The sequence below is a fragment of the Tiliqua scincoides genome, chromosome 5 (genome assembly GCF_035046505.1).
Source record: "Tiliqua scincoides isolate rTilSci1 chromosome 5, rTilSci1.hap2, whole genome shotgun sequence".
Lineage (NCBI taxonomy): Eukaryota > Metazoa > Chordata > Lepidosauria > Squamata > Scincidae > Tiliqua > Tiliqua scincoides.
In genome coordinates this window covers 19,449,535-19,581,731 of record NC_089825.1, presented here as the reverse complement: position 1 = coordinate 19,581,731, position 132,197 = coordinate 19,449,535, and the positions used below count along the sequence as shown (strand labels likewise).

At 45.2% G+C, this 132,197-nt stretch overlaps 3 protein-coding genes across 5 annotated transcripts; 1 reads left to right on the top strand and 2 right to left on the bottom strand.

Annotated features, from left to right (window-relative positions):
* Positions 1-27,349: 27,349 nt before the first annotated feature.
* Positions 27,350-94,731, bottom strand: PRTFDC1 (phosphoribosyl transferase domain containing 1). The gene is made up of 9 exons (XM_066629049.1): positions 94,594-94,731; positions 89,109-89,215; positions 83,376-83,559; positions 50,043-50,108; positions 35,304-35,321; positions 34,615-34,697; positions 32,763-32,809; positions 30,645-30,721; positions 27,350-30,024 (listed from the first exon to the last, which is right to left on the bottom strand). The coding sequence occupies exons 1-9, from the start codon at positions 94,663-94,665 to the stop codon at positions 29,977-29,979; spliced, it is 702 nt and encodes a 233-aa protein (XP_066485146.1). The 5' UTR covers positions 94,666-94,731; the 3' UTR covers positions 27,350-29,976.
* A 2,584-nt stretch (positions 94,732-97,315) lies between these two features.
* ENKUR (enkurin, TRPC channel interacting protein) lies at positions 97,316-109,592 on the bottom strand. Of its 2 annotated transcripts, XM_066629047.1 has the most exons (6): positions 109,510-109,592; positions 107,193-107,285; positions 102,633-102,778; positions 101,187-101,407; positions 99,881-100,027; positions 97,316-97,830 (listed from the first exon to the last, which is right to left on the bottom strand). In XM_066629047.1, exons 2-6 carry the CDS (start codon positions 107,267-107,269, stop codon positions 97,657-97,659), a joined length of 765 nt encoding a protein of 254 aa, XP_066485144.1. In that variant the 5' UTR covers positions 107,270-107,285; positions 109,510-109,592; the 3' UTR covers positions 97,316-97,656. The 2 variants fall into 2 exon arrangements, with proteins under 2 accessions (XP_066485144.1, XP_066485145.1); XM_066629048.1 differs by lacking the exon at positions 109,510-109,592 and having other exon boundaries at positions 107,185-107,236.
* A 260-nt stretch (positions 109,593-109,852) lies between these two features.
* Positions 109,853-121,175, top strand: THNSL1 (threonine synthase like 1). Of its 2 annotated transcripts, XM_066629023.1 has the most exons (4): positions 109,853-109,892; positions 116,593-116,637; positions 117,717-117,755; positions 118,599-121,175. In XM_066629023.1, the coding sequence occupies exon 4, from the start codon at positions 118,622-118,624 to the stop codon at positions 120,839-120,841; it is 2,220 nt and encodes a 739-aa protein (XP_066485120.1). In that variant the 5' UTR covers positions 109,853-109,892; positions 116,593-116,637; positions 117,717-117,755; positions 118,599-118,621; the 3' UTR covers positions 120,842-121,175. The 2 variants fall into 2 exon arrangements, with proteins under 2 accessions (XP_066485120.1, XP_066485121.1); XM_066629024.1 differs by lacking the exon at positions 109,853-109,892 and having other exon boundaries at positions 116,292-116,637.
* Positions 121,176-132,197: the final 11,022 nt, after the last annotated feature.

Genomic DNA, 132,197 nt, shown 5'->3' with positions numbered 1-132,197 from the left:
AATGCACATATGAAGGTCTCCTGGAGATATATGGAAGACTCACCAAAAATACATTATTGCTTACATAACACTTGGAAGCAAAGTGTACCTAAGGAAGCATTCTTGGTGACTGGCCCTTTTTTCTGGAATTGCAGAAGTGCAGGTTTTCCTCAACGCTCCATTCTCCCTGCCACAAGACTTCAGGCTGCCATATAGAGTTTGACCTTAAGGTGACTTTTCAGTAGCTGCCATACCTTTATGAAGCTTTTCTTTTCATTATTAATTAGTTCCTTTCCTCTTAAAGAGGTCATGTTTCTCCCCCTTCTATTTTCCCCTTTCTCTATCCTCACAACAGTGCTGTGAGGTAGGCTATTCAAAAGTGTGGCAAGTGGGCCAAAGCCTTGTGAATGTCTGAACCTAGTTCTACCTGCCCCTAAAACTGACACACTAACCACTACACCACACTGTGGCAGCAACATGAATGTCCCAGACAGGTTAGTTTCTCAGTGTTATACAGCCAAATTCTATTATATATAATGTACAGCTTGTATGGTGGAACGACAACCCTGTAGGCTGGCCTGGTGAGCTGGTTGGTTTGCTTGTGGTGTTCCAAGATTGCCCTTTTGAGATGGGAGAGTGTCAATGCCTGGAAGGTTTGGCTTCCTTAGTCTTCGCTGCTAGATGCACATGTGGTGCTCCAGCATGTTTGAAAAGCATGAGAGCATCTATTGCATCTTTAAGCAGATTTAGGTTATTTCCACTGAACTGCAACGAGTTAGCATGAAGCAGCTCCTATTCCTGAACACACAATACTGAGGCTCGACCAGTAGGCATCATATTAGCATTTCAACCTGTCCCTCGGGGGATGAACCCTTTGCGTCTCCAAGTTTGGCAGCTGGTTCTGAACTGGCCCTGAATAAGACATATTATTGCACTTTAGAATAAAAGGCCTTGTGATTGAAAGGTGCTATCCCATCATTTTGCTCAGGCACTCCTGTCCTCCCTCCAATCATGCCATGAGATATTTTTCAGTGCTTTGTCTCATCTTGTTGAAATGACTCAAGCTATGGATTTCTCTCCATTTTCCCTTGGGAAATTAGTTCACAGTCTAGTAGTCCTCACAGTCAGGAACCTTCTTTCCAGATACGCAGCATCCACACTATTTTCTTTTGTTCATATTCATCTTGTTTTATTTTCACCAAGTCCTCCAGGTCCTGTATTCCTTATGGCTCATGTTTTTATCCTGTTAATTCCTTCTGTTCGAATGTTTGTTCTTCCCCAAACTGACTCCCTTTGCTGTTTATTATTTGCAGAATACTCTTCATGAAGTGACCTGGGGATCAAAATTTAGGGATGGCCTGATTCTTTGTTAAGTGAGCTGAGCCACTGATGTGAAGGGGATAGCAGGGTCCACCAGAAGGGAGTGCAGGGGGTAAATTGTACCCAGACCTGGGGTAAAAAAGAAAGCATGGAAGCCAAAGGAGGAGAGCCAGAAATTTTGTGGGAACTCGTAAAATGTTAGCATATACAGTTATCTGCTAGGGTAAGTTTCCTGGAAAACCTAGTGGATATCAAATTAGTGGAGACAGAATTATTGAGCCTATGGAAAAAAAAATGGGGTTAGGTTCCAGGGGACCCTCTTCACTGTATACTCTTTGAACATTATGAATATTAACTTGAAATCTGTGGGGCTGGGTGATAGTGAAGACTCATCAACACCTCCAACATCTGATACTTCCCCCTGGATATCCCTCAACGTGTTGAAGGTTGTGACATTGGCGATTTTACCATGTGGGCTATCCCTCAATTTGTTGAAGGTTGCTGGCTCAGCACCGATGCCTCTGAGTTTAGCAGTGGGGAAGGGGTTGCTTCACCTGTCCTCTTCCTTCTCCTTCTCCACCTGTCTCTTGGCTCCTTCCTTGGCCTTGCCCCAACCCAGAGCAGGTAGTCTTCCAGAGACCGCTCATCATTGGCCTTTCATTATCGCCAGGGTTGTGAAGGTTCAGCTGAAGTCCCCAAGATGGAGCCTAAGACAAAACAGCTAATATTATAATGCCATTGTACAAATCGATGGTAAGGCCACACCTGGAGTATTGTGTCCAGTTCTGTTCGCTGCATCTCAAAAAAGACATAGTGGAAATGGAAAAGGTGCAAAAGAGAGCGACTAAGATGATTACTGGGCTGGGGCACCTTCCTTATGAGGAAAGGCTAAGGTGTTTGGGTCTCTTCAGCCTAGAAAAGAGGCGCCTGAGGGGGGACATGATTGAGACATACAAAATTATGCAGGGGATGGACAGAGTGGATAGAGAGATGCTATTTCACATAACATCAGAACCAGGGGACATCCACTAAAATTGTGTGTTGGGAGAGTTAGAACAGACAAAAGAAAATATTTCTTTACTCAGCGTGTGGTTGGTCTGTGGAACTCCTTGCCACAGGATGTGGTGATGGCGTCTGGCCTGGACGCCTTTAAAAAGGGATTGGACAAGTTTCTGGAGGAAAAATCCATTACGGGTTACAAGCCATGATGTGTATGTACAACCTCCTGATTTTAGAAATGGGCTATGTCAGAATGCCAGATGCAAGGGAGGGCACAAGGAAGCAGGTCCCTTTGTTATCTGGTGTGCTCCCTGGGGCATTTGGTGGGCCGCTGTGAGATACAGGAAGCTGGACTAGATGGGCCTATGGCCTGATCCAGTGGGGCTGTTCTTATGTTCTTATGACACAAATGAGTCCAGTGATTCTCCATGGGCCAATCCCAATCCATGTAAATATATAATTGGCTGGAAGTGATTACCACAACCCCTTCCCCTTCAACCATATACTATATAGGTGTGTCTCCTCTTCCCCAGCATGGCGCTTCTGCTTGTGAGGAGGACACTTCTCCTCCCGCAACCCCTCTTGCCCCTACCTGCCTGCTAGTAGCTGTGCCAAGGCCCCCCCCCAAGTGCACAGGCACAGGATTCATGGATAATGAGAACAGAGTCACAGATAATGAAAGGTTGGTTGCAATTCTGCCCCTCACAGATAAGCAAACTCACAGATAGCAATTTTGCATATAAGGATTGTGGACTGTATTGTGTGAAGACCAGCATTCATGTTTTGTATAAGCCTCCGTGGTTTAATATATTGTAATTTGTAGAAAAGGATTTGGACATTACAATCCAGTGGAGAAGGGGAGAGCCCATGAGAAACACTGTCCCCCCTGATAAAATTCCTCTTAGAGGCCCTGCACTTTCCCTCCCCAAGCAGGACAGCCTTGTGCAGGTCTGTGGGACAAGAGACCTGGAGACAAGTGGGAGGCCAGCAGCCCGCTCTGGGGTCACTGGCAACAAAGGCCAAGAAGGCCAAGCCCCCTTTTACCCCCTTCACGTGCCTACTGGGCTCTGTGCCAGAGAGGCCGGCAGTGAGTCCCAGCTGAAGGACTGAAGGACTCCAAGGGAGCAGGGCTGTGCTGGGCACCCACTCCCAGGGGGAAAGCCCAGCCGGGCACCCAGAGCGGTGGGTGGAGGCACAGCTGCTGCTCAGGTGGCCAGTGTATGGGGTGGGGAGGGAGCCTCGCCCAGCCCCTCCCCTGACTCCTGGAAACCCCTAACAAGGTTTCGTAGGGGAAAGATGGGGCTAATGGGGCCAAGACTGACCCACAACTCCTTGAATGGGAGCCCTCCAGCCCCTCATGGAGAATACACTGTAAAAAGAGGCGTAGCTGAAAAAGAATCCAGTGTCTGGCAGCAAACCACAAGATCCTGGGGGCAGGGAGAAGTGCTTGAATGTTATGGTCAGAGAGAGAGAGAGAGAGAGGAATGCCTGCTGGGCCCAGGGACTACGTTTCCCAACAGGCCCTGCTGTGATTGGGGACTCTGGCCCTGAAAGGAGAGGAGGCCTTGCTAGAGGCTGGGAAAGGAGGGAGTGAGAAGGCCTGGGCCCAGGAAGAGAGGAGAGGCCTAGGAGCAGCCTTGGGAGAGGGGGAGGCCTGGGGGGAGCCCAGCGAGAACTGGAAGTGGCAGGGTCTGGGTGGTGGGCAGAGAGCAAAGGGAGTCTCCTGGTGGTGGAGGTTGCACTGGGAGGCCAGGAAGAAGGGCCTGCTGGACTCCCTGCTGCCCCTGTGCAGTGAGGCCTGTGCTGGACTGGCAGCCACAGAAGCCTGGCTCAGGGCCTCATGCAGCCCCCTTTGGGTGTTTATTCCCCCCCCCCAGGGATTACCAGCCCTCCAGCCTCACCTGACCAGCTGTTCTCCTGGACCAGCTATTGGGATGATTGCTGGAAACAGCCACCCAGCCCAGTGTAAAGCTCCCAGCCAGGACTTTCCAGTTGTTCAGCTGGAAAACAGCCAGAAGGGAAGGCGCTGATGCCTCCATCGTGGTTCTGTTTGCAAACGACAAAATGGCGTCCAGGCACTGGACTTGTGCAGGGAGCCTGGCACATTTCTCCATTAGAGCTCAGAGGCCCAGAGGCTGTCCTGTTTTCCGCCTCTGGCTTGAGAGAGAAGGAGCCGGCTTGGCGAGTGCTGGTGTTGCAGGGTAATCCCCGATGTTGCAGGGTAACCCCAAGGGTCAAAAGCAAACTCAGTAGACAGTAGTGATCAAATCCAGGCCTTTATTGTAAATCCAAACATCTCAAGGGATTATTTCCAAGCATTGAGAATGAATGTGGAAGTCAGAATTCAGCAAACGGTTGTATTCCAAAACACAGCATCTCAAGGGAACATTTCCAAGCATTGAGAGAGTGTCAGAGTCAGAAGTGGGAAGCAGAGAAGCCTGTGTGTGAGAAGTGAGAGTGAGTGAAGCAGAGAAGCCACAACTTCTCAAGGGATGCATGTCCAAGCATTGAGTGCGAGAGAAGCCTGTGTGAGTGTCAGACATTTCTCTCTCCTCCCCTCTCCTTTTCACCTCCTTCTAGCTAACCTTCCATAGGGCTCCACTGTGTGTGCATGTTGGTGGTAGGAGCTCCCCTGTATATTTTAAGAGTGAGTGTATCGGAATTGTGAGTCTCGTTTTGGTTCTTAACCATTTTCGGTAAACTTTGGTACATGTTAATTCTTGCCAAAGTACTTAGACTGATAGCCATTATCTTCAATACAAAATCCCAGCACGCCATTGCTTTCCCCCTTATGTGAGCATGTTACACGTGTTTTTAAAATGCTGTGTTGGTAATATCGTGCAGGGGCTCAAGTGGGCGGATACCCACCTGGATAAGCCTCCACCACAGCCAGAGTAGCAGAAAGTGACATCACATTTTTGGAAGTGGGAAAAGTGATGGGGATTATAAGGTGTGAAAGCAGCTACAATGTACAACCTGCTTATGCTTTCCTGGGAATATGCCCTGTTGGAAGCACTGGAGCTTACTTCTGAGCTTGTGTGCATAGGATAGTGATGTCAGTTTGGAAGCTGGAATGGAAGGAAAGGATCCTTTGAGCCTCATTTCAGGGAACTTGGGAATCTTCACTGGAGCTGGAAGCCCAAAAGATGGAAATGCAAAGTTGAAAGGGAACGTGTGTGAAAATGTGATGTCAAATTTAGAAATGTTTTGTCCTTTTAGACAAATTTAGAAATGTTTTGTGCTGGAATCCCTAGCATGTATGCACTGCTGAAACAGAGATGCCTGCGTTGGCTCGGTCATGTTGTGAGAATGGTTGATGGCCGGATCCCAAAGGATCTCCTCTATGGAGAACTCGTGCAAGGAAAGCGCCCTACAGGTAGACCACAGCTGCGATACAAGGACATCTGCAAGAGGGATCTGAAGGCCTTAGGGATGGACTTCAACAAATGGGAAACCCTGGCCTCTGAGCGGCCCGCTTGGAGGCAGGCTGTGCAGCATGGCCTTTCCCAGTTTGAAGAGACACTTGGCCAACAGTCTGAGGCAAAGAGGCAAAGAAGGAAGGCCCATAGCCAGGGAGACAGACCAGGGACAGACTGCACTTGCTCCCGGTGTGGAAGGGATTGTCACTCCCGAATTGGCCTTTTCAGCCACACTAGACGTTGTTCCAGAACCACCTTTCAGAGCGCGATACCATAGTCTTTCGAGACCGAAGGTTGCCTACTACTTTGTCCTTTTATGGAAACAGTTCACCCTTTGAATTGCAGTTATGGCCTATGGAGGTCCAGTGTTGCTAATACAACATTTCTCCTTTTTCTTTCAGGGTTCAATTTCATTCACAGAGATAGCTGTGTATTTCAGCAGTGAAGAGTGGGCTCTGCTGAGTCCATGCCAAAGGCACCTCTATGAAACCATCATGATGGAGAATTATGAAAATGTGATCTTTGTAGGTAAAGAGGATCCTTTGGCCCTGAATTGATAGGAACCTCTGCTCCATTGGATATTGCCAAGGAGAGCTGGTGGTCAGGCTGGCTAGCCAGGCATGACCAGGGCCGATGGTCCTATATCTTCCCCTCAGGCCAACCCAGATCTGGGTCTTTTGATGCGGAGGATGGCCCCAACTGGGGGAACTGTGCCATAAATGAGCTGTAAGTTCTTTGACTGCCCTTTGGAGGAGGTAGATGTGGTTTGGAGGGCACTTTCCCCTGTGTTTGGATTCTGTATGCAGGACCCACCTTAGAGAGAAACAGCCCTAGTATTCCTGCATAAATAATAAAGTGGCATTGAGAGCTCAGATGGGAGGGACAGATGTCTCTGTGTAGTTTGGAACTTCTTCATTTAGAGCTTATGATGAAAATGTCTTTCCTTGAGGGCGAAGTTGGAGTACAGACCACTGAAAGAGGAAAATATGGGCCATCAAGCTCCAAAACCAGGTTCCTTGATGAGCTCACTCCGTAAAAAGTGATGGAGTCTTGTAAACCCTAGGTGGACTGCTGGATATCCTGAATCCAATTTTGATTCCTTGTAATGTCTCATAGGAAACTTGGTCTGTGTTAGCAGGAAAGCCTAGCCCTCTCCATAATGTCAAAAGACATCAGAGAGTTGGATGTCCCTGTGAAAGAAGACTCTATGCTTGGAGAACTGGAGCTCATGGCTCTACATACTGTAGAACTGGAGCTCATGAATTGGAGCTCATGTATACTGTACATACATACATCTGCCAAAAGCAGCCACGGCTAATTACTGTCAGTTTTACATTACCTCTAAATTGGGTATCCAGAATGAGTCTGATAATTACCCCATGTAAGAATGAACTCCTTATCCAGTAAGAGCTGGAAATATTGCAGTGCCTCTTTCAATTATGTTACAATCTCCTTCCTCAAGCATGAATTATGGAACAGTTGTGGATTATAGATGGAGCAGGTCAAACATATGATTTTCCCTTGTTAGTGAAATTTTAACTGTAGGCTTTTTTGTAGACCTCATTTAGGTGTGATAGGCTTTGATGCCCCTCCTCACTTCTCAGGTAGCACAGGCCTTATAATAGGGGCACCCACTCTCAAGTGGGGGAATTGCATCACTTTCCTAACTTCAGCTTCTCCTCCTTTAGTGAAAATCCTCTTGGAGTTCCAGGACTCTGCTACAGGTGGCAATTCTGGAGCAGAATTTTGGGAAATTTCTGCCTTTAGACTAAGAGGGGAGTGGAAATTTGGAAAGACCCTCCAAGTTCCCTTTGGTCCCGTCTCCTTAATTGACTTTGCAGGGCCCACTATGGGCTATGCAGGGTGAATGAGGTGCTGAACAATAGGATGAAATGCCTTGTCTTGAAGCACGTGCCAGTTATCTCTGTCTTAGAGAACTCCACCCGCCATTACAAACACCTACAGACACTTAAGATACCTAAAAACATTTCTCCAGAGGAAAGGCAGGAATAGTTTTATTTCCCTAGATGATTTTTGAATAATGGTGTTGACCTATATAAGTGGTCATTTTCTGTAGTTATTAAGAGCTTTATCATTTTATTATTATTATTAGTGCAGTGTATTAATTGTATTTTTTTTAAACAGTGTTAACATCCCATCCTTGTGCCTGCCAAGCTACCTAGGAGCTCTGCAATAGGACACCTAGACCTGGGGTCGGAAACCTGCCATTCTGGAGCTGCAAGCGGCTCTTTCAGCATTCTGCTGCGGCTCCGTGTGGGGCCAACCCGTCTGGGGGGGAGGGGCTCGCCCCTCCCGCGATGCAGCTGCCGCTCACCAGCCCAAGCGCACAAGCGCAGCTCCCATGCATCCTGCGGCTGCGCCCCATAGGAGAGGGCATGAATGGGCTGGCGTGGCAGCTCCTGCCCAAAGAGCCTGCACTGCCGCTGAGGGCGAGCCGCTGTGGTGTTTTAGTGCTGTTTAAGCAGAAGCACACAGAAAGCCTTGGTGATATGGCAACGGGCAAACCCTCCCTTGTTACGGCATGCCGACAGAGATAATAGTTCCCAGGCTGAAGTGTGACAATAGCTGATACAGCACTCTGTGAAGAAGCACCCATTGTTCTCACCCCTGTATGAGATTCTAATGTGGCTTTATCTGAGAACTGAATGTAGCTGTTAATGTTGCAAGTACAATAAGAACGCAGGAGGAGGCTAGTAGAACCAGCTTTTCTCTCTCTCTGCTTTGAATCTAAAAGTCTGTCTCTCATCTCTTCCTTGGCTCCTTGATTCTTTCCTGCACTTATCCAGCAACCTAGCCCGGGGGCTTGGTTGCTCCCCCAAGGGTCACTGCAACAAGCCGCCACCGCCCATTCCCTCCTGCCCGAGCCGCATCGCAAAAGCAAGCAATTGAGTGCAGCTGCTCAGTCCTCCTGTGCGTGTCTCCTCAGAAGTAAGTCCCATTGTGCTTGCTCCCAGGAAAGTGTGCACAGGATTGCAGCCTTCCAGCTCCCCACTCAGCATTCCCCCATGGCTTTCTCGCCCTCTCACTGCCCCATTTCCTGAGTGCAGCTGCTCTGTCCTCCTCCCAAGCTCTGAGCACAATCCTGTGCGTATCTCCTCAGAAGTAAGTCCAACCAGGAAAATGTGCACAGGATTGCAACCTTCCAGCTCCCCACTCAGCATTCCCCCATCACTCACTCACCCTCTCACTGCCCCATTTCCTTCACTTGTTTCCCCCCATGATCACGGCAAAAGCAAGCAATTGAGTGCAGCTGCTCTGTCCTCCTCCCAAGCTCAGAGCACAATCCTGTGTGTGTCTCCTCAGAAGTAAGTCCCATTGTGCTTACTCCCAGGAAAGTGTGCATAGGATTACAGCCTTCAAGCTCCCTACTCAGCATTCCCCCATCACTCACTCACACTCTCACTGCTCCATTTCCTTCACTTGGAAACTTGAAAGGGGTTTGGAGACCCCTGCACCAGATGGTATTCTGTATATGTTTGTATAATGTATGTGTAACATACTGTATATGTAGCATCAAAGCATATTTCATTGTTGGGAAGTAATCACTGTTAGTATGCCTTTTATTTTATGCAGTTTTGAACTCTTAGCTTGTTTGTTCAGGAGCACTTTTGTGAACAGTGTTAAGTAGTACTAAGTGGTCTTGTTCAGAGGTAGTATTGTGTGTAAAGGCATTTACAAAAGTACAGAAGTAAATGACTGTAAAGAATGACAGTATCCTTCACAAGCAGTTCACCTGTGCACAATCTAAAACAGTTGTTCTCCAACTGTGGGTCTGGACCTGATTTTTAGTGGGACCTATAAGAGGGGAGTGTATTATATAACTGTGACCTACAAGAGGGGAGTGTATTATGTAACTGGGACCTATAAGAGGGGAGCGCAAACTATATATGCAGTGTTATCTTCATTTTAGATGTCAAAAGGGTTTTGTGGCTCCCAAGGTTTTCTTTTTTCCGGAAAACTGGTCCAAATGGCTCTTTGAGTGTTTAAGGTTGCCGACCCCTGACCTAGACAATCAAGTGGTGTAATGCTATATTCCAGACACTAACCCCACAGGAAGCACTGCTGCACTAGAAGCTTCATTTTCCTTGTTAGGATCTACCCGTATGACTGAAACTCCCAGCACACAACTGGGAATTGAACTTGCTGCATGACCACACCTTGCTGAGGGCCAGAACCAGACCCACAGGCAATCAGATGCCCACTGTCTAACCAATCCCTTGAAGAGCTGGGGACAGAGCCACAGCTCACTCCTCCTTATGCCAATCAAGTCAGGGGTCTAAAGCAACAGAAAGTTTTCATTGTGGGACGTCCAGGCATTACCAGCAAAATCCATACATGTGTGGTGAATGTCCAGATGCAAATTAGGTGAGGGTCCCTGTCACAGCAGAGCCCATGGAAGCGGGAACAGGGAGAAAGTTGTACCTTGGCCCGAGGGGGGGGGGGTAGGAGCTAAAGGAGAGGGTCAGGAAATTTTCTAGGATCTTCTATTTTCCACTCACTGCCCATGTGGGGTGCCTGCAGCTGTCATTGCGCAGTCTTCACTGCTGTTGACACTGCACATCTCCAATCCAGCCTCCTGCAAGTTATGCTGGGGCGCCACTGTGGGCTGCAGCTCAGAGGTTGAGCCAAGTGCTGGGCCAAGGGATGCATACATGACACTCCTTAACACGGTGTCAAATTGGGAGGAAACTGGCCTGCGACAGTAACACTTTGGCTTGTGGGTCCACTTACCATGAAGGATTGCATAGGAGCTCAGGGACACAGCTGTGGGACTACAGCAGCTGCAGAAGTAAGTTTTGAATCCTGGAAATTTCCTAGGATCTCAGCTGGCTTTGTGGAATGCCAAAGATGGAGGCTGGGCCTACTGAGAGGCCAAGTCTACTGAGCAAGTAGACCTGGGCTCTGGAGACTTTTGCCACCCCTTGGGCCATTTTATCCTATCCCTGCCCGGTTCCACCAGCTCACATTGCCCCTGTCTCCCTGCACTGTTTTGCCCTGTCCCTTTGGAAAGGGGGACCAAAAGAAACTTTGTACCCCTTCTCTCAGAGGCCCTGGAGGAAGACTCGCACCTTCAGTCTTCAACAGTTCTTTCCATGGTCTCATACACATGGCCAAATATTGCCCTTATCATCTCCAGGTGAACTGCAGAATATTTTGGGGAAGCTGCCTTGTCTGTTTTAGCCATTGTTGGTGCTTTTCCTTCCTCTTCCTACTTCTTTTCTAAGTTAAGATTTATGGCTTTTTCCCCATTGCAGTCCCTCAGAAAGTATCCTAATCAAATTGCATAAACTTGCATGTGAGTAAAAGCAGTGAGCCTGCAGACTAAGCAGTACTCTGGGTTACACATAAATCTTGGCAAATAGTACGTATCTTATCACCAAACCAGACATGACCTAGGAGTTCCTGGACTACATCTCCTGATGCCTTTTCACATTGCTAAAAGCAGCAGAGAGTGGGTGGATTGGGGCATGGTGCATGAAAGGGGCACTTAGCCCTTTCTCCTGCACTGATTCTTCACTGAAAATTGTGGCCTTCCCCAGCTGATGCTAGTTGGGGGGGGGGGGCTTTTAGCTAAAATCAACCTTTCAGAGAAAAGCCAACTTGGATTGCGGCTGCAGCTTGGGAAGGAAAGAGTATATCCCACTCTCCCTCCCATGCACTATGGCTCTGATCCAAATTGGGACCCCTGCAGTTACATTTAGCAAAAGCTACATCCACAGAGCTTGTGTGTGTGTGTGTGTTACTTAGTTTGATGTCATAGAGAACCATGCAATTCTTTTAAAGAGGGAAGAATCAATGCTATCTTCTAACCTATAGGGATTTCAAAGTAATTGGGGCCCTTAAGCTATGCCTATAGACAAGAGTCTCCAAAGTGAAGTCCACTGTGAACCAGCAAGGACCTCCCTGGCACAGTTGGCACTTACTGTTCTGCTGGGAGCATCTGCAAAGTGCCTCCATGCACCCCCATTCTTTGCAACAGGCTGCTGTGACTGCCCGGAAATCAGGGTCCAAAGCCTCCTGGGGCATCAGAAGCAGTTGGCTGACAAAGTCAGTCCATTTAGCCATCAAGTCTGTCTCTCTGTCTGTCCCTCCCTCCCTCCAACTACAACCCACAAGCTCTTCCTGCATCAGGTGCTGCTTATGTCCCAGAAGACCTCATTGCCTCTAGTGCAGGGGTGCTCAATAGGTGGCTCGCGAGGTAAAATGAGTAGCTCGCGGAGTGCCGCCCCCCCTTCAGGTGCCTCTGGGAGGAAACGCCGGGAGTAAGGCCCATTGTACACAATGGGGCTTACTCCCAGGTAAGTGTGGCTAGGATTGCAGCCTCACAGCCTGATCCTAGGCATGTCTACTCAGGAGTAAGTCCTGTTATACTCAGTGGGGCTCAAGGTACACCAACATACATTGTACACATAAATGTTATATGTTATGATGGTGCGAACATTGTAAAAAAAAAACTCTGGTAGATCTCCGGGCCTTGCTGGGTTTCAAAGTAGCTCTCGAGCCGAAAAAGTGTGAGCACCCCTGCTCTAGTGGCTGCAGTTGTGCAGCACACCCTCTGCTGAAAGCCCAGGCCTTAACCCCCAGATTCACCATAGCAAAGGACCACTGATAACACCACATTCTATCGCCTCGCAATATCTTCTGCGATTCCAATACAGTCACCCAATCCTATCCTGCTCTGGAACAGGTACCCACTGGCCTGCACTATATCCAGCACAGGGTTGGAGGCGGCTGCTGCACAACTCCAAGTTAGGGGGCATATTTCTCCTTACCCCACAACATGCAGCAGCCACCCCAGTGGGGCTACTCAGATCTGCACCAGCAAAAACGCTGGGCTGCTAGGGAAAGGGGGTTAGGATCTGGCCTAAGTGCCAGAGACTGGTCCCAACCCTGTCCCAGGCCCAGTCTGCCCACTGGTCTGCCCTCCTTCAGCAGTATGGATCCAACAGGAGCCGGCTGGTGCACATCCTTCTGCTCCCGAGTCGCCCCAAACACACCTTACATGTTTGCAAGACTCCTGAGCCGGTTCAAGGGATTTTTGCTGGCCCAGCAAGTGCTTTGGATTGCCCAGTCTAAATCAATCTTATACTGACTTTGACTATCAGATTCAGACCTTCAGACCCATTCTGTATCAGGTCAAGACCCGTTCTGGTGGTTTGATTCTTCTGTTACAAATGTTTTGTATTAAGCCTCCACTGTTGATCTTCTGATTTGTGTTTTATTATTTTTGATTTTGTGTATTATGAGCATCTTAATTTCTTGCATCGATAGAAAGCTGGCATAGAAATGTTTTTCAATATAAAAAATCTACATGGAAAAATGGTTTGTGTGCCCACATAAATCTACCAGCATGGTTGTGTATTATGGTCCGACAGGCTAGGTATCCTCCAGAATTGATCAGCTTCTGTGACTCTATGGATCAGTTAACAGTGGCATGCTTTAAACCAGTGGTTCTCAAATTCTGGGTTGGACCCACCTGGACTGCGAGCCAGTTGCTGGTGGATTGTGTAGCACCTAGCTCAGCCACCATTGAAAATACAGAGCTGAAAAGGGGGGAGGGCTGTGTGGTTGAAGAAGGCTCCAAGGCTGAGATCTGCTTTGACTTCTGAGCTGGAATGTTTGAATTCTGAGTCTTGCAAAATAACAGCATATGTTCTGGGACCATTGGATGATTGCAGCTTAGGTTTGAAGCCTAAATTGATAATGTCACTTCCAGCCATGACATCACTTCCAGGTTCATGACACCACTTCCGGTGGGTCCAGACAGATTGTCATTCTAAAAAATGGGTCCCATTGCTAAAATGTTTGAGAAGCACTGCTTTAAGCAAACTGTGCTCAAAGTTTGGCACCCTTTTAGTTTCTACAAGTTATTTAAAATATTTTATTCTTACATATAACAGCATACATTCATAATTCAAACAATAGCAGATGTAAACTTTATGCAATCACAAACAGTCATTCTGAAAAACAAAGAGTTCTGTGTGATGACTTAGATAAGAAATGCATTATGCTCCTAAGCTCAAAATTCATATTTATAATCACTGATTTAGCCATGCCATCAAAGCATATCAACTCAATGAATCATTAGTTCATTCCTTTCGTTCCAATAGAAAAAGAATTTTTATTCTATTGACATTTTTGTATATTTTAATCTCCTTATATCATCATTTGTAGGTCAGTCACACAAACCAACATTTACGTTCGCATCTCCACTGTCAGTACTGTTCCTTCACTATCTTCCATTGCTGTGTTATTAAAATTTGGACAGCTACCAACAGATAATATAGCATCACAACCCCATTTCCTGCTCCATCAAATAAAACAAAGACCACTCTCTCAAAGTCTAGCAGTACCTGAACTTCTGTGATGGCTTTCAGTCTATTGTGCACTTGAATCCAAAATCCCTGCACAGCATCACCAAACATGCATTATGTCAGCATAAACAAACTGAGGCGGCTCTTGGGTCAGTTGATTTGAATCTCCAAGTGGGTTCAGATGCCACCATGCAAAGATCCTGATGTCACTCTCTTTCAAACCAATCCAGAGTCTGGAAAATCTGCCACCCTTAAAATCCACAGCCAGAAGCAGTGACTGCCTCTGGCTGAGGCTGGACATGGTAAAAAGCAAAATGCAATGCAAACTGTAAAAAGCTGGATCCTGCCAATTGGTGAGTTCATGGAAATTTCAACATCTCTCTGGGGCGTGAGAGCTCAAACAATGTTTTGGGAGAACCGTGATATACCTAAACAGCCTTCATCTTTTTCCTCCTGAAAAGATTTTCTTACGTTTGGTTCTTGATTCGTTGTGCATAAAATAAATGCAACCCAATTAAGAAAACACCCACCAGTTTGCAATCTGAGGTTGTGACCTTAGTGCAAATGGAGTGAGAGATCTGCTCAGTATTTAGACTATGCTAGTGCCTCATGTAAAGATGTCCCAAGCAGAAGTACCAGTTCCTTTCATGAAGGACCTAAATCTAGGAATGCTTCAGCAAATGGGGGTTTCTTTGTGCTGGTTGCAAGATTCATTTGTGTATCACTAGCCAGGAATTCCTTTGAGCACAAAGCTCTATTTCAGAGCAGATCTGTTGTCTCAATTTTGGGAACAAAACAAAGCATTTGGGCATGCTGGGGGTCCAGGGAGTTCTTTGCCACACACTCTGCAAGCCAGCAAGCTTGTCCACTCTGCTTGATCTGGAAATAAGCCAGACTCCTTGTTTTTTTTGTTTTTGTTTTTTTTAAATAATGTTTAGCTTTCTATCCACTTCCTGTCATATCACTCTGTTAATTTCACAACAGAGCTGATAGATGCCACAGTCATAGAATAACAAGGTAGAGACTAAAAACCCATCAAGTCCAATCTCATTATAAGGGAGGGCCACCCTTACATCAAACCCTCCCTTCTCTGGACTTTTATAGTTGATGGGACTGGGGGCTGGCCTTAGACCTTGTTCTAGCCCAGGGAGAGCCACTGCTACTCCAGTGGGGCTACTTGGATCTGCAACACCTCAAGAGCTGCCCAGGAACAGGGTTAGTGACGGATCCTGGTCCATCCACCCAACCTCAGAAACGCCCTTCGCCTGTCCTTCCCCCCTGAAACGCCTCCCTCCTGCCTCCTCTCTCTACCCTCCCCATGCCCCCCCCAGACCCCTGTGCCAGCCAAGCTCAACCAGCATGAACTCACCTGTCCCCTGGGCCCACAGTAGTGCAGGGAGGCTGGAGCATGGGCATGTGCCAGCCCATCTCCCGCAAGAGTGGTGCAACAGTGCTTTACAGCACTTTTGTGACACTCTTCTGCCCGAACAAGGGAATGGCACTGGCCGAACGGGCGCTCAGGATTGTGCCCCCAATCTCATGTGTTTCACCTGTATGTCACCTCGATATGTGACATTGTGCATTTTTAGCATTGGATGTGAATGCAGGGCTTTTTTTCTAATGGAACGCGGGGGGATGGAGTTCCGGCACCTTTTTGCAGGGACCCCTCCCCTTTGAAGGCATTCTAGGGGGGAGCAAAACAGAGGCATTCGCTGGGTGGGTGCTGGGGGGTGCAGGGTGGGCGGGTGCCTGGCCCCTGCCTGACCGCACAATGACCCCCTCCTGCCCCCATCTCCAAGCTCTCACCTGAGCCCAGCCCGCCTCCCCTCCCCCCGCGCTCTGCTTCCCTGTGCAGCTTCCAAGCCGGTGGAGGGTGTGGGGGACACACGCTGGGGAGAAGGACAGCCAGCCAGCCAGCCAGCCAGCCAGGGAGATGGGCTGCGGCACCCACGGAATGCCCAGGTACTGGCTTGGCGGAGGAGGAGGGGAAGGAAGCTGGCTGGTGCAGCCCCCGTGCCAATCTGCAGCACGAGCCTAGGCGTGTCTACTCAGAAGTAAGTCTCATTGTGCTCAATGGGCTTGCTCCTGGGAAAGGGTGCATAGCCTTGCAGCCTGAGAGCCCAAGCCTAAGCATGTCTACTCAGAAGTAAGTTCATCTTTAGGGGGGAAGCACATAAAAAATATTTTATTTCTCCAATAAAAAAAATGGTTCAAAAATAAATAAATAAATAAATAAATAAATAAATAAATAAATAAATAAAGATTAACAAGTTGTGAGTTCCTGCACCTTTTTTTGTACAAAAAAAGCACTGTGTGAATGTGTTATGCATTGTTCATGTCTGTTGCATGATGTTGTCATTATGTGTTTGTCCTTGACTGCTGCCTTTGATGCACAAATGATGTGAATGGTTATCATTAGTGAAGGATATTGTGGTTGGTGGATGTTGACAGAGTGGCTTCTGGTGTGGCTGCAGCAGCTTTTGTTTCAGCTGCTATGCTTCTGCTTTTGTTTTTCAGCCCAGTCCTAACCTGCCCTGGAGCAGGGAGGCTGGCAGACCTGCGCTGCATCCAAGGCAGGATTGGGGCTGGAAGTGGCTCAGCCCGGGGCAGGGGGAATTGCTTCCCCTTACCCCGGGTAAAGCAGCAGCAGCCCAATGGGCCTACTTGGATCTCAAGAGGTAGCACAAATCCGAGCAGTCCGGGACTGCCCTGGGCTGCCCAGGAATGGGGTTAGCATCAGGCACAATTGCTGGATCCTGGCCCTGCCTCCCACTCCCTTCCCTCCTACCCTGGGGAATGGTACAAGGGAGGGAAATTCCCTCCTACCCTCACCGCTCTCCCTCCACCCCAGTTGCAACTACAAAAACTTCTGCTTTTCCAGCCGTGATGGGCTCTGAAGATGAGAAGGAGGGGGCTGCTTTACACTAGCGGCCAGGTGCCTGAAGAAACTTACAGTGCAATCCTATCTTACGCTGGAACAGGCAGGCCATGAGGCCTGCACTATACCCAGTGCAAGATAGGGCACCAAAGTGGCTCAGCTGGAGGCAAAGGGAAACTCTTCTCCTGACTCTCAGGTAAGCCACTGAGAGACCCTTAGATCTCCTTAGGTCTCCTTAGGTCTCCTTAGATTCGCACCACCTCCTGAGGTGGCACAAGTCTGAGTAGAGCGGAACGACTTAAAGCCGCTGGGTGCTGCTCAGAAACAGGGGTTGGAATCTGGCATAAGAGCCAGGTCCCAGCTCCACCTCCCACTCCCTGCACACCCTGCCCCACCCTGGAATGCCTCCCTCCCACCTCCTCCTCGCTCCACCCCACAGCCTTGTGTCGGCTGACCTTGGCTGATGCAAGGCTCCACAGCAGAGTTGGCGCAGAGACTCTGCAGGCTGGCATGCATCCTTGTGCTGGCCCAGCCATCTCATGAGGAAGCGCAAATGCGCCAAGGGCACATTAGGATTGTGCCCTTAGTGTTTTGTCCCCCCTCCAGGAATGGCAGAGGACAGAATTTGGTGGTACTTCAAGGGCTGGCCTGGCTTGGGGCCTGGCTAGTAGGGCTTCCTGTTCAGACTGGGACTTTGCCTGAGGCAGTAGAATTGCTAGTAGGGGGCATGGGGGCAGTTTGCCCTGGGTGCCAGCCTTGGGTTGTGTGCCACCACTAATGACAAAAATGGCAAAAATCACAGTTGTTGGGAATAACACCATCATATTATATATATATTATATTTTGATGCATAATTTACAGCAGATTGCAGTGAAACAAACTGTAGTGAAATATCTTAATCCTATCAAAAGTTATGGCCAAAAAACCAGAAAACAAAAATTCAACTGTTTTTTGCAATAAAAAGATTCCTTAACTTGAAATGGACCAATGAGACTGATTATTTGAAGAGCCAATGAGATGTTATGACACAACATGGAACAAATAAGGTGTTAGTAAGATGACATGCTCGGGGGGGGGAACACAGGGGCAAATCCAGAATCTGTGTTTGGGGGTGGGCCATGAGCACTAGCTTAAGTCCAGAGTCCAGCTCAACCAGGTGGGTAGACCTGGGCTCCCACTTGGATGCAGAGCCTCGATCAACCAGGTGGCTAGACCTGGGCTCCCATTCCAAGACTGACCTCTGGAGCCACCTCTTCCATGCAGGTAGACTTCGGCTCCTGGCCAGGCTGATTACTATTTCTCAGCTTCACCTACCTCACAAAACTGCTGTGAGGACAAAAGAAGGGGAGGAACCACATGAATTAATATTTTATTAAATGTTTTTATGAATTTAATTAATTGATTTAATAATAATAAATAATTTTGTTGTATAGGGGCATTAAAAATTTATGGGCGCCGGGTGTCCAATGACCTAGCTATGCCACTGGCCTGAGCAATGACAGTTCTCACTGGCTCTGGTTCTCCTGTCCTCCCAGTTAGGATCCATAAAATCATAAGTAAACTGGTGTATCGAATCAAAGGTCCCTCTAGTCAAACCTGTTTCTTTCCATAACCAGCAGATAACTCTGAGACACCTGCAAGTGGGGCTTGATGACAACACCTCATTTCCATAATTTCTTAGCAACTGGTGTTCAGATGCCTGCTTACTGGCTCCAACTCAGTAGCTGTCTACAGTTCTGCTCTGACAGAAAACAAGGTTGGCAACTCTGACTGAAGCCATTCCTGGAGATTTCCTCCCCCCCCCCCCCAATATGATGTAAGGGTGGGAATTCCTGGGTGCCTTGTTAAAATCTCCAGGCTTGCTGTCAGTAGTCACTTGGAGACTGATACAGATTCCTGGAGACTCCTGGAGGGATGGCAACCCTTGTGGAAAGTAACTCAAGAACCCCTTTAACAGTCTTTTTCTCTGCACAAATTGCTTTTGGATCAGAGTCTCAACAAGGAATCATGCAAACTCTAGACCAGGGGTGTCCAAAGTTTTGGCAGGAGGGCCACATCATCTCTTTGACACTGTGTCAGGGGCCAGGGAAAAAAAGAATTAATTTACATTTAAAATTTTGAATAAATTTACATAAGTTTACATAAACGAATATATTAAATATGAACTTATATGAAAGAATGAAGGTCTTGCAATAGCTCAAGGCCTATAAAAGGTCTTGCATAAAACAAGGCTGGCCTTTCCTTTGCTGACGCTACTGCATCACAGACATGAAACAGCAAGCAGTGGAGGGAGCCTTCATCCCACAGCTCACGCGAGAGGTCAAACAGATGCCCTCACACTGAGAGCAGCTATGTTACATGAAAATTTCCTTTTTCCTTTTAGTTGTAATTTTCTCTCTATATCTGGTTATGTTACTATGGACTAAAATATGCAGGCTAAACTCACACAGGCCACATTTCCAAAACTCTGGTCAAGTCACAAGCTCATGGTTACACAACCACCACCTCCCCATGGTCACACATTATGGGAGGAAGTCTGGCATCTTAAATCATTGTTTAAGTGTCTCCTACATTACTGTATTCATTGTATTGTTTTAACCCAATCACTGTTTAATAATTGTATGCAAAAATTATTGTCTCCTAACCCAATCACTGTTTAAGTACTGTATGCAAACGTGAACTGTCTTCTTGGGTTGCTGATTCATTGTATTGTTTAAGTTCCCCCATCTAGGAAGCCATCCATAGATCCCATTGAATTTTGCTGATAACTGACATCCTGATCCTTTCAATGTTTTACACATTCGAAGCACCCTGCTGTGTGGTAGTAATCAAGCTACCATCCAGCTCAGCACTGTCACTGAGGCTTCCTCCTCACTCGCTCGCTTGCTCTCCAAGGACCAACACATCTGTGTTGTGTCAGAGGGTCCTCTTCACAGGACTCTCCCCCCTTCAACTGCTCTACAGGACAGGTAACTATCTTGTGCCTGGAACTCTTTCCCTTCTTCCCCCCCTTTTCTCCCCTTCTCGCCCCATCTTTAGTTAGCAGCTGGAGTTGGCAGCAGGGACCCCTAAAATCCTTCCTTACAACCTTTCCTTTTTCTAATTTCCTTGGATGCACCAAATACTCTTTACATGCAACCACCATGAAAGCTAGGTACACTAGATTCAAGTACTAGGAATCAAGAAACATACACTTATCATTTTTCCATGTGCATTATGTTTACCTTTGTGCTTTTGTAATAAAACTATAATCTTTTATTAAAAGTTATCTTTCTCTCCTCTTTAAGCAAAAGGGAATTTCTCTGCATTATGCCGACTTGTTATACAGCCTACGATCCTAAGGTTCCAATAAGGGCAGTGTAATAATTCCCCTAAACAAAACAGCCCTTTTGGTAACAGTTGTGCCAGGCCAGTGCAGGTTCCAACAAATCTCCAGAGGGCCAGAGACTCATTGGAGACTGGGGGCTCCCTGAGGGCCACATTGAGAGGCCTTGAGGGCCACAAGTGGCCCCAGGGTTTGGGCACCCCTGCTCTAGACCCAAAATATATGTATTCCTTCAGCAGAAATGACAACAGATTTGGAGTACCTCTAAGCTATGTAGTCTTGAGTCTTATATAGCCCCTAAATTTATTGTGGGATATATGTGTTTTGTACTGCATTTTGCCATTAGAGGTTTTGCTTCCAGGATAGTTTTGGGTTTGGATCAACCAAAGGATGAATAATGTGAATTACAAAAAATGACCACTCTAAAATGTTGATGTCACCTTGGTATCAGCACCAATTCTGCTTTTATCTTTGGGGGCAGGGTGTGGAAGGAGGCCAGCAACCAAGAGCAAAGGAGGAAAAACAGAAAAAATGGATGGCAGCCAGGCACAGAAACACGTTGTCCACAACAGCTTGTAAAGAACATCCTTTTGCCTTGTATAATCTACCAGATGTCGCTTAACTGGATGTTGTTGTTGTTGTTGTTTTAAACAACTAGACAACTAATTCATGAGTCACGGGGTGCAACCACAATTGAAATAGATCTATGAACTCTTGGAATGAAAGTGTTTGGTGGGAGACAAGATAAATCTTATTCAAAAGCCTTCAAGGGTAACTACAAGTACAAGCCTTCAAGTACAGCATGTAAACAATGCTAGATTTAAACCATGTGTTTTCTTTTTTTTAATTCACTACCTTTCGTCAAATATTTATAGTTTCAAAAGTGAAAAATTTTAAAAATGGTATGCAACAAAGCAAAAAAAAGTTAAAGAAACTTGTATACAATCAGAAGATTTCCTGAATTAGTATTGTCCATAATATTATAGACAGTCTAGCGTTGACATCAGCTTGTAACTGAAGGTGCAGGAGCGGAGAGAAATAGAACAACAAAGACAAGATGATGTACAGTTCCAGAAATAATAATAATTAATGGTATTTTGAGGATCTAACAATCTGGTTCATTTTCATCCATGCATAACACAGAGTATCAGGCTTCTGTAAATGCTCTGAGAAGCAGCGCTACTAATCAATCAATGCCCCCATGAAAAAATGTTTTTCACATCATTTTGTTTCTAGGTAGACTTTTGGGAGGCCACACTAACAATATACTTAACATTTGTAAAGTGATTTCTGAGTGTGCAAGGCACATTGTCTAGATGCTGTCCTTATAAAAAACCTGCAAAGTAAGATTTTCTGCATATTGTAGCTGGGAACTGAGACTAAAAGGAAGTATTTGCCTGAGGCCACCTAGTGAGTTCATGGCTGAGATGAGACACTGGTATACCTGGGGTGGAGTCAGGGGGGCAAATACCCCAGGGTGCCACCTAGGGGGCACCACTACAACTCTCCCCCTGCCACCCATTTTTCAAACATGCCTTTCCAAGGCCTTTTGAGGGTCAGGGAGATGGCCTGCAGTCTCCCTGCCCCCCCCCCCGAAGGCCTTCTGAGGTATCCAAAAGCGCATCTGCAGAAGCACGCGTCGCCTCTGGGGAACCAAGTGTCTCGAGAACAAAGTGCCAAGTGAGGCACCGCAAGTTTAGCATCTGTGCAAGTTCAGCAGCAGGGCGAGGAAGCCAGGGCCCCAGACACTGCCCTTCTCTTCCCTTGAGAAGAGGGCAGCAAACCAGTGTAGGGTTTTGTAAGTACCCCTAAATAAAAACAACAACAAGCTATGCAGTCAGACAACCAGCAGCAGGGTGGGGACTATACAGTGTTTTGCATTGAGTGCAACATGTATGACTATATGCCTCTGGGGCATAAGTTATGGGTGTGTCCGTGGTGCAAGGAGCTCCAGGGACTCAGGGAATGCATCCGCTTCCTTGAAGCCTGGGTGGCCAACCTGGAGAAGCAGAGGCAGGCAGAGAAGGACCATGGGGAGACTTCTGGGGACAATCAGGCTTCGTCCCACTCTCAGGCGCACAGCTCCTCAGTTGCCTGTGTGGGAAGTCTCGAGGCTGGAGGACGTCATCCTGGAGAGGAGGGAAACAATCCCCTGGGGGGACCCCTTCTTCAGGGGACAGGCCCATATCCGAACGCACTAAGGATACTCCTCGGTGGGAGGGGGGTTGGGGGCTTCTTGTAGTGGGGAATTTGATTATTACAAACATAGAGAGGGAGGTTTGTGATGGATGTGAGGACCGCATGGCGACTTGCCTGCCTGGTGCGAAGGTTGCGGACATCACTTCTTGTCTAGACAGGCTGGTAGACTGTGCTGGGGAGGAGGTAGTGGCTGTGGTGCATGTTGGCACCAACGATGTGGGCAAGTGTAGCCAGAAGGTCCTGGAGGCCAAATTTAGGCTATTAGGTAGGAAACCGAAAGTCAGGACCTCAAAGGTAGTGTTCTCTGAAGTGCTACCTGTTCCACGCGCAGGGCCAGCTAGGCAGGCGGAGATCAGGGGTCTCAATGGTGTAGGGAGGAGGGGTTTAGATTTGTTAGGCACTGGGGAACGTTTTGGGACAAACAGGGCCTTTACAAGAGGGATGGGCTGCACTTGAACCAGAATGGAACCAGACTGCTGGCACATAACATTAAAAAGGTGGCAGAGCAGCTTTTAAACTGATCCCTGGGGGAAAGCCGACAGGAGCTGAGGGGCATCCAGTTTGGGACTCCTCATCCCTATGGGACAAGGACGGGGAGGTTAGAGAACAACAAGGCAAAGACAGAGTACAAGAAGAAATTGGGGATGGTAGCATGATGGGATGTGATAGACGGTTTGGCACAATGAGAGGATGCAGGGATAAAGGAGCTAATAAGCAGCCCATCCTGGGGCATTCCATGTACAAATGCTTTTATGCAAATGCTTGAAGTCTCTGAGCAAAAATGGGAGAACTGGAATGTCTGGTGACAAGGGAAAACATTGACATAGTGGGCATAACGGAAATCTGGTAGAATGTGGAGAACCAGTGGGATACCGCAATCCCGGGCTATAAACTCTACAGGAGGGACAGGGAGGGGCGTGTTGGAGGTGGGGTGGTCGTTTATGTTAAGGAAAGGATAGAATCCAGCAAAGTAAAGATTGAAGGTGGGTTCGACTCCACTGTAGAATCTCTGTGGGTTAAATTACCAGGCCTGAGGAGCGATGTAATACTGGGGGCATACTATCGTCCTCCAGACCAGAAATCTGAAGGGGACCTTGAAATGAGGAAACAGATCAGGGAGGTGTCAAGGAGGGACAGGGTTGTAATCATGGGGAACTTCAATTATCCTCATATTGACTGGGTCAATTTGTGTTCTGGTCACAAAAAGGAGACTGGGTTCCTTGACATGCTAAATGACTGTGCCTTAGTGCAGCTAGTCATGGAGCCCACCATAGGACAGGTGACTCTGGATTTAATATTGTGCGGTACTCAGGACCTGGTTAGAGATGTCAATGTTATAGAGCCATTGGGGAACAGTGATCATGCTGCGATCTGTTTCGACATGCACGTCGGTGGAAGAGCACCAAGTAAATCTCACAAAAACCCTTGACTTCCAACAAGCGGACTTCCCTCAAATGAGGAGGCTGGTTAGAAGGAGATTGAAAGGGAAGGTAAAAAGAGTCCAATCTCTCCAGGGTGCTTGGAGGCTGCTTAAAACAACAGTAACAGAGGCCCAGCAGAAGTGCATACCGCAAAGGAAGTAGGGCTCGACTAAGTTCAGGAGGGTGCCCGCATAGCTAACCAGCCAAGTTAGAGAGGTCGTAAAGGGCAAGGAAGCTTCCTTCCATAAATAGAAGTCTTGCCCTAATGAGGAGAATAAAAAGGAACATAAACTGTGGCAAAAGAAATGTAAGACGGTGATACGGGAGGCCAAGAGAGACTATGAGGAACGCATGGCCAGCAACATTAAGGGGAATAATAAAAGCTTCTTCAAATATGTTAGAAGCAGGAAACCCGCCAGAGAAGCCATTGGCCCTCTGGATGGTGAGGGAGGGAAAGGGGAGATAAAAAGAGACTTAGAGATGGCAGAGAAATTAAATGAATTCTTTGCATCTGTCTTCACGGCAGAAGACCTCGGGCAGATACCGCTGCCTGAACGGCCCATCCTGAACAAGGAATTAAGTCAGATAGAGGTTAAAAGAGAAGATGTTTCAGACCTCATTGATAAGTTAAAGATCAGTAAGTCACCGGGCCCTGATGGCATCCACCCAAGACTTATTAAGGAATTTAAGAATGAAGTTGCTGAGCTCTTGACTAAAATATGCAACTTGTCCCTCAGAATGGCCATAGTGCCAGAGGATTGGAGGATAGCAAATGTTACAACGATCTTTAAAAAGGGAAGGAAGGGGGACCTGGGAAATTATAGGCCGGTCCGCCTGACATCTATACTGGGTAAGATGGTGGAAGGCCTCATCAAAGATAGAATCTCAAAACACATAGACGAACAAGCCTTGCTGAGGAAGAATCAGCATAGCTTCTGTAAGGGTAAGTCTTGCCTCACGAACCTTATAGAATTCTTTTAAAAGTTCAACAGGCATGTGGATGCGGGAGAACCTGTGGACATTATATATCTGGACTTTTAGAAGGCGTTCGACACGGTCCCTCACCAAAGGCTGCTGAGAAAACTCCACGCTCAGGGAATTAGAGGGCAGGTCCTCTCCTGGATTGAGAACTGGTTGAAGACCAGAAAACAGACAGTGGGTGTCAATGGCAGTTTTCACAATGGAGAGAAGTGAAAAGTGGTGTGCCCCAAGGATCTGTCCTGGGACCGGTGCTTTTCAACCTCTTCATAAATGACCTGGAGACAGGGGTGAGCAGTGAGGTGGCTAAGTTTGCAGACGACACCAAACTTTTCTGAGTGGTGACCAGAAGTGATTGTGAGGAGCTCCAGAAGGATCTCTCCAAACTGGCAGAATGGACAGCAAAACGGCAGATGCGTTTCAATGTAAGTAAGTGTAAAGTCATTCACATTGGGGCAAAAAATCAAAACTTCACATTTAGGCTGATAGGTTCTGAGCTGTCTGTGACAGATCAGGAGAAAGATCTTGGGGTGGTGGTGGACAGGTCAATGAAAGTGTTGACCCAATGTGCAGCGGCAGTGAAGAAAGCCAATTCTATGCTTGGGATCATTAGAAAAGGTACTGAGAACAAAACAGTTCATATTATAATGCCGTTGTACAAATCGCTGGTAAGGTCACACCTGGAGTATTGTGTCCAGTTCTAGTTGCCATATCTCAAAAAGGACATAGTAGGAATGGAAAAGGTGCAAAAAAGAGCGACTAAGGTGATTACTGGGCTGGGGCACCTTCCTTATGAGGAAAGGCTACAGCGTTTGGGCCTTTTCAGCCTAGAAAAGAGGGGCGACATGATTGAGACATACAAAATTATGCATGGGAAGGATAAAGTGGATAGAGAGATGCTCTTTACACTCTCACATAACACCAGAACCAGGGAACATCCACTAAAATTGAGTGTTGGGAAAGTTAGGACAGACAAAAGAAAATATTTCTTTACTCAGCGTGTGGTTGGTCTGTGGAACTCCTTGCCACAGGATGTGGTGATGGCATCTGGCCTGGACGCCTTTAAAAGGGGATTGGACAATTTTCTGGAGGAAAAATCCATTACGGGTTACAAGCCATGATGTGTATGCGCAACCTCCTGATTTTAGAAATGGGTTATGTCAGAATGCCAGATGCAAGGGAGGGCACCAGGATGAGGTCTCTTGTTATCTAGTGTGCTCCCTGGGGCATTTGGTGGGCTGCTGTGAGATACAGGAAGCTGGACTAGATGGGCCTATGGCCTGATCCAGTGGGGCTGTTCTTATGTTCAGAAGCCCTAAAAACGTCTGGTTTTTGGTGAGAACTAGAAGTGACATTTTTAGGCCCTCCAGAGGCCTCGGAAGGCCTCCAGACATGCCCAGTGGGCAGGTATGTAGGGTGGCATTTTGTGGTTCTGGTCCTCGGCACACGGGCTAGGATCATGATTGGAATGACATCTAGACCAGGGAATTCCTGATTCACAGCTCACTCTGTTAGCCACAACACTACACCAGCTCTTAGATATGTTCCATCAGAACACAATATTGCATTAAAGTCTAGAATCAGGAACATAAATAATTTGGTTTCCACATAGTTCAGCGTCTTTCAAGTGAAATGTCTTTCCCTCATACTTGTTTTTTCTTTGTCACTGTTTTAAGCAGGAGTTCCTGGTAAGGACCATGGAGGCAAGAGAGTGGTGTGGTTTTATGGAGATAAATCTTTCCTTGCTGGTAGTATAAGAGTGCTCAGACATGCCCATGCCTCCTCCCCCTTTACATGGGTTTGGACTACCCAATTCTTCTGAGTGTTTCCCTATTTTTGTTGCTAGATGGGGCAATACACCAGCATGTTCAAAGCACCTGTCATGGAGTAACTTGAACTCTCCCCACCCCCACGCTTTTATCAATTAATAGCCCACTTGTATTAAAAATGGACATCTGGGTACTGATGGAGGAAAAATATAATGAAGAATGATAATACATAGGAACATAATTATGAAAATCCAAATGAAAAATGATCATTGCAATCTCTGGCTGGAGGCCTTATAGAACCTAATAAAGTATAGTTCTCCTTCACCTGCTGATGTTCTTTCTGGAGAAGAAACCAAATCCAACCTCCCAATCCCAATGGAAACAGGTATAAACAGGATAGAAACTGTTTCAGTACAGAAAACTCTTCTCGCTCCCAACTCCAACAAAAAATCCATCAGTGCACCAATAAGAAAGGCTATAAAGGTTAAATTAGTTGCAATATGGTGGTAATGCCATCCTCGAGTTCAAGCAGCAGTTATCCAGCTAAGAAAAATGTACACGGCACAGCATAGGTATAAAGGAATTGTTTAGATTATTACCAACAGGTAATGTTTATGTTTGTTTTTCCCCCAGAGCAATCATTTATGTTGAAAAGGCTCTTATGGGGTGTGCAAATAAGCTAAGAAGGAGAAAAATAAAAATAGTGATGATAATAATAATAAACCATTTGTACGATAGTAAAGCATTCCTACTGTTTATTAGGGTAAAGGAAATTCTATTGTTACAACAAAAGGCTGTTCCCAACAAAGCCATGTGTGTTAGATTTTTTAATAAAAACATTTTGCATTGATTTTCTTCAGGTCATTGAGAGATGTTTGTACACAGCACACCATAACCTTCTTGAAAGAAGGACAACAGGTAGAAAAAAGTCATTTTGTAGGCAGTGGTGAAAAAAACAACAACAAGAAGCCCCACAAATCAGCAACACAGAGAATGCTTTTGATGCAACAGGGGGCCCAATCCTATTGGGCCCAGCCACCATCAGAACATGTGTTCCACTGGTGGTAACTGTAGTAAAGCAGGTGTAAAGGGCACCCTGGCAGTGCACAAAGGAGGGTGCTACAGGAGCACCAGCAGGAAGGCCCACGTCAGTAGGCCCTCATCATCGCAACAACCAAGGCAGGTAAGATGACAGGAGAGGCAGACAGGGCAGGGAGGGAATGAAACTGGGCAGGGAGGGGGAGAACAGGGGCAGAGAGGCTGCCAGAGGGTATAGATCTGGCAGTGATGGTACACACCAAAACCTATTACCTCCAACAGCAGCCTCCCACCTCCTTTCTCTCCTTGGACTTGTGCCAGTGAAATCGCTGGTGCAGGTTCAAGGAGACCTGCTATGAAATAATAGGGGATTTAAGTTCCCTTTCCTCTTCTAAGCCTCCCAATCCATACATACCCCACTAGATCCAGCTTTCTCCTTTTTGGTGCACCAGCAAGGGGGGAGGGGAAAGGATATGATTGGGCTGTGAATTTTGTTATAAAATGTTTCCTAGTATTTTTTTTAAGCCATCATTCCTGCATTCATATTCATGGTGATGAGAAACAGTTATGGGGGGAAAAACCAGGACCAGTAAGAAAAACTGACGTTTGAAAAATTGCATCCAAGCAAATCTGTGCTCTTAATTGATTTGTGCTATAGAAATGCACCTTTGCAGAAGGCTTTGTTTTTGTCAAATCTCTGGCTTTCCTAAAACGATGCTTTTTGGAAAGCAAAGCTTAGCAGCTATTGTTTTCTTCCAATTAAGATTCAAGATTTTGTATACATCCGTGCATTCATGACACACCACTGTCTCCCCTTGAAAGGTCAATTTAAAGGTGTCTTCCAAAGAATAATTGAGACTCAACAGTATTATACTGGAATTTTAGCTGAACAGATGACAATGCCTTTTCAGGAAGGCAACAGCATTCACATTCACTAGAGACCTACCCATTTTGGACATTAAACAGTTCGATACCTGGGCTACCCAGCAGTGTGGGATTTGATCCTAATTCAAACCAGCTACCCTTCTACTTACTAAGTTTTCAGTGCTACAGGAGGAGCTGTATTTGCTTATGTAAATGTGGCAAATAACTTTAAGCAGAATCCTAAGCACTCAAAGGTAAGCTCCACTGAAATCTACTGAGACTTACTTCCTATCCAATACGCTTTAGGTTACAGCCTTAGAACAGTCAATTGAAAAAGTACATTTGCAATGAATGAACGTAACGGAAAATGTGTGTGTGGGGGGGTTGGCATAAGGCAGAGTCCAATGCATTTTGTTATCTAAATACCTTGCAATTGTTTTACAAAGACACTCTGGAACTCAAGGGAAGCCAACACAGGGGAAGGCAACATCCAGAGGCTGGATCACCACCCAAGGAATATCAGTCCCAGTGCACTGAGATTGGCACTTCCAGTATAAGACTGAATGCAACTCTTTGGGAGATAAGCAAGTCACAGAATGTTAGAGTTGAAGGAACTTTGGAGGATATTTAGGCCAACCCCCTCTCAGTGCAGTCAACCATTTATAAAGGCTTTTATGAAGCTAGCAGAGAGGCAGGAGTCATGACCCCATATGCACCATGACCCTGATAAGCTTTTTAATTTGATAAGTAAACTTATAAGTAAGTAATAACTAAGCATTTAAAGCAACATGGTCATTATTTTTGTAAATAAAATTTGTTTTGTTGGTCGCATGTCATATATGTGCTTTACCAAGTGAACAGAGGAAAAGTTTTCAGTAGATTGTGGCAATGGATGGTTAATGAAGGAGTACATAGTGGTGGAGAAAAGGGAGGCGACTTTATAGGAGTCCCTGCCCCATTACCATTAGAACAAAAATTGAATTTCCTTAACTGTGATTAAAATAAGTGGGTTTTTAAAATCCACTTGTGGTGGTGTTTAAAGAACCATGAAGTGGTTTAACAGAAAGGAGGGGTTATGAACCGTGAGGTTATGCCTCACCATTACTGTATTTAACTGATTTACGTCTGATCTGGCTGTTTAATCTATTTCCTTGCAAATCACAGGTGGGTCTTTCCCTCCCCCCCCCAACAGTTTACCCACCATTCCTGGATTTTAAACATAACATAATTCTAAGAAACACTGTGATTTCTGTGTCTTTGTCTTGTGCTGGGGGCTCCAGGAAGGCTGAAATTGTTGAAGGAGATTCACTGTGACCAACTCTGAGGAGCTGTTTCTCGGAGAATGCCAGTTTTTAGTCCAGTTGAATGAGATGGCTGTTGGTTCAACTGTTCTTCAAGAGATGCTTCAAGAGGATTGTCCAATGTCCAGTTCAGGTCAGCATGTGCCTCCTTTAGATTCTGTATTTGGCTTTGCCACAATTATTGATAACACATATGTGCTGAAACAACACAAGTTTAATATCACCATTGAGAAAGGCCATTTATAAAGGCAATCCGTGTTTCAACTGATTCATCGGGGCAGTGCTGTACAACAGAGCCAGTGAAGCTCCAACAGTATAGGTAACATAACAATGGCTTTATTGTGTGGAAGCTGAAATTGCAGAGGTTCAACTTTGCATGATGATTGTACTTGACAAAATTCCTTAACATACAGTTATTAAAGACATATCTTTTGAGCCCTCAGTGGCCTGAAGATCAGTGGCCTGATCGTTAAGACAGGTATGGACTGACTTCAGCCTTGTGAGATTTGATCTCAAGGTTCAAATGCCACTTTAGCCCTAGAGTCAATGTGTAAGCTTGCCCTAGTCACCATCTCTCAAGCTCAGTTAGTCCATGCACAAAATAAGCTTAAATAAAGCCGTAAACAACAGGGTTGGGTGTTAGTGGTTTTTTAAACAAAAAATATAAAAAAGGAATAAGGATTAGAAAACACTGCACTGCAGTAGCACTATAGAAACAATTAGTCATAGGACCAGAATGCACAACCAATTCTAGAGTTGCCAGGTTGGCAAGCTTATGAAAGAGTTTCTTAAGAGCTCCCCAAATCAGAGACACTTACATTTAGATCTCTGAAGTATTCATTGTAGTCTAAAGCATAGCCCACCACAAATAAATTTGGAATTTCAAATCCACAGTCTGCATGGGAGAAACAAAAGGATATATTGTTAAAAAGACAAGCAGTGGAGCCTTCGCTTGTGATTGTTTGCTGACCTGGAAAATATATACAATAGCCAAATGCAAACTATCGCTAGTTTGGGGCTCTTGGATGGGAACAATTCGTTGTAGTTGAAGCAGGACACTCAGCCCCCTAAATCAGAGCCATCAAGATGTCCCCCTGTAATGACCCACTATTCCGTCCCAGTTTGAAGAGACACTTGGCCAACAGTCTGAGGCAAAGAAGGAAAATCCATAACCAGGGAGACAGACCAGGGACAGACTGTACTTGCTCCCAGCGTGGAAGGGATTGTCACTCCCAAATTGGCCTTTTCAGCCACACTAGACATTGTTCCAGAACCACCATTCAGAGCACGATACCATAGTCTTTCGAGACTAAAGGTTGCCAACAACATTCCGTTCCAAAGGATTCCTGTGGGCTTTGAAATATTGAGAAGACAGAAATGTAGACCTTGTTAGCAGCAACTAACTGTAGACATAAAGATACTGAATTGTCCTGGGTGAATTTAACTCTTTTAATGAATTTTTGGGTGGCTACCAGCATCAAACCTTAGAAGCAGTACTTTGCACCGCAGATCTGCAATGGCTGTAGCAGAGAGAATCAGACTATCGAAGGGCGCAATCCTAACTCCGTGTTAAGCCAGCGCATGTCTCCTGTGCAGGCCTCAGAGTGTTGCAAAAGTGCCATAAGGCACTTCTGCGACACCTTGTGAGCTGGGAGGCCGGCACATGAATGAGTGCCGGCCTCTAGAGGCCGCCTCCAGCACCATTGCATCAGAGAAAAGGTAAGGTCATACAGGCCATGCTAGGCTAGTGCAGGAGTCTGGGGAAGGTGGGGGAAGCGTGGAACAGAGGTGTTCTTGGTAGGGGATGGCAGGTGGGCCTGTGGGCAGGCTGGGGCAGAGTGGGGATTGGGGCAAGGATCCTGCACTTAGGCCGGATTCTGACCCTACTCCTGGGCGACCCGGTGCACCTCTTTAGGTGGCACAGATCTGAGTAGCCACATTGGGGTGCTGTGGCATTACCCGGGATAAAGAGAATGCATTTCCCTTGCCCTGGGCTGAGCCACTGGCAGCTCCAACCCCACTCTGGATACGGGGCAGGCCAGCCAGCCTCCTTGTTCCAGCACAGGTTAGGATTGGGCTGCAAGTCTTTGACTGTCCAGTGCATTGCATCACGGCCAAGCAAAATTATTATGATGTACCAGTTTTAAACAAAAGTTCATGAAGTGATTTACATAGCAAAGTAAATGAAATGATTGTTCCCTGGCCCCAAAAGGCTCAAAATCTTTTTCTTAAAAATGACACAAAAGAGACATCAGCAAATAGCCACTGGGAACTATGTTATGCTGGGGGGAGTAGGGACAGCTGCTTTCCCCCTGCTAAATGTAAGAGGAGCACCACTTATAAGAACATAAGAACAGCCCCACTGGATCAGGCCATAGGCCACTTATAAAACATGCCTCTTTACCCTATGAGTAGGGTAAATACAAAGGGTATTTTTGTAGGTCATGTTAACACCTTTTAAAGTGCACCAAGAGTACAAATTGGTACTGATTCTGAAACTGGATTAACTATCATGATTTAATCCAAAGCAATTCTGAGACCTGTACTTTTGTGAGGGCTTCACCGTTAAAAAAAAATCCCTGGCCCATACACATAGCTACAATTCCCAGTCCACTCACTGAAATCTTTGATAACACAATTTTGAGTCCGCCTTACATGTGAAGTGTGGACACTTCTTAATTAGACCCAAATGTGTCATTCATGCATACCACAAATGCAACAGAGACAGCAAAGGGCAAACTGCTTCTGAACTGATTTTCTTTTCTGATCAAGGCTGACCTGTCATTCAGTGTTCAAATACCACTCTTAGCATCACTTTTGAAAACAGCCAAACAGCCAGGCATGTTGCATCTTGCCCTACTTAACAAAAGCAAGACAATAGAATATTTTAGCAGCTTCAGTCAGGAACTAAAGAACATCCACATGGGAGCACTCACAGTCAGGTTTGTATCCATCAGGCTGAGATGTTCTTTTCACCAACAAACTATAATTAAATAAAGAACAAAATGTTTTTTTGTGGCAAAATAGCTGGATTCATTTATCACATTGGCTTATTTCAATGTACTGTACTCGCCCTTCCTCCACAATTGCCTCAGAACTTGTACAAGTTGTGACCCACCAATCTGAATCCACGTTTCCATCTACTTCTCCACACAGGGCACAATTTGTTTATGGAATTGGCTGGCACAAGCTGTTGAGATGATCACCAGCTTCTTTATCATTTAGTGTTTTTTTTTTTTAACACCATGTTTCCATTCTCAAGGGAACGCTCGAGATGGCATTCACAATATTCAGTACATGATAAATAGTAAAACAACCATTAAAAAGATAAACCTTAATATAAAAAAAAAACAGCATAACATAATACTATACAAAACAGAGAAGCAGCAAATATATCCCATAAGAACATAAGAACAGCCCCACTGGATCTAGGCCAGGGGTGCTCACACTTTTTTGGCTCGAGAGCTACTTTGAAACCCAGCAAGGCCCGGAGATCTACCAGAGTATTTTTTACAATGTTCGCGCCATCATAACATATAACATTTATGTGTTCAATGTATGTTGGTGTACCTTGAGCCCCACTGAGATCTACCAGAGTATTTTTTACAATGTTCGCGCCATCATAACATATAACATTTATGTGTTCAATGTATGTTGGTGTACCTTGAGCCCCACTGAGTATAACAGGACTTACTCCTGAGTAGACATGCCTAGGATTAGGCTGTGAGGCTGCAATCCTAGCCACACGTACCTGGGAGTAAGCCCCACTGAGTACAATGGGCCTTACTCCCGGCGTTTCCTCCCAGAGGCACCTGAAGGGGGGGGTCGGCACTCCGCGATCTACTCATTTTGCCTCGCGATCTACCGGTAGATCACGATCCACCTATTGAGCACCCCTGATCTAGGCCATAGGCCCATCTAGTCCATCTAGTCTAGTTCCTGTTTCTCACAGCGGCCCACCAAATGCCCCTCCAAAGGCAGTTTGAACTAATTGAAGATCTACTGAAACAACCAGTTTTGATGACTGGAAACGGTCCATTCCCCCTCCATCGGCCCCTGAGAAGTCTGGAGAATCACCAGGTAGAATTTAAAAAGCATCACCTCTCTCCCTTTCCACTCCTATCCTTAGCATTAGAGGCCGTTGTCTCTGTGGTCCTCCCACACATACAGCAGTAGATACTAAAAATTAATATCTAAGACAGTGGTTCTCACACTTGTAGCACTAGGACCCACTTTTTAGAATGAGAATCTGTCAGGACCCACCAGAAGTGGTGTCATGACCGGAAGTGACATCATCAAGCAGGAAAATTTTTAACAATCCTAGGCTATAATCCTTCTAACACTTACACAGGAGCAAGTCCCATTGACTATCATTGTTAAAAGCATATATATAGTAACCTGTTAAAAGTACAGATCTGTCACATTTCCCCAAATGCAGTCACATACCATGGTAGCATCAAGTCTAATATATTAAAAATAAAATATTGAAATGAATGGGGACCCACTTGAAATTGGCTTTTGACCCACCTAGTGGGTCCTGACCCACAGTTTGAGAAACACTGATCAAAAGTAACACACATGCCAGCCCAACATGGCATTTTTTCTTCTTCTGTTGATAATTTTTGTTAAACCATTTGGAAGTGCCTCACCGGGAGCTAGACCATTGAGTATCTAGCCCAGAATTATCTACTTTTCTAGTTCTGCTGAGACCTTTTTGAGATGCCAGAGAACTTCTGTTCACTGAGCAACAGTCTTTCCCACACACAGTTACCTTGCCATCTCACTCACCTTGCCACTTTAATCATTTTGGGCTCATGTTTTTCAATATTGTTCAGAAGAGCTCTCATGGTCTTTCCAGTTCCAACTATGTCCTTTACAAAGCCCAAAAAGGTTTAAAAAAAAAGAAATTAGGAAAGAACTGGCACGTTCAACAACATGAACACAACTGGCTGGTTATAAGGTCTGGACGAAACTGGCTTCTTCTATTCCCTGTTCATCAACAGTAAAAAGGTGTTCCAGCTACCAAAGATCAGAGGAGAAGGTCTGTTCTCTGAAGACAACACTTCAATTGGAATTATCTCAAGAGAAAAAAAAAAGGCACCAGGTCTGCCTGCATGGGAGAACCAGAGGCCAGACCAAACCAGGAAGATCCATTCTGAAATGTTGTTGGTTCTTGAAAGAGAGAACCTCTATGTTTGTAAAAATCCCCTTGAGGGATTTAGAAATGCCTGCCAATGTAAACCACCTTGAATAGTCAGAGGAGTAATCCGATGACCAGAAAGGTGGTATATAAATACCTAGGTATTATTATTCAATAGTGAAATTGTTTTAAAAAAGCTTTTGCTGACTTTATGGGATTCTGTTTGTAAATCTGCTTTTATGTATACAGAGTGAAAGCGGTATGAGACATCCTTGTGAACTGGCCCTCTTAGACTCCCACTTTTTGAGTATATGTTAAAAAAAGATAATGAACTTACCTCCACAATTAATACATTCTGAAATAAAATCAAAAAGGGGAGGGGGAGAAAAGGAAACTCAGTTGTACAGAACTCAGCAGATCAGCAGTCAACAATAGGCAGAAAGTGACCTTATGTTTTCTGAAGTTTCATGTTCCCAGGGAAAGAGGGGGTCTAGTACTGGATAACTTTGAGGAACATCCTGAGGTGCATGGTTGTGCGAGACAGTCCTACAAGGACTGGGAGCAAAGAGAATCATGTGTTCCCAATAGACAGACACATGATTCTTCCGGCCTGTGCCCTATATCTACAGCTCTGGCCCAGTTCTTTCGGCCTTACAATGAGGAAATGATGTATTGCCCTTGAGGAGAGGGGGAGATGTAAGAAAACAGCAGTGTTTTCTTTCCCAGAGGTAAAATGCATGCTTTGATGCAGAAGGTCCCAGGTTCAATCTCCAGCTAGAAGGCCCACACAGCAAAGTTTGCTCAGCATGTCTATTAGCCTAGGACCCCATAACACTATGCAAAGTCTGATCACAGACCTCCAGATTGCACACTGTTCTCCCATCTATGTGGTGTTCGAAAGCTCCCCCTTTCATTCAGCAACCCAAGAAGCTGTGTGCCGCCAATTCCCCGGGACAGGTGACCCCCCCCCAGCTCCTCTTTATTCTTTTTTTACTGTACCTTCCTTTCAGGACCAGATAAACTACAGCATAGTGCCTTCTGAATGTCCATCAAATCCCCCTTGAAGCCCTTTCCCTGAAAAAAAGCATCCTTGGCTCCCTGGTCTTGCTTCCCTCTCCCAAATCTGGCCAAACTACTGCCTGGCACCAGCTGAGTTGAAATATTGAACATTCTGTTGCTCTTCTGTCTCCTCAAAATCTTTCTCCAGAACTGGGAACATGAAGAACCTTGGTTACCAAGCCCCACTGCTCTTGCCTGACATCAACAAACCACCTTAGCAGAAACTGAGAAGTTAATTCATACTCCCTGTAGTAGTGTAGCTGGTGGGGAGACAGCATGGTAAGTATGGCAGGCACCACAGCGCCCCATGTCAGCGGCCACTCCCCCTTGCTGTTGGAACAATTTGGCGCAGCAATGTGCATGCACTTGCTTGTGTATTGCTGTCGCTGTCCCGAATAGCTCCAACAGTGAGTAGGAAGGGTCACTTACACAGTGTGTTGTGGCACCTGCCATACTTACTGCACTGCCCCCCTCTGGCTATGCTTCTGTGCCCCTGCATCTTCATCCTAAAGGTCCTCTGGTGGAGGGTTGCAGCTCCTCATTCATATAGTCTTTTCCTAGACCTCAGAACACTCTGCATGTCTAAGCTCTTCTCATGCAAAGCCTGCACTACTAGTTTTTTTAGTGGCCCCGTGTTCGTTCTTGCAGATGATTCCCCAGCAGTCAGCCTTAGCTAACTGGCCCCAAAACCTTACTCCACACAGAGACATTCAATTGACTCCTATTGAAATATAATTAAATAAACATTTAAAACATGTTACTTTTACTGGGTTGCTTTAGGCACCTTGATCCAAGATAAGTCTTTGCAAACACCATTTCTGAGATACCATTCTGGGGATATATTCACTTTGATTCAGCCAATTAGGGCGCAATCCTAACCAACTTTCCAGTGCCGAGGTAAGGGCAATGCAACTCTGAGGTAAGGGAACAAACTTTCCTTTACCTAGAGGAGGCTTCCGGGACTGCCCCCCCCCAACTGCAGGATGCAGCAAATGCCCCACTGGCACAGCTATGCCAGTGCAGGAAAGTTGGTTAGGATTGCGCCCATAGTGTCCTAAAAACCCAAGCAAACTTGTGCTCCTCAAACTGTACAATGCCTTGCCTTTGTCATGTCAGAAAAGATATGTTCATGGGCACAACAGTGAACAGTCCTGAACAGTCCCAGTGAAATCAGCACAGATATTTACACAGTGTAAAGCAACGTGAATTGCAAAGCAATTCAACCCCAAGATGGCTACTGTCACCTCCATGACACGATAATAAATTCTTGATTTAACTAACTTAAAAATGACCAAGACTCTTTACTGGTTAAAAAAAAACAGGTTTTAAAATGAAACACAGGACAATTGCACTGGCCTGTGAAAGTGATTGTGGGATGGCACCCATAAGGCAATGGGATTCTTTGCCTGAGGAGAAATGACAGCGAAACACCTCACTGAGAATTCTAGGCCATGGGTAAGGTACATGGCTTTTGACACCTAGATGTACACTAATCAAGTGACTTAACAAGGTGGCGACTGACCTGGCCTGTAATTAGCTGAGATTGCTCAAGGGATGAGTCGATGCCTAAATGATTTAGCTCCTCATGTGATAAGGAGCAAGTGGCTCATCTAATGACATATGAGGCATGGCCTGCTCTATGAGTGACACGGCTACCAAAATAGTTCTCCGTTCCTTAGGGAGACAATAAGATTCATTGGTGAATAACGTTCGGCAAACGACATGCTTAAGTTCAGCGGGTGGTGATGAGTCCTCCACTCGGTTCATAAATGAGAGCTCTATTTCTAAGCAGGTGCCTGAGAGCACTATAATAAAATTAATAACATGTGTTTGTGCTGTTAAGTTATGCAATTGTTATGTAAAGAGGCTTGATACTCCTGTCCTAACAGATTTTACAACAGATAGCTTTTGCTGACGGGGGCGAAAGGAGCACGCCCTGGTTCTCAACCGGATGTCATGGGAGGCACCCGTAGGTGGGACTATTTTGACTTTCTTGCTCTCTTGCTTTCTTGTAGAACCCCTTGCAAGAGAAGGGCAGGTTGTTGGTTCAGCTGGTTAAAAGTGCATTGGTGAGGCACAAGAAGACTGTTTCTCCGAGAGCCAACTCCTTGTCATGCGTGCCAGTCTCACAGGGACATGTGGTGGGTGGGGTGGCAGGTGAGGCAGAGCCTCCCCACCGGAGTCCTCCGCAAAGCTCCACTGTGTGTGAGGTGTGCAAGCACTCACAACCCATGAGCATAGTGTGTGGGTTGTGAGTGCTTGCACACCTCACACACAGTGGTGCTTTATGGAGGACTCCAGTGGGAAGCTTCTGCCTCACCTTCCTCCCCACCCACTGCACGTCCCTGCAGTATCATAACTTGCTTGGTTCCTGTCCTCACTCCGTCCTCACTGATTTTCTGTCCTGGATTCTGTCTTGGTTTTTCCCCTGCACACAACACTTAAGACCAGTATTTTTATAAACAGAGCCAGTACTGCGGCATACAATCCCTGTGAAAATGACTAACATCAAGATGACATGCTCACTGTTAATCAGCATATGCTTTTGTGGAGAAAATCTATTCTTTCTCATTTTTCTGCCTATATTTTGGAAGCTCTCAACTCTGCAGAGGTTTCTGGGATGTTTCAGCCTTCCCTAAGATGAGGTCAAGGGACATGTAAGGAGCTGGGGTAGTCGTAAACCATCCAACTGGATAAAATAGTGTTGTCATCAAACTTACAGCCCGGTGGTCCATGCACTGACCTGGCAAGGCCATCACAAACATGCTGTAAGACACATTGTGGCAATCAGGAGGGAAGAGGCACCATTGGAGAAGCCAGCGCCAGTCAGTGCAGGACAAGCAGCAGGAGCACGTGCAGGTAAGTTCTCTGTTGGGTGGTGGGGAGCATTCTACATGGGGAAGGGGCAGGGGGAAAGTGGGGAGGGGGTGAAACAGGGCAGGGGAGGGCTGGCTGGGAGCAGTTAGGCCTGGGAGGGGTGAGGACAGCCTTGGCTGCTGCCAAATTCTATCCCCTTTCCCAGATCAAACAGATTGGTTCTGCTGGTGCAGTTCTGAGTAGACCCATCACGGTTACTGGGGCTCTACACAGGTCCCTTATGCCAAGGAGACCTCCAGCTGCCTGCCTTGCCTGGCAGGGTATACTGGCAATTGTTTTGACACCGCTGTATTGCTGCATGGTGGCTGGAGACAGGATTGGGCCCTTAGTTTTTTTAAGGTCAATTACAAGGATGCTGAGAGATGTTGCATCCAGCCCATCAACGAAAGCAGATGCTGCTTAGGTGAGAAGGCAGGCTCACTGACCGTGTGACTGCAAAGGCCCGAATCCGGGGACAACATGAGTAATTACAAACATTTGTTTTATTTGCCACTTGCATTTTAATCTCCTTGCCAGCCTGCCAGCCAGCCTTCCCTTTTGTCGTATCTGTTTGTTCTTTGATATGTGCCTTGGCCCTCCCCTATTGCTTCATTTCCTCAGCATTTTCCTTAAGCTTCTTGTGCTGTTTTACCTGCCTGATCCAAGGTCACTTGGGAGGGAGTGGGCTTGCCATGCTCTTTCAGACCATCACATATTGCTGCTGCTTGGTTTCTAAGGGGAACCCTTGGATTTGGGGGCTTTTTGTTGCTCTGGGACAGGGGTGTCCAAAGTTTTTGGCAGGAGGGCCACATCATCTCTCTGACACTGTGTCGGGGGCCGGGGAAAAAAAGAATTAATTTACATTTAAAATTTGAATAGATTTACATAGGTTTACATAAATAAATATATTAAAGATGAACTTACATGAATGCATGATGCAATAGCTCAAGGCCTATAAAAGGCCTTACACAAAGCAAGGCCGGCCTTTCCTTTGTTTCTGCTACTGCATCACAGACGTGAAACAGCAAGCAGTGGAGGAAGCCCTCATCCCACAGCTTACGCAAGAGGTCAAACAGTCACCCTTACACTGAGAGCAGTTGCTTCAGGCCAGTGTGGGCTCCAGCAAGTCTCTGGAGGGCCAGAGCTCATTGGTGACTGGGGGCTCCCTGAGGGCCGCATTGAGAGGCCTCGAGGGCCGCATGTGGCCCCAGGGCCGGGGTTTGGGCACCCCTGCTCTGGGAGAAAGGCTTTCCCAAAGCATCATCTTCTTGTCTGGGCTTCCTAGGCTTGGGTAGAAGCAGCTAAGAGATTACCAGCCCAATCCCCATAAATTTCAGCCTGACCAGCTGGAAGAGTGGAGGGGAAGAGCAAGGGGAAAAGGCACTGTCCCAGGCAGGTTTGCTCTCCCCTCTCTTTTAAATTCACAGCTGTGCACGGTAATTTCCACAATTATGAGTTTGAACTCTCTTATAGGAGTTACTCTGATGCAACGCCACAAATGTCACTGACTGACACACCTGAGGTGCATCTGCAAGCAAAGTTTATGGTCACCTTTTCCTCACTGACCTGACCTGTACTTTCAGTAGTGTACTTGCGTGATGACAGAAATTCAAAAGATGAATTTCTGTGTGTCTCTAACTTGGGAAAAGAGGATTCCATTTCTTTCTCCCACACAGCTGCTGAAGGTACAGAAGTCCTACCAGAACTCCCAAAATGGCAACCGGTGGCGGACTTACCCCTCACCACTCCCGGGGCAAAGATCTGCGATGCCACCCCCCTTATGCTATGCTGCACCCCCACCTTCAAAGTACAATGGAACCTCGCGGAACTCTAAGATTGACTGGGGAAGACTTCTGAGGCTTCCACATGGTCTCAAACCGTACTTCCAGAAAACCAGAAGTACAGTTTCTGACTCAGTAAGGCTTCCCATTTGGTCCTAGAGTCGTGCTGGCTTAGTGCCCAGGGCATTTGACCCCTTTGTCCAGTGCTAGGTCTGCTGCTGAGGGCAACCTACAAGTAAACTGTTAGATTATAAGCCCCTTAGGGCAGGGATCTGTTCACTGTAAAGCACTGTGCAAACTGATGGTAATATATAAACAATAAATAACAACCACCATGCCCATCAGAGACCTGATAAGAAGGTCTCTGTGTCAAGACTGGGAAAAAGCAAAATGCTATTTTGCATTAAGGATAATCATAGGATAGTGTGATGCTATGTGGGTTACTGAGAACATGGGTCAGGCAAAAAGCCTCGAAACAGTTTCAGTTTCCAACCCTAAACAGGATAAGAAGTTGGTAGTTCAGCCATGACTAACTGGAGAAGGGCTAGAGGCTACTCAATGACCGAGCACCTGCTTTCCATGTAAAAAGTCTTACATTCAATCCCAGCATACCCAGGTAGGGTAAATCAAAAGTTATGCTTGAAACTTTGGAGCACTACTGCCAGTCAGTGCTTGCTGACAGTACTGAGCTGGATGGACCAATGGTCTCCCTCAGTAGAAAGCAGATTCTGACACTCATTCAGTATTCATTTGTGTAGGGCCGATTCCTTTTTGAATGGCAGCACTGAGACACCAGCTGCAAATCATCCCACCTCCTCACTCATGGCTCATCTGAATGCTATGGTGGCTCCACTAATAATAAAGATGAGTCAGCAGATGAATAAACATGAGTGGGATTACACAGCCAAGGATAAAACCATTCCAGATATGGTTAATTATATAAATCAAAAGATGTGACTTGACTGAATCTTACAGCAAGGTTTACATGCAGCTCTGGTGTTAGGAAGAAGTCCCGAGCAGTCAAGGTAGTTCACAGGGATGACCCAAGACATCCTGCTGCCTTAAGTGGTATGGCAAATATTTATTTAAAAGATGTATATCTTTTAACAGTGAGGTAACCAGGGCAACTTACAATAATAAAATACCGCACCCTCCTTAACCCATTTTTTCCTGGCCCACAGAAGTACACATTTGTCCCTGTTGCATATATGCAACATTGGGCTGAAATGGTTTAACTGGTGACATGCTAGCCTCTGCTCCTCCCAATCCCTGGATGGGGAGGGGGAGAAGGGGATGAAGTGAAAGAGCAAGTATGGAGGAGAGATGAGCAGTGGGCTAGAGCAACAGTTCCCAAACATACTGTGGTCACAGCACCCTGCAGTTACAGAGCCAGGTTGTGGCACCATCAACCTGCTCTCCTGGACGCCACCATCTTGAATCATGTGAGATCTCACAAAATCTCATGCAATTCAAGATAGTGGTACCCAGGATGGCTATAAGATGCCGCTAGGGCATCCAACGGTGCCCCTGTGAGTTTATCACAGCACCTATACTGACATGGCACAGTATAGGAACCACTGGGCTACAGCATGCTGCAGCTCACCACACTCCTCTTCTTCACACTTCCCTATTCACTCTCTCTCTCTCTCTCTTCCAAGCCAGGGAGTAGGAGGAGGAAGACCAGTAGTGGAGGCCAGCCAGTGAATGGAAGGAGGCCTCCATTCAGTGGAGGCCAGCCAGTGAATGGAAGGAATAGAGTGGAGGCCTCCAGTGAATGAAAGGAGGCAAGGAGGCCAGCCAACTTGCTTCCTGAGGGAACTGCCTCAGGGGCCAATCCTAATCTCATGGTACACTGGCAGACAAAGATGTCTGCTGGTGTGACAACCTTCCATTGGTCTGTGGAGCACTGTTGCCAGTACAACGGCTAGAAGGCTGTGTGTTGGCAACGGCACCACATAAACTAGCTGTTGGCATGGATACTGTGGGAGTGGAGGTGGATTGGTGTGGAAATCAGGCAGGTTGGAGGCAGATTGGGGTTGGGTTTGATGGGGTGGATCTTGGAGGCAGCAGCAGACACCAAATCCTATCTCCTTGTCCCAGGCCTGACATCCCTCTTTGCTGTATCAGGTTCACACTAGCAAAAGAACCAGCGAAGATCTGAGTAGTCACATAGGGGACCATGGAGTGGTCAGAGAAATAAATAAATTTTTCCTTTACTCACCTCTCCTGGCTGGCCTGGTCCCCAGCTGGACTGCAGGATGCAGTGGCCACTGCATCAGCAGCCCTGGTCGAGGACAGGATCAGGGCAGTAGTTCAGAGACATCCTGTGTTCTAACAGAGAATGAGTTTGTACCTCCTCACAAACACTAGTAGTTTACTTCAGCTGTGATTTCAGGTATTACACTACTGTACAGTTGCAGTGCCAGCCCCGAAGAGAGTAACCGGAGGTCTTTCTCATCACCTGCTACTGGCTCCTTTGCATTGCCAAGAATGGAATCTGTGGCACTCTGTAGCCAAACCTTGTGCTCTCCTACTGAGCTCTGGCCTACCCCAAATAACACAAAAGATCCAAGTGTTCATAAATACATCCCTGAATAAATATCTTCTTGCTTAACCCACTTCTGCCTAGCCCAATTTGATCCCTGTTGCATATATACAATGTTGGGCAGAAATGGCTTAACAGACTAAATAGTACCCCGTAGGAATCTACCCGCATGCAGAGATCCTCTGTGTCCCACCTTTGCTTGAAGTACGCTGGGAGGGTACATGGAAGAGGCCTTTTCAATACTGGCACTCTGGCGTTGAAATTTGTCGCCTGGAAGCCTGTCTCTCCCCCTGCCTGTTTTGGGACACCAGGTCAAGACCCTGCTGTTTAAATAAGCCCTGGGTAACAGCTAAACGTTCTGGTGGTCTTGTTTTGCTGCTGCTGCATTTTCTGCATCTGCTTCTGATTGCCTTTGATGTACTGTGAGCTACTCTGGGTATCCTCCATGGACAACAGGGAAAAGCAGGAATGTTTTAATAGACGCTTATGAACATGCACCGTTGTGTATTGGACTTAACAGTTTTTCAGGCTGGGTGCCGTGGTCTAGCTTTGTTTTTTTTTTTAACCTAATGAGCCTAAACCCATCCTAAAAGGGGTGGGGGCTAACTATCACCACACTAAAACTAAGTTGAAAACTGAAAACTAAAAATAACGACTAAAACTCAACCTAAAAGCTAAAACTAAAAGATAAAAACTAAAAACCAAAAACATACTTGAGCTAAAATAAGAATTAAAACTGAAACTAAACATCAAATACAGGTGCAGACTATTTATCCATGGATTTTTTTATCTGCAGATTTGTCTCAACGCAAATGGGGGGGGGGGGTGTTTACTGAAAGTCACACACACTTTTGCCTACTTTGTCCTGCATCTTGAACTGTTTCCAGGCAGCCCAAAACACTGCAAAAAGGCTCTGCCTTGCCCAGGCAGGGAAATAGCCCTGGAAGAGGTTCCCCTTGCAAGGAACAGTAATATTCCTGGAGCTCCTGAGCCTGCAAAGAGGCTGAGGAGGGGAAGGGGGGGGGGGGCGGAAAATTTCTGTAGCCAGAACACGTGCAGCAAGGTGGAGCTCTTTCTCTCTCTCTCTCTCTCTCTCTCTCTCTCTCTCACTCACACACACACACAGGGCAGGTGTGGTAGCAACAGAGGAGATTGCTTTAAAAAACCCAGGGAGTTGTCAGATCCTGGGGAGGGGATTGAGGGTCCTCCGGCCAAAAAGGGGTTCAGACTCACCCTGCGACAGGTCCCTGGGGTGAGGCTGAGTGGCTTCAGGTCCAAAAGGGGGGGGGTTAGATCCACCTGGGTCCCCCTCTTTGGCTTCTAAGGTAGCCTGGGTCTCATGGGCATGTAGCCTTCCTCCTGGCTGTAGGCCTTGCCCAGCTTCCTCCTCATCATTGGCCTCCCTGGCCTTTATGGAGATCCCAGCTCCACCTGACATTTCACCCACAGCTATGGTAAGCTTCCTCAGAGGCCAGTTTTCTTCAGGCACTGGAACTTGGTCCTGTCCATTCCCCCCACCCGCCAATGCAGTGGTGCCAGAAAGGCTACCACTGCATCGTGCGGGGGGGGGGGGGAGCAATCACTGAGGTCGCCTCTGGGTAAGGGAACATCCATTCTCTTAAAGCCTTTGTGGCATAGTGGATCTACTCGGTGTTGCAGCAAATCTGCCAGTGCACACATCTGCACTGACCTGGGATCGGGCCCAGGAAGGTGGTTAGGATTCAGTCTTGATTTAAAAGAAAAACTTTTTTAAAAAATCAAAACATTTGCTGGTGAATATCCCAAGTTCAAGCCTGTAATGGATAGTCAGGCATGTTTATGCATAAGAAATATGCAGTCTGGTTTGGTTGTGATAGGAATGCTATTATGCCAACTGAAAAACTAATTGAGAAGTCACAGATGCAATTAATGATAACCGGTTATGCAGTCTCTTTGTCGGCAGCCATAGGTCTGGAATAGCTCAGCTCCTTCATTATTGCTCCGGAAGAGGAAATGAAGTGCACATGGATTACATCTGCAGATATTATACGAGAGATTCTCTCTCTTTTTCTTTCATGCACGCACTCCCCAGGTTGACTACCCCCAAACTGGTGCCTTTTCGGTGATCATCTGTGCAGCAACACCAATGGTGTCTGCCCCTGCTCAGAGCAACTCTTAGAGCTTTTGCCAAGGACCTGGCACATACCTTTCCTCCCTTCAAAAAAGAAGACCTACTCATGCCTACAGGCCTGTAACTTTCTGATCAGTCCCTTTTAATTGCTGCTAAAAGAAAGGAACTAACAGGAAGGAAGATGGTATGAACCGCTTTGAGATCTATCATGGTGGCAAACAAATAAATAAACAATAAATGCAGCTACCATTGCCAACAGCCATTGATAAACCTATGGTTATATCTACAGTAAATTATTTCTTTTTTTAAGCAAGCTAAACCTGTTTCCATCAGCAGCACATCCTTTGGTACCGAAGCCCATAAGTTGAAATACGGGCTGACACACTTCTTTTCACCTGTGCTGTATATACTACCAAACAATTTCATTGGATGACTCTGAGTTCCAGTACCAGCTAGGAGAGAATGAAAGACGTACACGTTCCATGTCGACAGGAACCCAGAGGCGGATGACTAGGACTGCAAGCAGGGCATTTGTACAGACTGCTTGAGTGACCGTTGCCTGCTTGGATGGCATGCCTTTTCCTTATGCTTATCCAAGGCACAGCAGAGTTCAATTTATAAGCAGCAAACACTAGATTTATCTCCTAGCTCGTGAGCATATGTCCGAGAAGGCGGGATCTATCAGAAGGATTTAAAAAACAAAATTGGTTGGAATCTGAAGAGCCAGGCATTGTGACAGCTCCAATAAGATCAGTAACATTCATGCTGCTAATGATGAATGGAAAGCAGATGTTCATGATGGAGGCTGAGATCAGGGTCCAGGCTGCAGCTCAAACTGCTTTTTCCTTCCCTAATAGCATCCCTTTGGTCTTGCTTCAGAACACATTGAGTCATCTCGTTCATTTGTTGTTAGCAGAAAATGGAAAAGTGTTAATTATATCTGCTGAGGGTAGGCAGGTAACCATCAGCTCGGTGACAGCAACAGAGCAGGCGAGGACAGTTTAATGTGAAAAGGAGGATTTCAGCAGAAATAGATTCTCTATGATGAGAGTAGCAACAGGGGCTGCCAAAATCCTCCCCTTTGCATAAATGTTAAGAAGCACCAGGGTGTTGGTTCTTCCTAAATTTGATTCAGTTCACGAGAGCTATCTCAGGTTCTCGTTTGTACTCAGGTGGCACTTCTCCCTCCTCAAAGAAGCAGCTTGTTTGCAGAAGTGATCAACACCAGTGTTCCCTGTAAGGTGTGTAGCTGCAGACCTTGGAGTTGATCTCCACAAGAAGGGGGTTCAGCAACCTATTTTTGTTTTTGGGGAGGGGAGGCTTTTCTGAAAAAAAATCAAGCTTTATCTAATCCTGTCAACTGGGATTATTCAAGTAACTGTTAAGAGCTGATGAAAACAAACAGATACTGTTTATGAGCGTCCGGAGATGGCGTCACACACCGTGCAACTGAAGAAGGGATCTGCACACTGGCGCAGACCACTTAAAGCAGCAGCTTTCAATCACTGTGCCGCAGCACACTGGTGTGCAGCGAATGGTCTGCAGGTGTACTGTGGGAGTTTGGGGGAGGTTCATATATTAGTAGGGCCATTATATTAGAGGAATGAGATTCCCCAGCAGGCAGTGCGGTGGGCCTAGTCTAGTCAATTGTCAAAAAACCGATGATATGCCTTGACAATTTTAGTGCCTTCTCAGTGTACTGTGAGATGAGAAAGGTTGAGATTGCTGCCTTAGAGGGAATATAGGTCAGTGCCTCCTCCGATTAGAGGCAGTCAGCACAATTTATGAAGTTCTGAGTAGAGCTCGAATCCCTGGGTTCACAACCCATTTGGATTTGGTTCTGTAAGGGAGTTGGATTTGGTTCTGGTTAGGAGAAGATGGAAGCAGAGGCACTTGAACCAAGGAAAACTAAGGCACACCTGAGTTACACCTTTGGGTATGACAACACTATACATGCAGCACAGCTGCAGATATGGCCAAGAAGGAGAGAAGGCCCTCCAGGCGATTGCTACTCATTTTGGGAGATCAGAATCCTTCTTACTGATGGCAATGGTTTTATAGGCTCAGTACACCTCCACTGGGCCAAGGGGTCATCCTCAATTTGGCATTATAGCTAAGCAGTTGCCCTTGCTGTCTCAAGCTCTTACCCACCTAGCTTGCTGAAGAGCCAGGGCATGGATGGCACAGGGTGCAAGGGGCAAGAGTCTTGCTGCTGGGAGACTTGGCTTAAGACTGCCCTTAGCATCTTTCATACACTTTGTCACATTTGGATGAAAAGAAAACTATCATTTATTGCAAATGACAACTGGGTACCTCTGCTTTTCTCCCTTATGCTCAAAGGAGAGGAGAAGATATCACACAAACTCGGAGTTCATACTGCTTATCTGTCTGCACTGTGTGTGTGAAGTGATTTAACCACTGCTGCCTCCAGTGCTAAGCTAGGATACCAGCTGGCCTATTCCCACCACACTCTGGAGACATACATTTAAGAAGTCTTGTTAATAAAGGAACCATAAAACGCTTCACTAACCGTTGTCAACACATTGATCCAATAAAAGACTGGTGCCTGGTCCCTTTAAATACCAGGGACTCTAATCTCTGAAATTAGCTCTTCAACATAAAAAGGTGCTACTACTAAAAAGGACTACTAATATTTAGCTTTATGCAGCTTTCAGTTCCCTAATATATCTCAAAAGGTTATGTTAAGCTTCTTTTAGGGGGCGAAAAAGGCTTTTCTGAAAAATATCAAGCTTTAGCTAATCCTGTCAACTGGGATTATTCAAGTCATCTGTAAGCACCGGCAAAAACAAACCCATACTGTTTATGAGCGATGTGCTGTTTGCAACAGATTGTAAAATGCTGCTCTGTGTTTAATACCAAAGATACTTGGAATAAAATTAAAACATTTACATAACTTGGGAGAGCCCACATATAATGCTGTTAGTTAGAAAAAAAGGCATCCGCAATGAGGTGAGGTGGTCTGTCCCACCCATGATCACCAGGACACAACATTATAATGAATCAGATCGTTGGTCCATCTCTAGCCCACATTGGCTACCCTGACTGGCAGCACTCTCCAGGGTCTCAGGCAGGGGTCTTTCCCAGTCCTGCTTCCTGAAATTATTTTAACTGGGGATCCTAGGAACTGCATCTGGGGCCTCCTGCAAGCAAAGGAGGAGCAAGCAAAAGGTAGGAGGTGAGGTGTGGAGGTGAAGGAGTCACCTTGCCTGAAAAATCTAAGCCGGATCAGCTCCGGTTTCTGGATGGGTGACTGGAAGCTGCGGGCTGGAGACGAAGGAATGCGGAGGAGTGTGGAATGTGGAGGAGTCAGCTGGTAAGAAATGGATAATATCCTGAAAACCTGCCAGAGACGTGTTTTGCAGCTGCCTGTGGAAGCACGGAAAGCACAAGAGCTTTGTACCCAGGATGATGTCTGCACCATGAAGGGAAACATCTGGAGAAATGCTTGGTGTTAAGCAGAGGATAACACAGATAGAGCTTTATGTGGGGCTTTGGCTCTTTTTCTTCTACCCTTCAGGACTACAGCAAGAAACGGAAACATTGCACAGATACAGCATTTACAGTGTTCAGCTAACACCATGCAATGCTATGAGGCCAATCTGAATTTCCAAATGAAGCACTGACATCTGTGTGCTGGCCCAGGGACAAAGCTTCAGATTGGTCAAATTCTGTATTGCTTGGCAAGGACACTCCCCTTTGTCCTTTGCCCCAAATTCTGCAACCAGAAAGTCCAACTACAAGCATGCATCCACGTTGCTTCCCTGCCCAGCCTTTTCCAGAAACGAAGGATTGAACATGGGACTTTCTGAATGCAAAGCGTGCGCTCTACTGTGAAGTTACACTCACAGCCCTGGGAATCAAGCTAAACGAGAAGTAAACCAGAGATCAGCCATGCCTTTATTTCCTTTGCGTTAGAACATTCAGTCTGGCCTACAGTGACCACAGGGAGCATACCCTCTCTGTCATGTCCTTAGGGATGCTGCGCCAGAAGAGCAAGGAGAAACTGAGACTGGGTGGCGCTTTCTTCACTGAAACAGTGAGATAAAAGATGGTTCCTGGCCAACCTCAGTAGACTTGAAGGGTACAGAAAGCAACACTAGCAGACAAGAGGAATATGGAGCTAGTTCTAGGACTTTCAGCCCAATCCAAAACATATATACAGGTGTCTGCAGGCGATCTATTCCATGGACCCCCGCAGCTACGGAAACGGCGGATATGGGGAACCTCCATCTCCGTGGTCCCCTGTGCTCCCCCCGTATGCCCAGTAACATTATTTCAAGGTTTACCTTTGTTAAAATACTCCTGCTGAACAGGGCCGCTATAAGCCTACTATTAGGCTGCCTCCTGGCCGTTTGAATGCCTCAAAAGAAGCGACTGAGATGAACTGGGATTGGGACAGGTGGAGTATGCTACATGGGTTACCCACCTACCATACTAGGTAGGAGTAAGCTACAGTGGGACTCCCAACTATCATACCAGGAAGCACCACTGGTTGAAAAGCACTAACCTAAGATTGTTACAAGCTTATTTCAGTCACTATTCATTTCATATTGACTGTTAATCCTTCACGCAGTTTATTTAAAAGAAAAAAGACTCCTGTTTTCATTTTTGCTGTTCGATTTGTAAGCTCATTTCTATGACTTGCACTCCAGGAGCTAAGGCAGCCTGGATTCTCTGTTGCATCGTATTTCAAACTGTACCAACCTTTCCATTCAGCTTTGAAAAATCATCGGCCCCAATGATCTGAGTATCTTTCATGGACTGGTCATTCTGAAAAATAGAAATATATCACATTTTTCTTGCATTTTCAACATGGAAAAGAAAGATAAACTGCAATGATCTATCAGGACTGAATAAACACTTCTTCCTGTTTTAATTCACAAACAGGTTTCAACAAGTTATACCCAAAGAAAGTGAACTCTGACCAAGCACCTTTGAAATGAATGAGAAAAGTTAGCAATGACTAACTTCATTGACTTCTATGGTACAAAGAGCCCAATCTTAATATGTGCTGGTGCATCCAGGCTGCATGGCCTCCACTGTATCCAGCACAAGTTAGGAGGCAGCTGGAAGTCTCCTCAGGGTAAGGGGATATACCTCTCCTTACCCCACGTAACGTGCCAGCCTGTCCTATGGGACTACTTGGATCTCCATCAGTATATAGCTAGTGGAAGTCTGAGCAGTCCTATGTAAGGCTGCCCAGCCCAGGAGGGGGCTTAGGACATGACAGAGGTGGCCTCTGACAATCCTACCCCCCTTCTGGGCCCTCTGTTCCACCAGAAATGTCCCTTCCCCATCTCTAAAACTCCTGCCACTCTCTCCCAACCCCTGTGCTGCTCAACACCTTACCTGCCTGCACTGGCTGGATGCAGTGCTGGCAGGGCGGTGCATGCTGCTTCAGTGGTGCTGCTCACTTGATGGATGTCATGGAGTGCCTTGCGGTGCTTTTGCAACACCTTCCGCTGGTGTAGGGAGCACTGTGCTGGCAGAAGGGTGAGACAGAATTGTGCTCTTAAAATGCACTTTCTTTGGATGCCATACAATAGTACTGCAAATGCAAAATTGATCTATGGAACTCACTGCTGCAGGATGTGGTGCTTGCCACTCTCTTAGGTGGCTTTAATGGGGATCAGAAGAATTCATGGAGAATAGGTCGACCAATGGCTTAGTGATGATAGCTCTATGGAGCCCCCCTGAGGGCAGAGGCAGTATAACAGTGAATACCAGTAGCTGGGGAACAATAGTGGAACCTATCAGTTAACTAGATTTAATTTCTCAGGATGAAAGGCACCCCAAATCTGCTGCCTCTTGGACCCCTCGCAATCTGCTGCTGATGCAGCCCGATTCTAGTGGTTGCAGGATGGGTCAGCCTTGTTTGCACGGAAAGCATTCCCTTGGGAAAATGTGCAAGTTACCATGCCACAGAAACCACTGATGTCCTGAAACCACTGCTATTTTCTGCAAATGATCTAGTGCAGTGGTTCTCACACTTTTCACACCGGGACCCACTTTTTAGAAAGAGAATCTGTCAGGACCCACCAAAAGTGATGTCATGAAAGGAAGTGACATCATCGAGCAAGAAAATTTTTTAACAAACCTAGGCTGCAATCCTACCCACACATACCCAGGAGTAAGCCCCATTGACTATCATATAAAAACATATGCAGAGTAGCCTATAAAAAGTATAGATCTGTAATATTTCCCCAAATGCAGTCATGTACCATGGAGCATCAAGTCTAATAAATTAAAAATAAAATACTGAAATGAACCCACCTGAAATTGGTTCGCGACCCACCAAATGGGTCCCGACCCACAGTTTGAGAACCACTGATCTAGTGTGTAAGGGCATCTTCAGAGGCAGAAAGACAGACTAGAAATACCTGGACAAATAAATTTTGAGCTAGAATTTTCTCAGCATGCTAACAATTTGAACGTAATAGAAGTATTCCATGAATTCTTCACTGAGAGAAAACTTCATGGGACGGTCATCAAATGAGGACCTTATTCCATAACAAAGTAATGTGTGGATTGAACCCAAGAGTGAACGCAAAGAAAACATTACTTAAAGAATACAGGAAAATAGAGCATTCGGTTCTAACCATTGCCCCAGAACAACAACACGTGGTGGGAGAGTTTCTCTTATATTTCCAAAGTGGAAAAAAACCCTGAGATTTCCTGGGTAAAACACAAAACAAAATCGATTCTGAGGACAACAGGTCCTGAAAGATGGGAGATTTCTGAAAGGACTTCCATTATCTCTGAAGAATAAATGATACATTTCTCCCAATGACTTTGAGCAGGGGTGCCCAAACCCCGGACCTGGGGCCGCATGTGGCCCTCGAGGCCTCTCAATGCGGCCCTCAGGGAGCCCCCAGTCTCCAATGAGCCTCTGGCCCTCTGGAGGTTTGTTGGAGCCCACACTGGCCTGATGCAACTGCTCTCAGCATGAGGGTAACTGTTTGACCTCTTGCGTGAGCTGTGGGATGAGGGCTTCCTCCACTGCTTGCTGTTTCACATCTGTGATGCAGTTGTGGCAGCAAAGGAAAGGCCAGCCTTGCTTTGTGCAAGGCCTTTTATAGGCCTTGAGCTATTGCAAGACCTTCATTCATTCATATGAGTTCCACTTCTAGTATATTAATTTATGTAAACTTATGTAAACTTATTTGGACACCCCTGACTTTGAAGAACGCTTCCTCTGCATTTTCATGCTCTGGGCTACAGCAGCAACTCTGCAGCTGGCAAAGAATTTGAAAAGTGAGTCCAAGAGTCTTTCAAAGCACCAGATTCTATCAGGCGACAAGAAAAGTCAGGATTGTGATCTGGCTGCTGCTACTGAGGAAACTGCAGTCCAATTCCCTGCATCCACATTTCTAACTGTTGCCAAAGCACAAGAGTATTTCCCTGCAATGTAACAAGCAGATGTGCAAATGACATTAAAATACACCTCTGTATATTACACTAACCGCCCTCTGTAAAAGGTCATAAGATGCTACAAAGCAATATCTCTTATTATTTTGATGTTTCTCAGCCTTGTTCATTTTGTCACTCTGCCCTGGCCCAGGGCAGATATCTCTGCCCTGGCCCAGACACAATGAGAAACCACAGTTTCCCACATCTATGAGCCTCTGTGAACCAGATTCAGGCACTCCCCCCCCACTGACTCCCCTCTTTTGTGCACAAGAGGAGAAACCTCTACATTCACAATGAAGTGAATCACAGTTCCACCTGACACCTGAACTTTGGAACTGCGAATTATGTCCAACTGCACTTACAGTGCAAAACAATTCACATCTACTCAGAAGCAAGGCTCATTCCGCTCCATGGGGCTTCCTATCAAGTGTGGTTAGAATTACAGCCGGATAGCTAAATCCTATCCACTTTCCTGGGAGTAAGCCCCATTGACTCAAATGGGACTTGCTTCTGAACAAACATGCATAGGACTATAAAGCTGTCATCTTATACCCACTTTCCTGGGAGTAAGTCCTATTGACTTCAATAAGGCTCAGGGCCCAGCGCTGGTGGTAGATGTTGTAAATATGCCGTAAAGCATGTTTACGGCATCTTTGGAGTAAGGAGTGCCAGTTCTGGGTCAGCGCCAGTAGGAAACTGTGCGGCCACTGGAGGAAAGAATGACCACTGTGGCCTTTTGAGGCAGGGGAGAAATTGTGGGGCGGGGGAAGGGTGGGGGAGGAACCTGGCCAGAAGGGGGGTGGGAATGACAAAGGCCTCCTCCACCAGATCCTGTCCTCTGTGTTGGGTTGAAAACTTAAGACGGAACTTCTTAAGTCTGCACTGGCAAAATAGCCGGAGCAGATTTGAGAAGCCCCATTGTGGGGCTTGGGCCTTTCCCTGGGGGAAGGGGATGAAAGTTCCCTCCACCCCAGGAGACCTCTGGCGGCTTCCCCACACCTGCAGGATACAGCGGTAGCCATTTGGAGCTACTGTTTCTTCTGGTGCTGGGAAGCATAGGATTGGGCTGTTACTTCTGAGCAGACATAAATAGGACCGTATTATTAGGGAACTAATAAGGACCTCCAACAACAGATGACATTTTCCTGCAGTATCTGATTGGGTCATTGTCTTTTTTCTATATATTGAAAGATAATCAACATGCAAACTGAATTGTATTCTGTCATGCCTGCCTCTCAGCTGGGACACACAGCTTTCCTCTCGAACGTGTCATCCAGAAAGTTCATTCACAACTTTTCTAGAGTATTGCAAGAAAAAGCAGTCCCGATCACTGATTTTCCACCTCAGTTCAACCCCACATGTTCCTGTTTCTCATTATGTGTTGTTTACTGCCTCCTGGCCAACTTTCAAGCCACTTAACAGTGTTTCGATCCAAGATTCATCACAACTCTCCATTACGAACTGAACAAATCAGTCAGAAATACCCCTTAAATCTGTTCTGAAAGAGAGCAGGCAGCTAATAGACTTTGTAACGCTAGAGTTAAAACATGAAGACAAGTGGAGAAGGGCCAGCCTTAGGAGCTGTGGGGCCCAATTGGAGCAGAGAGGCCCAAATGGAAACATTTTTTTTTGCAGGGCCCCAGAATCACAGCTAAGGTCCGTAGAATCTTAGAAATATAAATAAAATCTATTATAGACTTTACAGTATATTTCTATGACACAATGGAAAGCAATCAAAATATGCACTTAAAAAGTGCATGTGAGTTAAGGCACAATCCTGGCTCGCCCTTGAGCCAGTGCAAGTGCCTTGTGATGGCCCAGGAGTATCTCAAACATGCCGTATGGCAAGTTTGTGCCTCCTTGTGAGTTGGCTGAGCTGGTAAAAGGATGTACCCTGGCCTGTGGAGGCTAGATCTGACCTCTTTGCCGACACAGGAAGGTAAGTCTGTGCTGGCCTACATAGGCTGGTGGGGGGTTGGGGAGGGCGGGGGGAGGGCAGAACAGGGACATCCCAGGGTGGGGGGAGGGCAGGGGAAGGCAAGTCAGAGGGCAGACCGACGCAGGGAGGGGGGTGGGATCAGGATCCAGCACTTAAGCCACATCCTAACCCCTGGCCTGGGTGGCCTTATGCAAGGTTGCCCAGATTTGTGCCAGTGATTTTGCTGGCACAAATCCGAGTAGCCCCTTAGGTTTGGCTGGGGCGTTACTTGGGGTAAGGGGACATAAAGTCCCCTTATTCTGAGTTGCACCCCAGCCCACACTTAACCTGCGCTGGATACAGTGCAGGTCACTTGGCCTGCCTGCTTCAGCACATGTTAGGATTGCGCTGTAATGGACCAAATGAATTGGAGCACATTTTAATATAAAATTATATACCCTAGATTACCCTAGAGTGAGGGGCAACTTAGGCATGGAGCCCAACTGGGAGCAATTGGTCCAATTGATTTAAAGCCAGCCCTGAAATTGAGGGTAATTCAGGCTATGCCTCTCAGGAGTAGAGTGGGGAAGAGAGGTTATTTCTGAGCAGCCTGTGTCAGCTCTCTGATGGTGTCAGAAAACTGGGATGCCTGAACATGGTTGGACACTGTACATGATTGCAGGTCTGGTCTAGAGGGTAGAGCCTCCATTTGCCTGAAGATAACATCCACAGGTCGCCAGTTCGAGGCCACCGGCACCGTGCGACCTTGAAGCAGCTGACAAGCTGAGCCGAGTTATTCCATCTGCTCTGAGCGTGGGAGGATGGATGCCAGAATGTGAAACCAGATCAAGAAAGTAACACCTGAATGTTGTGGTTCTTGTAAGATAGAACATTCTTTCAAATTGTAAAAATCCCTACGAGGATTTAATAAGCCTGCCTATGTAAACCGCCTTGAATAAAGACCAAGAAAGGCGGTATATAAATACCTGTATTATTATTATTATTATTCTACTGGAGGACTGGGATTCATGCTGTATCTCCCTCGGTTCTACTGTGTACCGAGAGAATACCGAGATAATATATCTCATAAGGTTCTTGTGCAGGATTTAACAGTTGCATGACAAGGAGAAATGGAGCAGGTGAAGCCTCCTCCCTTCCCTCCACCTTCATGCTGGGAAGAAGTCAATGTGGTTGAATTCTTGCCTGCCACACTGCTGTTAATGGCACAAGACTATCACGAGAAAGAAGATGGAAAATCTGCTTTTAGATGAATCTGCCAAAGACAGGGAATGAATGGCCCTAGGAGCCACCTTGCTGACCATTCCCGGTCTTCTCAGTAAAACCTGATTCTCATGGCTCTCAGATTGCACCTAAATCTAGGGAAAGTTTGTCATGCTGAAGTTCCATTGAAATTAGTGGGACTTCAATTTGTCATGAGTAACTTTTGTCATTGATTTCAGTTGCATGGCAGATTCAGGCTTCTCAACCTATCCCGTCTACACTACAGACTGAACCTGGCTTTACAGTAATTTATTCCTTCCAGAGGAACCATGTAAATTAGTCGGTCTGTGATGGATGGTTAAGGATCTCTAACAGAATTCTCAGCACCTTACCAAACTACAATCCCTGGGATTCCTTGAAGAAAACCACATAGAATAAAACTAATCGAAGACTGCAATTCTATATATGCTTATCTGGGAGTAAATTTCATTTAATTTAATGGAACTTCCTTATGAGTAAGCAAGTGTAGGATTGCACTGGAAGCCAATAGTGTAGACATCCCCTGTTTTGAGGCAAATCATGGTTTGCCATTATGTTCAAACCAGCAAATTAGGGTTTGTGCATGCTCTCCAAATCAAGTTTCTAATTACAGTTTGCTGAAAAAGTACAAACCATAGTTTGCTGGTTTGGAAAAAACACGTAGTAACCTGTTGTTTGTCTGAATCCAGAAAAGGAGGCAGGGAATTCTTAAGAACAGGAGAAAGCACTGACTGACTACTTATTCATGTTCAGGCACCTCTTAATTTACCTGGAGGTTACTTCCTTGGATATCTGTGTGTATATTAAAAATGCGAAAATTAAAACTACTTTTTCCACAGGAACTGATGTAAATGGTGTGGGTTAGGGGAAAAGTCATTGAGCACTTACACTGACAACTGGCAACATCTGTTTGCCCAAGATGATGGTTGAGGAGGGAGTGGGAGTGGCTAGTGATATACTGAGAATAAAAATAATGGAGTTTCCAAACCAAGGATAAAGCCTGCTTGCAAAGCACGCCCAAGCAGCTTTTTAGGCTGCTGAACCGGCAAAGGGGAGCCAAAAGTGTTGAAGAAAAAAATAGGGAAAAACAGGGCATTCATCACACCCACATCAGCCCTCTTTCAGGGTCATGTTAATTGACCATTTATTGTGCCAACTGGTCTCAGAAATATATCCCAAAGGGTAGATTGGTAATTATTGTTTGTATTTGTACTTACGAGAATAGAACAAAAGACTGACTGGGACAGTGTCCCCAAGGGACAGCTGAGTAAGTTTGCTGCAGCAAAAGCAACTAGAAACCTTGTAGAACCTCAAAATCTAAGGGCACAATCCAAACCTGCGCTGGAGCAGGCAAACCAGGAGGCTTGCGCTGCATCCAATGCGGGTTTGCAGCGAGCATCGGCTCAACCAGGGGCAAGGGGAAGCTCTTCCCCTTACCCCTGGGTAAGGGCTGCGCGCCCCTATGGGTCTCCTCAGACCTGCGCCACCTCTGGAGGTGGCGCAAGTCCAAGGACAGCAGAGCGGCACAAAGCCGCTCCGCTCACCCCGGCGAAGGGGCTGGGATCCGGCATAACCGCTGGGTCCCAGCCCTGCCCCCGGCTTCCCGCGTACCTGCCCCTGGGCCCGCCCTCCCCCACGCTCCCCCCGCCCAGTAACGCCTCCTCCCGCTCCCGCCCCCCCTTTGCCGCTTGCGTTGGCGCTCTCGCACCGACACAAGCAGTAGTGCGGGAGCCATGGTGGAGGCTTCTGCCTGCCTCCATGCGTCAGCACATCTGAATGCGCTGACGTGGCTCCCGCCCACGAAGGCGCAAACATGCTTTAAGGCACGTTTGCGACCCTCCAGGGCCACCTGTGCCAGCATAACTGCCAGTTAGGATTGTGCCCTAACATATTTATTGTAGTGTAAGCTTTTGTAGTGTAAGACCAATTCATTACATGCATGATGAAGCATTCATTAGATGCATTAGATGCATGAAGACCTATCAAACTGAGGACAAAGGGGGCTCTAGTCCATGGGAGCTAATGTTACAATAAATCTGTTTTTAAGGTGCCACAGAGTCTGTTCAATGCTTATATTCGAGGTTTTTAAAAAGAGAATGGGTTGGATGCAGAGAAAGTTAGTCATGCTTAATTAAGCATCACTCAGACACATTAGCTGTGACTACTTTAAGTCCCATTAATTTTTTCAATAGTGATTAAGCATGACTAACATTTTCTATATCCAACCCAGTGATTATAACCTGCTCTTTTTTTTACTTATAAACAATGTTTGATTGATTTTTACATACTGTATATATACTCTTCGCACACAACAGGAGAAGAAGCTGAACGCTTTCCACATGCGCTGCCTCTGACGCATCCTTGGTATCACCTGGCAGGACAAAGTTCCAAACAACACAGTCCTGGAACAAGCTGGAATCCCCAGCGTGTATACACTGCTGAAACAGAGACGCCTGCGTTGGCTTGGTCGGATGGGCGATGGTCGGATCCCAAAGGATCTCCTCTATGGAGAACTCGTGCAGGGAAAGCGCCCTACAGGTAGACCACTGCTGCGCTACAAGGATATCTGCACAAGGGATCTGAAAGCACTCTGCTGGTGCTAAAGGCTCACAATGCATGCCAGCATACTGTTTAGGATCGGGTCCATAGTCCTCACCAAAACCTGGCAATTTTTCCTTTTCAGCCTCCTAGAACAGCATTTCTAAATATTTGTCTCCCCTTGTACCACTTCGCATAGTCCACCTATTGGATGTTGTCATTGCCAGTTACTTCTGGATTGGGAGGCCAGACAGGATGCAACAAACACCAGTAAGAGGCTCAGGGTGGACAGGAGGGCTTTTTCAAGTGAGCCAAGTCTCCTATTGCTGCTTGTCATGCTTGGTGTTGCTGCCAGAAATGGCAGGGGTCTGGAGGTATAGTGTGTACCCTTGGACACAAACTCAAGTACCACTGGTGGTATATGTACCACTGGTTGAGAAACAGTGTCCTAAAAGAACGACAGCTGGATTCACCAGTATTTCACAACCAGTAACATCTTTTACAACAGATAAAATATTCAACCGGTATGTCTGAACTGGCCCACAATCTTATGGGAAAAGGACTGGGAAAGGGTTCCTTGCAATGATTTTCAATGGTTTCCTTCTCACAGCAAATCAACCTCTACTCTGTGGCCTCTGCCTCTTGTGCTGTAACTTCCGGCTTCCAGGAGACTTATCTATGTTCTGTGGCTCTGTTTCTAAGGTATAGACGGCGGAGGAGAAGGGACAGACAATTTGTTATTACATACATTGCCCTAAATTCAATCTCTGCGCATTACAATCTCTGCATTACAATCTCTGTGCATGAACTGGAGGTTGTCCATGACTTTGTGTACCTTGGCTCAACGATCTCCGACACTCTTTCTCTCAATACCGAGCTAAACAAATGCATCGGTAAAGCAGCTACCACGTTTTCCAGACCCACAAAGAGAGTCTGGTCCAACAAGAAGCTGACGGAACATACCAAGATCCAAGTCTACAGAGCTTGCGTCCTGAGTACACTGAGTACTGCAGCGAGTCATGGACTCTTCGCTCACAACAGGAGAGGAAACTGAACGCATTCCACATGCGCTGCCTCCGACGCATCCTCGGCATCACCCGGCAGGACAAAGTTCCAAACAATACAGTCCTGGAACGTGCTGGAATCCCTAGCATGTATGCACTGCTGAAACAGAGATGCCTGCGTTGGCTTGGTCATGTCGTGAGAATGGATGATTGCCTGATCCCAAAGGATCTCCTCTATGGAGAACTCGTGCAAGGAAAGCACCCTACAGGTAGACCACAGCTGCGATACAAGGACATCTGCAAGAGGGATCTGAAGGCCTTAGGAGTGGACCTCAACAGGTGGGAAACCCTGGCCTCTGAGCGGCCTGCTTGGAGGCAGGCTGTGCAGCATGGCCTTTCCCAGTTTGAAGGGACACTTGGCCAACAGTGTGAGGCAAAGAGGCAAAGAAGGAAGGCCCATAGCCAGGGAGACAGACCAGGGACACACTACACTTGTTCCCAGTGTGGAAGGGATTGTCACTCCCGAATCGGCCTTTTCAGCCACACTAGACGCTGTTCCAGAACCACCATCCAGAGCGCGATACCATAGTCTTTCGAGACTGAAGGTTGCCAACAACCAACATTGCCCTAAAAACAGAGCTGCAGAATCCAGAAGAAGTTTTCAGCAATTTTCAACCACTGGGCTCCAAACCCCTGTGGAAACATTCTTGAAAGGCTACTGAAGGGTAGACTTCAGCTCAAATGTTACCACCCAGTCTATTCCGGAAGACAAATAACAATAGGCTGCCAATTGCTTGCTCCTTATGGACCAGTCATAAGGATACTCTGCATTTCCAAGCACTTAGAAACAACAGTTTAAGGGAGTATACACACCTTCATTTATTTTTAGCATGTTGGAAAGAGTTTATTGCAAATTCCGGATGAATACTTTATCAAAATGGAATTTGTACCCTCATCGTACTTAAACAGGAAATCTCTTTTCCTTGTACTGAGTCCTAAGAAAAGATCCAACAAAACAGACAATGTGCCATGATTAATAGTTCTATGTAAAGGATGCAGACTTTTTTATTTGGAAAGTTTTGCTCGAAGACCAAGAACTTAACAATGAGAGCATGACTCAGGATGCATGGTGGAACCCTGATTTTAATACAACTCCCAACATGTTTAGTCATTTGTCTGAGCTGGGACATCTTTATGCTCCTCTAAGTTCCTAGGTGTTTAACAAATCAAGGAATTCAAGCAGCAGCATGCATTTCAGTCTTGTTTGCTGTCTGATTTCATGACAGTCTTAAGATCTAGATCAGTGATTCTCACACATTTAGCACTGGGACCCACCTTTTAGAATGGGAATCTGTCAGGACCCACCAGAAGAGATGTCATGACCAGAAGTGACCTCATCAAGCAGGAAATTTTTAACAATCATAGGCTGCAGTCCTACTCACACTTACCCAGGAGTAAGTCCCATTTACTAACATTGTCAAAAGAATATACTTGGTAGCTTGTTAAAAGCACAGGTCTGTAACATTTCCCCAAACGCAGTCACAGGCCATGGTAGCATCAAGTCTAATATATTAAAAATAAATTATTGAAATGAATGGGGACCAACCTGAAATTGGCTCGCGACCCAACTAGTGGGTCCCGACCCACAGTTGGAGAAACACTGATCTAGATTATCAATGGTTAAATTATTTTTGCCAAGTTTTTGATCTGATAAATGTGTAAGAGAAATAGAGCCAGAAGGTTCTATTCGGAAAAGAAAACTGCAAACCTCCAGGTAGTGTATGTGTGCTTTCAGGTCGGGGACACGCAGTGGCGCAGCAAGAGGGGGTGCAAAATACTGAGTTTTGCAGGGAGCCTCAACGCAGCGTACAAGTGGCCCCTCCCTCTCCCCTATGGAGCCATTCCAGGCAGGAGGAGCAAAACAGGCATTCTCCTCTAGCTACACCATTGGCCCTGCCATTTGATCAGATGATTTGAATCTAGTTTTATTCTGCTCTGCTCAACTTCTATGATGTTATGGCTTGTTGCTGCAGTTTTACTCTTGTTTCATTGTTTTGAGGGTTTCTACTTGTTTGTACACTGCCCTGGTGGGTTTCTGGCAAGATGGCTTATACAGCTTTCATAAACAGACTGATTCATGATGCACCTTTATGAAAATACTCTCTCCAGTAGTGGGCTGTATTTGGCCAGTTGTATCTGCAGGCTCCACATCCACAGATTTAATCAAATGCTTATTGGAAAAGTATTTAGAATAAATTCACATATGCTGCTTTAGCCTCGTTCACCTCCCACCCTGCCATTGCACAGCATGTGCCTCACATCTGCCCATTTAGGCAGTTAACATATGTTTTAAGCAATTTATGCAAATTCAAGCAATGTATGCAATTTATGCCAATTTACATCACTGTCTCAGTGCAACAGCTGCAGACTTGAACATTTGTGGATTTTGGTGCCTGTGCAGGACTCTGGAACCCGCCCCCTGCAAATACAGAGGGCCCACTGTATATACATCTATGTATATCTGTACTGAGATTTAGGGCCCAATCCTGAATCCAGTGGCACCTGGGGCTCCAGTGGCGCTAAGGTTATAGTGGAACTAGAAAAGGCGCAGAAGAGAGCTACCAAAATGATTACTGGGCTGGGGCAGCTCCCTTATGAGGAAAGGCTGCAACGCATGAGGCTCTTCAATCTAGAAAAGAGGTGCCTGAGGGGGGACATGATTGAGACATACAAATTATGCAGGGGCTCGATAAAGTGGATAGAGGGATGCTCTTTTCCTTTTCACACATCACCAGAACCAGAGGACATCCATTAAAATTCAGTGTCGGGAGAGTTAGGGCAGACAAAAGGAAATATTTCTTTATTCAGCATATAGTTAGTCTGTGGAACTCCTTGCCACAGGAAGTGGTAATAGCATCCAGTCTAGATGCCTTTAAAAGGGGATTGGACAGATTTCTGGAAGAAAACTGCAAGTATCTTGTGGTCTTGTGTGTGCTCCCTGAGGCATCTGGTAGGCCCCTGTGAGATACTGGAAGCTGGACTAGATGGGTCCTGGGCCTGATCCAGCAGGGTTCTTTTTATGTTCTTATGTTCTTAAAATGGTGACCGCAGGATCCTATGGGCACTGTGGCTACCGCCGGGGTCTCCTCAGGGGAAGGGAGCATTTGCTGTTTTCCCCTGGGCAGACGGTAGCTGGCAGCAAGGTCTCCTCGGCTTTGAGCACAAGTATGAATGAGAGCAGCGTCAAGGAGGCCTGTGCTGGGCCGCCCAGCTTGCGAGGGATGCAGTGGCAGTCACTGCTGCCATCTCCATCCCCCTCGCAGGTCCGATCCCTCCTCCATCCAGTTCTGTCCCTCCCCCCTCCCCAAGTCTTCTCCATGCCCTCCTCCCACCCCGAGAAACTGTGCCGCTGCCCAGGAGTCTTGCTTACCTCTGGTAGCAGCACAGCATCCTCTTCATGGCGCTGAGGCTCAGTGTCGGCACTCACTCCTTGCTAGGTGCTGCAAAAGTGCTTTACGGCACATTTGCGATGACCAGAGCTGGCGCTGAATTTCAGCGCCAGTTTCAGGATTGGGCTGCCCGGGCACAGTTTTGTGGGATGAAAATCAGGCTGATCCCTTTTCCAGTCCCAAACAGAAATTATTTCCAGATCTGATTCTGGGTGACCTCCATTTCACTGCACAAGCAGATGGCCTGCATGACACTGTATAAGCCTATTGGGCGATGCAACGGCAACAAAGTGAGATGTTTTCTAATGATGAGTTCTTTCAGAGAACAGAAACAATGCGACATTGTGTTTCTCCACTCTGCTGTAGATTAACCTTCCACCCGCAGCATCACTATGTGAGCAGTTTCAGCTGGGAGAGAGAGATAGAAGAAAGGCTGTTTTTGAATGCCGTTCAACTAGTAGCAGAGAAGATTTAACCTCCAAATTTAATTACATGAATGAAAAGAAGGATGAGCAGGATTAACTGGCAGCTAGTACAGCTCAGTAACCCTGTGCTATGAACCAGACCCAACCGATAAACCTGAACACACTGAGAAACGACGCTTTTTTCAAATTTCTGTTAAAAAAAACATCTGTCAAGACTATGGAAAAACTATCTAACAAAAAGCCCAGCTTTTAAATTTGAATTTCCAAATATTTTTTTTCATCTGATGACAACTCTACATAAAATGCAAAAATGGACTCCTTGTTTATATCAATCACTCAGATTGATTGACAGCCCAATCCTGTTCAATTTTCCAGTGCTGGTACTGCTGTGCCTATGGGGGAAGCACTGCTTCCTGTGTTGGGGGTGCAGTCACAGAGGCCTCCTTAAGGTTTGGGAACATTTGTTCCCTTACCCCAGGGCTGCATTGCAGTTGCACTGGTGCTGGAAAGCTGGATAGGATTGGGCTGTAAGTCCTCCTATTATATCAAAGATGTTTTTTATCACATAATTATTGTTACAATATAACAGGTGGACATCAACCACAGTTAGGTGGGTTAACAGGAGGAAATATCCTGGAACCTGGCCAATGTCTTCAATTGCCAGGATCCAGAAGAGACTGCCATACACACCTGCACACACCTCTTAATATATTGTAGTTGTTTTTGGATTAGTTGTAAGTTGAAAAGCAGGGGTGTGTATGTCTTATGCATTTTTATATAAATACCCCACCTTTTCAAATGTGATATTTAAGTTCATGGGATAGAGCAGGGCATCAATTCAAATCAATAGTGCTTGCCAGTTGCCACCTACGGCAACTGGTCACAGTTTTCCTTTAGAATAAACACCTGGGCCCAGAGCAGCAGTTTTGCCAAAAGGCAGTGCTTTTTCTATAGCAGCAAATGGAAGAGTTATTCCCTTGCAAGGATTCTCTTTCTCTATATGCTTTTTTTCCTCTCAGGAACAGCAGCATGTATCAGAAATAGCATGTGAATTCTGTACTTATGGGACACACAACAATCACCACACAAGATTTCAATCTGTGTGCTACCATTAATATTTTTGCACTATGGCCCTATCTTATAGTTACTGTCCATTGGCGGCACTCCTCTTCTGCTGGCGCTGATTGCCATAAAGCAGTCAGTGCCAGCTGTAAAAGTCACTCCACGGTGTGCTACTCAGCGTAGCTGGCAGGAAGGCCAAAGATTCCCACCTGCACCAGTGGATCCTGAGCCACCCGCCAATCCAGATAAGGTAGTGGGAGAGGCAGGAGGGGCGGCAGGAGGGCAGGTGGTGAAGAGGGCAGTAGATGGGTAGATCAGATTTGGGAAGGGAGCAGTGGCAGCCACCAAATCCTATCCCCCTTCCGAGTCCTGATCCTGTAGTGCGGGTCCACGTGGACTTGAACACCCCTATTCTGCCTTTTCCCTGCCCTCCCTGAACCCCTGTGCCGGCCAAGGCAGACAGCACATACTTACTTGTCTGCCAGCACAGCAGGGCCTGACTCGGCCTCTGCAGGATGGCGTACAGACATGCGCCTTCCTACCTCCTCCCACAGTGGCACAGCCTTATGGCCCTTGCGCTGGTCTAGGGTGCAGTTTGGATTGCACTCCCAGTAGGACTAGAGCTTAGCCACAGTTGTTGTAGGGCTAATATTTACAATTTTGCAAGTGCAGAAGTTTTGCAAAAGCTATTTTAAATTGCATAATTATAAATACTGTTAATCATCATCATCTATTCAGACTGCATACTTCCTGAAACCCAGTTGTTCAGTGCTTAAGAGTATCTTTTTGCAAGCAATGGGCCATTGATAAAGGCAGGCCAGAAAATGGACAGATCAGGACCAGAAACCATGGGGGTGATGTGCAGATTAAAACAACAAAGGGCACTTCCTCTGTATACTAAAATATGAAAGTGGGAGAAGCTTCTTATCACTTTCTCAAGTCCTTCTGGGTTACTGAAGTACAACAGATACTGATATCCCCACCAAAACTAACCTGATGTTGAATCACAAGAGCCACTCGAGGACACAGCCCAGGGGAGAAGAAACTGAATCGGAAGTGTTGAGCTAAGACAACTTCTTACTACTGCCACATTCTTGAAGCACAAAGTAGGCTCTTCTGGCTTATGGCTCACTGGGTGGGGTGCTGGCTCTGATCTATTTTAAGTTTCAAAGCTTAAGAGATGCCAGCAGAGGATGTCATTGAATTCCTGGGAGAAATTAAAGCCCTTGGGCTTTCTACAATTAATGGTGCCTCTTTTTCCAGAGTCTAATGAAAGGAAATGCCCTCTGAGCAGTGTCATTAGTACAGAAACAAGGAATCAAGATAATATTTCTGTAAACATAAAAGTATCAATATACTACGAAACTTCTCAAGGTCTTATATTAGTCCCAATGGGATGGCTGTTATTTGTTCACAGCAGAATAGCTATTGGATACAGGGAGGGTTGTGGATGTTAAAATATAATCAGAATTCTGAACTAAGGGTCCTTAAATTATATGCCACAAAAAGCTGGATTCTGTAGACTAGATTTTAAGCAAATTTTTGTTCTGTTTCTAAGGGATGAGGAGTTCTACAGAGCATTAAACCCTTACTCCATAGCTGGTGGACTATCTAAAACAGGGGCTCCCAAACTAAAGTCAACGCAATAGTATAGTTAAGGTGGAGCTGTGGGGGTACAAAGCCCTGGATACAACGCCTGAGGAGGTGTCAAGCCCGGGGCACTCGGAACAGTTTCGCACCAGTCTGAGTAGCCAATGGTTTTATTTTTGCCTTTTCCCCCACTTATTGAAGGAGGAAAAAGGCCAAAAAAACAGTTGGCCACTCAAAGCAGCTCACAACTGTACCAAGTACTGCCACAACCCAGAAGAAACTCATCATGTCATCGCAATTACTTCCATATGAGGCACTTGGGGGGGTGACATTGTGAGTCACAACCTCTGGGTACCAGAGGGGTAACTGCACCCCTGAGTCTGTGGGTTACATTCAGCCCAGCAGCACATTTTAAGTGGCCCACTGAGCCCAATGTCATTATAATTATACACCCCTTCCCCACTTCTTCCTCTTCTCCCTATAGCAGCTATGCACCTACTTCTTCCTGCTGGAGACAGCAACTGCTAGGTTGGGTTGTTCTTGCTGAGAGCCAAGCTGAGAGTGAAGGATAGCAAACTGCTCCACAATTGTAAATATTTTGCAAATGTTTTTTTCTCCTGTTCTGCAAATTGAACTAAATGTACATATTTACTATATTTGACACTTTCCAACCCACCATTAAGATTAAGACTACAATGTGACCCTGACAACTGAAAGTTGGGTGCCCCTGATCTAGAGATATCCCTCTATCTGCTTTCTAGGCAATTTCCAGATAAACTCTGATACATAAGGCCTAAAAGCTTGATTCCTTCCTTGCTTCCAAATGACTTTTATTTACCACATTTTAATCCCAACCTTTCTCCAAGCAGCTTGAACCAATACTGTATACTGGTTCTTCCCCCATCATTTTATCCTCACATCAATCCAATGAAGTGAGGTACAGTATCTGGCACAAGGTCATCCTGTGAGCTTCATGGCCACATAGGAATATGAACTCAAGTCTTCTTAGTCCCATTCTGACACTCTAATCACCACACTACACTGGTTCCCTAATCACAGACTACACAGAACCTCAGGAAGGTTTACTGCTTTCTGATCAACTACTACTCTATTTAGTGCTGAACGAAGTTGTCCATTTGTAGTTGTCCATTTGTCCATGTACAAATGCTTTTATGCAAATGCCCGAAGTCTCCGAGCAAAGATGGGAGAACTGGAATGTCTGGTGACAAGGGAAAACATTGAACATAGTGGGCATAATGGAAACCTGGTGGAATGCGGAGAATCAGTGGGATACCGCAATCCCAGGCTATAAACTCTACAGGAGGGACAGGGAGGGGCGTGTTGGAGGTGGGGTGGCCATTTATGTTAAGGAAGGGATAGAATCCAGCAAAGTAGGGACTGAAGGTGGGTTCGACTCCATAGAATCTCTATGGGTTAAATTACCAGGCCTGAGGAGAGACTATGAGGAACACATGGCCAGCAGCATTAAGGGGAATAATAAAAGCTTCTTCAAATATGTTAGAAGCAGGAAATAAGGAGAATAATAAAAGCTTCTTCAAATATGTTAGAAGCAGGAAACCCGCCAGAGAAGCGGTTGGCCCTCTGGATGGTGAGGGAGGGAAAGGGGAGATAAAAGGAGACATAGAGATGGCAGAGAAATTAAATGAGTTCTTTGCATCTGTCTTCATGGCAGAAGACCTCGGGCAGATACCGCTCCCCGAATGGCCCCTCCTGACCAAGGAATTAAGTCAGATAGAGGTTATAAGAGAAGATGTTTCAGACCTCATTGATAAATTAAAGATCAATAAGTCACCGGGCCCTGATGGCATCCACCCTAGAGTTATTAAGGAATTGAAGAATGAAGTTGCTTATCTCTTGACTAAAATATGCAACTTGTCCCTCAAAATGGCCGCAGTACCAGAGGACTGGAGGATAGCAAATGTCACGCCTATCTTTAAAAAGGGAAAGAGGGGGGACCCGGGAAACTATAGGCCGGTCAACCTGACATCTATACCGGGTAAGATGGTGGAATGCCTCATCAAAGATAGAATCTCAAAACACATGGACAAACAAGCCTTGCTGAGGAAGAATTAGCATGGCTTCTGTAAGGGTAAGTCTTGCCTCACAAACCTTTTAGAATTCTTTGAAAAGGTCAACAGGCATGTGGATGTGGGAGAACCTGTGGACATTATATATCTGGACTTTCAGAAGGCGTTCGACATGGTCCCTCACCAAAGGCTACTAAAAAAACTCCACAGTCAGGGAATTAGTGGGCAGGTCCTCTCCTGGATTAGGACCTGGTTGAAGACCAGGAAACAGAGAGTGGGTGTCAATGGGCAATTTTCACAATGGAGAGAGGTGAAAAGTGGTGTGCCCCAAGGATCTGTCCTGGGACCGGTGCTCTTCAACCTCTTCATAAATGACCTGGAGACAGGGGTGAGCAGTGAGGTGGCTAAGTTTGCAGAAGACACCAAACTTTTCCGAGTGGTGAAGACCAGAAGTGATTGTGAGGAGCTCCAGAAGGATCTCTCCAAACTGGCAGAATGGCCAGCAAAATGGCAGATGCGTTTCAATGTAAGTAAGTGTAAAGTCATGCACATTGGGGCAAAAAATCAAAACTTTAGATATAGGCTGATGGGTTCTGAGCTGTCTGTGACAGATGAGGAGAGAAATCTTGGGGTGGTGGTGGACAAGTTGATGACAGTGTTGACCCAATGTGCGGCGGCAGTAAAGAAGGCCAATTCTATGCTGGGGATCATTAGAAAAGGTATTGAGAACAAAACAGCTAATATTATAATGCCGTTGTACAAATCAATGGTAAGGCCACACCTGGAGTATTGTGTCCAGTTCTGGTCACCGCATCTCAAAAAGGATATAGTGGAAATGGAAAAGGTACAAAAGAGGGCAACAAAGATAATTACTGGGCTGGGGCACCTTCCGTATGAGGAAAGGCTATGGCGTTTGGGCCTCTTCAGCCTAGAAAAGAGACACCTGAGGGGGGACATGATTGAGACATACAAAATTATGCAGGGGATGGACAGAATGGATAGAGAGATGCTCTTTACACTCTCACATAACACTAGAACCAGGGGACATCCACTAAAATTGAGTGTTGGGAGAGTTAGAACAGACAAAAGAAAATATTTCTTTACTCAGCATGTGGATGGTCTGTGGATCTCCTTGCCACAGGATGTGGTGAAAGCATCTGGCCTGGATGCCTTTAAAAGGGGATTGGACAAGTTTCTGGAGGAAAAATCCTTTACGGGTTACAAGCCATGACGTGTATGTGCAACCTCCTGATTTAGAAATGGGCTATGTCAGATGCAAGGAAGGGCACCAGGATGCAGGTCTCTTGTTATCAGGTGTGCTCCCTGGGGCATTTGGTGGGGCTGCTGTGAGATACAGGAAGCTGGACTGGATGGGCCTATGGCCTGATCCAGTGGGGCTGTTCTTACGTTCTTGAAGTTCCTTCTCTGCATTAAATGAGGGGCAACGACTGCAGTGCGATTCAAAAACCTATTAGTGTAAGCCATTTTAAAAGTAAGATTAATCCTTATGGCACCAAGGTAGCTAAAAGTGTCAGTACATCAAAGAACTATATTATAGCCAGTTGCGGATCTACCATTGAGTTTGACAGAAGCCGCTAGGACCCCACAGTAGCCTCTCTGAGGGTCCATACAGGGTCAGAAACTGTGCTTCTGGTTTTCCAGGAGCACAATTTATAGCGTGGGGCAACCTCAGAGAGGTTTTCCCAGTGCAGCCCTGGGTTGTGCGAGGCTCCATGAGCCACAGATGGGGGGGGATTTTCGCATGGGGGGTGGTGACAGCCTGCAGTGGGCTGCCATCGTAGACCTTTGCCCTGAGCGCGAGACTGGGGAAGTCCATTGCTGATTATAGCCTTTCAGCTTTGCCTTGCTGTTAAATTGAACCCAAATGATTCAGTACGAATCATAACAGAACTTAATCATTCCTTCTTTAAAAGGAACACACAAAGTGTTCAGAAGGCTGCTGTATACATCCATACTTGCCTGCCTACCTTCCTATCCATCTTGTGGGGGGATGTTTTCATACCTATACTTCCATACATAAAAGCTATGCAGAGGAAACATACTATTATAGGTTGGACTCTTAATCTTTAATCTCATAGTATTTTCACCTGCTTTGATCTCAAGAGGAAGAAGAAGAAGAAAAAGCAGCAGCAGCAGCAGCAGCAGAATTCTCCTTTATTCATCTTAAATGTTGGTACGGGCAAGAAAGGTACTGCTTGAAGACTGAGGAAATGGTTGGGGAACCTACAACCCTTTCACGTGGGAGCAAGTTCCTTCAAAGGCCTTTGTAGCATCAACAGCTGTTCCCTTGAATTGTCTCGGATCTGCACCAGCTACTATGAGGGAACGGGAGGGGGCGGGGAATGAGACAAGGATGCCAGTGCATTGCTGTTAGCATCCACACTATTCTGCCTACTCCTGAACACTCTCCTGTTTCCCGCCTCTGCAGCCTGCCCATTCCCCACCCCTGCCGGCATTCTGCCCTGCTGAAGGTAGCCAACAGCACAAGTGGGCCTCCAGTGCTGCTGCTGTCTGTGGCAGTGCTTGCCAAATGGCTGCAACCGACATGTGGTATATGCCACCGGAAACCATTTTATGACAGCGGAATACTGTTCCACTGTCATAACTGGCAGCACAGCCCTAGTCAGGACTGGGCTGATAGTCTGTCAAGTTGTACAATAATATACCAAAAGCAACAACTCACTGTACGCAGCTTCTAAGTGTTGACAATGAGAATTAAATCCAGAAATTTCCTACGTGTTTAAGTGGCTTACTTTGGCTTTCTTCTAGTGTTTAAGCCGTTCCTGCTAAAAGCTCTGTTGTTCTGAGGAAAAAGAAAATTTATCTGCCAGGCAGAGCTTGCAAAATTTGTACTGGAGGGCCAAATTCTGTGCTAACTGGCTTCATGCACCCACCCTTTCCACCCATTTTAAAACTCATCTTCAGTTCATGCAAACATTGGCTCCGGGGTTTACAGGAATTCTTTCCACCAGGCAGGCGCCAATCTGCAATTAATCCATGACCACATACTGTGAATGAAGACAACACAAGTCACCACTTCAAACCACAGAAATGAAAGCACAGAGAACAGACTGCTTAACTGTAGCCTCCTCCAAGGAGAAGCCTTTACCAGTCAAATTAATGGAGATACTCTTTTTATCCACAAGATGGGGGGGAGTGGTGTCGCTAGGAAGGTGCGGCCCGCACCGGGTGACACGCACTGGGGGTGACACGCACTGGGGGGAGTGAAATTGCTAAAATCTTGGTTTGTAAGGATAATACCATCATGTTATAATATATGCCATTCAATATGGAAGTTACAGCAGAATGCAGTAAAAAAAACCAGAGTGAAATATTTCTATTCTATCAAATGTTATGACCAAAAAATTAGAAAACAAAAATGCAACTGTTTTAAAAGCATGGAGCCCGATGGAAAGTGAAACTGAGCCGTATTGCCCATTTATACATGAGTAGGCAACCATGCCTTAGTCCATTGGAAAAGGCAGGCTGTGAGGAATCCAACAACACCAGAAAGGTCCCGATCCGATCAACGCAGCTCCCAAAAAACACTTGAGAAGGAAGTCTCTCCCTCTAAGCTGACAAATGCATTGAGCCCTAAGGAAATCGAAACTAAGCTACACATTTGTGTTTTCTCGTTAGTAAATGTGCCTTGACTAGTGGTCAGAACAGGCAAAGAGGAATGCCAGGCCACCAGAATGGCCCTGATCTGAGAAAAGTGGAGCTCAACAGATGCTTCAGAAAGCAGCCCCCCCCCCTGTAAAAATAATAAAACAGAGGCTTGAGAGGGTAAGGTTAATTCTTTTCTTTTTGAGATTGAGACTTGTAAAGCTAGGTGGGACCTGACTGTGATATGGTTTAAATATAAGAACTTAAATTGAACTGGGCACTGGGTAGGGCTGAAAATCTCATTGATTATTTCTTTGGGGGGGGGATGTGATTGCAGGCAGGCTACAGAGAAAATTCACTTGGTGGTACAGGGCTGGCTTCTCCTTATTTATTTGCTTCACTTCAATTATTTATGATTATTTATTTTAATCTTCTTGATGATGTCACATCCAGCCATGACATCACTTCTGGTGGGTCCTGGACAGTTTGTTAAGTGAATCCTGGTGCTAAACATTTGAGAACCACTGCATTAAATTGTTAGTAAGGTGACAAGAGATGGTGATTGATTCTTCAGGTCCATGTTAATTGTCAGAGCAATCACACCCCCTCCACTCTATCAGTCTGGTCAGACATTTGGAAGAAACACATTTCATGCATGACCACACCTTGCTTATACAGCGCATTTGACCCAGTGAACAAACACCACATCCTGGAAGCTTCCTAACTTGGAGTACAGACATTTTTAAAAAATTTGAAAACCGTAGGTGACCTCACCAACTTCGAGTTCATATTGATGAAGCAACTGGTCTCCAGAATTAGCTACTGCAAAACAATACCAGCACTTATTTAGGGCTTAGGATGAGCCATCAAGGGCCATCAAGCTCAAAACCAGATTCCTTGATGAGCTCACGCCATAAAAAGTGATGGAGTCTTGTAAACCCTAGGTGGACTGCTGGATATCCTGAATCCTGAACTTTGATTCCTTGCACTGTCTCATAGCATGGTCTTTGTTAGCAGGAAAAGCTTAGCCATCTCTCTACTGTCAAAAGACAAAAGAGAGTTGGATGTCCCTGTAAAAGCGGTTCTTTGTTTGGAGAATTGGAGCTTATGGCTCTTTGAAGCTATACTGTACATCTATCAGCCAAAAGCAGTGCTAACTACTGTGAGTTTTGCATTACTTCTAAAATTGGGCATCCAGAATGTGTCTGATAGTTACCCCATTTTAGAATGAACAGAATGAGCTCTTATCCAGTAAGAGCTGGAAATATTGCAGTGCCTCTTTGAATTAAGGGGATTGAATACAATCCCCTTCCTCAAGCATGAATTATGGAACAGTTCTGGATTAGAGACGGGATAGATCAAACAAATGATTTTCCTTGTTAGTGAAATTTCAATTGCACATGTTTTTGTAGACTTCATTTAGTCCTATGATAGGCTTTTGTCCCCCAACTCACATCTAAGGTAGCCCAGGCCTTATAAGAGGGACATCCACTTTCAGAAGGGGGAATCGTGTCACTTTCCTAACAGCACCTTCGCCTCCTTTAGTAAAAATCCTCTTGCAGTCCCAGGACTCTGATACAGGGGGGCAACCCTGGAACAGAATTTTGGGAAATTTCTGCCTTTAGACTTAGAGGGTAGTGGAAATTTGGAAAGACTCTGAGCTCCCATTGGTCCTGTCACATTAATGGACTTTGCAGGGCCCACTATAGGCTATACAGGGTGAACTAAGTTGCAGAACAATAGGATGAAGTGCCTTGTCTTGAAGCATGTGGCAGTTATCCCTGTCTCAGAGAACTCCATCCTCCATTGTGGACAGCAAGATACCTAAAAATGTTCCTCCAGAGAAAGGAAACCTCCTACACTTCAGGATTTCTATAAGGGCACAATCCTAGGAGAGCCGTGGGCCAGTGCAAGTTGCTTGAGAGTTGCAAACATGCCTTATGACACGTTTGAACCTCCTCAGGAGTTGGTTGGGCTGGCGCAGGGACGTGTGGCGGCCCGCAGAGGCTGAATTAAGCCTCTGCACAGACTTCACGGGGGAGCGTTGCTTCAGCCGAGGGTGAGGAAGGTGGGGAGGAGGCGGGAGGGAGGCACTCCAGGGCAAGGGAAGGCAGTCCGGGGGGGTGGGTGGGCAGGGAGTGGGAGGCGGGTCTGGGACCCAGCAGATATGTCGGATTGTCGCCCCCGTTCCCGAGCAGCGCAGATTGGCTGCAAGCCGCTCCACTCTCCTCAGACTTATGCCACCTCCAGAGGAGACCCATTGGTGCTGCGGTGGCTTACCCAGGGGTAAGAGGAAGAGTTACCTCTGGCTGAGCCACTTTGGGCCCTTATCTTCACTGGATACAGCGCAGGCCTCCTGGCCTGCCTGTTCCAGTGTAAAATAGGATTGCGCTGCATGTTCTATTCTTACAAATAACTACATACATTTATAATTCAAACAATAGCAGATGTAAATGTTATGCAATCACAAGCAACAATAATTCTGAAAAACAAAGAGTCCTGTGAGATAACTTATATAAAAAATGCATCATACTCCTAAGCTCAGAATTCATATTTATACTCACTGATTTAGTCATGCATATTCTTTAAGTTCCATCAAAGCATATCAAATCCATGAGTCATCATTAGTTCATTCCTTTCGTTCCAACAGAAAAGAATTTTTATTCTTCTGACATTTTTAATATATTTTAGGCACAATCCTAACCAGGTCTACTCAGAAGTAAGTTCAATAGGGCTTACGCTCAGGAAAGTGTGGTTAGGATTGCAGCCTTAGGGCTCAATCCTATCCAACTTTTGAGCTCCGGTGTAGCTACAATGCAGCCCCGTGGTAAGGGAACACATGTTCCCATAACTTGAGAAGGCCCCAATGACTGCCCCTCCATCACAGGATGCAGTGCACACTCCAGTGGCACAACTGCACCAGCACTGAAAAATTGGATAGGATCGGGCCCTTAATCTCCTTTCCTTATATCATCATTTGTAGGTCAGTCACACAAACCAACATTTACGTGTGCATCTCCACTGTCAGTACTGTCCCTTCATTGTCTTCCATTGAAGTGTTATTAAAATTTGGACAGTTACCAACAGATAATATAGCATCATAACCCCATTTCCTGGCAAGAACCAAGCACCATCAAATAAAATAAAGACCGCTGTTTCAAAGTCTAGCAGTACCTGAACTTCTGTGATGGTTTTCAGTCTATCATGCACTTGAATCCAAAATCCCTGCACAGCATCACCAAACATGCATTATGTCAGCATAAACAAATTGAGGCGGCTCTTGGGTCAGTTGGTTTGAATCCCCAAGAGGGGTCAGATGCCACCATGCAATGATCTTGATGTCATTCTCTTTCAAACCAATCCAGAGTCTGGAAATCTGCCACCCTTAAAATCCGCAGCCAGAAGTAGTGACTGCCTCAGGCTAAGGTTGGACATGGTAAAAAGCAAAATGCAAAGCAAACTGTAAAAGGCTGGATCCTGCCAATTGGTGAGTTCATGGAAATTTCAACATCTCTCTGGAGTGTGAGAGCTCAAACAATGTTTTGGAAGAACCAAGATATATCTAGACAGCATTCATCTTTTCCCTCCTGGAAAGATTCTCAAAATGAAAGATTCATTTTGCATAAATAAATGTAACCCAATTAAGAAAACACCCACCAGTTTGAAACTTGAGGTTGTGACCTTAGTGCAAATGGAGCCAGAATTTACACTAGAATTTAGACTATGCTAGTGCCTCATGTAAAAATGTCCCAAGCAGAAGTAGCATTCCCTTTCATGAAGGACCTAGATCTAGGAATGCTTCAGCAAATGGGGACTTCTTGGTGCTGGTTGCAAGACTCATTTGTGTGTCACTAGCCAGGAAGTCATTCAAGGACAAAGCTCTATTTCAGAGCAGATCCGTTGTGTCAATTTTGGGAACAAAACAAAGCATTTGGGCATGCTGGTGGATTCAGGGAGTTCTTTGCCACACACACAGCAAGCCAGAAAGCTTGTCCACTCTGATTGTTCTGGAAACAAACCAGACTCCTTGGTTTTTGTTTTTTTAATGGCGTTTAGATTTCTATCCATTTCCTGTCATGTCAATCTGTTCATTTCACAACAGAGCTAATAGATGCCACAGTCATAGAATAACAAGGTAGAGACTAAAAGCCCATCAAGTCCAATCTCTCATTAAAAGGGAGGGCCACCCATACATCAAACCCTCCCTTCCCTGGACTATTATGGTTGTTGGGGCTGGTCTTAAACCTTGTTCTGCCTGAAGAGCTTAATTCATCCTCTTGGCAGGACAGTGTGCCCTCCCTTATACAGTTCTCTGCAGTGTGTTAGGAAATCTTTAGAGTGACGGCAGAACTTTGGTCAAGGGAGCTAACATTTAATCTTTTCCTTGGGTTATACCTGTTGGCTTGAACAGGATCTTGACCAAACCCTGTGAGTTAGTGAAACAGAACGTTACAGTAGCATGATGACTTTGTGCCCATGTGGTGATACAGTGGCATTGGCAGTCAGCTGCTCTGACAGAATTCCTGTGTCAGAAGGGAAATACAGAGAGCATTGCTTCTTGCATGGCAAGAAAACATCTTTGTGTTGTGTATATTGGTATTATGCCTCTCACAGCCCAATCCTAACTTGCGCTGGAACAGGCAGGCTGGTGGGCCTGTGCTGTATCCAGCAAGTAGTTCATGGCTCAGACTTATGGCATGCTTGTGACACCCCCAGGTTGACACAAGTAAGTTATGCCAGCCTAATCGGGGGTTAAGCTTATGCCTTTTGTTGCTGTGGGAGCCTAGCAGCCTGTCTGTGTTATGACAATGTTCACTTTGGCATTGTAGTGGTAGAAGTAGTAGGACCATGAACTGGCGTGCTTGGATAGCCACTTTGATACAACCTAAGTCTCCCCTCTGGGGTGTGCCCTGCATCCATGAGGGGAGTTTTGGGTCCCAAAGGCCTCCTTGTAGCAAGCCTCTGCTTCCCCAATGGGTCTACTTGAATCTGTGCCAGCTATTTTGCTGGTGTTAAATCTGAGAGATACTGGGAAGGTGGACTGAGGTCTGGAAAGGGGGATAGAATACTGGTGGCTTTGGCTGTTGCTGTTGGCAACCTTCAGTCTTGGAAGACTATGGTATCGCGCTCTGGATGGTGATTCTGGCACAGCATCTAGTGTGGCTGAAAAGGCCAATTCGGGAGTGACAATCCCTTCCACACTGGGAGCAAGTGTAGTGTGTCCCTGGTCTGTCTCCCTAGCTATGGGCCTTCCTTCTTTGCCTCTTTGCCTCAGACTGTTGGCCAAGTGTCTCTTCAAACTGGAAAAGGCCATGCTGCACAGCCTGCCTCCAAGTGTGCCGCTTCCAATATCGCCCCCTTCCCAGCTGTGCAAAATAGTGGGTTGCATTTTGTGACCGCCATAAAGCACACTGCACCACTGGAACACGCATTTCAGAGGCTCAATAGGATTTGGCGGTAGCATGTTTTTTAAATGCTAGAAAAGCTGAGTTGGCCAGTTGCTTGCAAAACAGCCATTTAGGCTTCCTTTGGTGAATGTACATCCTTCAATTGGATTAGGATCAATTATGCCCATTTCCATATTACCTGCAACATATGGGGACTCAAGAATTTCTCCTTGACTCTTCAATGAAAAATGCGTCAAGACTCAAGACACCTCAACGTGGATAAAGCCCTGTCGCCATTTTCAGCTGATTATGCAGCTCTTCCTATCTCTCATGTAGTACCAAAAACATGAACGTGTATCCTGAAAAAAAGTGTAATGTGCTTAGCTGATTTTCACAAGTCTTACAGGCAACGACAAGCACGATTAATTTGTAGGGTCTCTTGAAGCGTGATGTGGATGTGAGGATAATGTGCAGACTAGGACGTTCTACTTTGCTGAATTTTTTTAAATTTCAACTGGGCTTTGCTTTAATTTTTCTCCACATTATTTTGTTTTTATCATACTAGTTTTGCTTTAGTAAGTGGTGCTGTTAGGGTGGTGCAGGGGGTGCCGGCCGTGCACAGGGGGTGTGTGTGATACCACTATTGGCCAAAATGGTTTAAATCATGGTGTTTAGGAATAATACCATTCTGTTATATATCAATCAATGCGTAATTTACAGCAGAACGCAATGAAACAAACCGTGTTGAAATATATCTATTTTATCAAACGTTATAGCCAAAAAATCAGCGGGGGCTGGGTGATGATGCCTTTTGTTGCTTTTTGATACCCCACCCACCGACCAGGGTGTCGCCATGCCCACTGCATGGGAGGAGCTCCATTGTGGGGGTGATGCAGTGGCCTCCCGCATAGGGTTCCACAAACTCTACTGACGCCACTGGGAGGATGGGACTTGTGTATGTGTTAGAGAGTGCTCAACAGGGAGAGTCATGTGTTCTATTACTCGTGTCAAATGGGCATAAACAACCAGCAATAAAGGATGAGCATAGTGCCTTGAGGCAGTCAAAATCAATGAGTCTAACAAGCACAGGGCTGGTTCCCCCCCTCAATAACACAGTGAACTGAGCAAAGTGATATGGGAAGAGGCATTTCCATAGGCTGTATCTGCAGAGAACAACAGCCTACTTATTTTTATTATGGTTATTTAGCCCCAGAAAGGTTCTAGAAGCCTAGAGAGTAAACACTTGCCTCATTATAAATGCATGCTGCAACTTTTATAAATTAGCAATGCAACATCCAACAGCAATCAAACGTCCCTTTGGAGTGCTTCCATCCCAGGAAGTCACAATGGACAGCTTCACAGGAGGAAGCAATTAGTTCATTCATAACTACAGCATCCGTTTGCTGTACTGCCAGAGGTAAAAACAAATACAAAAGCCGAAAACAGACCAGAAAAACCCCACCACCACCAAATGCTAACAGCCTGATTCTATATATGTTTATTCCAAGGTGGGAGACTGGGTGGGAAGACTGCCCAGAGTGAGAGTAGATGAAGGAAGTGGCAAAGAGTGGGAGAAAGGTGGAGACGCACAGACCTAAGGGAATGCAGGGTGAAAGGAACTTTAGGCACAGAGTCACACACAGGGAGCTCAGGCGCAAGGAGAAAGTGGTGCCAAGTGGGAACCAACTCCAGAAGGTTCAAAGACAGAAGGAATGTGTGTCATTGGCAGTACGAGAGCAGACAGACAAAAGCATTTTGTAGGCTTGATGGCCGAGAGTCAGAGGGAGCCCGAAAAGGGCTGCATTTCTCATATCGATTTGAGCTCATTGGTTTTGAACCGACCATTGTCTACCAGTCCGTAGTTTCACACACACATTTAGCAGAACTTTAAAAAGTCAAGTTGTCCTATATCTGTACAATATGTAAGTTTGCCAAAACTTGAACTATTTGCTGGATGAAACCAGATTCCCTAAAAAACATCCAGCTTTGTGGCAAACACAAGGCCAGTACTGTTGTCTGCTTTCACTGTTCTGTGGCACTGATCTTTCTGTCTATGGCAACAGCACAGAGAATGTACAATTGCAAAATGAATTTCATATACAGGAAAAGCAAACATACAAAAGTGTATTTGCATGTATACGTACATCAACATGTCCATTTTATCTGATGTGGAGTTTGGAGATCAGGGAGTTAACCAATTTTTAAAATGTGACAATACCATAAATAATTTTGATGCATTTCAAACAGATTAAGAGAGCTGGCTCAAGCTCCATCATCTTCTACACTTTCTACCACATGATCTAGACATAGCAAAGCAACTTACTTTGGATGATTTCTTACGGCTTGGAGAAAGAACAACTTCCTTGATACCAAAAGCTGAAAATGCCATTTTCAGCCAAAGAACCAGATATGAATCACTGCACCTAAGGAGTATTCTGGAAGTTACTGGATCCTTCTCCAGAAATGCAATGACTCACTTTTTAAAACAGTGGACATATTGAACAACTTTTAAACAGGACCTTATCTCTGATTTTATGAAGTTGTAAGCAGCCCTCTTTTCTGTAGTCAGTATTTAAGTGGCAACAGACAATGGTAACAATAATTATTGTTACTACTATTTCTACTCATATTTATATCCTGTTCTTTCTCAAAAGAGTTCAGGAAAGTGTGCACAGGGATTTTATCTGCACAACAATCTTGTGATATAGGTTAGGGTGAGATACAGAGACGGGTCCAGTCACCTTGAGATCTTCATGGGTAAGTGGGGATTAGACTCCATGTCCATAACAGAAATAAGAGCTACTCAAGACCATTCTCGAGCTCTCCTTCATTTCAATGGGATTTATGCAAGAGAACGTCTCTTGGGTTGTACTCAGGGACTACTATGCTTTACAATAATAATCTGAGCCACATTTAGAATCATATTTACAATGTCCTGATGAAATAGCTCCACATACAAGCAAAGGTAGAAATTTTGCTTTCCCTTTCACCATAATTCTGTTCTGGATTGTGTAATCCTGTTTGTTAGACATTTTTAATATGATCTCATTTAAATAAAGCAGGGGGGGAAAAACCAAACAAATGTATGTCAAGGCCAAACTATAGGCTACATTAAAAGACATAGTTTAACATTGCTTTTTAAATACCCCCCGTGTGTGTGTGTGGGAGAGGAAGAGGAGGGAGAGAGCGCTGGGTTTAATAATATATGTTTGATGAAGTTTTCTTCTCAATATAGATCTACTTCAGATTATTGGGAGGGAGAAACTGGGGATGCAGGGAAGAAAAGGAGTTTGGCTTATGTACTGATCATATTGCTATCAGATGTTCAAAAATTCATTAAAAAATGAAACAGACACACACAATCCACCCCCCCCCCCCGCTGCCGCCAAAGTCAGGGTATCATAAATGAATAAGAAAACATTTTTGCAAAGAGAACTGAAAATCACTGAAAAGGGGGAAAAAACATTACTGTCAAAAATGTTCACAAAAAACCATGAGTTCTGCTCAACTCTAGTTGAAACCATTAAGATTACAAAGACTGAAAGTGACATATATGGTTCTGATGGTGCTTGTGATCCAGGGACTCAATTCACATGCATATAAGAGACTGTACATATGCAATCACAGATAGAACAACAGCCTGCACTGCTTTTGAAGTCATCAGTATTTGTGTTTGTGTGTAGCACAATGAAACAGAAGGAAAAAGGGAGCTCAGAGTGCTGCTGGGACTGTGGACAGCAGTCTGTGGACAGCAGTCAAAACTTCCCGTCAAACTCAACAGAACAATCATATGCATGTCTACACAGAAGTAAGTCCCACTGTGTTCAGTGGGGCTTACCCCAAGATAAATATGTACAGGATTTCAGTTCAACTGTGTTGATAAGACTGAAAATTTCTGATCAGCCAAAAGTCACTTTTTCAGACAGGAAAACAAGTGGGATATAGAACTGGCTTCATAGAGCATTTTCTAAGCAGTGAAATCCAGCAGCTTCCCCTTCCATTAACGTCATCTCTGATGAACTAACCTTTTAGTCACGAATGCTGAACTTGGAGCAAGAAAATGGAACAGAATCCCACCAATATTTACAAGACTTGGACATGGCTCTTGGAGACAAACAGTTGGAGAGAGAAAAGAGCACAGCTGTGGAAAGTGAACAGAAAGCAGCAGGGACTCCCTTAAGAAAGAGAGAGAAACAGGAAACTGTTAGTAGGGGGAAGCTGGAAGGGAGGAAAATAACTGTGTGAGAAAACCACTACCTGGGATGGAAAGCAAGCCAGATAAAAATAAAAGTGAGCACAAAATAGTAAACTTGTGAATAGAAAACCAGAGGAATGAAAGTGAGAATATTCCTAGCACAAAAAGGAAAAATTAAAAGGATCTAGCTGTGCAATCCTAGGCATGTCTACTCAAAAGTAAATCCCGTCATGCTCAATAGGGCTTACTCTCAGGAAAGCGCATTTAGGATTGCAAGTTAATAAGGAATTTTTATAAGCACACAAATACTACCAACAGTAATATAAACATATTATTACTCATACAGGTTGAGTATCACTTATCTGCCCTGCATGGGAAAGGATGGTGTCTGGATTTTGGAATAATTCCATAAATATAATGAGATCTGCCTCTTGCTCTTTTTTTACTGTTACCCATACGGGAGTCTGCTGGCCTCTCTGACATTTTTCAACGATGTCTGTACAGGTACAACACCCACAGAGCAGAGAAAAGAACTGACTTCACTGCACATGGGAATGAGCACAAGACCTTCTAGAGTTCATAATACAGAAAGTTTAAAAAAAAGTCTCGAATAAAAATGACTGGATTTCTGAATAGTCTGGATTGCGGATGTCCAGATAAGGGGTAATTGATCCATATTTATATTCAACCGTCTCTTTAAGGAGCAGAGGGACGTATACATGAGTTACACCCTTTTATTCTCACAACAACCTGTCAGGAAGGATACACTGAAAGACGGTGACTGGTCCAAGCTTCATGTGAGCTTAAGCAGGGCCCTTCATGTCTAAGTTTGAATCCAGGTTACCCTGATCCTAGTCCAACACTCTAATCGCTACACAACACTGTCTCTGTACTGATAACAGTAGAGAAACTGAACGCACCACTTCACCACCTTACAGTTACCATCAAAATGAAATTTAGGCCTGGGTTAGGCAGGTGAGCACCCCTATCTCCTGTTCCTTGTGGTTGCAGAAAACAATGATTTTTAAAAAATTGATATTTTGCCTTCATATCCCTAGTATAACATGGGCATTACACACACACAACACACACACACACACACACACACACACACACACACACACACACACACACACACACACAAAGGATAGTTCATTGTAAACATGGTAAGGATCCAAGGAACTGCTTAGGTTCATTCAAGGAGCTTGTGGAATCTAGGACAGTGGAATTTTTCACATTTTTCCTTTAAGTAGCTGTGAAACCACATTCCAGTTCATAAACTGCTCTTGGAACTCCGCTCAGAGTTGCAACAATCTTTTAAAACGCAGCGTGCTGGGAGGGGCTGATCTTCAAGAAAAACAACACTCAGACTTCTTTCCCTTTTGGGCTCACAGTTTTACTGTGCTTTGAATCCGAGCCAATGACTGTTGTTTCTGCTCAGGGCACACATCTAAAACCTAAGTTCTAGTATAATCAGGGGGCAAAGTCCACTCCATTGGCTTAGCTGGGACCAACCACCATTTGGCTCCTCCCTTTCCAGAACTGACTATTTCACCTGGTTAGGTAACTTCCTTACATAACAATATAGACATGTTCACTTGTACCTGACTTTTGTTTACTTTCCTCTTCCCTCCCAACTTTTTTTTTCTTCCTTTTGTGCCATAGCCTTTAGACTGCAGGCCATTATTATCAAATGTAAACCATGTTGAATGATGTGGCAGAAAGGAAGTATATAAATATAGTAAATAAAAGATTTTTCTGTTTTTTTTAAAAACCTGTGCTGGCAGGCTGGCTCAATTTCTGTTACGCTATATCACAGCAGAAGAGGGAGGTCTAAAGTACAATGGGTTTTTGTACTTTGCACATATAATGGATAAAGTGCATGGATAAAGCACAAGGGTTTTAATAAGATTTAAAGATCTTATTAAAATCAATGAGAACTGAAATGCAATGTCTCCTTCTCCCCCTCCCTTTTCAGAATGATATTCAATTTAGGGAACGTGAACATTTTCCAATTCAGTCATTGACTGAGTTTGATGACCCGACATTTTGCAAAAGAAAATGCTGTAAACAAGCCACATTCATCCAATGATGATTTTTTAAATATGCAAATTGATTACTTACACGGTAACTTTTCAGTCTGACAAAGTCAACTTTCATGGAGATGAATTTTTCTGAGTTTCTACTGAGATTCTTAATATGCTCCACAAGGTCAGCGCAGAATTTATAGCCACCTTTAAGTACACAGAGAACCACAATGTCATTGTAGCCGATGTCTTGCATGATATCTTTGGCCAAGCGTTCTATCCTAAAGCAAAAATTAAGGATAAATGCATGTTAAGGGCTTGGGTTTTTCCAATGCTAATATATTCTAAGGTGCAACCTTACGAGATTACACTTCATACACAGTCCAGCTTTAAGAGCATATTTGCCCCAAACCAACTCTAGTTATGCATAAAATGTATGTATGATTAGTTGCACTAGAATGTGGCTGAAGCTGCATATCTACCCTGGTAGGAGTGTGGGACTTGGACCAGAGAGACCCGAGTCAAATCCCTATTACAACAAGAAACTAACTGGGTGATATTAGGCCAGCCGCTCTCCCGGTCTAACCTACCTTGTTGTTTCAAGGATAAAATGATGGGAGGCCATGTGCATCACCATAAAATTATCAGAACATAAGAAAAGTCCTTCTGAATCAAGTCACAAGCCCATCTAGTCCAGTATCCTGTTCCACAGGGGCTCACCAGCTGCCTCTGGGAAACCCACAAGCAGGAGAGAAAGGTGGACTAAAAGAGATCAGGATAATCCATTTCATCCATGAGCCTCTAGAGCTGAGATACCACCACTTCTACAGTTTCCTTGACTCCACTCATGAGCCACTTGTTATAAGAGGCGACTAAACAGCCACGGGGTAGATGGGACTCGATAGCCTGGGAAGGCAGCTCATCTGAGAGAAGGAAAACTCTGATCCCAAACCTCCACTGCCTTGTGGCTACATCCCGTTATGGAAAAGGCTTCAGGAGTCAACCTTCAGGCAAAATCCAGAGCCGGAGTCCCTGAGGCAGTCCGTGGCTGAACACAGTCACGTTCTGGCAACTCCTGCGACGCCGCTGGAACCAACCGTACTGGCTTCTGCCTTTCCATTGGACCATTTCAGCGACGTGGAGAGGGGGGATTTGCTGCATGGGTAATAGTCTATCCTCCATATCTACCTTACCCAGGCTTCGCGCACTGGATAGGACACTGTTGCGGAACCACTATTCAGAGTGCAATACCATAGTCTTCCGAGACTGAAGGATGCCAACTGACTCATGAGCCAGGCTGACATCCACCTGACCTGGTGGTGCCTTTCCTACTTAGTGGAATGGTTGACCTTCCATTACTATGGTTTTAAACCACCACCTTGCTGTCTGAACAGATGTTACCCACTTCATTTTCCCTTTCAGCTTCCTTTTCACTAGTCCACTGGCATTTGAGGAATCCCCTCTTTTGAAGTCAAGTGTTTTTTATGATGGACTTTCTTGAAGATATTCCAATTACACATATGTTAAACTGGATAGTACTATGGTCATTGTTTCCTCTTGATTCAGTATCTTGCAGTAGGTCCTGAGTACCACACTTGACAAAGTCTAGGGCCACCTTTCCTCTAGTCAGTCCTAACCGCTCTAAGACACAGTCATTTAGTACAGGTGGTGCCTTTGTATCCACAGAGGACCCATTCCTGGACCCCCTGCGGATACCGAAAACCGTGGATAATCAAATCTTCAGTTTTTGGCCAACCTCGGCCCGGAAAAACAAACCAGAAGTCATTCCGGCAACTTTTTGGCTCCTTTGAAAACCAGTCACATTAAAAAGGCTCTGGGCGGCATTCTGAGCCTTGGAGAGACCACACACCATGGCATGCAGCCTCTCAGAGGCTCAGAAAATCTCCCAGACACAACTGGAACTTTGCATCTGGGAGGTCAGCAGGGGGGCGATCCAGAGGTTCAGCGTCCACGGTAACGCAAATCCATGGATGCCGGATACGTGGATAAAAAGGTTCCACCTTCCAAAATATATTGCTCAAATAAAAAACATTAACTCCTTGGAAGAACTGTGGGACAAAATTAAAAAATTAATATTTGATTACTTGAGTGTGCATCCTTTGGAAAGTGATACATGGAGAGTGCATATAATGGAATGTGCATTCCAGCCACAGACTGGTGCAAGCTATCATGCATAAATACAATTTTTACATATGAAAAGCCAGAAAGTACCAGTAGTTACACATCAAGCAACACACACAAGACAAGTGACATTCCTGGAATTGTCAGCTAAATTTGCACACTTGACATTTGGTGGGCCGCTGAGAGATACAGGAAGCTGCACTAGATGGGCCTATGCCCTGATCCGTGGGGTTGTTCTTATGTTCTAATGACTGTTCCAGCCTCACAAATGAGGACGAGTAGCAAATATTTTTGACTGCTCTCTTGTATGCATTTTTTACAGCTTGGAAGTATGTTACAATAGCACTCGAGATGTACCATTCTAAATGAAGGTCCTTTTGTCAGCCTACAAATTTATTTAAAATATGTTGATTATCCAGTAAGAAGAGCAGCAACCCCAGGCCAATGATATATTAATGTAGAAAGAGGTGCAGAATTATCATTAAGGACTCCACTTTTCTCACTCTTCTACTATTCTAAGCATGACATTTTGCAGCTTAAGTTATTTCAAGTGACATTTTGGCCCTCAGGCCATTTATACATTAAAATTCAAAGCATCTCCAAAATTATGCATTTAAACTTTATTCCTGACAACAGCTCATCAGTGAATACTCCCCAGCCAGCATGAACAAAGAGCTTTTCAAAATTAATTTTAAAAAATTTAGTAAGTTATTCTAAAAAAAAAGTCTGAAATATAAAAACAGACAAGGTCTCATTAAGTTGGCATTTATATTTCAGGAGAGCCAGTGGGATGCAGTGCCTACAGGGTTGGTTTTGGGCATGGGAAATGCAGGTACTAATCTCTGGTGAAGCTCACTGCATAGCCTGGGGCAAGTCACAATTTCTCTGAATAGCCTATTTCACAGGGTAGTTGTGAAACTATAAATGCTGCAATGAGTTCCTTAAGGGCAGGAGGTCTGGTCTAGAGGGTAGAGCCTCCATTTGCCTGAAGATAACATCCACAAGGTTGCGAGTTCGAGGCCACCGGCACCGTGCGACCTTGAAGCAGCTGACAAGCAGTCGAGCTATTCCATCTGCTTTGAGCGTGGGAGGATGGAGGCCAGAATGTGAAACCAGATCAGAATGAAACACCTGAATGTTGTGGTTCTTGAAAGAAAGAACCTTCTTTCAATTGTAAAAATCCCTATGGGGATTTAAATAAGCCTGCCTATGTAAACCGCCTTGAATAAAGTCTTGAATAAAGACCAAGAAAGGCGGTATATAAATACCTGTATTATTATTATTATTATTATTATTATTAAGTGAAAAGCAAAATATGAATGTAAAATAAATTAAGAAGTACTGTACATACTTTTTTTTAAAAGGTAAGTTCATGACATTCTAGGCTTAATTCAGACAACACCCCAAGCCATGGTTAAAGGTATCAATGGCTTGGTGCAATAGCTGAATTGACAAAGTAATATTGCAATCCTATGCATATTTACTCAGAAGCAGAGATATTACTAGGGTTTGCGAGATATCACCCGGTGCAAGAGCTCATTGTATCACTCCCATGACGGATCTCTTCCCATACCATACAAAATAAATTACAATATCGTACACAAAGTGTAAATGCAGAGGCAACACTAGGGTTGGTTTAACCCCTAATAAAATAAGTTTTATTTATTTTTAATATATCACAGTACAGGTCTCCCAAAAAATCCGTTGCACACCCCCCCCAAAAAAAAACCCCAGTGGCCAACTTGATGACACTCACACAACTGAATAAGAGTTCTAGTATTAGCTCTGATGCATGGAAATGAGAGCTAACACCTTATTGGTTTCCTGCTGTGAAATAATAGCACCTCATTGGCCCTTGGAACAATCAGTTCCGTTGGTCAGTACTGAATACTAAAATCCACTTTTTGTTACATAAGGCAGTTGTGTTTTCCTTTTCTGGTTATTTGGCCATAACTTTTGATAGAATACAGATACTTAAACACAGTTTTTCATTGCATTCTGCATTATTCTCAGCACTGAATCATATATATCATGGTGGTATTACCAAGATATCACCATTTTGGCCAGTAGTGGTGTCACCCTCCCCGAGTGTGTCACCCAATGCGGTTCGCACTCCCCACACCTCCGAGTGATGCCATTGCTCAGAAGTAAGTCTCACTGGGTTCAAAGGGCTTACACTCTGTGTTTGAGACTGCAGCCTTAGGTTTGAAATCAGCTGGCAAACTAAATCACAAAACCATGGTTTGAAGAAGATTTGCAAGCCATGTTTTGTGCTAACAATGATTAGACATGATATCTAAAATGACAAACCAGAGTTCCAGCCACTACTCTGACTCCAAACATGCTGTAATGTAGAGTAGGAACTTAAGAAGCAATGTGCAGATAGGGAAGCAGTGGTATCGCTAGGGAGGTGCGGACCACACCAGATGACGCACACGGGGGGGGGATGACACTACTACCAGCCAAAATTTTTAAAATCTTGGTATTTTTGAATAATGCCATCATGTTATCATCATTGGCATCTTCAGTCTTGGGAGACTATGGTATCGCACTCTGAAAATGGTTCTGGAACAGCATCTAGTGTGGTTGAAGAGGCAAATTCGGGAGTGACAATCCCTTCTACCCTGGGAGCAAATGTAGTCTGTCCCTGGTGTATCTCCCTGGCTGTGGGCCCTCCTTCTTTGCCTCTTTGCCTCAGTCTGTTGGGCAAGTGCCTCTTCAAACTGGGAGAGGCCATGCTGCACAGCCTGCCTCCAAGCGGGCCGCTCAGAGGCCAAGGTTTCCCACCTGTTGAGGTCCACTCCTAAGGCCTTTAGATCCTTATATATAACAGATAACATCATGTAATATATATTTCAATATGTAATTTCATGCAAAATGCAATGAAAAAATGAATGCAGTGAAACAAACGAAATCCCTATTCTATCAAAAGTTATAGCCAAAAAACCCAGCAGCAGCAGGGAAATGGTGCATCACCATGCCCACTGCCCAGGGTGTTGTCCCGCCCACTGCACGGGAGGAGGTCCATCACTGGGGTGAGTGCTGGCCTCCTGCAACAGGTGATGCAAACCATAGCGATGGCACTGAAGAGCTCTAAATCATGGTTTTCCCTGTTGTAAAATGTGGAAACTCAAATTGTAGTTTGGGTTCTAAACTATGGCTAGCATAAACCATGATTTGGCATGAACTGAGCCAAATTTGGCATGATTTGGCATGAACTGAGCCAAATCATGACAATAATTGTTTTAACCAAAATGATAACCAAGTCTCATTTTTTAAAAAATGATTGCATGATTCTTGTTTAAGCAACTCACTATAGTATAAGAATTGAAAAACATAATTCGAACAAGAGAACAAGAAGAGGAAGTAAGCCTTGAATATCTGTACAAGGGTGTTGTTCTATCAATGGGTAAACTTGAAATTGATCTCACCTTCTAAGGCAGTCCTAAAAATCTCAGTCCTAAATATAACAATTTGAAGGTACATCGTGTGGATTTCAACTTAACTTACATTAAAGTAACTCTGGTAAAGATTATATCCTAAATCAGGATGTCAACATTTAACAAGCAGGTCATTAGTTTCCTGGCAAATGGCTGGAATAATGTTTGCTGCCAAACCAAGAGGTGCTTCCTGCTCTGGAGGAACTGAACATTTGACTCCAGTATTTGTCACACTCACAAATCCTCACCTGTCAACAATGATCCCATGTGGAATGAGTACGTAATCAAGGTCACCATAGTAGTGCTGTGGATATGTAAACAGATCCAAACTATATCCTGGCCAGTCATCCGAAATCTGTAAAATCAGATGGACTCCATTAGTAAACCACATTTTGTTTGCTTTATGAGTTTATTGCCCCCTCCTCCATTATCTATATGTGACCACCGTTGTAGGCAATCGGTTTGGGAGAAGCAAAGTCAGAAAAACCCAGCCACTTGATCTCTGGATCCTTTAAAATGAAGCCTGGTGGGTGGGAAGTGATCTAAATGGGTTAACTGAAACAGAAAAAATAAAAATAAAAAATCTGAGTGAAACTCTTTCTGGCTTAAAGTGCTGGCAAGTCAAAGATGTTGGGCATGTACTGACAATATTTTGCCCCAAGAGTCTATTCAGGTTTCGGTTGAGAGACGGCTTTTGGCACACTTGCGTACCCTCCTTTATCAGAGTTCACACACCGATACCAAACTCTTTAATCCTTTGATACTGCCTCTTAAACATTTTGCCCTGTTTCCCTGTGCTCCCCCTACAGTGGCATAGCTAGAGGGGTTCACAGTGGCGTAGCTAGAGCGGTGGTTCAGTTTTGCAGGCGCCTGAATGCACCATGCAAGCAGCCCCTCAGCGAGGGGACAGGCTTTTTAGTGCAGCCTTTTTAGTGCAATAACAAGAACGTGGAACCCTTCTGGCTTTCAAACAGTAGCATGTGTTATCTCATAAATGCAGTCAGAACTAGTGCTGAAATATCCAGCTTTGGCATAGTTTCCTGTGGACAGTTTTCTTAAGAGGAAGGATGCTGCTAGGGATCATTTCATGCTGTCCGTCTGGGCAAATGCTCATGGTTCGAGTGCCACTTTTTCCGTAATCACATGACTGTGGAAAACAATCCATAAAGCTTCCCACTGTTCCCTGCAGCTGGAAAGAAAAAGATGGCCAAACCCAGGTTAATCACGTCCACAAGAGACTGTCACAAAGAAGAAGGCACAGTAATGGCCCTATTAGCGTGGACATTTGCATGGGATGGTTCAGCAATGGTACTCCTGCATCAGGAAGATGTGAGATTGTACCCACAGGCAAGAAACAACCACAACTGTAGCTTTCCCAATAGGAGAATTAAGAAGAAAATGTTGCTTTGCAGTCTTTTTAAGACTACGAGCTGGTAAATTAAATAAAAAATGGCTACATATCCCTCTTAGGGGATCCCTGCAATGTCAATAACAGATGAAAGAGAAAAAATATCCTTATGAAAGTACAAGTTATGCAGAATTCCATTTTATTTGCTGCTCTTGGCAATTCATATGAAGACACAGGGTCAAGTGAGGTGTGCTTCTAATTACATCAGTAAGAAATATCTGCTTAAAATTGGAAGTGCCTCTTAGACTGAAAACAGCCACAGGGTCCAGGAGATTCTGATCAAGACTGCTGTGCATGGGAAGACGAAGGTTAGTATTTTCCAGCTGTGACATTTCCCCACCAAAAATCTGGGGGGGGGGGTGAGAAACAGCCACGTCAGCAGCCTATAGGAGCTGGGTGGAGAGATTTGGGGCAGGAAAATGGTGCAAAAAGAAAGGCCTAATCTAGTGGTTCCTTAAATTTTTTGACTTGTGGTTCCCTTGGCCACCATGGCCTTTGGCTGCGGCTCCCCATAATGTTACTTTTTTTTAAGGTTGGGTAAATGAAGGTATTATAAATTATAAGATTATAATTAATATTATAATTACCCTGCAACCCTCATGTAGAATAGCAAGGATGGTTTCAGGGCACCCTGAATCCACCCTACCCCTCCCCCCTTTGCAGGGTCAGCTTTTAGGCAATTGGAGCAATTTTGCCCAATTGAGCCCCGCGCATGGTGGGGGCCCTGTGCTGCCTTTCTGCCCACCACTGCTTCCACTTGGCCCAAAATTGGTGCCATGCAGGTGGCAGCAGGCGCACCTCACTCCTTCCCCGCCCTCACAGCTCCCAGTGCCATCCTCTCCCCCATCTTGTTCCGGAGCAAGCTGCTGCAGATGGGGGGGAAGAACAAGTGAGAGTCAGGGAGCGCTGTGGGCTAGGTGCAGACTGCAACACTAACGGTAAAGAAGTCCTATCCACCTGCACAGAACGAACAGATTTTTTTTTCTTGGTCTGGTCCATTCAAGCTAAGAGTTAAAAAAAAAAATAAGTAGAGGACCCCACAAAATTAGAGGGGTCCCCGCAAAAGTGTTTCCAACTGGGCCCCGCAGCTCCTAAGGCCGGCCCTGCCTCTTGTCCTTTCTACATAAGAACATAAGAACAGTCCCACTGGATCAGACCATAGGCCCATCTAGTCCAGCTTCCTGTATCTCGCAGCGGCCCACCAAATGCCCCAGAGAGCACACCAGATAACAAGAGACCTGCAAGGCTTCCTGGGAATTGTAGTTAAGAACATAAGAACAGCCCCACTGGATCAGGCCATAGGCCCATCTAGTCCAGCTTCCTGTATCTCACAGCAGCCCCACCAAATGTCCCAGGGAGCACACCAGATAACAAGAGACCTCATCCTGGTGCCCTCCCTTGCATCTGGCCTTCTGACATAGCCCATTTCTAAAATCAGGAGGTTGCGCATACACATCATGGCTTGTACCCCGTAATGGATTTTTCCTCCAGAAACTTGTCCAATCCCCTTTTAAAGGCGTCCAGGCCAGACGCCATCACCACATCCTGTGGCAAGGAGTTCCACAGACCAACCACATGCTGAGCAAAGAAATATTTTCTTTTGTCTGTTAAAGAATGTGGAAACGTATTTGTTTTGAACGTTTAATTTTTGTATCAATTCAGTTGGCTTGCTAGCTACATGGCTGAGGTCTTCGTGTACCTTCAAAAAAACAAACAAAAGGGTAACCCTCCAAAATAAATCTTTCTACTTGTCCTTCCCACAGGACTCTTGCAAAAAAAAAGCAGGAGTGAAGAAGGCAGGAAAGAGAAGGGGGGAGAGTAGTGGGGCTGTTACCTTGTACAGTTCCTCAGAAACCAGGCTGAGGCTTTCTGCCTCCCAAGGTGGAATCACGACACTCATCTGCAGGTCATTCCTACAATGGAAGAAGGACCATCAGGCAGCAACAGGGGCATATTTTACTGTGTACTGTATATATCATACAGAATTGCTCTTGTCTCTGCTTGTTGGTCCTTCTTTTATTGAATTCCTTCAGTGAAGGAAGGAGGTAGTAAATTAGCAGGATATATATGTTTGAGGAAAAATGTTATGCAGTTTGAAACGGGAGAGGATAAATGACGCCCATCTGTACTAATTTAATGATGCTTCTGGGTTACCCATCCCTCAGTATCCCCAGGAAAATGTGGGATCTCTGAAGGTTTATCCGATAGTTTTGTCCCTCAGAAATAGGTATATGTCAGTGGTTCTCAAACTCTCTGGGAGAGTTTGAGAACCACTAAGTACTTGCGTGGGCAGGGGGGAGGCAGCGGGGGTGGGAGGAAGGCAGCGGCACGATCCCCAGGATCGTGCTGCCCAGGGGGCTGCAGGGGTTTGGGTGCACTTACCCAAGCCTCCTGCAGCCTCCCCAGGCTGCACAGAGCCCGGTGTGAATTGCAGCAGGGCTCCCTGCAGCAGTGCGGAGTGATCGCGCCCTGCAAGTGGATCGCACCGCTGCCTCCTCCCTGCCTCCAGGCTGCCCCCACCCCTTAAGGGGCAGAGGCCAGGGCTCACAGGCTGGGGCATCACGACGCCCCAGTTTGAAAAGCCCTGGTTTATGTGATACTCTCTTAAATGTAATTATGAAAGGACAGTGGGAAATAGGGCAAAATGGTTAAGAGGCAGTATCAGAGTTTGGTCTGGTCTATGAACTCAGACGCTCTGTGAAGGATTTAGGTTGTAAAGTCTCTTTCAGGGAAAACAAAGAGGCACCAACCCCATAACGCAGTCGTTCTCAAACTCTGGGTCAGAACCCTCTGGTGGGTCGTGACCTAATTTTTGGTGGGTCGCCAAAGAGTGATGGAAAGATCGGATAACCAATTGCCTCAAGCCCTGAGGCTATTAAAAAATCAGATACTGCAGCTGCTAACTGCCCTGTAAGGAGCTCAGCTCCTGCAGTTTGCAAGCATGTGTAAATGTAGGGAGATAAATGTTTGAGGATCTTTTTCTGGTTCTTATTATTTATAAATAAAATATTTCTTTCTAGATCTCCTTTTTAAAAACTCTGATAAACCTAGGTGGGTCCTGATAGAGCAATGATTTTCAACATTTTTCATCTCATGGCACACTGACATTATGCATGGGAATTATGCATGGGAAGGACAGAGTGGATTGAGAGATGCTCTTTACAATCTCACGTAACACCAGAACCAGGGGACATCCACTAAAATTGAGTGTTGGGAGAGTTAGGACAGACAAAAGAAAATATTTCTTTACTCAGTGTGTGGTTGGTCTGTGGAACTCCTTGCCACAGGATGTGGTGATGGCATCTGCCCTAGATGCCTTTAAAAGCTGATTGGACAAATTTCTGGAGGAAAAATCTATTACGGGTTACAAGACATGATGTGCATGTGCAACCTCCGGATTTTAGAAATGGGCTATGTCAGATGCAAGGGAAGGCATCAGGATGCAGGTCCCTTGTTATCTGGTGTGCTCCCTGGGGCATTTGGTGGGCCACTGTGAGATACAGGAAGCTGGACTAGATGGGCCTATGGCCTGATCCAGTGGGGTTGTTCTTATGTTCCTATGACAAAGTACTAAAATAGTCAAGGCACACCATCAGTTTTTGGACAATTGACAAAGCACACCATGCTGTTGGTGGAGGCTCACATCGCCCAATGGCCCTACTAATAAATGACCTTTCCCAAAACTCCCACAGCACACCCGCAGACCATTCACGGCACACCAGTGTGCCATGGCACAGTGACTGAAAATGGTTGATTAAAAAAAAGTGAGTCCTAGTGCTAAAATGTTTGGGAACCACTACCATAATGTGATGGGTTCATACCATTGTGGCTGCAGAGCAAGATCACACTCTAGCATGTCTGCCAAACAGCCCAATCCTACGCACACTTACCTGGGAGTGAGCCTCATTGGACACAATGGGACTTACTTCTGAATAGACATGGATAGGCTTGGGCTCTTACTTGACCTGTTAGTGCCCCCCCCCCCGCACAGATTAGCATCCCTATGAAGTATGCAGCCCAGAGATGGGGAAGAGAGGGAAGAGCCTGCCATGTGTACTATCCTCCACTGCATGGCTAAAGTACTGTGGCATGAAGTGAACGTGGCACCCTTAAATCCGATGGGTCACGTGCATGTCTCTGCAGCTGAGGATGTGGGTGCAGAAGGAGAAGCCCAGTTTTGCAGGATCTGGTGCTGTAGGGGGGGGTGGGGAAGGACGCATGATGGAGAGGGAAGGGGGTCTGGCCGGCTCTGGAGGGCTTGAGCAGGGCATCACCCCAGCAACAGCTGCTGCTGACTACTTGGGGGGGGGGGATGTTGCATTTACCACGACCCCTCGGCTGCTGCGTCCTGGTGGTGTCTGCGCTGCCCCCGTCTTGCTGCTGCTAAGCCCAGACATCGTCCGATGGGCCCTGCAGGCCAGAGAGCAAGAACCCCCAGCCCAGCCTCCTTCTTTGCACTCCGATCGGATGTTGCGGGCTGCAAGCAAGAAAGGAGGGTGGGAGGAGGAGGAGGTGCCTCGCTGGGGCTGGAGGAAGGCAAAGGAGGCTGGGTGAGCAAGAAACCCCGCGCTGGAGTCGCCTGGTTTCGCTCCGCGGAGCGCCTGCCCGCCCTCTGGGGCTCTCTTAGCTTGGTCACTCCATGAAGCCTTCCAGAGCAGCAAGCAGGCACCCTCCCTCCCGCTGCAGCCGATCTCCACTTATCCATCACCGCCCGGCTGCCCCAGAGAAGAAATAGGGGCAGGGCTTACCCCCAGACAGAAGCCACCCTGCTTTATCCCCAGAACTAAGAGCCCAATCCTATGCATACTCAGAAGTAAGTCCCATTAGTCAATGGGGCTTGCTCCCAGGGAAGCGTGGATAGGATTGTAGCCTGAGTGCTCCTGCCCAGAACTAAGAGCTCAAGCCTATGCATGTCTACTCAGAAGTAAGTCCCATTAGAGTCAGTGGGGCTTGCTATGAAATGGGTTATGTCAGAATGCCAGATGCAAGGGAAGGCACCAGGATGAGGTCTCTTGTTATCTGGTGTGCTCCCTGGGGCATTTGGTGGGCCGCTGTGAGATACAGGAAGCTGGACTAGATGGGCCTATGGCCTGATCCAGTGGGGCTGTTCTTATGTTCTCCCAGGGAAGCGTGGATAGGATTGTAGCCTAAGTTCTCCTGTCCCTCCAAGCCCATGCATGTTTGCCATTGATGGCAAAGGGGCTTACTCAAAAGGATACAGTATTCCCTTGGCCTTAAGGCTGTCGCTTCCAGAGGGGTAGTCCCTTTTAGGTTGCAATCCTATCCACACTTACCAGGGTAGGGAGGAAACCCCATTGACTGTAATGGGACTTACTTCTGAGTAAACATGCATAAGATTGGGCTCTCAGGCTACAATCCTATCTGCATTTTTCTGGGAGTAAGCCTCATTGAAGACCATGGGGCTTACTTCTGAGTAGATGGGCATAGGATTGTGCTGTTAGTGGGTTAGGGCAGGAGTGGGCAAACTTTCAACTTTAGGGATCCTGGACCTTTAACAATTATATAGCAGCAGGAATTTCAGTAGGTGCAGCTTGTCATCTCACAGATGACAAGCTGCACCTGCTGAAATTCTCTCCTGCACAATTGTTTAAGGTCCAGGATCCCTAAAGTTGAAAGTTTGCCCACACTTGGGTTACAGCAAAAGCAAACACATACAGTGTAGTGGCCCCTTAAAGACAGACACTGCAAACCTAGGCAGTGCAACCCTCGACTGCAGTGCTCCCTCACACAATTGAAGGCTTACTTCCAGGAGACATGCATCAGATTGCACTGTAACAGGTTTATTGTGGAAGAAGTGTTTGTGGATTTCAAGCTCCCTTCAGTGGATGTAAATTGAGGACAGCCTTTCGTGCTTCTGATGCAATGGGAGTCCAGCAATGTTCATGCCACAACTGATGTGTGTTATGCCTGAAGGTACCACAAGGCAGGCCTCAGAGAAGGCCAATGCCCATCTTAAGCTAAGGGCCCAATCCTATCCAACTTTACAGTGCTGATGCAGCCCCGAGGAGAGGGAATAAAATGTTCCCTTATCTTTAGGAAACCTTTATGACTGTTCCACTACCACAGGATGAAGTGTACACTTCATTGGCACAGCTGCATCTGTCCTGGGAAGTTGGATAAGATTGAGCCCTAATTGTCAAATAGGACAAATCCATGCATGTCTACTCAGAAATAAGCCCTGTGGAGCTTACTCTCAGGAAAATGTGTGTAGGATTGATGTTGCCATGACCCCAGTTCCAATTTGGTTCACAAATTCTGGGGCTGCCCTGCAATTGTACAGTTTTGGCAGTATGTGGGAAGAAGCAGGATGAATACTACTTTTAATATTTGGGCACTCCCTAAACAGGTACTTGAGGTTTACAGAGCTACTTTGGTAGCCGAAAGGCTTATCCTACAATATTGGATGAGGATTTTTGCCTTAGCAGTATGCTAGAGCTCTATGCTAAAGGAAAAAGGCATTCTCAATGATGGGAACACCTGACACCTTCATTTGTATATGGCAAGATATTATCTTTTTGAGCAGTGAGCATTATCTTTTTGTTATCTAGGTTTGTCTGCTAACTTCCTCTTTACTTTCCATTTCCTCCTTTTTATTTCTTTTTATAGACTCAGTCTTTTCTTCTTTCTTACTACATCTGACTATTTTTTCTAGAAGTCTCAATGATGACCCAGAACATGATGCTTTCTCTGGTCTGCCAAGCATGCACACACTTCTATAATTCTATGCATGTTTCCTTGAAATGAAGGTCCACTGTATTCAGTAGGGCTTATTCCCAATTAAACATGCATAGGATTGCTGCTGAAAGCTCACATAACCATATATAACATTGACCAAAGTATATTTAGGCGAGGACATGAGATGACAGCGTCATTCATTTACACACAAACACAATCTACTGTTACGTTTTCACACCTCTGTAGGAAGACCCATTTTCTGGCCTTCATGTATATTTGTAGATACTGTAAATAACTAAAATATATAATATAGAAGTCAACCTATAAACAAAAGGAACTTGAAGCTTTAAGTTCAAGATGAACAACTCTTTATTAACTGTCCTCCAAATCTTTCCCACCTTTTTTGGAATATACAGAGCTACTTACATTTCTGCTATACATGATGTTACATGTTATAAAGAGGTCTGACACATGAAACTCATGTGTAACTAATTGAAAAATCTAGAACAACAAAAGTAGATTTTTTTTTGAAAAAATAAGTATATTTATTCAAAATGTAAAGTATGATACAGTTCTAAGGGTCTTGCTAAAATGAGCTATTCTCCTACTGACAAATAAACTGATTGTTTTTACTTCTTAAGTAAAAGTAACTTGGTTTTCATTTCTGAAAAATAATATTTCTAATGATGTACTCATTTGTTTGCAATGTAAATAACATTGTACTTCTCAATTGTCTGAATGTCATGTTCCAATTGCTTCATCTGCCCTTCCAGCCTTTCCTTGTGGAGCTTCTTTGGTATAGTATCTATTTCTACAGAAAGGCTTTGGAATTCCCGGTGGACATCTTCCCAATTCTTCTTGAGACCCTTCAGGAAAATTTAAAAAAATAAATCAGTATTTATATAAAATATACAACAATAAAAAATTGACTTGGGGCACAATCCTAACCAGGTCTACTCAGAAGTAAGTTCTATTTGTTCAATGGGGCTTACTCTCAGGAAAGAGTGATTAGGATTAAATAGTGATTAAATAGTCAAACCCATGAAATTTCCTTTTTTTGGCCCATCTTGGTCAATACTATCTGCACTGACCGGCAACAGTTCTCTAGGGCAGTGTTTCCCAAACTGTGGGTCAGCTGTGAAACTGACAAACTGATAGCTAATAAGGAAAATGTGTAGAGCCCTATGGAAAGCAAAACTGAGCCACACATGCGTGTTTACTTGCACTCCTATCAAATACCAGGTGAAGGGGATTGCAAGGCCACCAGAATGGTCCCAATCCAATAAATGTAGAGCTCAACAAATGCTCCAGAAGTCAGCCTCCTGCCACCACAGTAAAAAAAGATAAAAACAGAGGCTGGCACAGCTGGTAAGGTAAAACAGTTTCTTTTTTTCCAGTGCCATGAAACTAGATGGGTCCCAACAGAATATCATTTGAAAAAAGTGGGTCCCACTGCTAAAAAGTTTGAGAATCACTTCTTTAGGATTTAGGCAAGGGTAATTCCTAGTGCAGTCTGTAGATCAGTGATTTTCAACCTTTTCCATCTCATGGCATACTAACAAGGTGCTAAAATTGTCAAGGCACACCATCGGTTTTTTGACAATGCACACTACACTGCTGGTGAGGAGCTCACGTCCCCCAACTAACAAATGACACTCCATCAAATTCCTGCAGCACACTGCAGTGGACCGTATGCGGCATACCAATGTGCCGCAGTGCACTGGTTGAAAATAGCTGTAGATGCTGCCAGATATTGAACCCAGGACTTTCTATATGCAGCATAGGTGCTCCACTACTAAGCAATGACTCCTATGACATACTGTAAGAGAGTAGTAGGCTACAGATAGTTGCTTAATGTAGGGCAATGCTTTAGCCCAGCTCTAGTTTTAGTTATGTTCCCAGGGATCTGATGAAGGGTTTGATGCTACAGAATCTGCCTTTAAAAACATTTTAAAGAAGTTTATGACATTCTAAATTCTAAACATTGTCACATCCAATTATTTGCTCCATCCTACATTCAATTATTCTAGAGCTCCATCTAGTGAAAATCTATGTTTCAACTGCAGTATCTTTATAGATCCTCTCCTACTTCTGGATGTAGGGATGTACAATTTATCTTTTATTCCTGAATTTATCTAATCCAATTCATGTACCTCAAGAGGTATAAGTTGAGAGAAACCCAGCTTCAATGGTACGGCCACGTTCTGCGCACTGACAGCAGTACACTGGTGCAGAAGGGCTTTCAGTTGAAGTTCAATTTCCCCTGGGGGCTGGGGACAAGAATAGGCCCTCAGTTTGGCTGTACTTGGTAAGAGGCGACTAAACAGCCACCGGGTAGATGGGACTCATTAGCCTGGGAAGGCAGCTCATCTGAGAGAAGGAAAACTCTGATCCCAAACCTCCACTGCCTTGTGGCTACATCCAGTTATGGAAAAGGCTTCAGGAGTCAACCTTGAGGCAAAATCCGGAGCCGGAGTCCCTGAGGCAGTTCACGGCTGTATACAGTCACACACTGGCAACTCCTGTGATGCCGCTGGAACCAACCGTATTGGCTTCTGCCTTTCCATTAGACCATTTCAGCAACGTGGAGAGGGAGGATTTGCTGCATGGGTAACAGTCTATCCTCCATATCTACATTACCCACGCTTCAAGCACTGGAGAGGACACTCTGTTCCAGAAACACCATTTAGAGCGTAATACCGTGCTCTTCCAAGACTGAAGGATGCCAACAGTCAATGGCAAACGACCAAAGGGTCTGACCGAAGCAGCGCTGGCTTGACACGCTGCATGGCGACATGAAAATCGCCTAGCTATACCCAGACCAAGTCTGCAACCGAGAGAAATGGCAACTCCAATCCAAAATAGCAGACCCTGCCACCACATGGGACAAACGCTGAAGAAGAATAATTCATGTACCTCAATAAGATTTTCCCTGTCTTCATCAGAGAGCCGTTTCATGGCTTTTTGTCTAAGAGTATGCCTGATGTAGTTATCATATTCTTCTTGGGCTCTCTGTACTTCTTCAGTTCGCTTAGTTACGTATTTTGGGGTAACACCATAATCCTACCAAAAAAAAAAACATGTGCCATACAAATATGCATAAAATTTACATAAAATTTATGGAGCATCCATTAATTATTTGTGGCAATGAATATCTGCAGAAATATGTTGCCATTTGTTTGATAATGTTTGGTGTGGCAATCAGGGCTGGTACCAGATTGTGGCAAGCTGTGGAGCAATGTCCAGTTAAAAGGCCCTTCAAGTGTGCATGTGTACAGTCTCCATCTTGTACAGCTTCTCCCACAGCATCTTCCCTTGTCTTCCGCCAGCACAGTTTCATTTTCTTCCCCTGCCCCCTGCCTTGCTTCTCCCCCCCCCCCCGTGCTGCAAAGTTGTTGCAGCTTTGCAACACCTTTGGAGTAAGGATCGTTGACCGGGAGGCCTAAGTTGTCCCACCAGTATCGGATCTGAAGCTGCAGCAGATGGCACTGGTGAGTACAGCACCAGTGGCTCAGGGACAGAACGGAGGCAGGGAGGATGTGTTTTGGTACAGGAGAGGGAGGGGGTGGTTCAGGCCCTGGAAGGAGCAGGGTTGGCAGAAGAGGCCTACACCAAATCCTAACACCTTTCCCAGGTCTTGAAGACCTACACAGGGCTTCTCAGACTTGTGCTAGCAAGTCTGCTGGTGCAGATCTGACTCACTGGACAGGCTGGGGTTCTCCACAGGGTAAGGTAACAAAGGAGACCTCCAGCCTGCTCAAACCCAGCGCCTATTCAGCATAGGCCCTGCTGCACCAGCACTGGATAGGATTGAGCTGCCCATCTGTGGAATTCCTTGCCACAGGATGTGACCAGGTGATGACAACTGGTCAGGAGACACCAGCTGACACCAGGTCTAGAAGCCTTTAGAAAAGAATGCCAGATGCAAGGGAGTGGCAACAGGATATACATATCACTTGTGTTGAGTGTTCCAAAGAGGCATCTGGTGGGCCACTGTGAAATATAGGAAGCTGGACTAGATGAGGCCTTGGCGTGATCCAGTAGGGCTCTTCTTATTTTCTTATGACTATTCCCAATGTTTGGGAAGAGGAACTTCTGTTTTAGAGAGTTTCTTCTTTTCTAGAAACCGAACTAATTCCATCATCTGGAATCAACCCTTTGTTGATGTGATTGTAAGGTACATAATGTAGTCAACACTTCAACAATGCTTTATAAAACATACCTTTTTCTTAACATATTTTGGAACAAGCCCTGAAGTTTCCAGGAGAAATTTGTCTCCTTGGTGCCTGTCAACATAAACTTGCTGAGGTTTCTTAGGCACTCCCATGATAGCAGTAGCTGCATTTGTGCTTATAAAATTCTTTTTACTGTGAACTCCCATAACTGGACGATCAGTTCTTCGGGGCACATTCAGTTCTCTCGTTTTTGTAACATCTTTTTTTCCTGATGTTTTATAAAAAGCCATAAAATGACATTAATTACAGCCAGGATCATTTTTTCAATATTTCAGTATCTCAAAAATAAGATGCATATCAAAGTGAAACTTGTAAAAGCTCAGTTTCTTGATAAGTGACATGGGACTACATCCAGTTTGATAATCTCTGGTACCTTCATTGTTGCTTTTTCTTGCTGTTCCTATAGCTCTAGATAGCATGTTTCTTTATGACATCAAGCCACATAAAAAGGATAACCATTTGGAGCACTCCGTGTAACCAATATAGGTGGCAGTCCCTGGGTGGCTGGCTACAAGTGGGCCAGGCTTTGTCTGTGTGAATTGATGAACACTGCTGTTTAGCACCTAGATTAGGAATACTATTGGACCTCAGTATCTATAGAAGATTCATTCCTGATCTTGCCACAGATACCAGATACCAGGTATCAGATACACAGATACCAGATACACAGATACCAGGGGTGGGCAAAATTTCAACTTTAGTGATCCTGGACCTTTAACAATTGTGTAGGAGAGAGAATTTCAGCAGGTACAGCTGGTGAGATGACAGATGGCCAACACAACCATTCAGATAAAAGCCCCTGGATCGCTGTGGCGCTGTTGGGGCACTTATTTCTGGGCCACTTCCCTTAAAGGGGAATGACCTTCTTCCAGTTCCCCTGATTGGTTGCAACCCACCAGTTTGGGAACCACTGCGTTAGAGGAACACTACAGGAGGCAATAGTGAGAATGCTAACAGGAAATAAACAAGAAGCGGACAGCAGAGGACTTCGTTTGCAAACAAAGAGAGGTGAGTCATGAGCACATGGGGGGGCATCTGAGCATGATTTGTTGCTGTCTGTGGTTTTGAGTATCCACAGTAGCAGCAAGAACATACCCCTGTAGATACAGGAGGACTCCAATAATTTTCTACACTGGGAATCAGCAGAGCACAGATATTTACTGATTTGGGTCAATGGTTTATACTGTAAGTGGATTGGGAAAATGCTGTCTTTACAGCGTGCTGTATTGGTTAACGAATTTGACTAGGATTGGGGAAACTTGGATTCAAATCTCTACTGAACCACATAATTCATGAAAAGACCTTGGAGTAGTTATCTTTATTTTTCTTGTAAATCTTTTTGAACATGCACTGAAAAGGGGGCATATAAATGAATAAATGATAAAATTGAATTAATAGTGCCTTTAAATAACATGACTATGCTCAAAACATACGCTTTGGTAGCTTGAGTTCCTTTGAATGCTTTAGAAGGAAGTCTTTGGGACAGGGCGCTTCAACTTTTGGTGGTCCCATGGTTTTCCATTGTTCTTTGCTCTGCTGTATCATATGCTTCACATAAGGCTTTAATTTTGATATATATCTTTGGTGAAAATGACACATAAAACAATAGTTAAAGTCAAACAGAAGTATTAAATAATTTTCCCCCACACTTGAGCTATGCTCTATTCTAGTTTGTGCTTGAAAACAACAACAGTACTGATGACAAGGTTTTTAACATAACATACACATCCATTGTGTATTTTCCCTCAGCAGAGGGGAAAAAAATTGAACAAAAAGAAGACATTGTCAAAGAGTTGATATTTGTTAGGTCTGATCACACAGTTCCTTGTTAATTTAATGGGGTTTTGATTTATAGTGATTTACCTCCAGAATCCATTCTGCAATGACTTCATATGAGAAAGTGCAGTTCAATTTCAGTAACTATGGTTAGTTCAAACCAACCAGGATGTGAAACCAGAGCTTGATCCTAGTTTGTTTGAATGAACTGTAGAGGTGCCTGCCTGTTACCACCTCTAAGGCTGTTACAGGGACTTCCCCAGCAGAGTAGCCTTGCCTCAGGTTTCTCAAATGACAAGGGGAGGGGTTCACATCCATCCATTTCCTCCTCCTCTCTCCTCTGTGGGACTTGGTCTCCTCAGCCTGCTTCCTTCCAGGGACTGGACTGTCAGCCGTCTCCTCCTTGGCATCCTCCATTCCAATTCCCGTTCATATTGGGCTTGTTGTCTAACATGTATGAGCAAACATGTATATGGTGCTGGGTGCATTGCAGGAAAGCATGATACAGGTCAGTCTCATGTTGCTTTGGCTCACGCTGATACCAAGAGTGCATCAGATCCCATGGGCCTCTGGGTAAAAAGGCCAACTAAAAGGAGGAGGTCAACCAAAAAGGCCTCCTCCTTCCATTGGAGCAACACCCCTCCCTCCCCTTGCTCTCCTGCAAGACGTTTCTGTGGAAAATTCCACAAGCAACTGCACTTTGCTCAGTCGCCTATTTAGACCGATAAACAGTTATGAGTGCTTCCAGACTTCATAAGAAATGTGGTCATAAAAGAAGTGCCCATAGCCCTGGCTTCCCCTCACCAATTTCAAAGGCAATTTCAATCAAGAGTCTTACATGCTACTCAAGACACAGGTCTCCTGAGCAACCTAGGAGCACATACTTCCAAGAGTGCAATGCAACAGAAAATGGCCATTTCCACTGGGGATGGGTAATCAAACCAGCTCATCCCACAACAGATTTTATGTTAGTTTCTGGCAAATGCCTCTATAAAAGATCTGGTCCAAAGGCACACTCTCCTTCATCCTAACATCCGATAGTTATCTGTTCATGTCACATCAAGCACTCCCATTTCCTCCAACAACCCAAAAATCACCACCAGGATAGGTATTTGGCCTCTTGCTTTTCTTTGCAGCTTCCTTTCTCTCTCCCCTTCTCTCTCCTTCTGAGCGAAACTGTAGCTCAGGCCCTGGTGAGCTGCCCTTTGAGAAACCTTCCCCTAGAAAACACGCTTGATTCCTGTGCCCTGCTTGGAGGGAATGCCTAGCCCCTGGTGAGTTCATTTATCAAAGCCACTATTGTTCTTGCACACTTGTGAATGCTTGGAACAGAACCCATGCAAATAATTAGTCTCAACCTGTACCTTTCTAACTGGAAGATTAACAAATCTTAGCTAACTAGCACCATGACTCCTGTTGCAAGCCAGCCTCCCTGAAAACCATTCTAAGAGATTGTTACCTTGGCCACTGGCCTAACTAAACTATCTTCTATGTCTCACGTAAAGCAAAATTGATGATATGCTTAGTATTTCTCTTCTTCTTTGTTCAGTAAGTGTTTGTGCGAGTACAGACCAGTGATTTTCAACTGCAAAAGGCCGCAGGTATGCCAAGGGTCTTTGGAGCACAGCGGCTACGAATTGCTGAAAACACTTCTGGGTTCTGTGGCTCTATTTTTAGGGCAACTGTCTGTAGTGATGAATTGACAGTCCTTCCTCTGTGAGAGCCATAGAACCTGAAAGAGTCTCCTGAAAGTGACACCACAAGAGATGAAGACCACAGTGTGCCATGAGAAGGAAAATGCTGAAACCATACAAAAGTGAGACTAGCTTTTCTGTGACAAGAGGGCGTGAAATGCTTCACAAGCCATCAAGGGGCTCGCTCCTTGCCACTAGCCACTGTTCAAGGATGCAGTGAAATCCACCCTCAATCACAGTCTCACTCTACAGCTGAAATGCTTGTTCCTTTCAAGTTTTTCTTCCACCTCCTCTCCTTCACTGCCATACAGTGCAAACCCCTGTTCCCTAACCCTGCCCCCTCTAGGTAATCTAGGTCCCCAAGATAATAATGTCTCCCCTGCCCACATCCTATATCTTCTCTCTTCGCCTCCTCCATTTTATATACCTATGCAGCCTTCCTCTTTGCAAGGATTTCCTTTTTTTCTTATATTGCCTAGCAACAAATACAGTTTAGGGCTACATTCTGTGTGTGTGTGCTTTACATACTGCATATCCTTAAATTCCCCCTCCCTCTCACTGTAAATATATCCCCAGTGACTGGATTGTGTTGCACTTCTATCTTTGTCTCCTCCTCATTAAATGCCAGCTCACTCAGCTGTGTCATGGCCCACTGTACCAAGGTCTCCACATTTGCATTCAAATCCTGTGTGCATTGGTTTGACTGCTTGCTTATGCAGTCTTGGAAGAGGAGATGTCCTCTTGCAAGGCTTTCTCAATTTCTGGTCTGCTCCTGTCACTTGGGTGATGGAGCCGCTGTTTGACATGCTGTTGCCAGGCACTGTAGGGACATACACTAACTTGCTAGGGAGATGCAGTGGCCTGCCAGGACTCATTCCTCTTTTCTTTCAGGCTGATTGCCCATAATCCATTGTCAGGGCCTTCTCAAAATGGAGGAAGGCTAACTAACCGCAGTTAGAACAAACCAGTTTCCTGAGTTCGGATGCAACAGGAAACTGATGTTCATACAAAACTGAAAGTATACACTTCAAACATCCTGTTATGTTTGAAAGAGGAGGGTGAGGAGAGCAAAAGCCTGAGGCTTGCCGCAGCTTGCCCACAATAATCTAAACTGCAGTCTTTATTATTCCATCAGTTGTTCAGCAATAATTATTAAAAGTAAAAACATAGATACATTTAAACCATTGAATGGTGCTTTCAGTTGTACTGGATTCATGGTTCTCAGAGTCTGCAATACATTGGGTTGTATCCTAAGGACTTCTTTTTTCAGAGCTAGAAACCTTAGGATGAATGGATGGATGGATGGATTTATTTATACCCCACTTTATCTCCCTCTCTGGCATTCAAAGTGGCTTTCATATACAATATAAAAAACATGCTTAATAAAATTTAATAAATTTAAATAAAATTTAAATCGCTTCTGCTTTTTGGGTGTTTTGCAGAAGCGACCTAAAAAATGTCATGAAAAGCCAAGGGCAACAAAAAGCAGAACAAAACAGCAGCAGACAATTTAAAAAGCACTTTAATTTAGTGCTTTTAAGTGCTTTAAAGACAATTTAAAGCAATTTAAAACTAAACATTAAAAAACCCTGAGTGTCCATATTAAAAAGCTCAAGAGTAAAAAGATATATTATTAGGTCCTGCTGGAAAGCCTCTAAGGAGGGAGCAGTTCATAAACTAAGAGAGTTTTATGTTTTGTTATGATATATTCAAACTGTACATTAGTCATACTTGAATGTCTTGTGAAGAGTTGGAGCATACTTTGAAAAATTAAGCCACCATTTGGATATGTCCATTTCTGTGCCCTCTGGACTGGAGAGATCCCATGTAGCACTGATTTCTGCCCCCTGCACCTATGGCTAATATATATGGGTAGCAACATAATCCTAATGGAAAATGTAGGATATGAAGAGCACAAAAAAGTATACTTGACCATTCAGGAACAAAAATTAAGAAAAAAGGCTGTTGGAAATGGTGCAGAATGTAAGATTAGCATAAAGTTTGTCTTGTACACCATACAGTCTGATTCTATACCTATTTACTACTTGAAAGTATGTCCAAGTAGTCCAATGGCATTTACTGCCAAGTAACAATGCAGAGGTTGCAAAAATGCAGAGGTTCCTCTTTACTTTGTTCCATTGGTGCATGAAAATGATTCCAAATAGTGAGCTCTAAGACATTCCTTATACAGTATATATAAAGGATCCACCACACAAGTATGTGTTAAATTAGCATTTTGTGTTCTTTTGCCAGCCTAGGGCTGCAATCATACACACACTTGAGTAAGCCCCATTGAATATGATGAGACTTACTTCTGAGTAGATACGCATAGGATTGCACTGAAAGAGTGGGACATTTTGTCCTGAGAACTGTCGCTGATACTCCCTGTCACTTCAAAGGCTACTAACCATTTTTTTGAATTATAGAAATGATTCCTGTTCCATAGGAAAGGCTATGTCACTAAATGGCAAATGTAAAGCTCTGTCAGAATGGTGCCCAAGGGAAATATTCTTACCCCCATACCTAGGTGCCTGGATTGGCTTCTCTGTGATATGAGGTAGAAGATTATAAATGCTCTCCTCCATGCACACTGCAGTCATCTTCGCATTGAAAAGCCTGTGGATAATTTTAATTTAAAACATTCGGACGGTTAACTGAACACATTTTCTCTCTCTCACACACCCCTACATGCAATTCCTTGTCTCTTTTTTATCCCCCCCACCTTCCTCTTTCCCTTCATTCATTTACACTGTACTCTCTTCTTTCTTCCTTTCATCCTTCACTTTGCCCTCTTGCCCTTAGAAAAGGGAGCAACATAGCCAAGGATGAAAGCAAGAAAGGTTTCTATTCTTGTGGTTCCCCCCTTTCCATACTCTGTGGTATCTCTGATTTCTGATCACTCTCAGCCTTCTGCTTTGGTACATACAGACAACAATTTACTGAGCAGTGAATACTTTAAGATACTTCTCCACCTGGTTTAGAAACTTATACAGACTACAAAGCTGAGCTGGGGTAGTGTGTATCATCCTGTAAAGTGGTAAGAAACATTTCACCACACACTGTGCTGTTGTACAGCATTGTTTTGTCCCTGGTCACCTGAAAGGTGTTAGAGGCTATAGCTCTGGAAGCATGGCTGCTTTGCCTGCAAAAGGTCCTGGAGTGCATGATTGTGATTATTATTATTGCACCATCAATCCCCAGCATCTTCATTTAAAAGCGATTTCAGGCAGCTGCCTTGGGAAAGTTTCTCTGCCTCAGATTTTGGGGAGACACTGTTAGTTGGAGTTGACAGGACTTGGAAAGGTGGGTCAGTGGTCTGACTCATTCTCATGGCATATCCAGGATAAGTAAATACTTGTATAGGGATTTGCAGGATCATGGCAGCAACCCCCATTCCCTGATTTACACTGTTCACTTGAATGTCTGCATGGAGTATGACTGTATGCAGGTAGGGTTCCCTTCAAGTGTTAGGAAAAGCAATGTTCCTAATGAGAGAAAGAGCTAGCGCGAACCCAGTATGCATCATATACATGTGTAGACTCCATGGAGACATTTAAGTGAACATGGGGCAAACCCTATTCACACCTTCCCCTCCCCATCCATTCACTGAACATGTGAGGGGGAAGCAAGATCACCACCTGCTGATCACACCCTACATCACCATTTCTCAATGTTTATCCCCCACCATACCACTTTGTGTGGTCCACCTATTGGAAGTACCACCAGAAGAAACTGGTGATGATGTCATCACCAGTTTGCTTCTGGGTCGAGAGGCCAGATGCAACGTAACAAACACCATTAAGAAAGGCTCAGGGTGGACAGGAGGGCTTTATTAGAGCACCAGAAAAGTATGCTTCGGAGCTCTGCCCACCGGGCCAAGCTTGCTACAAACGTTTGTTGTGTCACATTGCTGGTCTCCCTGGTGGGTGGCAGATGTCCGGGGGTTCCAAGAGTATCACCAGAAACCCTCCCAAGTACCACTGGTGGTACCTCTACCACTGGTTGAGAAACACTGCCCTACGTGTATGCAGAGCCTCCCCAAGTGTTCTGATCTTGCAAACCTTTGCTCTAACACAAGGAGGAAGGGAGTAGAAAGATGGTGGGTGCACCTACTGTGGGTGTGGGGTTGACTATGGGCTGAAAACGTGGAGAGGAAGGTTCTTTCTACACATGTTCACACATAAGAATAGCACCACTGGATCAGGCCAGAGGCCCATCCAGTCCAGCTTCCTGTATCTCACAGTGGCCCACCAGATGCCTCAGGGAGCACACAAGACAACAAGAGATCAGCATCCTGGTGTCACTCCCTTGGATCTGGCATTCTGATGTAGCTTACTTCTAAAATCAGGAGGTTGCACATACACATCAGGACTTGTAACCTGTGATGGACTTTTCCTCCAGAAATTTGTCCAATTCCCTTTTAAAGGCATCTATAGGCCAGATGCCTCAGATCATCCTGTGGCCAGATCATCCTGTGGCAAGGAATTCCACAGACGGATCACACGCTGATGGACTTTTCCTCCAGAAATTAGTTCAATCCTCATTTAAAGGCATCTCTAGAACAGATGTCATCACCGCATCCTGTGGCAAGGAGTTCCACAGACTAATCACACCCCAATAGACTTGACCTCCAATTCCCTTTTAAAGGCCTCCAGGCCAGATGCGATCACTGCAGCCTGTGGCAAGGAGTTCCACAGACTAATCACACCCCAATAGATTTGACCTGCAATCCCCTTTTAAAGGCAGCCAGGTCAGGTACCATCACTGCATCCTGTGGCAAGGAGTTCCACAGACTCGCCGGGGCTCCCACCCGCCCAGCCCCGCCTGGCTGCGGGCTTACCCCGCCGCCCGTCCTCGCCGCGCTCTCCGTCCCTTCCCTCTCCCGTTCGAACGCGAGGCTTCAGCTTGCTACACCAGCCGGCGCCCACTGTTTGGTTGTTCGGGAAACGGTTGCCTGGCAACGCGGCTCTGTGGAAGGGGAGAGTGGGTTTGTGACGACATTTCCGGAACGGGGACCAACAATGAGCCGAAGGAGGGGGGGAGGAGGCGCGGAGGCGATGGAGCTCTGCGCACGCGCAGTGCGAGGGTGACACCGCCGCCTCTGCAGCCATAGAGATGGAAAGTAGAAGGTCCCTCTGGATGACAGCGCCCCTAGTTCCGCCATAGAGACAGGGGATAGAAGGTACCCTTTTTAGGGTCTGTGGAGGGCGTGCGCAGTAGCAGGTACGCTAAACCAGCTGGCTGAGTGTCCAGAGGGAAGGAGGGAGGGTTCCTAGTTGGTGGCTGGGCCAGCCTGCCAGTGTCCTGCCTGGTGGGCCCCCCCTGGCTGGCCTGCCTGTAGGGTCTGGCTCTTTCCCTGCCACTCCCCCTTTCTGCAGGGCTGGGAGCGTTCAGTGCAGGGGTGGGAGAGGCATCCTTGTGGGGCGAGGCATGCTGGGAGAGGCATCCTGTGGGGCAAGGCATCCTTGTGGGGCGAGGCATGCTGGGAGAGGCATCCTGTGGGGCAAGGTATCCTTGTGGGGTGAGGCATGCTGGGAGAGGCATCCTTGTGGGGAGAGGCATGCTGAGAGAGGCAAGGGAGACACTACAGTTCTTGTACTATGGGGAAAGAAAAGATGTTGCAGTGTGCTGAGGAAAGAGCCTCTTTCCACTGCTAAGATTGGAGTGGGGGTCCCCTATTGAAGCCCTTGCAGAGGGGTTGATGTGCCTGTGGCAGCAAGCAAAACAGTAAATACATTTACAGTCTCTTAAGCCATTTCTGCCCAACATTGAATATACGCAACAGGGATCAAATGTGTACACCTGTGGGCTGGGCAGGGGCATACATTTAATCCCCGTTGCATATATGCAATGTTGGGCAGAAATGGCTTAAGACAGTGGTTCCCAAACTTTTTAGCACTGGGACTCGCTTTTTAAAATGACACTCTTATTGCAGTGATTTTCAACAGTGTGCCCTGGCACATTGGTGTGCTACATAAGAACATAAGAACAGCCCCACTGGATCAGGCCATAGGCCCATCTAGACCAGCTTCCTGTATCTCACAGCGGCCCACCAAATGCCCCAGGGAGCACACCAGATAACAAGAGACCTCATCCTGGTGCCCTCCCTTGCATCTGGCATTCTGACATAACCCATTTCAGGAGGTTGCGCATACACATCATGGCTTGTACCCCATAATGGATTTTTCCTCCAGAAACTTGTACAATCCCCTTTTAAAGGCGTCTAGGCTAGACGCCAGCATCACATCCTGTGGCAAGGAGTTCCACAGACCGACCACACGCTGAGTAAAGAAATATTTTCTTTTGTCTGTCCTAACCCGCCCAACACTCAATTTTAGTGGATGTCCCCTGGTTCTGGTATTATGTGAGAGTGTAAAGAGCATCTCCCTATCCACTCTGTCCATCCCCTGCATAATTTTGTATGTCTCAATCATGTCCCCCCTCAGGCGTCTCTTTTCTAGGCTGAAGAGGCCCAAACGCCATAGCCTTTCCTCCTAAGGAAGGTGCCCCAGCCCCGTAATCATCTTAGTCGCTCTCTTTTGCACCTTTTCCATTTCCACTATGTCTTTTTTGAGGTGCAGCGACCAGAACTGGACACAATACTCCAGGTGTGGCCTTACCTTAGATTTGTACAACAGCATTATAATACTAGCCGTTTTGTTCTCAATACCCTTCCTAATGATCCCAAGCATAGAATTGGCCTTCTTCACTGCCGCCGCACATTGGGTCGACACTTTCATCGACCTGTCCACCACCACCCCAAGATCTCTCTCCTGATCTGTCACAGACAGCTCAGAACCCATCAGCCTATATCTAAAGTTTTGATTTTTTGCCCCAATGTGCATGACTTTACACTTACTGACATTGAAGCGCATCTGCCATTTTGCTGCCCATTCTGCCAGTCTGGAGAGATCCTTCTGGAGCTCCTCACAATCACTTCTGGTCTTCACCACTCGGAAAAGTTTGGTGTCAAATGGCTACAAATGGTCCACAGGTGTGCCATGGAAATTTAGGGAGGGATCATTTATTAGTAGTGACATTGGGGGTTTTAGGTCAACCGGCAGCATGGTGGACTTTCTTAATTGTGTTAAGCCAGTGTTTCTCAAACTGTGGGTCATGAGCCAATTTCAGGTGGGACCCCATTCATTTCAATATTTTATTTTTAATATATTAGACTTGATGCTACCATGGTATGGGACTGTATTTGGGAAAATGTTACAGACCTGTGCTTTTAACAAGCTACCAAGTACATTCTTTTGACAATGTTAGTAAATGGGACTTACTCCTGGGTAAGTGTGGGTAGGATTGCAGACTAGGATTGTTAAAAATTTTCCTGCTTGATGATGTCGCTTCTGTTCAGGACATCACTTCTGGTGGGTCCTGATAGATTCTCATTTTAAAAAGTGGGTCCCGGTGCTAAATGTGTAAGAACCACTGCTTTAAATAAAACCAGAAGCCCTGTAATTTATGTGTTTGAGGAAACCACATGAGGAGCATGGTAGGGGCTTTTTGTAGTGCAGAGGTGAAAGTGGCAGACTCAAGGAAGCATTCTGTGGCATACTATGATGTGCTGTCCCTACCTGGGTTTATCTATGAATCTTCTGATTGAAGGTGCATCTTATGAAATAGATCCTAGTCCATGACAGTTTTTTGCCAAAATCAATGTGTTTAAGGTGCCTCAAGATACTCTGCATGCAGGGTGACCAGATATAGTGGAGCACAGAGGGCCTATACCTTGAATCATTGTATAAAGGAGGGAATTTTGGCAGGTGCAGCTCAACGTGGAAGGGTTTAAAAAGCTGCCCTGCCAAAATTCCCTGTTCTATACAATGGTTAAAAGTAGATGTACTCCATTGTATCTGGTCACCCTGTCTCCATGTGAGTGTTTCCATTTTTGAAGATCTTGTCAATTTAACACGCCTCCTCATGCCCTGCTCATACCCTGAGTGCCTTCTGCACTCAGAGAATTGGTCCCATTTCAGTCTATAGTTGAAAATCTGCAGGTCTAAAACATTTACTGACTAATTTTGTTTTGAAACACCACTGTTACATCACTCCCTCCCTGGTTATTGTCTTTTCTAACAATCAGTTTGTAATTTTTAATTTTTTTTCAATTTCCACAATGCTAGAGATAGGCCCTTAATGTCAGAAACGGTCAAGGATCAAAGAAAAAATTGCTTACAGAGTCACAGCATTATCCTTGCTGAACGACAGTGCTGGAAATGATTCATTCATGTTGCCTGTGGAGAAAAGCCCTGCTGGGTGAACAGTAGAGATGCCTAAGATAGTGACTATTATGATTCTCTAGTTCCTTCATCGACCTTGCACCACACTTGGGTTCCATTAACAATTGGTAGCAGTGCTTTTTTAAAACTTAACTTGGAGTGACTATGAGCACAATTGTATGCATGTCTACTCAGAAGTAAGTCCTACTGTGTTTAGTAGGGCTTACTCCCAGGAAAAGGTGGATAGGATTGCAGCCTATATGTGCTTCCCATTCTATGAAACTTTTCTGGCACTATCGGAAGCATCTTGGAAAAGCAATGTGTCTGCTTAACATTATCATTGATACCTACTTAAGAGCAGGAAGAGAATTACTGTAAGGACATTTGCAAATCCTGTTTGGAATTCTTACTTTTACACACAAGTGCTATTTCAAACTCAACCAAACCTTTTTTTAAGCACAAAATCAGGTGTCAAATTACTCTTTACTCTGTTATTTTGACACAAGTTTTCCAGCGAACGTAAATGTTGGAAACATCAACTTATTGCAGTTATAAGTCTTCTGTGGCATAGATCAGAAAAAAGTAAATGTTTCTTTATCCACTGTGTAATTAGCCTGTGGAACTCCTTGCCACAGGATGTGGTGATGTTGTCTGGCCAAGATACCTTTAAATGGGAATTGGACAGATTTCTGGAGGAAAACTCCATTACAGTCATGGTGGGTATGTATAGTCCGAGATTAGCTGATCACTCATCATGAGGTCTGGGTAGAAATTTTTATTGTCATCTGAATTGGCTGTGGATGGCAGTTTCTTCTCCTGCCCCAGACTGGTGAATGTGTGTTCAGTAGGTTTCAGGTGTTAAAAATGGTCACTTGTGTTTAATAAAGTGACCCAAGTTAAACTCAAGTGCAGTCTGGTGTCTTCATTGGGGGGCGCGAGGGTAAATAGAATGCCAGATGAAGGGGAGTGGCAGCAAGATGTAAGTATCTTGTGGTCTTGTGTGCTCCCTGAGGCATCTGGTGGGCCTCTGTGAGATACAGGAAGCTGGATTAGATGGGCCCTGGGCCTGATCCAGCAAGGCATTTCTTATGTTCCTTATGTCCAGAGCAGTGATTCTCACTCCTTTAGCACTGGGACCCACTTTTTAGAATGAGAATCTGTCAGGACCCACTAGAAGCGATGTCATGACCAGAAGCGACATCTTCAAGCAGGAAAATTGTTAACAATCCTAGGCTGAAATCCTAGCCGCACTTACCCAGGAGTAAGTCCCATTTACTATCATTATTAAAAGCATCTTCATAGTAACCTGTTAAAAGTTAAAATCTGTGACATTTCCCCAAATGCAGTCACACACCATCACACTACACCAAGTCTAATTTATTAAAAATAAAATATTGAAAAGAATGGCGACCCACCAGAAATTGGCTCGCGACCCACCTAATAGGTCCCGACCCACAATTTGAGAAACACTGGTCTAGAGCAGGGGTGCTCACACTTTTTTGGCTCGAGAGCTACTTTGAAACCCAGCAAGGCCCAGAGATCTACCAGGGGGGAAGGAAGCGTCTGACAGACACCCCCTTTAATGTATGGAGCCCCTGCTGGAGTCTAGTCAGTTTCGTTAGTTTTGTTGCTGCATGCCTGAAGAGCAGCTAAAGTGTCAGTTTCAGTGTCAGTTTAGTGTCAGCTAAATATGTCAGTTTCGTCTAGTCACTAGATGAAACTGACATATTAACAGTTTGGAGAGATAGGGCTCCACGATCTACTCATTTTGCCTCGCGATCTACCGGTAGATTGCGATCCACCTATTGAGCACCCCTGGTCTAGAGCATCTCTTGTATTTGATCATGACAGTCTCATATCTGGATTTTAATGTCCAGTTTTCACATGTTTGTTAAATCAACCTTCTTTCTGGGACAAGTCACTTTGTAAAGTTTACTTTAACAGTCCCAGTACACTGTTAACACAATAGTAATGCAATGTCTTCAAGTAATTTTAGAGGATGTGGTATTTTGTGGGCAAATGGTTGGAATAGATTTGGTGACTCTTGCAAAGCAGATAACAGAAAACACGCAAACCATTGTTTTCTCTCCGAAATAGGTCAGTATGTATAATATTAACTGGAACTGCCCTTGAACATTCCTTATGTAAACAACAATTTGTTAGGCTTCAGTGTGGGCCGATTACAGTGAGTATATAACACTAACCTTATGGCATGGATGGCTTCCTGTGCTGTTCAAATGCTAGCTATCTCCTACAAAGCCAGTATTCTATTTTTACCGATTGTGTAAGTTGTTGGGGGGGGGGGGAAGGAGGCAGTTGTAAATGAAATGCAGCTGCAATCCCCAATGCGTGTGCCTTGCTTAATTCAGAATCTCAGCACTTTGCAATGAAGAGGTTCAGATGTAAAAGGAAACCATTTCCCAAGCCTGGGAGCTATGAGCTCACATGCTCCCTGCCCCTATCCTTGCCTCTTTCACCTGAAAGCAAAGGAGGCTGGAAGCTTCTGCTCTTGGTTTGAAGTAAGCCATGGTTCTGTGTTCTGTGTAATGCAATAGAGGTAAAACTTAAGAAGGGCCCTGCAGGTCCCGACCAAAGACCAATCTAGTGCAACTTCCTGTATCTCACAGTGGCCCACTAGATGCCTTGATCACGTGAGACAACATGGAACCTGTACCCTGTTGCTACTCCTTTGCCTCTGGCATTCAGAGATAGATGACCTCCAGCATGTAGTCATCGTGTTGCGTATAGTCGTCCTGATTTGTAACCTATGATGAACCTTTTCTCTCTAGATCAGTCCAGTATCCTTTTAAAAGCATCTAGGCCTGGTGCCGTTGCTACATCTGTGGCAACAATTTCCACAGATTAATTACACACAGGTTAAAGAAATGTTCTTAAGAAACAAACCAAGTTCCAAATAGGTTTGATTCCACCCCTGAGCCCATGCTCTGCATCAAGGAGTAGTGTGACCCTCTGTCTGCTGCTGCCCCCTTTGCACAAAAAAGCACCCTTCACTCCTGGCTTGGTGTTTTCACATGTGGAAGTGCAGGACTTCTGGTCTGATTTAAAGGGTTCATGCAAATGAAGGAACTCTTCCTTGTGCACTGTCCCTGTAAATGAAACCAGAAGTCCTGCACTTCTGTGTTTGAAGAAACTGCACCAGGAGCAAGGGAAGGAGGCTAATGATTTACTCTCTGCTTTATTTTAGTTGGTGGAAAGTGGATCAGTGCAAGCTGCATCCACGGCAAGATGGAAGGAGGCTGTGGTGGCAGCAGCCCCAAAGGGCTCACCTTCCTGTGCCCTAACCACAATCTGTTGCTGATGTAACCCACATCATCTAGCCTTATGGATGGGCCACTCATGTTTGCACCTGACTCCAGTTGGTTGACCTTGGGGCATCCTAGTTAAAACAAAAACAAAAAATGTAGATACACAAGCCTGAAGTCTCCCCACCCTTGATGTAATTAGAATACACCACCATCAAGACAGAATCCATGGAACTCAAGGGCAGAATTAGGGCAGGGAATTATCTTCAGCAAACATTTTTCATTGCTTGCAGTTGAGAACTGGAACCAATTTCAGTTCTGAGAGAACAGAATAGAGCAAATACGAAGGAAACTGTAAATGTACCAGCTGTTTTGTGTGCTCTCAAGATGACAATAAAAAATGGTTCATAAAAACTGCCACTATTTTTCTGATAGATGCGTTTTTCAAAAAAGCATTTTGCTTTCAAGACTCCAATCTAAGTAAGTATGGGTTATGAACTTTCAATCCGATCTTGCTGTCTAATTATATTGTATAAGCTAGCATGCAATGTGTAACCCTAACATTTGTGCCACTAATATTATCATTCATGTCAACCCACTCGAGTGTGGCCTTCAGTGACATTGCAACTGTGATACTTGGTGTGGGCATAGTGATTGCATGGCAGGCTAGATTTAAACTTTTCTCCAGTGTTTAGCAAATGATTGATGGATTCCAGTGGGGCAATTTGCAGCCTGTTAAACCCTGTGAGCCTTTACCACAAAAGCAAGTATAGGAGTAGCATTTTTTTTTAAACATGTATGAGCTAAACATGGGCTGGAGGTCTAGAGGGTAGAGCCTCCATTTGCCTGAAGATAACATCCACAAGGTCGCCAGTTCGAGGCCACCAGCACCGTGCAAACTTGAAGCAGCTGACAAGCTGAGCCGAGTTATTCCATCTGCTCTGAGTGTGGGAGGATGGAGGCCAGAATGTGAAACCAGATCAGAAAGAAACATCTGAATGTTGTGGTTCTTGGAAGATAGAACCTTCTTTCAATTGTAAAAATCCCTACAGGGATTTAATAAACCTGCCTATGTAAACCGCCTTGAATAAAGTCTTGAATATAGACCAAGTAAGGCAGTATATAAATACCTGTATTATTATTATTATTATTATTATTATTATTATTAAACAGAAAATGTTTCTAACGTACTGTTGCAAAGCTAAATGTTTTTATTTTGAAAAAGCAAGGAATCCATGGAAGGCTGTTTTCTGATCTCTTAACTGTTGCTTAACATTGCACATGGTTTGTTTTGCAGTTCAAGATGACTCTGCTGTTGATTTCCTTGAGTAAACAAAATGAATCTGCTCTTGGCAACGTGCACGTTTATCAGTGTTGAAGAGCCCTTTTTGCCCGGTGCTTCTTCATCCATTCCCTATGGAGAACAGTCACTTGTGTGACTCTCATTTCACTCTGTCTTTGCATTGATTCTTGTACCATCTAGACAGAATGTAAAAACAACCCCAAACATGCTTTCATAACAAGTGCATTTCATTGTTGCACTTTGCTTTTTGGAACAGCTACCCAGAACTGGAGAGGCCTGAGCTACTTGTATAACAGTAAGTTATAACCTGCATGTTAATTAAACATAAGTACTGCTTTGGTTGTTTTTTCAAGGAAGGAAATGCATCTGGGTGCTTGGAAGGCAGTTGTTTTTAATATAAAGATGTCAAGTATACTCCAGCTCCATTAACGTCATTAGGAAGTTTTAGTGTTCCCTTTTAACAGTGGGAGATCAATTGCACCCTTGGGGGTTTTTTAATGAAAAAAGTTATGCTGCGGTCCTGACTTCAGTGCAGTCAATGGGCACTTTTCCCCAGAGTTGCCTCCATACGTAGAAGGCAATGCAATCCATCCTTGTTTACTCCTATGTATGCATTCATTGGGGCTTACTCCCTAGTAACGGTGTTTAGGGCTGCAGCTTTAATGTTTGCCAACTGTATTCCTACACATGCAAATATAGCCAATGGGTGGAATGTTTTGGAATTTGCAGCGATAGGTTTGGAGAGCTTGTTTGGAAGCTGCTGAGGATTTTTTATTGATCCTGAAAACGTTATCTGCCAGGAGTTGGAGCTGTTATTGAATGTTCATTGTAGCTTTGCAGTTTTAGAGCTGGTTCTTTCCTGTTTGTGACCATTAGCCAAGACAGCAGTAAGATATGCCACGTACTTTGTAATAGCTACACACTGTAAAGGTCTTTGTTTTCTGTGTAGATTTAGCAGGAACTGAAATTTAGTACAGTTTTGACCTCATATTTGTCCTGAAGTGCTACATAAAGATTTTCCCCTAAGAAAGGGATAGAGAATAATCTTTGCATTCCAGTAAGCATTTTATATTGCTAGTGTCTTAAGATTTAAAGTGTTTTTTTTCAGTGACTGATTCCTCCCCTCCTTCTTTTAAAGCATTTCCTTGGAAAAGAGAGAAGATGTTTCATGTGGCTTGGAATCGTCATCTAAAGCTAATGACTCGCACTACTGTTTCTGATGTATTTTTCAAGTTGATCTTTTCAAGAAGTTTTGCAGTTTCATGTAAGTCATGGGTGTCAATGCAGTCCCTTGTTGGGGACAAAAATATCGTCCTGATGGGACCTCCTGGTGCTGGGAAAACAACAGTAGGAAAAATAGTTGGGCAGAAACTAGGCTGTTGTTTCATAGATGTGGATGATGATGTCCTTGAAACGACCTGGAATATGAGTGTGGCAGAAAAATTGAAGGATGTTGGTAATGAACAATTTTTAGAAGAGGAAGGAAAAGCTCTGTTAAGTCTTTCAGCATCTGGAAGTGTGGTTTCCCTTTCTGGGTCTAATCCAATGAACGCTGCCAGCATGGAGCACGTGAAGAAAAACGGCATTGTTGTATATTTGGATGTAGCTACAGAAAGCATAATAGATCGACTGCAGTTAATGAAAGTGGATCGCATTGTGGGGCAGGTTCCTGGAACTTCGTTGAGAGACATACTTCAGTTTAGGAAGCAGTTCTACAAAAAGTGGTGCGATGTCCGTGTTCTTTGTGAAAACGGGATTTTGGCAGAGGCGGTAGCAGATAAAGTGCTGCATGCAATTAAGCGGTATCAAGATTCTGAATTGGAAAGCTTCATTTCAACTAGGAGTCTACACTGTGGTGGGAAAGATGAGCAAAAGAGCCCCCTTAAATATTTCAGTGATGCTGTGGTAGAGGGCCTGGCACCTAACGGCGGACTCTTCGTTCCTGAGAAGGGGCTTCCAAAATTCACTGCTGGAGAATGGCAACATTTGCTGGGAGCAACCTATGTGGAAAGAGCTCAGACTGTATTGGAAAGGTGCATCCATCCTGCTGATTTTCCAGCTTCCAAATTGTGGGAAATCGTTGAGATGGCATATGGGCAAAATTTTATGTGTTCCAGAATTGCCCCTGTTAGGCATTTGGCAGGCAATCAGTTTCTCCTGGAGCTGTTCCACGGACCAACAGGTTCATTTAAGGATTTGGCACTACAGTTGATGCCCCATCTGTTTGCACACTGCATTCCCCAAACGTGCAATTATATGATCTTGGTAGCAACTTCTGGTGATACAGGTAGTGCTGTGTTAGATGGCTTTAGCCAGCTTAAAGAGTCTGATAAGCAACGGATTGCAGTGATCTCCTTTTTTCCTGACGATGGTGTGAGCCAGATACAGAAATTGCAGATGATTGGTTGCCAGGAAGCAAATACCAAAGCAATCGGTGTCAAATCTGATTTTGATTTTTGCCAGTCTGCCATCAAACAAATATTTGCCAATTCAGATTACACAGGCTTTCTCACTATGGAATATGGAACAGTGTTAAGTGCAGCAAATTCTATCAACTGGGCACGTTTGCTTCCCCAGGTGGTTTATCATGCCTCTGCCTACCTTGACCTCGTTGAACAAAATATTATTCCATTTGGGAGCCCAGTAGATGTCTGTATTCCTACAGGAAACTTTGGCAACATATTAGCAGCTGTGTATGCAAAAATGATGGGAATCCCTATAAGAAAATGTATCTGTGCTTCTAATCAAAACAACTGTTTGACTGAATTTATCAAAACAGGCCTGTATGATTTGAGGGGGAAGCGGCTGGTGCAAAGTTTGTCACCGGCAATAGACATCTTGAAATCTTCCAACCTTGAACGATATTTGCACCTGATCGCTAACGGTGATGGTAAGTTGGTGACACAGTTATTTAGCCACCTGGAAAGTCAACATTGCTGCCAGTTGCAGAAAGATCTCCTTGGAAAGCTCCAGCAGGACTTGATGGCTGATTGGTGCTCTGAGGAGGACTGCCTGCATGCCATACACTCTGTGTTCAATACCACGGGGTACATTTTGGACACACACACAGCGGTTGCAAAAGTCGTGGCTGATCGCCTGCAAGATAAAACCTGCCCAGTTATCATTTCATCTACCGCTCATTATTCCAAGTTTGCACCTGCCATCCTGCAGGCACTGAGAATTGGAGAAATAAAGCAGACTCCATTAAGCCAGCTTCATTTGCTAAGCTCCTACAACCCTTTGCCTCCTGTCCATAGGGGCCTATTAGAGACACTGAAAAAGAATGAGAAGCAGAACTATCAGACCTGTGCTGCTGATGTGAATGTCCTTATGGAACACATTGAAGCCTTAATACAAAACCGTTTCATGAAGGTTTTCTAAGCAGGCACTTGCAAGGCTTGCTGTTGTGATATTTTTCTTTCCCCCAAGAAACATGTCTTAATAAATACTTAGTGAACAGGTTTAGTGAGTATGTCTTAAGACATTTATACAGTAGAATTGAAGTATTTAGAGGCAGTCTAGAATTATTCTAGGCAGTCTAGACTCCTAGAATCTAGGAGGGGGGGAGGAATGCAGACAAGTTCTATAAAGGTCACATTAAAGGCATAATGTCCACACTTAGTAGTTTTGGGCCCAAATCCTAAGCAACTTTCCCACACTGACACAGCTGTGCCAGTGGGGCATTTACTGCATCCTGCAGTTGGGTGGCAGTCACAGAGGCTTCCTCACGTTAAGGGAGTGTTTATTCCCTTAACTCGGAGCTACATTGCCCTTACCTTGGTGCTGGAAAGTTAACATAAGAACATAAGAACAGCCCCCTGGATCAGGCCATAGGCCCATCTAGTCCAGCTTCCTGTATCTCACAGCGGCCCACCAAATGCCCCAGGGAGCACACCAGATAACAAGAGACCTCATCCCGGTGCCCTCCCTTGCATCTGGCATTCTGACATAACCCATTTCTAAAATCAGGAGGTTGCGCATACACATCATGGCTTGTACCCCATAATGGATTTTTCCTCCAGAAACTTGTCCAATCCCCTTTTAAAGGAACATAAACTGTGGCAAAAGAAATGTAAGAAGGTGATATGGGAGGCCAAGCGAGACTATGAGGAACGCATGGCCAGCAACATTAAGGGGAATAATAAAAGCTTCTTCAAATATGTTAGAAGCAGGAAACCCGCCAGAGAAGCGGTTGGCCCTCTGGATGGTGAGGGAGAGAAAGGGGAGATAAAAGGAGACTTAGAGATGGCAGAGAAATTAAATGAGTTCTTTGCATCTGTCTTCATGGCAGAAGACCTCGGGCAGATACCGCTGCCCGAATGGCCCCTCCTGACCAAGGAATTAAGTCAGATAGAGGTTAAAAGAGAAGATGTTTCAGACCTCATTGATAAATTAAAGATCAATAAGTCACCGGGCCCTGATGGCATCCACCCAAGGGTTATTAAGGAATTGAAGAATGAAGTTGCAGATCTCTTGACTAAGGTATGCAACTTGTCCCTCAAAACGGCCACGGTGCCAGAAGATTGGGGGATAGCAAATGTCATGCCTATTTTTAAAAAGGGAAAGAGGGGGGACCCGGGAAACTATAGGCCGGTCAGCCTAACATCCATACCGGGTAAGATGGTGGAATGCCTCATCAAAGATAGGATCTCAAAACACATAGACGAACAGGCCTTGCTGAGGGAGAGTCAGCATGGCTTCTGTAAGGGTAAGTCTTGCCTCACGAACCTTATAGAATTCTTTGAAAAGGTCAACAGGCATGTGGATGCGGGAGAACCCGTGGACATTATATATCTGGACTTTCAGAAGGCGTTTGACATGGTCCCTCACCAAAGACTACTGAAAAAACTCCACAGTCAGGGAATTAGAGGACAGGTCCTCTCGTGGATTGAGAACTGGTTGGAGGCCAGGAAGCAGAGAGTGGGTGTCAATGGGCAATTTTCACAATGGAGAGAGGTGAAAAGCGGTGTGCCCGAAGGATCTGTCCTGGGACCGGTGCTTTTCAACCTCTTCATAAATGACCTGGAGACAGGGTTGAGCAGTGAAGTGGCTAAGTTTGCAGACGACACCAAACTTTTCCGAGTGGTAAAGACCAGAAGTGATTGTGAGGAGCTCCAGAAGGATCTGTCCAGACTGGCAGAATGGGCAGCAAAATGGCAGATGCGCTTCAATGTCAGTAAGTGTAAAGTCATGCACATTGGGGCAAAAAATCAAAACTTTAGATATAGGCTGATGGGTTCTGAGCTGTCTGTGACAGATCAGGAGAGAGATCTTGGGGTGGTGGTGGACAGGTCAATGAAAGTGTCGACCCAATGTGCGGCGGCAGTGAAGAAGGCCAATTCTATGCTTGGGATCATTAGGAAGGGTATTGAGAACAAAACGGCTAGTATTATAATGCCGTTGTACAAATCTATGGTAAGGCCACACCTGGAGTATTGTGTCCAGTTCTGGTTGCCGCATCTCAAAAAAGACATAGTGGAAATGGAAAAGGTGCAAAAGAGAGCGACTAAGATGATTACGGGGCTGGGGCACCTTCCTTAGGAGGAAAGGCTACGGCGTTTGGGCCTCTTCAGCCTAGAAAAGAGACGCTTGAGGGGGGACATGATTGAGACATACAAAATTATGCAGGGAATGGACAGAGTGGATAGGGAGATGCTCTTTACACTCTCACATAATACCAGAACCAGAGGACATCCACTAAAATTGAGTGTTGGGCGGGTTAGGACAGACAAAAGAAAATATTTCTTTACTCAGCGTGTGGTCGGTCTGTGGAACTCCTTGCCACAGGATGTGGTGCTGGCGTCTAGCCTAGACGCCTTTAAAAGGGGATTGGACAAGTTTCTGGAGGAAAAATCCATTATGGGGTACAAGCCATGATGTGTATGCGCAACCTCCTGATTTTAGAAATGGGTTAAGTCAGAATGCCAGATGTAGGGGAGGGCACCAGGATGAGGTCTCTTGTTATCTGGTGTGCTCCCTGGGGCATTTGGTGGGCCGCTGTGAGATACAGGAAGCTGGACTAGATGGGCCTATGGCCTGATCCAGTGGGGCTGTTCTTATGTTCTTATGTTAAAGGCGTCTAGGCTAGACGCCAGCACCACATCCTGTGGCAAGGAGTTCCACAGACCGACCACACGCTGAGTAAAGAAATATTGGTTAGGTTAGAAAGTTGGTTAGGATTGCATCCTTACTTGCAGAAATCCCAGAAATAATCTGGACCGGGGGTGTCAAACATAAGGCCCACGGGCTGAATGCAGCCCTCAGAAGCAATTTATCAGCCCCCCGTTATAATTGGGTTCAGCATGATAATTGGACAATCTCATATCCTGAAAATATGAACAAGATTTGCACATTTTTTCTTCTATCATGCGTAGCTAATGCGTTTCTTTGTGAAAACAAAGTGCTTATTTCTGGCCATCACCTGCGTAGTGATGTCACTTTTCTGCTTAATGATGTTACTTTCGGCCCTCAGAAGGCACCACGAATGCTAACTTCGGTCCTCTGCATGGAAGGAGTTTAACATCTCTGATCTAGACTGTCAAGCTGAAAAGCTAAGTTTTTTTTTCCCTAGCATAAGCTTTCAGGGGCACCAAGTTTATCTAAAGTGAGGACCTGACTGGCAGGAAAGTACAACACTATTCACATTAATTTTTTTGTGTTATTTCTTTTTTTTCTTCTTTCCAGCACTTATGACACCATTCAGCGATTATTTTCATTTTCTTAACCTTTTCTCCCATTTAGAGTGTTTGATGAAATAGAACCCCAGACTGTTTGGCCTGATGAGGATCTTCAAATACAACCAGCAAGCCAAGCAAATTGTGAATTTCAGCTAACTAGCCAAATGCTGGGCGGAGAAGCCCAATAGTTTTAATAAAATCAGTGGTATATGTTTTCTATATCTGCCAGGTAATGAAGGAATATAACAACTTTTTGTGTGTTTCTATTACTTTAAAAATACAGTTGTGAATTTAAGAAGAGCAGCTGTGCTAATCTGTTGTCTTGTGTAAACAACAGAGTAGTATGAAACTTTTAAAATAAAAATCTATATCCCCCCCCCCCCCAAATCTATATTTCCCAGCATATTCAGGGCTACCAAACTGATGGTGGCATGAACTTTTGCAGGCCACCTCCTACTTTATCAGAGGCATCTGACTGGCCAGACGCTGTAAGTAATCTTTTGAAGATGGCCTGAGAACCACTGTTTGAAACAACTTTTTACAGAAAACTTATTAAATTCAGCACTTACCCACAAGATGGCATTCCTAACAACTAACTACTAACATTTAGCAATTGGGATTTGCAGCAAGGGCCTACCAGTTACATTTATGCGTTTAAAGCAGTCTGAACAAGCAGTGAAAAAAAAAATCACAGTCCTTACAGGTATGCTTGAAGAAATAGAGAAAATTACCTCATTTTTAAAAAATGTGTTTCTGTCATCTCCACTACTGACAAGGTCAGACTGGAGGAAGAGTCTCACAGCTAGGATCTTGTGCTTTGATGAGCATAGTGAGCTCTGATTTAGCGGCATGAAAACCTTTCCGCCAACCTCATCTATAATTGGAATTTGCTTTCAAATTGGAAAGAAAATAGTAGGACCACCTTTTCTCTGTTCCTTTCCCCATTTTTCCCAGGAGACGGTGGTGGCACAACTACAGTTGCCTTTGAGGGCTGTGTAGCACTTGTATTTCTTTATGTAGGTAACTTTTTGGCTGTTTTTCAGTCAAATAGGTCAGTTTTCAGCTGGTGTGCCAGAGCACACTGATGTGCTATGAAAGGTCTGCAGGTGTCCCCTGACTGTGGTTTCAAGCACTATGGTTGGAAATAGCTGAAAAACTCTGTGGCTCTGTTTCTAGGACAACTGTCTGTAGTAACGAACTGTCTGTCCCTCTTCCTCTGCTGGCTCTAAGGAGACAATTTACTACTACAGTCAGTTGTGTGTCTGTAGAAGTGATATCACAACCATAGAGAAGAGCATAGAGGCCAATGTGCCTTGAGAGGAAAAGTGTTGAAAATCGCTGAAACAGATAGCAAAACCAAGAGTCTGCTTTAAAACAACATTGCTAAAAGGAAAAAAAGCCAAGAACCTAATAATTAAAGCCTTCCTGTAGAACTGCCCCTTTGTAAGGGATAAGCTCTGGTATCTGCAGCACCGTGCTAGGAAGCTGATTCCAGAGCTTGGGGGCTGTCATTGAGAAAGCTTGTTTTGGTAATGGTGGTAAGCCTAACGAACAGTGGGATTGCCACAAGATTCTCATCACCAGATCTCTCAGGCCAGAAGGTATATATGGAAGGTGTTTCCTTAAGTATCCTGGGCCCAGACCGCAAAGAATTTCAAAGGTAAGCATCAGCACCTTGAATGTAGTTCAGAAATACATCAACTATTGAAGTTCATGCAGAGCAAATGTGGTGTATAAAAGCCTCTTAAGATAATTTGGCTGCCAACATTTTCAACTCTTGCTCCCTCTTCTGGACTGAAGTGGCTCCTTTATGCTCCGAATGGCTTTGGTGTTGCTACAATTGCCAGCATCAATGTACATTATTATTAATAGAAGTAAGTGCCCCACAATTAGAAAAACTCAAATGGCCTTGCCTCAAGGCTGGCAGTCAAATGCACACAACACACGTAGGGAAAGGGAAATGAAAGGGTTAAGCATGTCATTGGTGGAAAGGGTCAATTGCCAACATCTCTGCAAAGGCTCCTGTTTGTGGTCATCTTAACCATATGGCAGGCATAATGGGATGCATTGCATTAATGAAATGCATTAAAATGCCTATTTGATCAGCTGTTCAAAATATTAAAATGGCTATTTCAGAAGAAATGTTCTGAGCAGGCGTCATGCTTTGTTTCAGTCAAATAACTCTGAGTACATATTCTGGCGCTTGTCTGTCCTTTCCTTCCTTGAGTTGTTTCAGCTCTTTGGAGTCCAGGGAGTAATGAAATTGATGAGATTTCTGCTGTTTGTGCTTCAGAGAGCAGGAGGCTTGTCAGTTTCAGGAGCAAAGGTGGCAGCAGGAGTGAAAGGATGTGCTGACATGTGCCTTCAGCCTTGGAGCTGTGATCTTCTTGAAGCAGCCAAGCTCAAAATTGAAGATTTTTAAGCTGTTACAGGCCCTTTCAAATTAGAGGTTGTTTTTTTTTCCCCCTTCTCTAAAAACTTGGCAGGGAAGTATTTTAAATCAGGAAAATGAGGATTTGATGGATCTATTGTAGGTTGCCACCCATTATTCTCATTCACTCTCATTTGCCTTGTTAGCTAGAATCCTAGGTGACCCATAAGAACGTAAGAAGAGCCCCACTGGATACGGCCAAAGGCCCATCTAAACCAGTTTCCTGTATCTCACAGCAGCCCACCAGATGTCTCAGAGAGCACACAAGAGACCTATGTCTTGGTGTCCTCCCTTGCATCTGGCATTCTGAGGTAGCCTACTTCTAAACTCAGGAAGTTGCAAATACCCATCATGGCTTGTAACCTGTGATGGACTTTTCTTCCAGAAATTTGTCCAATCCCCTTTTAAAGGCATCCAGGCCAGATGCCATCACCACATCCGGTGGCAAGGTGTTCCACAGATCCATTTTGTATCTGCATTCCTCAAGGTGGATTTGCCTCATCAAGAGAAAAGAACTATGGGTTGGATGAAAAGAACCATGTGGATGAATGAAAAACAGGCACTATTGCAGTTTTGCACACAAGTTTATGCTGTGCTACTCGTATGTAAATTATACATCACATTCTGAAATGTTCAATAGGACTCATTCCAAGGTAGATGCACCTAGGATTGCAGCCCCAGAGCCCAACCTATGCATGTCTACTCATAACTTCAGCAGTTGAAGAGGTGCAGGTACACTGCCTTGGCCAAGAGCTTCAACTTGGAGCTTGAGGTGCTCCACCCCCCCACCCCAGCTTTATGAACTTGCAGAACCAAGGATCAGGTGGAAAAGATGTGTTTCTCCTAAAAGCTGGTGAGGTGCAAAACCTGAGCTCTCATGTGGCTTCTCTTTATACTTTAAAGTGTTTCTAACCTTCTTTAGTTTGCAACACAATATTAATGTGCTTACTCTAAATGGATTTATGACCCAATCCACAGTAAAGGCAGTGCTCACAGAATGCATGCTCCACCAGCACTGGCTGCCAGGAAAAGTGGCATAAAGCATTTTGTGGCAGCATAGAGAGCTGGCACACCAGTGGGAAGGCCAGAGTCTTCTTGCACATGCCAGCAGAGCAATAGAGGCCCACTGCAGTAGGCAAGCCCAGTGATGGGGTGGAATGGGGATGGGGTTGAACAGGGAGGGTGGAATGGAAGAGAGATGGGATGGGGTGGGCAGATTGGCCTGGGAGTGGGGTGGAATTAGTGGGAGCAGTGCCAAATCCTAGGTCCTTCCCAGGCCTGATCTGCCTGCACGGATCAACATGGGCTTGCACCGACAATATTGCTGGCACAGGTCTGAGTTGACCCATTGTGGCTGCTGGGGCTTACCCTGTGGCAAGGAGATGTCCAGCAGCCAAAATCCCCTGTGGGATGCAGCATAGGTGGAACCAGTGCCACTGCATCACCGCACAGGGGTTTGGATGGGATTGGGCTCTTAATTATATTCACACACTTTTTTCCCTGGATGGAAAGACAACTCTAGTTGGGAAATCCTGCATGTAGCAGTTAAATGTTTGTAGTGTCATTGAAACCACCTTGGTAATATTTTGTTTGTAAAGCAGCTGTCTGGGTAACAGACTGAAATCTTTCACTGTCACGTATAATCATAAACTCATTTCAGCAGAACAAATTTTCATTTTCTGTAGTCTGTTCCCACAAAAGAATTTAAAACCACTCTTTGCAGAGCAGATTGAATGTTTTAGTAACACAAAGAGCTAGACTAATAAGCTTCTAAAGAACCAGTGTTTATAACCAGTGATTCCACCTGCTCTTGGTGTGAGCAAGAAGCTTCTTGGCTGCCCTCCATGTGAGAGATTGAGCTGCTTGTCAGCCTGCGTGGGAGAACTGGAGGCCAGAAGTGAGACCAAGCCAGGAAGATCCATTCTGAAATGTTGTTGGTTCTTGAAAGAGAGAACCTCTACGATTGTAAAAATCCCCTTGAGGGATTTAGAAACGCCTGCCTATGTAAACCGCCTTGAATAAAGTCAGAGGAGTAATCCAATGACCAGAAAGGCGGTATATAAATACCTAGTTATTATTATTATAACCACAGCATTGCTATCGACACAGATCAAGCTGTCATCTCTTAAAGGGATAAATGCCCTCCGGCACACATAACCTGTTTAATAGTTTATAATAATAGTGACTGAGTTAGTCAGAACTATAGGCACTCATGAGGAATAAATTTATCTGTAATACTGCCTGTCTAATGTCCCTGTTTGAGATGGTGAGCTACTTCTTTGGATGAAAATAGATGTGATGTTAACAGCCCAAGCCTATCTCCCGCCCTGCAGAGCAATTCAGCGGCACTGAAATGGCCTCTGCTCTTAAAAAGGAAGCTGCTGGTGGGCTCCTCAAAGTAAGGGAACATTTGTTCCCTTGACCCAGGTAACTCTAGCACCTGCAGTGGGGCTACTCGAGTTTGCAGCAGCAAAACAGCTGGTACAAATTCATGTTGGGAAATCAGACCTGGAAAGGGGGATAGGATATGGTTGGGGGGGGGGCTCTGCCACCTTCTTCCTCCCTGGACTGATCTGCCCCTCCCTGCCCTGTTACACCTCCTCCTTACCTCCGTTCCACCCTCCCCCACCCCTCCCACTGGCCTGCAGAGACTTTACCTTCCCCAGAAGGTATAGGCCTGACTGGCACACTGGCAGGCCTGTGCAGGCCAATGTCCTTGTATCGCAGCTGTGGTCTACCTATAGGGCGCTTTCCTTGCACGAGTTCTCCATAGAGGAGATCCTTTGGGATCCGGCCATCATCCATTCTCACGACATGACCAAGCCAACGCAGGCGTCTCTGTTTCAGCAGTGCATACATGCTAGGGATTCCAGCACGTTCCAGGACTGTGTTGTTTGGAACTTTGTTCTGCCAGGTGATGCCGAGAATGCGTGTGTGTGGAATGCAGTGTGTGTGGAAAGCGTTCAGTTCAGTTTCCTCTCCTGTTGTGAGCAAAGAGTCCATGACTCGCCGCAGTACAGAAGTGTACTCAGGATGCAAGCTCTGTAGACCTGGATCTTGGTATGTTCCTTCAGCTTCTTGTTGGACCAGACTCTCTTTGTGAGTCTGGAAAACGTGGTAGCTGCTTTGGTTATAATGCATGATTCAGGCTGCTGCAACAAGCCTTATGGCATGTTGGCAACAACGTGTGCATGTTCCACTAAGGGAGGCTCGAACAGGATTGCATTGTAAAAAGATTAATTCAGTGATAACAGTGTGACTTTGGGTGAAAAGTCACCCAAAGATTAGGTGAAATAGATTAGGCAGCTTCCTATATTCAAAGTGGAAACTAAATTATACACAACCTTGATGTGTGAACTACTGAAAAAAGTTCTTCAAAAGATGACTTGGAGAGATAAAGCAGGGCAATTTAAAAGACTGGTTTAATGTAACAAGAAACATCTATAGCACTTGGCAGATGATGCCTCTGATCTAAACATTGCCCCTGGTATCTTGTGTCACATGCCCTCAGAGCAGCCAGCCTGAGTGCATTGGCCTGGGAAATATTGGAAAGCAGACCCATGAATAACAAAGAGGGTTTGCATTTGCTGACAAAAGAGAGCCATTAGGCGATTTAGCAGGTCTTTCATTATCTTTGAATGAGCACCATATGGTGCACAAGCCCCTGCCTTATGATAAATGCGCCAGGATTTCATAGAAAATATTGAGATGTTTAAAAAACCAGTCAAAATATAATGGAAAATGGTTAACCTGCAATATAAAGAAGAAATATGAACCTTTTAAACAAACGGGCAATAATGGAGTAAGCAGAATGGCATTCAACAGCTTGATAGTGTCATTCATCTTTCAAGGATGTCGGGCTCTTCAGTGACATGTTATAATTTCCCCCATGGCTGAAATACCACACTGACTGAGAGCACATGTGGTTTCTGGTGCAGACCAGCAGTACCTTGACTCATGAAGAGTGCAAAGTGCTGTGAGGCAGTCACCTGTGTTGCTCTTCTGAGCTGAAATCTCTCAATGAGGCCATACCTGCAAAGGTAGCTGCAGATCCTGGAGAACTTGGATGTGCCCAGGGCTCCTGCTCTTTAATGTGGAGAGAAAATAATAAAAATAGGCGCATCTGAGGCATCTGGTGGGCCACTGTGAGATATAGCAAGTTGAACTAGATGGGCCTTTGGCCTGATCCAGCAGGGCTAGTCTTATGTTCTTAATAATTTATACAAAGGCAAGACCAAGAGGGAAAAGTTATGAGCAGTAGTGTAGCTACTGGGGTGGTGGAGTGCAATAAGTATTGCAGGTGCTGCAGTGTGTTGTGTAACCAGTCTCTCCCACTTGTCATAGTCATTCTGTGCTGCCCAAGCATGACCAGGAATCCAGGTCTACCCTGCTGGTAAACCTGAGCTCCAGATTCAGAATGGGAGCCCTGGTTTATTCAGTGGGTAGATCTGGCTTCCAAAGTCCTGGTCCTACAAAGCACAAGCTGCCCACTGGCTCCAATGGCAAGTGGGAAGAGCTGGTTACACAAAGCACTGTGGCGCCTGCAATATTTACTATGCCACCTCCTGGTAGCTACGCTACTGGCTCTGAGTCATTCCCCTTTGGGGTCTATCTCTTCTCTGACCCTGGTGGTGAAATATGGAGGACTTTCACCATGGTGGCTTCCCACACTTTTTTCTTCAAAGGTGCCATGGATAGACGAAGTGGCCAGTTTGAGTGGTGACTTGGGGGCGAAGCAGCAAACTGTTGTGGGGTGCCCCATACCATACCATAGTCCACCATCCTGCAAGCCACTTGAGTCACCACTCCCATCCTCTTCCTGCTTGCTGAGTGTGAATGGGAAGAGAATCGGGGCAGAGGCAGCCTACCTCTTCCTCTGGCACTGCTGGAGGATAGAAGAAAAAAAATAAAATAAACACTGCCATCACAGCCGGCTCATTGTCTTCTTCCTTGCTCACCTGGCTGCTAGGGCAAGGATAATAATAGCAGGGGTGGCAGATCTGCCCCAAACCAGATGGCTCTTGCACATACAGATCAGCTGGGATAGCAGCAGAGGGTTGTGGGCCGCACAGAAGAGGTGTGGTGTGCAGAACTGTTGTGTCTCACCACCATTTCAAAAAGGGGGAATAGCAGGCAGATTGTCCTTTCATCTTCATCGTGCTGGCCACGTCAATGTGCTCATCAGCGCATAATGGAGTCACCTTTTGTTCCATTGTGAGGACTGGGATATTCGTAGACAGTGCGGATGCTCCCCTCTTGGCCATCTCTCTGCTCCAAAGACGCTGTGGGCCTGCTATGATTTCAAATGGAACCATTCTTTCATTGAAATATCAGCTGCTTCATTCTCCTGTGTGTGTGTTTTATCCTGCATTTTCCAGGCAATATGACATCCCCTGTAGCCATCTGTCAGCCTCCTGTGGCTCTTCTGTTGCTAATATAATGGATCCCGGGAGGAAGTGTCTGCGCTGCTTGCTCTGAAATGATATCATATCGCAATATATATATATGCGGCTGAGCCCTCTGATGTCCCTTCATACCAAATGGTTGTTTTGTTCACTCTGTCCTCATTTTCCTCTCTTGTGCTTAGGTGGCCCTCTTGTGAGAACAGAGTCTTGAGTCCCATTGATTA

Bases quoted from the DNA above. Each gene is read 5' to 3' on its own strand.
- ENKUR (XM_066629047.1), bottom strand. From the start codon at position 107,269: ATGACTGCAGTGTGCATGGAGGAGAGCATTTATAATCTTCTACCTCAT. The intron at 100,028-101,186 runs GTATGTTTTATA...TTTTTTTGGTAG, and splicing joins CAAAATATGTTAAGAAAAAG to GATTATGGTGTTACCCCAAA. The intron at 97,831-99,880 runs GTACATGAATTA...ATTTTCCTGAAG, and splicing joins ACAGGGAAAATCTTATTGAG to GGTCTCAAGAAGAATTGGGA.
- PRTFDC1 (XM_066629049.1), bottom strand. From the start codon at position 94,665: ATGTCTGGGCTTAGCAGCAGCAAGACGGGGGCAGCGCAGACACCACCA. The intron at 83,560-89,108 runs GTGAGGATTTGT...TTTTTGCTTTAG, and splicing joins CATGGGATCATTGTTGACAG to GATAGAACGCTTGGCCAAAG. The intron at 32,810-34,614 runs GTGAGTGAGATG...ATTTAATTATAG, and splicing joins AAAATGATTAAAGTGGCAAG to TTTGTTGGTGAAAAGAACAT.
- THNSL1 (XM_066629023.1), top strand. From the start codon at position 118,622: ATGTTTCATGTGGCTTGGAATCGTCATCTAAAGCTAATGACTCGCACT.